A 102,495-nucleotide genomic window follows, 5' to 3' on the forward strand; every position below is an offset into this window, starting at 1 on the left:
AGCCCCCGGTGTCTAGCAACACACAAAACTGGTGCCAGACCTCGCCCCCAGGGTGGCCTTTCCTCCCCTGGCATGCCGTTGGCCATGCAGTTTAGACTCCTGACCTTTCCTCCCTAGAGATAACATCTAGGCCTCAATTGTATTTTAGCTCCAGGCCCAGAAAAGCAGCAAAACTATGCAGGTGATCCCAGGACTAGCAGTGATGACTAAGGACACCTTGCCTTGGCACCACCCAATCAGTGGAGACCAGGACCTGAAAGGATACACCAGGAAAAGCTGATGAATAATTCTATTGATATACTTCCCTAAGACCTCCTCTAAACTCCCATCCTTTAAAACCCTCAAGCCGAAAGATCCAGCACATGCTTTCTCTCTCCCTCCAGCAGCCTGCATCTTTCTCTTCTCTCCTAAACTCTAAGGGGCCTATGAGACTTGCAACCAGGGGAGCAACGGGCAGCAGCAGCTCTTCCCTGCTAACCCCCTGAACCTGTCCCCAAGGTCTCCTTTTCTCTGACCCTCCAGTGAGCTGCCAGCAGCCCCACCTTGGCTCAGTTCTTTTCCATAAGGTTTCTAGAGAACAAAGCAGCCCCCTCTAGTCTCTCCCAGTTGCTTCTTCTATCCTCTGCCCTTCCTTGTTTCACTGTCCCCAGCTTTAATCAGCTTACTCTCAAAATCAGCTGGATTCACGTTGTGAACTCTTTCCTGCAGGAAGTCCAAAACCCACACACTACAGGCGAGCAGGCCCAACCTCTCCTGCCCTGACCCGTAACACACTGACGCCATCGCACACCTCCGGACGGCCCCTAGGGGGCACTTCACCCTCCATGGAGAACCCCAGGCCCACCGTCTACGATTCAAGCAGCCAGGGAAGGGGAGAGAGGCCGGGTAACTGGCAGGTTCAGGATGATGCCAGAGGCCCAAGTTGAGGAGGATCAGGACCGCGTTTCCGGGGAGCAGAGCCTTACACTGGCCGCGGGATGAGCCCTCGGCTCTGACTCCTGAGTCAGAACCGTTGCTCTCCATGCAGCCCAGACAAAACCCAGAAACTTCAGGTTTCCGTTCCTGGCCGAGCCCGGGGTCCTGTGCAGGAAGGAATGGCGGTGCCCTCCTTCCTCAAGCCTTCGGAGTGCGAAGGGTTAAAGCAGGTGGCCGCGCAGAAAGCCCCCTCACCGCACGGCTGGGCGACCTCGTGGTCACGTGGTAGCGAGGGCGGGACTAAGTGGGAGGCGGGCCAATAGGCTGTGCTGTCGGTGGGCGTGATAGCCAATAGGAGCAGGGAGAGGAGTCCCGGGACTAGGAAGAAACGGCGGCCGGGAGGGGGCTGCCGGGACCATGGGCCTACTGACCATCCTGAAGAAGATGAAGCAGAAAGAGCGGGAGCTGCGACTGCTCATGCTGTATCCTCCCGGAAGCTGGAGCCGCCAGGGTAGCGGGGCCCCGCCGGGTGGGCGGTGCTAGGCGCCCCCTACCGGGGGCGGGGTGCGCGGCGCGCGGCCGGGCGGCCCGTCCCAACTGCCCGCTGTGCGTCACGCACGTGGGCCCTACCAATCACTCTGGCCGGGGGCCGGCTCGGGGCGGGGAGACTGCTCCCCAGGCCAAAACCGGGGGCGTGAAGGCGCAGCTGCGGGACCAGGTGTCCCCCTGGAGGGCGGAGGTGGGGCCCCACCGCCCTTCGGTATGGCCCTGACGTGGGGCCGCTGTCCTACTCGGCTCTGACCGCCTACCCCAAGCCGGAGGGGGCCAGGCTCAGGCCCCGCCCGCAAGGTCTGAATCCGGGGGCGCCCCGCCCTCAGCTCCTTGGATGGGCGGGTGTAGACTCCGAGAGGGTCCTTTCGCTAGTGGGTCGGACTGTCCGTCTCTCTGCCGCACGGCCCCTTGATGTCCCTGCAGCTGATGGCGTGTAGGCCCCAAAGGCCCCACCGACCTTCGGAGTCGCATTAACAGGCGTTTGCACCCTTTTGCCCTACCCTGCCCCGTCCCCGTGGGGGCAACGCTGCGATCCAAGAGCTGGGCAGCGCGCACCTCCAGCTCCCCTAGCAGGGGAAGAAGATATTTACGTATGCAGATAACTCAAAAATAATATTCACATCATGTCTGTTTTAAAGAGCCCTGAGAAAGGCACAGAGAATTCATTCAACCAATAAAAATTTATTGAGCACCTATTGTGTGCTAGGCACTGTCCTAAGGGCTGGGGTAAAACAGCCAAACAAAAACAACCCCTACCTTCATGGACATTCTATAATGCTGGCGGGAGAAAGATGTTGACAAAGTAAATGAGAAAATACACAGTATGGATGGAGAAGACTGCCGTTTAAATAAGGTGGTCAGGAAGGCCAAGCTGAGAAAGTGACAGCTGAGTGAAGACAGGGAGGTGAGGGTTGAACCATGTAGCTATCTGGGGAAGTTTTTTAAGCAAAGGGAACAGCAAGTGCAAACTCCTAGAAGGAGGGACTCAAGTGGGAGTCTTCAGGGACTGACCTTGGCAAGAGCAGTTGCAGGGATGCAGTTGTAGCAAAAGCCTCATGGGCTCAAGAAAGAGCACAACAGAAAGTGGAGGTGAGAATGGAAATGGTTTTGAAGAGAGTTGCTGGTAAGGGAGGGAAATAAAGCAGTAAGGGGGAGAGGGATCAGGAGAGGATGTTGTTGGCTTACTCTAAGGTAGGAGAGATGCTGGAGAGTTTGTCTGCTGAGGGGAATGATCCAGTGGAGAAACATGATGGAGTCGGCGGTGAGGGGATAATCAGTGGCCAGTTATCAGGGGCTAAGGCTGAGTCTCCGGAGAGGTTCTCTGTCACCCCCATGTCACTCGTTTGAGTCATTTGCTCAGGTCAGGTGAGCAGAAAGGCTGCCAAGTCCAGGGCCTGAGCCCCCTTCCCAGCTACAAGCCCCCTTAAGTGTGAGAAGGAAAGAAGAGGGTGGTTCTCTCCTGCTAGTGAACTCATGTTTGCACACATGCAGCAGCAAAAGTTTTAAAATATTCCAGTGTAAGCTGCACAAAGTTGGACTCTGACTCTGGGGTCCCCCCAGCCCTAGAAGAGGGTCTGGCACTTATCTGGTATTCAATAAATATTGTGGAGTGAAATAAGGAGCCTTTGGTCAGGAAGAGATAAGATACTTGTTTCTCAACATTTCCTCATTTACCATGGGCCAATTGTGGTTCAGTCTTGTGCTCAACTGTTTTCGATATGTGGTGAGAAAGGGTTTGTCCCCTCAGAGAGGGGCACTGTGATGTGTCACTACCCTGCAGAGTATGGAGGTTTGTCCTTAACCTGGCGTGCCCCAGCGGCTTGGACAACGCTGGCAAAACAACTATCCTCAAGAAGTTCAATGGGGAAGACATTGACACCATCTCCCCGACACTGGGCTTCAACATCAAGACCCTGGAGCACCGGGGGTGAGCAGGGGCCCCGAGGGCGAGCCAGCCCAGAGTAAGATGGGGAGGGTGAGTAAGGGGCCAGGCTGACCCTCCAGCCACCTGCTCCCTGCCTAGATTCAAGCTGAACATCTGGGATGTTGGCGGCCAGAAGTCCCTGCGGTCCTATTGGAGGAACTACTTTGAGAGCACAGATGGCCTCATCTGGGTGGTGGACAGCGCTGACCGCCAGCGCATGCAGGACTGCCAGCGGGAGCTCCAGAGCCTGTTGGTGGAGGAGGTGGGTAGGGGGCCTGGCTGAGGGGGAAGGAGGGGTGGGGGAGCTGGCTTCCACCAGCATCCAGGCTCCAGTGCTTTGTGCACATACGTGGACATGTGGACACCTTCCTCAGCAGATTCTCTGAGCCTGCACCATGTGCCCAGCACCCTGGGGAGGCAGACACAGCCTGTACACCAGGTTCAGGGAGGCCCATGGTGCCGCAAGCAGGTCATGCTATGGGCCAAGACCTGGGTTCACACCCGCACCATCCTGAGCTTCAGTTTCCCCACCTCCAGTCGAGCATTAGAGAAGATGACTGCAGGCTAGTGTGTGAAGCTTTGGGAGGCAGTAGAGCCTGGCTCAGGAGTCAGAGTCTTGCCATGTGACCTCAGGCAAAGCACTAAACCCCTCTGAACCTTCACTTCCTCATCTCTAAGGTGGGCATTATAATTAGAGTGATCTTATGATTTATTGTCTGGGCCAAAACCCTTTTTAAAAAATAAAATTTTAGATGTACAGAAAAGTTGCAAAGATAGTGAAGAGAGACCCTGAAACCCTTCACCCTGCTTCCCCATCATTATCATCTTACATAATCACTGTACGTTTGTCAAAACTGAGAAACTAACAATAGGAAGTTATCCTTTAAAAACTACATATTTTATTTGTAGTTTTTCCACTAAGGTCCTTTTTCTGTTCCAGGATTTGATCTAGGTTAATACACTGCATCTAGATGACAACAAGGACACTTTTGAGAGTGAAAGAGGGAGTTGTTAATAATGATGGGGCGGCAATAGGCATGAACTGGGCTATCCTGGGCACACAGGGACATAGTGTCACCTGGTATAACAGTAACCACCTCCTGGGAGTGTTGAGCAGGTTCAGTGAGATCAAATGCCCAGGCTCGGGCTAGACCCACCCACCCACGTAGAGCAACTCCCAGGACTAAACACATATAAGGAAATAACTGGAATTAGAGGCAGAGGCCTGTCAGGGCAGTGGGACAGTGGGAGGGCTCCATGAATGTGGAAGAGGGAAAGGTCATTTCCAGCAGACCCCATGGCCTCTGGGACAGCCTCATTCTTTGTGCATGTCAGCTTATCAGGAGGAGCAGTCTAGAACCACAGCGGGCTCTAGGATCATATTGTCTATCACCCCCTCCCCATTTATGGAAGAGGAAACTGAGGCATGGAGGAGAAAGGTGCCCACTGGGTGGACTAGAACCAGGGCCCTGGACCAGCCTGGCCTCAAAGGCAGTGTCCACACTGCCTACCCCACTTGGGCCCCTCCCATCCCATGGTGCCTTGCCCTCGTATTCCAGGTTGTTCTCTGACCCCAGATGCTCTGGGCCATTAGATGAGGAGCCAGGCTACTCTCTGAGTCCCCATCTCCCTCTATTTCTCTCCCCCAGCGCCTGGCTGGAGCCACTCTCCTCATCTTTGCTAACAAGCAGGACCTGCCTGGAGCACTGTCTTCTAATGCCATTCGTGAGGTGAGTTCAGGCCTTGGCATAGGCTCAGAAAAATGGCATGTGTTTGTTTGTTAATTTATTTAAAAAGCATTTATGAGCCCCTGCTGTGTGGCAGGACCTTTTGGGGGCACTGGAAATTCAGTGATCAGTAGAGTAGTGGTCTCAGCCTGGAGGAGGCAGGCCTGAAATAGATCATTCCACAGGATGACAGTAGCCAAGTAGCAAGTGCTTTCTGTGTGCTGGGCTCTTTGCGTGGTTCACTCATTCAATCCCCACAACCACTTCATGAAATAGGAACTGTCACTAGTCTATAGATGATGAAGGAGGCTTAGAGAGGTTAGGTAGCTCACCCGAGGTAACACAGCAATGAGTAGACAAGCCAGATTTAAACACAGGCCTATCTGACCCCAGAGTCTTGACCATTATTCTAGAGCTTCAGCACCGGAATGAGAAAGTGTGGGGTTAGAATCTTGGTTTTACCACTTACTAGCTGTGTGACCTTAGGCAGGCTGCTTAACCTCTCAGCTTTGGTTTCCTCCTTAGTAAAATGGCCAGCACAGTCCCTGGCTAGTGTGGCCTTGGGAGGAATGGATGGGAGGACATCTGTAGGGCCCACAGCACAATGCCTGCATCCTGACAGATGCTTGGAAGCCTGTGCTGCTATTTTCTTCCTAAGGGGTAGTGCTGGAGTGACAATGTACAGAGAGCCCCGGTGCCTGGAAGGGCTGACAGATCTTCATCGGGGACCAGGGGAAGCTTCCCAGGGCAGGACCTTGAGGAGGCGTGGATTTCCCCTGGGCCAAGAGAGGAAAAGTGCTGTGAGTGGGCTGGGTCTCCGGGACCCACGAGCACTTGCCTCCCTTTCAGGCCCTGGAGCTGGACTCCATCCGCAGCCACCACTGGTGCATCCAGGGCTGCAGTGCTGTCACCGGGGATAACCTGCTGCCCGGCATCGACTGGCTCCTGGATGACATTTCCAGCCGCATCTTCACAGCGGACTGAGCCGCTCCAGATGCCTTCACCTCACAGTCCAGGCCCTCCCCTCCCCCCAAACCCTCACCAAGTACCACCCATGGGGGGATGGGAATCAGCCTGCCCAACTAACACTCCACATCCCCCTCCGTAACCTGCTGCTGCTGCCCACTGCTGCTCCATGGCCAGCCCGGCTCCCACGGCGGGTGGGCTGTCACCCTGGCTCCTGACCTGGCCCACCTGCAGCTGCCATACCAAGAAGCCAAGAGGCGAGGGCTGGGGCTGGGAGGGGGCTGCCTCTGCTGCTATCAAGGCTGTGGGCCTCATCCTTTGCTCAGCTGTGAGAATAAACTGTTTCTTGTCCTGATTGCTGGCCGAGTCATTTGCTGATTCAACAGCTTTAGAGACCACCTAGAGCCCACAGTCCAGGGGACAGAAAAGGACAGATCATTACAGAGAGAGGGTACTGATGCTGTGTCTAAGGGATGTGCAAAGAGTATATAGAAGCACGGGATGGGCTGCAGTTAATGCCATTTGGAAGAGTTCAGGCAGGCTTCCCAGAGGAGGTGACATTAAAGGTACGAGTAAAGGATGAGTAGACATTTTCTGGATAGAGGAAAGAGGAGCGCAGTTTACCAGAGCCAGGAAGGGGGTCTTTCCTGAAGGCTGTAGGGCACTCTCTGAAGCAGGGGCCAGTCTAGGAAAGGATGGGATCAAGGGCAACACTGGGATGGCAGGACAGGTGGATATTTTCAGAGTCCTTTGCTGTGGTTTCAACAGTTGCTGCTTAGTCTGTTAGAAGCACTTGCTACTTACTATCACATTTAAGAATGACCCTAAGCAGTATAGACTCTAGCCATTTATATGGGAATTGAGCCTCCAGGTGGTTATATGACTTGCTCGAAGCCACCCAGCTAGGAAGTAGGGGAGCTGAGATTTGGACCCAGCACACGTAGCAACTATGCCCTACTAACTGTTTTTAGGTTTTATCTCTGCTCAAAATTCAAACACCAGGGAGGGAGGTCTAATGTATCTAAGGAGGGAAAGTCGAGGAAGAGACACCAGATTTACTCCTAAACTAGTACTAGGACCCCCTTCCTGGGGGGGTAGAGCCTGTGCAAAATCTGGGCTCTGTTAGGGTGAAAGAAGGGAAATGGGTGTTGGGTGGACAACCTTAGAACATCCACTGTCCTTCAGTGTGGAAAATTAGAACCGCCTGCCCAGTCCTCTGTGCTAGACAGACACCATGGACCCTACTCTCCCAAATCTTGCACTGAGTGAACACACCCAGGCTCCAGAGCCAAACCCCAGCTCTGCCACTAACTAGGCGATGCTCAGCAAGTTGCCTAACCTATCTGTGCCTCAGTTTCCCCATCTGCAGAAAGATAATGGCACCTACCTCCTAGGGTTGCAATGAGGACCAAATGGGTAGGTGTCTTATGTGTCTTAAGCACTGTATAATGCCAGCTATAATTATCATTATATGAACCAGTAGGAGCTCAAGCAGATCCAACCAATGTGAACTCAGCCATCCACTGATCCAGATGAGTCACCCCAGTGTTCAAGTCCTCCCGGGGGCCCTTAGTAAGCAGCATCCTTGATTTAAAGTGAATTATGCATGGTTAGAGACAGGAAAATAACAAGGCTATTATACTCATCACAAAGGCCTATGGATGGGGAGTGTGAGCTGTGGCAGAAAGTCTGCATCACATGGCCAAGCAGCGTGAATGTGGGGAGCAGCCTCCCCACAGCTGCACACTGGCAGCTTTTCCCTCTCCCTACCTTCTTTAAAGGTTCTTCTGTTTGCTTCTCCTAGTAATGGAACTGATGGAGTCTGGTGATCTGGAGAAGGCCAGAGACTAAACTGATCTAGATAGGAAAGGGTTTGGAGGGGACAGGAAGGAAGAAAGCAGAAAGGGGAGACTTGGGAGCTACTAGGTCAGGAAGGGGAGTAACGATGGGCAAGAAGGAGACTTGGAGCCACAACCCTGCCCAGAAAGATTTGGAGAGCAGCAGCCAAGTCTAAAGGGGTCTTTAGAGGAACCCTGGTATATGTAGTTTGGGGGGACACCGCCTCATCCCAGCCAACTCCCTAATACTTCCTAGATGAACTACCTCATTTCTGAGCTTCTAAGAGTCTGATTTGGGATTTTGCTTTGTGTTTCTTTCTGTAGACAGTGCCCAGACATCTGAGTTCTAGTAACAAGAGTGGTCATGAGTGCTTAAGTGCTTCGCCTTAGTCAGGGTCCTTGATGGCATGCCCAGAAGCAGATTACAACTGCCTTCAGCCAAAAGGACATTTCTTGGAAGGATACTGCAGACTCACAGCATCCTGATGGAGATGGGATGTCCAGGCTTGGAAAACAGGAGTGCTTGGAGGCTGGGGAGCCAACCCACCGCTAACACTGTACTCCAGCAACAAGTTGGTCCCCTTGCCAGGCACTGTGCCCCCTGTTCCTCACTCAAGATTCAAGGTCTCGGGAGAGTCCCTCACCTCCACCTGGGACCTGGGGCAAGGAAAGCAGGTAGCATCTTTGGATTCTGGGGTAGGAGGCAGGAGGGCTACACATACTAGAGAACTACTTCCAAACAAAGATCTGGTGCTATGCTACTAACAGGAAGAGAAAAAAGAAACATCCACTGCAATAGATTCTGTTATCAAACTGAGGCTTGAGTAGTTATGGGAAAGTCATACAGCTAGTAAGAAGTGTGACTTCAGAACCCGTGACAAAAAATGTGTGCTTCTCCAGAGTTCCCTTTGCTCCCCCCATTCTTCCAGAAAACATGAATTAGGGAATTCTATGGAGGGAGATAGGAAAATAATTTAGCCACGTCTGGCACATATTGGACACAATAAAAATTGGGTGGATGGATGAAAGGGAATTGGGAAGCAGAGGAGAAGTCGCTTGGAGATGTGTGATGAGTGTGTACGCTAGGATGGGGTCGACTTGATCGCTCTGCAGAGAGGAGTGATCCAACCTCCCCAATCCCTGTTCTCAAATTAGCTAGTATACGCTTTACCAACGATCGAGACCTTTTGAGACGCTCCCTTGGCCGCGCTCCCGGCCCAGAACTGCTTTGTCACTTGTGACCAGCTCCCTGGGCCGGAGGATGCAGGGCGCAGGCCCGAGAGAGGCGGCGGCTGGCAGCGGCTGACCCGGAGGGGCGGGGGCGGCGGTCAGCTCTGCCCAAGCCGGGGTGCCATGTCGCGCAAGGCGAAGGACGACTTCTTGCGGCACTACACAGTCTCCGACCCCCGGACCCACCCCAAGGGCTACACCGAGTATAAAGTGACGGCGCAGGTGAGGTGGGACCCAGCGGGGACCTTACCCTTTTAACCAGAGAGGGGCCGGGTTTTACCTTAAGGCAAGTCGCTGCCGAAAGCCACCGTTTTGGGCGAACAGAAATCGGTTTCCCCTTTAAGGGGAGGTTTAGGTGCGAGTCTTCGTTTGCCTCTGTAGCCATCAGGGGGCGGGGCCATGGGAGGGCGCTGTTCTCTTAAAGGGGCGTGCTGCAGTTTCAGGACCAGCAAGTTGGGGTGCCCACGCCCAAAGTGTGCTGTCTGGGCATCAGGCTGTGAGTTTCCTTAAATTAACATGAAATCTAAGGCTCAGCCCAAATATTAGTTCTCCTGTCTCTCGAAGTAAGTTTTGGTTTTTTTGGGCTTGTTTGGTATTTACATAAAAACCCTTTAAAGAGTTTATTTTTAATTTAAAAAAAAAAATTACTTGTCTATGACTAAAAATTCATACAGTTCAAAAGAACCTAAGGAGCAAGTCTCCGTCTTCATAGTCATAGCAAGAAGTCAATAAAGACTAAAGGTGATACATGAAGCAGTAACATTATAAGCACATTATATAGATATCAGGAAAAGAATTAAAAATAGAAACAGTATAAATGTAATATCTGTAGAATGAAATACAAGAACTGGTTGGGGAAAACTTTGCTGTAAACTTTCTTGTACCTTTAGAATTTTGAACTAGGCAACTATTAAACTGGTGCATAGTAGCTATTATTAAAAAGGAGCAAAAATATAAAGACACAACATCCATAAGTGCAGATCCTAGATGTTTAAGCTTTCCCCAAATCTTTTATAATATCTTCTCCATGTCTAAAAAATACAATTAAAATGATAGTTCCTGTGATGAGGGGTGGGTAGGGTGTGTGTCGAAAGGGACTGTAACCTTTTTTCTATAAATCTGTTGGCTTTTTAAACAAGTAATGTGCCTTACTTTGATAAGCTTTTATAACTTTTAAAAATAAATAATTTTCCCTCCTTTATCCCCATTTGTCATTTTCATAGGAACCATTGCTGCTAGTTTCTTATTTATCCTTGCAGATAAACTCTAAGTTTAAAAGCAAATATAAGTATCCATTTTATTATTACTTACACACAGTGAGTGGTGTTCTGTACCTTGCTTTTTTCACTTTCTGATATTCATTTTTCTGTTGTTTCACCTTTTAAATTTGTTAAACTGAAACATAATTTACATGAATAGGCACAAATCAAGTGTACAGCTCAATAATTTTTACATATGTTAACATCTATGCAAACACCACTCAAGTCAAGATACAGAATTTCCATCACCCCATAAAGTTTCTTTGCACCTTTCCAGTCAGTGGTCCTCCTGCAGAGGTAACCACTGTCCTGTCTCCTGTCACCATAGATCAGTTTTGTGTGTTCTTGAACCTCATACACACAGCAAGTACTTTTGGTGTCTGGCCTTTTTCACTCAATATAATGTTTTGGGAATTCATCCATGTTGCACATACGAGTAGTTTGATTTTTTTTTATTGTTGTGTAGTTATAGTCCATTGTATGAAATATACCACTGTTTTTTTTTAATTTTTTATTTATTGATTTTTAGAGAGAGAAAAACATCAATTTGTGTGGGTTTTTAAAAATATATCTTCATTGATTTCAGAGAGAGGAAGGGAGAGGGGGAGAGAGAGACAGAAACATCAACGATGAGAGAGTCCTCACTGATCGGCTGCCTCCTGCACGCCCGACTGCGGACCCAGTCCGCAACCGGGCATGTGCCCCGACCGGGCATCCAACCGCGATCTCCTGGATCCTAGGCCGATGCTCAACCGCTGAGCCACACCCGGCCGGACAAGAAACACCAATTTGTTGTTCCACTTATTTACACATTCACTTGTTGATTCTTGTATGTGCCCTGACCAGGGGTCGAACCCGCAACCTTGGCGTATCATGAGGATGCTCTAACCAACTGAGCTACCTGGCCAGCACCTACCACCATTTCTTTATTCATTCTTCTGTTATTGGACACTTAGGTTGCTTCTAAAAAGTTCTTCGTTTTTATGAGTAAAGTTGTGTGAACATACGTGTACAACTCTTTTTTTTTTTTCAGTTTCCTTTTTTAAAAAAAAAAGTTCTTATTGATTTTTACTTCTATTTTTAGAGAGGAAGGGAAAGGGATAGAGAGATGGGAACATCAGTGAGAGAGAAGCATCGTCGATCGGCTGCCTCCTACAGGCCCTTACACTGGGCATCGAGCCCGCGACTCAGGCATGTGCCCTGACCGGGAATCGAACCAGTGGCCTCTTGGTTCCTGGGTCAACGCCCAACTGCTGGCCAGGCTACAAGTCTTTTTTATGGACACATGCATTCATTTCACCTTAGTGTATACCTAGGTCTTGAATTACTGGGTCATTTGATAGACATATGTGTAGCTTTCTCAGAAATTGCCAGCTTTCCAAAGTGATTGTTCATTTTACCTGGCCAGGTAGCTCAGTTGGCGTTTCAGGTTCAATCCCCGGTTAGGGCACATACAAGAAGCAACCAATGAATGCATAAATAAGTGGAACAACAAATTGATGTTTCTCTCTCTCTCCCTTTTTTTCTCTCTCTAAAATCAATAATTAAAAATAAATAAATAAAGCGATTATTCCACTTCATACTCCCATTCTTGCCAGCACTTGATATCATCAGCATCTTTACATTTTAGCCATTCTTGGTGGGTGTGTACTATCTGATTGGAGTATTAATTTGCATTTCTCTGATGACAAATGATGTTAAGTATATTTTCATAATCTTATTGGCCACTCATATGTCTTCTTTTGAGGGACATGCCTGTTCAAGTATTCTGCCCAATTTTTAAAGTTGGGTTATCTTGTCTTTTTAGTATTGATTTGTAGGAGTTCTTTATATAGTATGGATCTGAGTCCTTTGTTAGGTATATATTCCTCAATGGTTTTTAAAATGAGTTTGTTTTACCTTGAAAACTGTCAAGTACTCCAAGCTGTAGGATGTTATTTTTAAATTATTATGAAGGTAACAGTAAAATGGAGTCTTCTTACTACCTCAGGCCCAGTCTACTCTCCCAGGGGTCACAACCCCAGTGACAGTTTTGTCTTTGCCAGGGAGTGTTCGTCCAGAGGCTTCCTCCTTTAGGGAGGAGTGGCTCCTGGGACAGAATCTCATTTTTTAGAGAACCTGGGGTTCTTTGGTTTCAGAAGGAGATGCAGGGACTTGGCCCTTTGGAGGAACTGACATAAAAGTTGGGCTGAGGATGGAGGGGTCTGGAGGGGCCTTTAGGGATCCTCTCATTTGTCGGATGACGAAACCGAGGTGCATGATACCAAAACTGCTCCCGGTTACACTGAAAGCCTGAAAGCCAGGACACCTGGATGCCAGTGGCCAGTGGCCACTGCCCCATCCAGCGGAGTGGGGAGGTACCTGGGCATCCTAGGATTTTACAGGGTAATGGGATGTCAGATGGCAGTCTCTGGTCTCACCTGGCTCTTGCCTTTCTTCCTCAGTTCATCTCAAAGAGAGACCCAGAGGATGTCAAAGAGGTGAGGCCCCTGGGCGGAAGGGGGACCATTCTCCAATTCCAGATCCGGAGGCAGTAAAGGAACAGCCTCCCAGACCTTGGGGGGGCGTGTTGCAGCCCTCACCCTCTCACCGGGCCAGGCTGGGGCGGGCAGGCGTCTCCCCACCGTCCTGGGCCAGGCAAGTGTCACGTCCCCCGCAGGTGGTGGTCTGGAAGCGGTACAGCGACTTCCGCAAGCTGCACGGGGACCTGGCCTACACCCACCGCAACCTCTTCCGCCGCCTGGAGGAGTTCCCCGCTTTTCCCCGGGCCCAGGTTTTCGGTGAGTGTCCACCTAGGCCTTCAGGCCAAAGATGGCCAAAGAGTTGGGCAAAGGGGACCTCTGCTGGTGGGGGCTGCCTAGACGGGGCCTGACACTCCCTGTGACATTTCAGAGAGCTGCAAGGGCCCCTAGGGATGGCCTCGTTTTACGGATGGAGACACGGAGGCTCAGAGGAGCCCATCCCATATTCTGTGTCAGATTCCTTCCCTCAATTGCCCCATTTTCGAGATGAGGCAACTGAGGCTTAGGGATGGAAGGGGCTGGGCCTGTAAGGGGCAGAACCAGAATTCCCATCCACAAGCCGGTGTTTCCTGTAGACCTGCCCTGTCGGAAAACAGCAGCCAAGAGCCACTGTGGCCCGGGAGCACTAGAAATATGAGGCGCTATTTGGGTCACATACGGGGGGCAGGGACGGGGGGGCAGTAACTATCTCAACAATTTATGTATTGAATATATGTTCAAATGAGAATAATTTGAATATATTGGATTAGATAGAAAAGATTATTACAATTAACCTGTTTCTTTTTACTTTTTTTTAATGTGGCTACTAGAAAATTGTTAGTTACATATTATACTTGGACAGGGCTGATCTGCACTTGGTTCTCTGGACTCACGTGAGATGTTCTTCTGCAGCAAGGTGAAGGTTGCCGCTGGCAGGCTGTGCCAGGCTGCTCCCCCAGGCAGCATGGTAACTAGGCCAGAGTTAGACAACTCTGCATACCTAGAACAGAGCAGTGATACTGTAATAAACGGGGGCTACTTGCTGTGTGACCTCGGGCAAGTCACTTTCCTTCTCTGAGCCTTACTTTGCTCCTCATTACATCAAAGCCATCTGAAATTACTTTGTTTCTTGTTGGTTGCCTGCCTCTCCCTGTCTAGGATGTGACATCTATGAGGGCAGAGACCTTGCTTCTCTCTCATTCACCTTCTGAACCTAGCACACAGTAGGTATTCAGTAGCATCTGGTAAATGGATGAACAAGAAGATTGGTCCCTTCTTTCAAGCACCCCCACCCAGGGAAGATTGCTGAGAGAATGAGAAAGGTTTAGAACCAGAAGTGGCCTGGGGGCCAGAGGCCCTTTGAGTCACTGCTGCTTTTCCTGCCCCTTTTCCTGGGGGACTGTAGGCAGGTTCGAGGCCTCTGTGATTGAGGAGCGGCGAAAGGGGGCTGAGGACTTGCTTCGCTTCACTGTGCATATCCCCGCGCTCAACAACAGCCCCCAGCTCAAGGAGTTCTTCCGGGTACGTGGACCTGCTTATGTCCCCCCCACACACACACCTGGGAAACCTTCCTGCCACCAGGCTGCACCCTTGTGACTCCTCCTGGCTGGTCTTTCTCTCCTGCAGGGTGGGGAGGTGACACGGCCCTCCCAGGTGTCCAGGGACCTGCACATCCTGCCACCCCCTCTGATCCCCACACCACCCCCTGAGGAGCCCCAGCCACCACCTGATGAGTCCTGGTTGCCCCAGCCACTCCCAGCAGAGAAGAGGGGTCAGGAGGAGTTGGAGGTGCCAGGTACATTGGAGTGGGGGAGGGAGCCAAGGCTGGAGGGTCCAGAATGGGGGAGGGGCACACTCCCTCCTCAGTGATCTTAGTGAAAGGCCTGGGGTGTGTTCTGGCTCCTCTACCACTAACCTGCTGGGAGCTCTGCACAAGGCATCTAGGCCATAGTTTTTTAATCTGTAAAATGGGTATAAACCCTAAGAATGGGATTGTCTGTGCCCCTGGTTGCTGCAAGGATTCAGTGAGAGATTAGCTCCATTTTGAAAGTTGTAAAGTGATAAGGGCAGACATGAATGTCCCCAATGATCTATTCTTCAGCGGACCCCATGCCATCCAGCCCTGCCCAGGAGGCCCTGGATCTCCTCTTTAACTGTGAGAGCACCGAGGAGGCGTCTGGTTCGCCTGCCCGAGGCCCCCTCACTGAGGCCGAGCTTGCCCTCTTCGACCCCTTCTCCAAAGAAGGTAACAAACTGGGACAATCACAGAGAGGGCCGGGCAGAAGTTCTTCAGGGGAAGGGAGGCTGGCAGAGCCACCACCTAGCCTGTGGTGCCTGTGTAAATCTGAGAAAGGTGCCCTCTGTGGGCAAATGGCAGCCTCGATGAGAATTAGAAGCAAGTACCATAGCCCTGTGCCAAGCTGGGTGCCCCTGTACAGTGAGCAACCATGATGGAATGAAATAAGTCACTTCCCATAATGGGATCTTCTCCCTGAGAAAGCTCTGGAATGAGCAGGGGTCATACTGCTCTGGGAGGGTTTGAGTTGCAAGCTTGAGGCGGGGGTTTCCTGGCTGGCTCAGAGTCTGGCTGTAGATCCCGAAGTCAGGAGGTGAGGCCTGGGCTCAGAGAGCAGCAGAGGAAGGCCATGGAGAAGCTGCTGGCATGTGGGGGGCACCAGGATGGAAAGGGCCCCCCGTGGAGGTCCAGGTCCTGAGCTCCTGGGCTGCGATCAGGGGACCTGACAGTCCTGGGCTCTGAGACCCGGGCCCTCTTCATTGTGAGATTCCCGGAGTTGATACTGTTCCCGCAGCTGCCATGTTGAAGTGACCAGTCTCACTTTGGGATCATCATGAATCAGTTTCATTTGGATTCCTCAACAGTCTTTTTAAGTCCATGCATTGGCTTCTCTTCTCCCTTTGGTGACCTCCTGGCAGACCCTTAGTTTTTTTTACCAGTTTCAGGCATTTGAGCTCTCTCACCCTCAGATCTGGTCCAAATCAGGACCTCGCTCTCATCTGATTTGCAGCCTCCCCCGCGTCACCCTGCTCAGGTCTGACTGGTGGCCCGGCCCCTGGTGACCAAGGGTATGAGGGTTCTTTTGCTCTTCTAATTATGCTCCCTCCCCTTCCTGCTCCCACCCCTCCAGGGTTGGGGAAGAGGAAGGAATTGGAGGGAAAGGCAGGAGTGGTGTCACTGCGACTGATGTACCCCACTCATCAGGATCTGCCTTGCCCCAGCCTGGGCTGCCTGGTGGCCAGATGCTTAGACAGGAGTCTGTCAAAGGCGGCTCCTGTGTGACATTCCCTCAGCCCATAGGAAAACTCACAAATCCTTGACCTCCCAAAGCCAGGAACCGTGTTTGCTCAGACACTGCCTAGTCTTCTCGCCCTAGTCTTGTGGGCACCTCCAGCAAGCCTCTCAACATCGGACTCTCCAGGCAACAGTGGCACTGTCTCTCTATCACATACGCCAAACTCCTGAACTCAAGTATTAGGGCGTCCCAAGTACTCTTCCGCCTTCTGCTCCATTAGCAACACAGGGAGGGCTGCAGGTCCAGCTGGGCAGTGAGATGTCATCTTCCCTTCCTGCAGGAAGCCCCGGTCTGCTCATGGGGTCACTTGGATGGGTTGGAGAGATGCGCACATTTCCATCTCTGGGCCAGTGGTGTGCCATGGTGCTTCCTGCTCCTGCACCTTCCCTTCAAAGGCCTTTTCATCACAGAGTCACCAGATCTCTATAAGTTGGAGAGGGGACGTTCAGCCACCTCTCTGCCAGTCCTGGGGGATATAATGAGCCCTTCTCTCTGGAATGTGACGATACCTACTATCCAGCCAGCATCTTCCCAAGTGGGGCCTCAGCTGAAATTATAAGACCTCAAAAAAAACCCCTAAGATTCCAAGGCTTGGAATATTTCTACCCTTGGCCTGGCATAGTTGGTCTAGCATCCTTCAATTAAACTTTACTGAGGGAATTCTTGGATTGATAGATCAACTGTAGTCAGGAGGAAAGTAGGACCAGTGACCCAGAGCTTGGAAGCTGTTAGTGTGTACCTAAAGAAAGAATTAGGAAGGTAGCTGTTTTTACAAAAGCGTATGAACACCAAGCAATAGATCATGGCTAGTTTCCTATGCACGGTGGCTTCTGAATTGCTCAGGCACTGCTCCTCCCAACCTGGGACAGGTTGGCACCCTAATGAGCAAGAGAGGTCCGGGGGTGGGCAGCAGGCCCTGGGAAAGGGAGGGACAGTATGGCCTGAGTCCTCCCTATCTGATTGCAGAAGGTGCAGGCCCCAGTCCTACCCACATAGGTGAGCTGACAGCATTGGAGGCAGAGTCTGAGAGGCTGGACCAGGAACCCTGGGAGCCAGGAGGGCAGGACGAGGAGGACAGGGAAGGAGGGCCCACCCCTGCCTATCTGAGCCGAGCCACTGAGCTCATCACCCAGGCCCTGCGGGATGAGAAGGCAGGCGCCTATGCCGCAGCTCTGCAGGGCTACCGGGACGGCGTGCACATCCTGCTGCAGGGAGTTCCCGGTGAGTAGCACTGGAGGGAGGCGGCTCAGGCCCGGGGTCCCAGCTAGTGCAGTGCTGGGAAGGGAATGTGAAATGCAAGTCAAGGATGAGAATTGCTCCTCCCTGCCCAGCTCTGTAGCCTTGGGCAGCGTCTACTGCTTGCGGCCTCAGTTTTCTTGTTTGTAAAATGGGGAGAATAGATCCTCAGGGAAGGGGAAAGACACGTGTTGGTGCTTTGTGGACAATAGGGGCTACCCCAGGGGTTGGAGCCCAGGCACCTCAGTTGAGCCATTCTCTCTCTGCAGAGGACCCATCACCTGCCCGGAGGGAGGGTGTGAAGAAGAAGGCAGCGGAGTACCTGAAGCGGGCAGAGGAAATCCTGCACCTGCACCTGTCCAAAGTCCCTCCCTGAGAGGGAGAGGACCCTTCCCTAGGACTCGAGCTCCAGCACTGCCAGCCATCCCCTTCTTCTCTCCCTGGGGCCTGCCCTGTCTCCTGGTCTTGTAACTCTAGAGACCATTTCTGTACATAACTGGACCAAGAGTGAGAAAAATAATGACTCAGTTCCCTGACCACACCTGCCAGCACGGAATCAGGGACTCACTTATCCTGCTAGTCTGTGTTGATGTGTGAGCAGTAGCTCTGGTCACTAAACTCTCTTTACCCTTCGAGAACCGGGGTCTGCAAACTGTGGCATGGTGTCAAGTCTGGCCCACTACCTTTTTTTGTAAGGCAAGAATGGTTTTTACGTTTTTTTAATAGTTGAAAAAAAATCAAAAGAAGAATGTTCTGACAGGCGAAAATGATATGAAATTTAAGTATCTAAAAATACAATTGTATTAGAATACAACCAGGCTCATGCGTTTAGTATTGTCTATGGCTGCTTTCCCGCTACACCAGAAGGGATGAGTAGTTGCAGCGCTGAGCTCATCACCGGGCATGTGCCCACGGGCAGCTCATAATATGTAGTTGCCACCTCAAGTCCCAAAATATTTACTACCTGGCCCTTTGCTGAAAACTTGTTAACCCCGCATCTAGAAAAAGCGGAGACTAGTCTCCAGGGAAACAGTGGAGAATGGCAGTAACGCCGAGCGGGGCAGCTTACTGGTCAAAAGGGAGGGCGGAGAGGAACCCAGAGCGGGGCATCAGTCTGCGGAGATGGGTGCCCGAGGCCAAGCGCTGACCCTTCGGTGCCTGGACCCTGGGGAGGCGTGGCTCCGCCCCTGCCCGCCCTGCCGCAAGGCGATTGGTTGCGGGAGGAGCTACAAAACGGTGCATTATGGGAGTGGCCCGGCTGTGCGCTGCGCATTATGGGGCCATTTGCGGGTCCTGAGCGTGCGTTACCGGTAGCGGCGCTGATCTACAACGCAGTGCATCTCGGGAGGCCTGCTGGATGTGCGCCGCGCATTATGGGGAGATTTGCGGGTCCTGAGCGTGCGTTACCGGTAGCGGCGCTGAACTACAGCGCATTGCATCTCGGGAGGCCTGCTGGATGCTTTGTGGGAAGCCACAGGACTCGGTGAGAGGTCGGCGGTTGCCTGCGGGCGGCGGGGACGCTTGTACCTGCCCAGTACTGTCCCAGTCTCCGCCGGCCACGGCGTGCCCCCCTCCCCGCAGAATGGGGCGACGGGCCGCCGCTGCCCTCGGGATGCTGAGCGCCCACCCTCTCCCCCCAGCCCACCATGCCCGGCTACGAGCTGCCCGTGGGCACATGCCCGGACATGTGCCCGGCGGCCGAGCGCGCCCGACGGGAAGAGGAGGGCCGCCTGCATCGCTTCGAGGTGGCGCCGGGGTGCTTCGGCAAACGGCCCCGCGCTGACCCGCAGCGCGCGGTGAAGGAGTACAGCCGCCCGGCCGCCGGCAAGGCCCGGCCCCAGCCGAGTCTGCTGCGTCCGCCGTCCGTGCTGCTGGCCACCGTGCGCTATTTGGCCAGTGAGGTGGCGGATCGCACCGATGCATCCCGCGCGGAGGTGGCCGGCTTCGTGGCGGACCGGCTGCGCGCCGTGCGTCTGGACCTGGCCCTGCAGAGTGCGGGCGACGCCGAGTCGGTGGTGGTGCTGGAGGCGGCGCTGGCCGTGCTGCTGGCCGTGGTGGCGCGGTTCCGGCCCAATGCAGCGTACGGGCCAGTGGACCCGGTGCTGCTGCAGGCTCAGGTGCAGGAGGGCTTCGGTTCGCTGCGGCGCTGCTACGCGCGGAGCGCCGGGCCACACCCCCGCCAGCCCTTTTTCCAGGGTCTCTTTCTGCTCTATAACCTGGGTGAGTCGAAGTCCCACCGGCGGGACAGAACGCCGGGGCGGGGAACCCTGCGTGTGGACAGTGGATGCCAGGAAGGAAAGAGAAGCTTTAAAATCTCATCTTAGCCTTCTCCCCATCCCTGCCTCTTAAATGTGTCAAGTCAAAGCACAAGATCCACCAACCCCCGTCATAGGCCCTCAGGCCTGTCCCTTCCCATTTCTGGGTCTCAGTTTTCTCCTGAAAGAAGTGGAGGGGATGGGGTTGGAACAGGAAAGTTGGCCTAGATAGTGATTTTCAAACTTTTTTACCCTGAAATTAGTGTGATAAAGCATCCAAGAACACATATGCATACGAATAGATCTGAGACATAAGTGTCAAGACTTCTGTGGGTGGATGGTGCATTCTAATAAGTTCTAGTATATTTAAATGTAAGATGCGGTTGACTTCACAACCCACTAATGTGTCAGAAGCCTCAGTTTACAAAAGTAACCAAAGGTTCCAAGTGTCCATGATTCTTCTGGAAGGGAAGCAGGGGCAGTATCTCCTCGAGGAAATGGCCTTACCAGAGAGACAGAGGAAGGTGTGGTGGAGCTGGTGCCCTGATCTGTGGGGCAGGTAGGGCAGTGGAGAAAGGGCTGGGTTTCAGGTCAGAAAGCTTGGATTTGATTGGATCTGGTTCTACTACATATGAACTATAGGACCGTCTCAGGCAAGTCGTTAAATTATCTGGGTCTTTTTCTTTCATCCACAAACACTGCCTCACTCTATTATGAGGATCCAGACTGTTTGAAGGGGCAACCTCCAGCAACTCATTCAGATATGGCTCAGGAAGGGCTGATGGGAAAAAGTGAAGTGAAAGTGGACTTGGCTAGAGGAGATGCACGGCCAGAGCGGGTTGGTAGGCAGGACTGGGGAGGGAGGTGGGCTTGGTGGAGGATTGGAGCCCCAGTAAGCTCAGATGGGTGGAGGAGGCATAGGGGATGGAGTGGAAGGTGGGCCTGATCCTGAAAGGACTCATCCAGTTCTCATCCCTGCTTCCCACCCTCACAGGCTCAGTAGAGGCCCTTCATGAGGTTCTGCAGCTGCCAGCTACCCTGCGTTCCTGCCCAGCCCTGCGCACAGCCCTGGCTGTGGATGCAGCCTTCCGCGAAGGCAATGCCGCCCGCCTATTCCGCCTGCTCCGGACCCTGCCATACCTGCAGAGTTGCGCAGTGCAGTGCCATGTGGGCCATGCCCGCCGCAGAGCCCTGGCCCACCTTGCTCGTGCCCTGAGCACCCCCAAGGGCCAAACCTTACCCCTGGGATTCATGGTCCACCTGCTGGCCCTGGATGGGCTTGAGGAGGCACGGGACCTGTGCCAGGCCCATGGACTGCCCTTGGATGGACAGGATAGAGTTGTGTTCCTGAGGGGTCACTACACTGAGGAAGGGCTGCCACCTGCTGGGACCTGCAAAGTGTTGGTGGGGAGTAAGCTTGGAGGACGCACCCTGGAGGAAGTAGTCATGGCAGAGGAGGAAGATGAGGGTGAGGACAGATCCAAGTCCCAGGCATGAGGAGGGGCTGTGCAGTCTCCCAGAGCCCGGGGCTGGGTCTGAGCACTCAGGTTTCTTTTTTTCATGATTCCCACACAATAAAAGGAACTTGTTTTGTAGGGACAATAGTGCGACTTGATTTATTTGGGGAAGGGCAGGGAGAAGTTGAGAAAATACTGGGGGTATGAGGGTAGAAGAACCCAGAGTGGGCAAGGCTCTGTTTACCCTGGACCTCAGTTTCCCTGCTGGTCCCTGAGCGGTGGCCCTGGTGGACTCTGAGCTGGCATCTAATGTTGGCATTATGTATCCTATCCTCACCCACCCACTTCCAAGAGCAATTGAGGGTTTTACCATCCCCACCTCCTGTCCTGTCAACCAAGAGCCAGAATGAGGGAGACTCATCCAGGGCTTGTCACTCCCCTCAGGTGACCACAGCTGGTAGGACCCTGAGCTGTTGCCCCAGAAGCTTGAGAGGATCCCATGGTCGTGACCTCTCTTGGCATCGGGGAAGACTGGGACACACCCAAAGAAAATTGGAATGGGAGAGGGTTAGGATAAAGGGTGGTGGTGGGAGCTGAGGAAGGAGGGCTGGGGTCAGAGGTCAGCCACAGGCCTCAGGGTAGCTGCTGCACCCTCCAGGGCCACCACCACAATGCTGAGCTGCCTCTGCACCTCAGCCCAGGCTGCAGATCCTGGGTCTGTGTTCATGGCCCTGGAACAGGCATTTGCCAGGCCTGGGAATGTGGCTACGGAGCTGGTACGAGGTGCCCAGAGCACATGGCTAACAGGAGAAATAGGGGAGGCTCAGGGTCATTCAAGGGCCAGAAACAAGGGAAGCTTCAGCCTGGTACTGCCTCAGCTCCTGTATATAGCTCAGCACAAAAGCACCTCCCACTCACTAAAAGCTGCGCACTTACAGTGGTGGTAGATTAGATTCTAGTCCCAGGGTCACCTTGACTGATTTGCCTCCCCTCCTTTGGGCCTGAGTCCCCTAAAGGCCAGTGAAATGTTGACATTCTCCTTCCTCAGTGCCCATTACCCAGCCTCCCAAGAGTTTTGGGACAGCTCACCTGTAGTAGCGTTCCTCTGGGAAGGCTCGAGGGTTCAGGAAGGCCCGTTCCAAGAGCATCAGCTGGTCATTGAGCATCCGTACCTGCAGGGGGCTGGAGGTGGCAGGACCTGCTGGTCACTCGAGCCAGCAGCCCAGCTGCCAGCCTGCATGTTGCCCTGGATACCACCCTCCCAGACACCTGGCTTGCTGCCCTTGCTCACTCGAAGGTGTCCTTCTGCAGCGCTGATATGTATCGGACCAAGGCCACAGCTGCCCTCTCAAAGTTCTCCACTGCAGTTACCAGAGGCCCTGTGGGGTACAGCCAGCATCTTAGCCCCTGAAGTGTAGGCTTCCCTGTGCCTCAATGTCAGGGGGTCTCCGTACCCAGGCTGGTGTTGTGCTGCTCCAGCAGGGCCCCAAGGTCCTGCTGGGCAGCCTGCAGGAAGCTTCGGAGGGTCTCACTGTAGTCACTGACGTTGAGAGGCAGGAAAAGGCTGTCACTGAGACGAAGAAGCACATTCCCCGCCGTCCGGGCCACAGCCTGGTGGCTGCTGAAGCCTGCAGAGAGGGTGACAAAGCCAGGGCTCAGTTTTCAGCCCATCCTCCTCCAGCCTCAGGATGCCATTGCCCCTCTCCTTACCAGGGTCCACAAACTTGTCCACATAACCGAAGGTGTCAAAAGCTGTATGGTAGGTGGGGTAGATCCGGGCGGAGGTCTTGCTCTGGGGGAACAAAGTCCAGAGGTGATAGGCTGGAGATGGGAAGTGGGAGGAGGTGTACCTACAGTGAGCTACAATGTAGGGATGTTAACTCGAGTCACTGCTCCATCCATGAGGTAGCTTCTAGAATTCCCACTTTATGGAGGAAGAAACTGACGCTCAGAAAGGGTACGTAACCTGCCTGACATCACACAGCTAATACGTGGCAGAGCTGGGTCAGGTGTGTTTCCCGTTTCACATGAAGAAGAGCCTGGAGCTTTGAAGTTAGGCAGGATTTAAATCCAGCTTCACTAACCAGGAGCAATGTGGCCATGAAGGGGAGAAACTGCTTTTGGAGACACAGGCTGGGTACTCTGCATCCCTTATCGCATTTCACTCACACCAATGCCATGAATCATCCCTGTTTTATACTTTAATCTGAGATATTATTCTGAGATAAATGCTTTTTTCACATTTTAAGATCTCTGGAGCCCGGCCGGGCATGGCTCAGCGGTTGAGCGTCAACCTAGCATCCAGGCGATTGGGATTCGATTCCCAGTCGGGGCACATGCCCAGCTTGTGGGCTTGGGGGCGTGCAGGAGGCAGCCGATCAATGACTCTCTCATCACTGATGTTTCTATCTCTCTCCCTCTCCTTTCCTCTCTCTGAAATCAATAAAGATATATTTAAAAAAAAAAAAATCTCTGGAATCAGGACGCTTCTTACAGTCGGTGTTACCCTACACCTAACTGGCAGTGGAGTTTTCCCCCTCCTGAATAGTGCATATTATAATAGTGCATCTTAAAATCAGTATTATCTTCAATTTGATAAATTAGATGAGCATAAGCAGATTCTCAGAGAAGTTAAGAAACTTGGCTGAGGTGGCAATTACTGAGTGATGGAGCCCGATTCAGACTGCACTAGAGAAGCCTGAAGGAGAGGAGGGGGCTGGCTGCTGGAGTAAAGTATTGGAGCTGGAAGAGGAGGGGTGCCTCTCACCCGGTCATAGGTGTAGGCGATGTCCATGGAGGAGATGCCCAGGAAGTGAATGAAGGGGGCATAGTCGCTGCCAGCACCCAGAGAGCCCAAGCTGCGTAAAGAAAGATGGGCTAGAGGCTGCAGGGCCAGTCCTCCCATCCAGAGCCCCGGTCCTGGGCCCCGAACCCCCGGCTCACCTGGGGACCAGGCCGTACACTGGGCTGCTACGGTTGAAATAGCGGATCCAGTTGTCGTAGATGCTGAGGCTGCCGGGGCCCGGTGCGGAGATCTGACCAGGGGAATCTAGTTTTGGGGCTGGCCCCTCCCCAGACCCAACAATTAACGGGTCCCCTGCCCGGCCCACCCGAATCTCCAGCCAACGCTCAGTCGTGCGGGTCCTACAAGGCCAGCCCCACGTCTCAGTCCCACCCTCCAGCCCCTACAAGAAGTTCCAGCCCCGCCCACCTCTGTAGCCCCGCCCCCGGCCGTCAGCCCCGCCCCGCCCCTTCCACCTGTTTGGCTGCTGAGAAGATGACGCTTTGGACCGGGGGCGTCCCCTGAGCCCTCAGGGTGGCGTTGGCTGTGGGAGGACCAGGGAAAAGCTCTACCAGGGCTCCAGCCCCTTAATTCCCCCCTCCTCAGTCAGCCCTGTCGCCCCCATACCAAACACCGAGATATCCACGTTGATGTAGGCCACCGTGCGCTCCTGCAGCTTGCTGAAGAACTCCTGCGGGTGGGGGGCGACGTCAGCCTGGCACTGCCCTGCCGGGGGATCCCCTTGATCCCCGACCCTGGAGGCTCTCTCACCTCCGTGAATTCTGTGGAGCCAATGAGCCCAAATTCCTCTGCCCCCCAGCTCGCAAACACGATGGATCTGCGGGGACGCCAGGTGCCTGGGGGAGGGAACAAAGGGCTGGAAGGCAGGGGACCCGGGATCCTGGGGTCACTCACAGAAAGACTGGGGACACGGAGAGGTCGGAGGGTAGCCCGTGACAAGAGGTAGGTCCTGGCACCTCTCCAGACAAGCCTTCCGGGAGGCTTCATCCCCCTTTTCCGGCCTCCTTCCTCTACTGTGACACCCCAACATTGCCCCCAACACCAGCCTCCCTCAGGCAGGTGGTCCGTTTGCTAGATGCCCTGCCTCCCTCTTCCCTATAGGCATGCGTTAGAAGGCCTCCTGAACCCCCCTCCAGCTCCCTTCTCCATGCATCCTAGGAAAAACTGGCCCACAACCTTCACCTGGTGACAATACATTCACGTTCTCCTTTTCCTGAACTGCCCTCTGACTTGCACCTGCAAAGCCCCTCAGGTATGTTCCTTTACAGCACTGATCACAGCTGTCATTCCATGTAGGAACTCTGGGGTGTTCACTGTGGGACCTCCCCTGCTTAGAACTGGCCTGACATGCAGTAGACACCGAGACGTATCTGTTGAGTAATGACTGTCATCCCTGCCTCAACTGCGCGGAGGCTCCCGGAGGGCAGAGCCTGGGCACTGCCTTGCTCACAGCAGCATCTGGGCCTCGTTCCATCCAGGAACACAGCGGGCTCTCAGAAGCTACCGTACGAATCAATCAATGGTCCGTACGAATTCATCACTGGGCCACTGGAAACCAGGGCTGGTGTCCGTGCGTGCCTGCCCCCAGGGCCCTCAGGCTTGGCGCAAGCGGGCACTGGAGAATGAGAGGGGGGAGGTGGGACAGGATGTCCTGCCCGAGCCAGGAAGGAGTGGGTTTGGAGGTCACCTCCCAGGGGGGGAGTCCCTGGACCAGGGGAGGGGGCGGCCTCACCCTTCTTCAGCAGGGTCCCCAGGACGCGGGAGAGCTCCAGGAGGACAGCAGTGCCGCTGCTGGGGTCCACGGCCCCGTGCACCCAGCTGTCCCGGTGGTTCCCATACAGCACGTAGCGGTCTGGCGGGAGGAGTAGAGTCAGAAACTAGGGGAGACGGCGGGGTCTGCGGGCCAGGCGGAGGGGGCGTGGTCAGGGCGCTCGAGCCGGGCGGGTTCTGAGGGCGCAGGGAGCAGGGAGCCGCGAGGGGGCGCTCACCGGGCTCCACAGCCCCTCGGATGATCCCTAGGACATTGGAGGAGTTCCGCAGCTGCCGGCGGTTGTGAACGCTCACGTTCACCTGGCTGGGGGCGTGAAGGGAAGACAGTGTTCGCCCTGCTCACTACCCCTGACCCCTAGCGCCCCACTCTCTGCCCCCAGTGCAGGAGAAACTGAGGCCCAGAGCAGAATGGGGCAGGGCAAGATCACCTGCCCATGGTACCAGGAGAGGCAGCAAGGCTGGAGCGCAGCTCTTCTGATCCTGTTCTCCTTGTCACTGGTTCACTGGCTCAGCCGCTCAGTAAGTACTTACCAGGTACTTAGTGTACCTCGGCTCCGCGCTGGGCTCTGGGCAATGATGGACATGGACCCGCCTTCCTCTCCACCCTGCCACCCCCATCCCTGAGCCAGACAGACCAGGGGGAAGTGAACAACTGCGGTTGACCTGTGAGTGTGAGAGGCTACCTGGTGGCAGGTAGGGAGGTTAGTGCAGGCCAGGAATGGCAGGAGCGACAGAGGGAACAGCAAGTGCCCAGACCCTGATTTGGGAATGAGCTTGGTGTGTTCAAGAGAGGGGCAGCTGGCTCTGGCCAGTGTGGCTCAGTGGTTAGAGTGTCGGCCTGAACACGAAAGGGTCATGGGTTAGATTCCCAGTCAAGGGCACATGTCTGGGCTGCAGGTTCAATCCCTGGCCGGTTTGGGGGAAACTAATTGATGTGTCTCTCTCACATCGATGTCTCTCTCTCTCCCTCTCTCCCTCCCACTCTCTAAAAATCAATGGAAAAAATATCCTCGGGTGAGGAGGGTATGGCTGGAGAGTGAAGGTCTGAGATAAGGTCAGGGGGACCCCATAGGAATTTGTAGGCCACACAGCTGTTTCACTGGTTCCCCCAAAGACAAGACAGATAGTTTTGGAGACAGGGGAGGGTTTGGGAGAGAGAAGAAAGGGAAAGGCCAGGCCTTGAAGTGGGCAGAAGGGAAACTCAGGGTCAGGGAAGCATAACACGGGAAGGGGAGAAGAGAGTTGAGGCGAGAGGGGGCCCCATCTCACCTGCCTGCAAAGGCACCATCAGGCTTGAAGCCGGGCCCCAACTTGTAGTCACAGCCCAGTGCTCCCTGCCAGGCATCCAGAGCCAGGGGTCCTTGGAGGTTACTGGGGAGGAGGGCGAGAGCCTTCAGAGCAAATATGGATATGGGGGTTGACGTCTGGAGGCTTTTGGAGGACGGACAGAAGACCCCAGGGCACAAGCTCACCAGAGAAGGACTTCGGCATCCTCAAAGCCAATGGGCTGAATGGGAATTGGGGGGAATCCGGAGACAGTGGCAGGGTCCAGGCGAAAGGAGGAGGGATTGGCTGGAAGGTAGGGAGTCAGGGGATCCCCAAAATACTCATAGTAGGAGCCTCGCTCCACCCCAGAGGGAGGCAGGTGCCAGGAGTGCGGGAAGGTCTCGTTGGGCAAGCTGTGCCCATCATTGATGTCTGCGGGGTCTGTATACACCAGCACTGCAGCCACCTCGTGCTCGGCAGCGTTCACAGCCTGCAGGAGGAAGCGTGAGGGAGGGGTGAGGGGGATGCACCCCCTGTCTTGCTCGCTGTGGACCCGGGACAGATCCGTCTTCACAATGGCAGGGTGATGTTTGCCCAAGTCATTTATCGCAGTGCTGCTTGAGGTAGCAAAAGACTGCTGGGCACAGGCAGGCCGGTGCTTATGGGGGCGGGGGCTGGTTGAATAAATGGAGCATCCTACAAGGGAATACTATGCAGCTGTATCAAAGAACAAGGCAGTGCTGGCCCGCCCAAGTTCGCAAGAGCACCGTTCACAATAGCCAAAAGGTAGAAGCAGCCCAAGTGTCCACCGACAGGTGGATGGACACGCAGAATGTGGTACGTAACATGCAAGGGACTTTTACTCAGCCTCCGAAAGGAAGGAGATTCTGATACACTGATGAACCTTGAAAACATTATGCTAAGGGAGATGAGCAGGCATAAAAGGACAAATATCGAATAATTCCTCTTATATGAGAGACCAAGAACAGGCAAATTCATAGACACAGGAAGTTGAATAGAGGTTAGCAGGGGCATGAGGGAGGAAGAAGAGTTGGTGTTTAACCGGACAGCTTCACTGGGAACAGATGGTGGTGACGACTGCCCGAGTTTGTGAATGTTCTTAATGCCACTGATGGTTAAAATAGTAAATTTTGTCACAGTTATTTTGTCACAATAAAAACAAAACAGTACCTTTAAAAAGGGCAGAAGAAGAACAGAGTTTATGTACCAACTGAGGGTGACTTCCAGGGTCTTAAGGTGAAGAAAGCACTTCCCAGAACAGTGGGTCTACTCTGCCGCTTGCATGTCAAAGGAGGGGAAGAAGAGGGGTGTTCATAGGGGCTTCTCCCTGAGGAGACTGGGTGGACAGCCCAGAAACTGGAAGAGTGGCGACCTCTGGGGGATGGGATCACAGAACTTTTCCACTTTACACAGGTTTTTTTAAACTGGAAATTTCATCACGCCTGCCCTCCCCCCCCCCCCTTTATTCTGTTCTGTTCTTTCTTTCCTTTTTCTTTTTTTCAGCTCTTATCATGGGCGCTACTTTAAAAACTGTGATCAGCACACATAAAATTTCCTATCTTAACCATTTTAAAGTAGACAGTTCAGGGGTATTAAATACATCCATATTACTGTGCAGCCATTACCACCATCCATCTCTGGAGCTCTTTTCATCTTGCAGATCTGAAATTCTGTATCCATTAGACACTAACTCTCGCTCACTCTGTACCTGTTTGTATTTTTATAAATTTAAAACCTGAGACATGTAATATTTAGTCAAAATTTCTCATTGAAAAGAAGCAGGTTGTGGGGAGGGCAACTGGAGGTATTTAAGTTGAATATTTGGAAGCACCACTTTACAGGAGGAATTAGACTCCCACATTATCAAAGCTGAAAATTTTGCCTAATTCCTTTATTTCCTGAGGCTCAGAGAGGTTAGGGGAGGCATCCAAGGTCACACAGAACATCAACGGTGTATCAAAAATACAGCTTGGCCTCCTGCTCAGTGCTGCTGCTTCCCATCCCCTTACTGCCTCATGTCCCCTGTTGGGCCCTCTCCCCACCCAGCGCCCTGCACTGGGGGTGCTGCTCACCTTGGCCCCGCGTCCTACACCCCCGTAGCGGGTCAGGGCGATGGTGCCTTTGAGTGGGATGCCCTGGGCCTGTAGCTCCTTAAAGTCTTCTTTTGTGCCCCGGTTGGCATAGACGAGGCGGCCCTGGTCCCAAGAGGAAGTGATCCTTAGAGCCAGGCCCAGGGCAGATGGAGTGCGAAAAGAGAGGGAAAGCTGAGTGGCAGGGTAAAGGGTTTAGATTCTGTTTCCCCACCTCCCCGAGAACGTGTAAGTTCCCCAAGGACAGTCCCGCCTGGTTTCCTCTGTGTCCAGGTACTCTCTACCTGGCCTCGCCTTGAGCGGAGGCCATTAGCATCTGTTGAGTGACTGAGTGATGGGGGAAAGAAGAAGCCATGGAGTGTGGAGGTGAGTAAATTCGGGGGGGGGAGCTGAGCCCCCGTTGAGGCATATTTCAACTGCCCCTGGGTCAGGACAGGAGAAGCTGGAGTGGGAGCCAGGGGGAGCTGGGCCATGGCGGTGGGGAGGTGTGTTCTAGGCCCACCTGTGGGGTTCCGGGGGGAGCGTAGGCAGCATAGGGTGGCACCACATCAGGCCCCCCCTGCTCCCCAGTCAGGTTCCTTTCACTCTGGCGACAGGAGAAGAGGATGTCTCCAGTGGGACCCACTGTGGAAGGGGAGCAGTATCAGGACTGGGCCCCACAGCTCCCCACTCCACAGCATCCCTAAGCCACAGCAGGCAGGACCTCACCAACGACCACACGGTTAGGCTGCTCCCGACTGGGGAACGACAGCAGCACTTCGTACGTGGACGCCTCAGCCGAGTCCAGACCTGACTCTGGGTCCTGCCAGCGCCGCAGCAGCAGCTGCACCAGAGCCTCATCCTGGGGGCTGGAGGCCAGGTGCGGCTCCCTGGAGAGCTCTCTGCAGGGCGGGCACAGGGAGGGGCAGGCCAGGGTCAGGGAGGGGCTCTGGCAAACAGCAGGGCCAGGTAGATAAGCCTCTCACCTGAGATTCCCCCGGATCCTGTTGGCATCCAGCTCTCTCATAACGGTCTCAAGGATCTCTGGGTCCAGGTCCTGGAAGACTGAGGCACTGGAGGCTGGCGGGTTGGCTCCTTTGGGGATGGCAAAGTGGCCCAGGATGATCCCCAGCCCCAAGAGGGCAGCAGCCCCCAAGACCCCCCCAAGCACCTTCACCCACTGCATCCTCTGGAGTCTTGGCCAGCCAGGGTGGCTTCTTATAGATGGGGTGTCAGGCCTAGTTAACCATTACCCCAGGATGGCCCTGCCCTTTGCCTCCTGTCGGGGAAAGTGAGGGAGCATCCTGCAGGGAGGGCCAGGAGCTGTTCACATCACCTCAGTGTCTGTGTCATTCACCTGGAGAAGACCTCCAGGGGCATCACATCTACACAGGGACACTGAGGCCCAAAGAGGGACCAAGGTGTCTCAGTAAAACAGAGACCAAGCCAGAACTCAGAGCCCCTATGTCCAGAGTAGGGCTGGCCAACTACCCATCATCCTGCCTCTGTCCCCTCGGTGTCTTTTGATCCCAGCACATTGGGCACTGGTTGCTTGAGCAGGTGTGAGTTCAAATCCCATCCTTCCTTGACATAAGCTGTGTGACCTTGAGCTGTTCACGTAGCTTCTCTGAGCCTGTTTTCTTAACTGTAAAATAGGATAATAGAACCTTTTTCACAAAACTGTATTTCTGTTTTCATTGAACAAAACCACATCTGTAGAAATATCTAGCCCAGTGTCTGGCACATAGTAGAAGCTCAGTACATTTTAGCCACTCCTGCTTCACCTGACCCCTTAAAATGCAAAGTCTGGGGCTAAAGGAAGAAGGGGAACCCAGGAGAATTCTTTGTATCCGGCCTGCAGGGGTCCCAGCTTATGGGGGGAAGGGGAACTCTTAGAAAGGGAGACTATTCCAGAGGACAGAAGGAAGCCCACACTTGCTTGGCAATGTGGCTTCCTCTTCCATCCCTGCCCTTATCTGGAATCCATTCATCTGTTCCCCATCTTTCCACCTATTTATCCACTACCCACCCTTGTATCTATCCACCCACCCACTTTCCTATCTGCCCATCCACTCCCCCTCCCATCCATCTATCCATCCACCCACCCTCCATTTATTCACTCCATCACTTACACCTGCAAGCATCATTGATGCATTTAACTCTATGCCAGATCCATGCCAGGCCCTAAGGAAGCAAAGGTGGCCAGGAACTTCAGTCCAGCAGGGGACACAGGCTTTGGACTCAACCATGTGGGAAGTGCCCCTACAGGAGGAGGGCCAGTGTGTTCCCAGTGAGGAGAGTAAGGAATTCTGTCTAGGAAGGACCATTAGAGGGGATCTTCCAAGGATGAGCAGGAATTCAGCATGGAGAGAGGACAAGGGACCGGCCATCTGTACAGATGGCCTAGCATGTGCAAAGGCTGGGGGGGAGAGAGAGAGAGAGAGAGAGAGAGAGAGAGAGAGAGAGAGGAGAGAGAGACGGAGACACCAAGTACTCAGCACAAATACTGAGCCTCTTCCAGACCTCACAGAGAGCCAGGCAGAACTGGGAAGGTCCCTGGGGCTCAGGATGACTCCTCCCACCTCCCACGTTTATCCTGCCTTGGCTCCCAGCCAGGCTGCAGCCCACTAATAGGCCCAAGGATACCTGAAGAGCTGGGGGAGCTGGGCCATGATGGACTTAGTGCTTGTATGTGCGCGCGCGTGAGTGTGTGTATGTGTACGTGCACAAGCACGTGCATGGGTGTGATTTACCGCCCCCTTTAGGAGCAGCACCCTTCCTGCTCACAACTCCACCTGCCCCATGCCCCACCATGCCCATCTTCCCTTGTGCTGCTGGTCAGGAGGGTTTGCATGTTAGCATGGGAGGACTGGAGGTGGGGGGTAGTGTGATCAGCGGCTTCAGGGCCATGCACCAGGAAGCCACCATTCTTGTTCTTGGTGAGGTGATTATCAGCACCCAGGATATTGACCTTGGATCTTATCAGAAGCCTGTTTTGTGGAGAGCACACACATTCTTTATGAGGACACCGAAGGACTATTACCACCAGGAAGGCAGTGGGACATTAAGGTCAGCTGATAAATTGAGAGACATGGTAATGACACCACCAGGCAGCAGCTTTATGGTCCTGCCCCAACCCTTTCTAGAAGGACTTAGTCCCTTGAATATGTGAAGTCACAAACATGACATCTTTTTTAAAAAAATGTTTTTATTGATTTTAGACAGAGGATGGAAGAGGGATAGAGAGAAACATCGATGTGAGAGAGCAACATGGATTGGCTGCCTCCTGCTTGCTCCCTACTGGGGAACCAAACCTACAACCCCAGCATGTGCCCTGACCAGGAATTGAACCAGTGATTTCTTGGTTCACAGGTTGATGCTCAACCACTGAGCCACCCCGGCTGGGCACAGGACATCTGGACAAGAGTATATGACAGCTGAGTGGGTGACTCTACCTAAGTGTAATGTGTATGTGAGAGAGAGAGAGAGGGAGAGAGACACCCCAGAACTCTGGCTCAGGCTGTGGGAGTCAGCTGGTGTCTACAATGCTATAGGCACCAGACATTAATTTGATCAATTTTCCTTCCCCCATCTTAGCTGAGTGGGTGGTGTGGCCCGTTCCTCAACATTTTTTAAAATCATTCATTTGTTTATCCTTACCCGAGGAGTGAGGATATTTCCCCATTGATTTTTAGAGAGAGGAGAGAGAAACATAATGAGAGACACAGCGATTGGTTGCCTCCTGCATGATCCCCACTACCCAACTGGGGCAGGGATCGAACCTGCAGCCCAGGTATGTGCCCTTGACCTGGAATTGAACCCATGACCCTCTGGTACACAGGCCAACACTCTAACCACTGAGCCATGCTGGCCAGGGCTGTGTCAGTTTCCTGTATTTTCATTTTTAAAATTATTATTATTATTATTTTTTAAATATATCTTTATTGATTTCATAGAGAGGAAAGGAGAGGGTGAGAGAGAGAGAGAGGGAGAGAGAGAGAGAAACATCAATGATGAGAGAGTCATTGATCGGCTGCTTCCTGCATGCCCCCAAGTGGGGATCGAGCCTGCAACTCGGGCACGTGCCCTGACCGGGAATCGAACCACGATCTCCTGGATCCTAGGTCAACACTCAACTGCTGAGCCATGCCTGGCCCAGCATTAATTATTATTTTTTAAAAATATGTCTATTGATTTCAGAGATAGGGAGAAACGTCAATGATGAGAGAGCCATTGATCGGCTGCCTCCTGCACGCTCCCTGCCGAGGATCGAGCCCGCAGACCAGGCCTGTGCGCTGACTAGGAATCAAACCTCTATCTCTTGGATCCTAGGTGGATGCTCAACTGCTGAGCCATGCCTGGCCGGGCTCTTATGTTCTCATTTAAACTGGCTTTGTAATCTTGCTATTATCTTTCTCATTAAGGAGTTTAAAAATAAACACAAACAGCCCTAGCTGGTTTGGTTCAGTGGTTAGAGCGTTGGCAGGCAGACTGGAGAGTCCTGGGTTCAATTCTGGCCAAGGGCAAGTACCTTGGTTGCAGGCTCAATCCCTGGCCCCCAGGATGTGTTTGGGAGGCAACCAATCAATGTGTCTCTATCACATCGAGGCTTCTCTCTCCTCTCTCTCTCTCTCCCCCCTTCCACCCCCTGAAAAGCAATGGAAAAAATGTCCTCATTGAGGATTAAAAAATAATAATTAAAAAGAAAAACAAGAACAAACAAAAAACTGAAGTACAGTCCTTGTCTAGTTGTATGGGAATTATTTCTAAGTTTTTGAATATTCTACCTGTTCTCTCTCTCTCTCCCCTCACATCAAGAATCATGGGACAACTAGAAAGGCTCCCTGGGACTAGACGGATGCTGAGGGCAGCAAGGCTGGTGGGCATAAGCCCTGAGGGCACATGGGTGGCCAGGGAACAGTGACCACAGCTGAGAGCTCAGGCAGCCAGTCCTGAGGAAGATAAGGGGGAGGGGCTGTGGCCCAGGACAAAGAGAGCCTTATAGATGGAGTGAGGCCTCAAGGGAGGTCCCAGGGGGCCCTAGCTGGAGGTTGGGGGTGGGTGGGCGTGGAGATTCAAATTTCAGATGCATCTCTAGCCTGAAGGGTTTTGGGCCCTAGTAGAGCTCGCACTAATACGCCGCCCCCCCCCCCCCATCCCCATTTCCTGACTTACAAAGGGGAAGAGACTTACAAAGGGGAAGAGACTTACCCAGCGGGGTCACACAGTGGGAGGCAGTTCTTGCCCCTCCCTAGTACACCTGCACTTTGGAGTCAGACCTGGTGCCTCCATCATCTTCAAAAGGGGGTGCGGCCCCTTCCAGTCCTGCCCCAGCGCTTATCACAGGTACATTGACCTTGGGGCTGACACTAACCAGGCCTGGAACCTCCTCTGGGTTGGGAGCAGCTCAGAACCAGCAAACCCAGGGAGGTGGGGAGACATCAGAGGGCAGTCCAGGGACCAAGCTCAGTTTAGAGCTGGTGGTCTCCTGCTCCACCCGATTTTCAGGGCACACAGACACACTGAGGAGCCTCTGCTGGGCTGTGGGGAAGTTTATTGCTGTTGGAGTGGCTTTCTGAGGAGGTGTCCAGTCTCTGGCCTTGCGCCGTCCAAGGCTGCCATTGGTTTCTGTGGTCATGGGCAGTGGCAGGCTACGGGGTGAGCAATGCTGCCTTCTGGGTGCTGGCTTGTTGCAGGCAAGGGGAAAGAGGTGTGCCCTCCCTCACCACTCGCCATGGGGCTGCCTGTCCACCTGAAACAGCCCTGCTTCCTGGACGGCCTTCCCTTCTTCCTGGACAGTCTTTACTTCCTCCCTCAGGATCTCATACAACAAGCTGGGCTAGAATAAAGGGTTGCAGGGGCCAGAGGTGGATAACTGACCTGGGCAGGACTGTGTGCGGTTCCCCAGCACGGGAGCTGGGCTGGGAGGCAGGAAGGAGGCTTGGAAAAGGAAGGGGGTCCTGGGCTGAGGGTTTTACCAGGTTTTGCAGCTTCTCCCCCAAGGCCAGGTTATCTGCTTGAATACTGCTCAGCGACTCCTGAAGCCTAGGGTTGAAAGACGCCTCCTCAGTCCCCAGGCTCTTGTTCTAGGCAGCCCCACCCCCCATAAGCTGTGTGACCTGGCACAGCCACCTGAGACAGGGGTTTCACCCAAAGCCCCCAGTCTTGTTTAGGGGTACCAGTTTTGCCACCCCAAACTTGCCTTTTGGGGTACTGATTTTAAAGCTGGTTAAGAAACAATGGACTCAGAAACTTTGATCCTCCCCTTACTTGCCTAAAGGAAGTTGCACAGAAAAACCTGCTTAAAGGAAGGGAACTGTGCAAGGCCTGTCCCATTGTTTCTGGGTGGCCCAGCAAGGATTGGTTTACCAAATGCTTGCTCCTGCTCATCTCCCTGAATTGCCTACATTCCCTTTGAAGTCCCAGACCCCTGCCTGCCTCTCCTTAGTCCAGAATGGCACATTAACCTCTAACCAGTGTATCTCCGGGTCTCACCTCTTAGGCTCCCCCGCATGTACATCGGTAATAAATTTTGGACATTTTTGCCTGTTAACCTGTCTCATGTTAATCTGATTATTAGCCCAGCTAGAAGTTATTTTTTGCACCCTCATATTGTCCTGGCAAAGCCATAGGTGAGAAGGGCAGGCTGCTTCATCACACAGGTGGCATAGAAAGCGCCCAAGGTCCTCTTTGCAAGGGGGCAGCAAAGGGCTAGCCACTCCACCCCACTAGGCTGTAGTGGGATTGCGACAAGATTCTGTGGAATTCTTGTGTGGAATTGGCGCTGCCTGAGCACTCTGAGTCAGCTGTGTCTGAACAAAAGCGCTGACCACTCAGAACCATGGCCTTGAGAGCCCACGTGCGGCCCTGGGGAAATGGTATCACACCTTCCCCACACCCAGCATAGACCTCTGTCTCCAAGGAGATATCTGACCCTGGCATTATCACAGATAGACAAACAGTCATGGGATCATGCAGACCCAAGCTCCAGAGCCTGACATGCAGAGAACAGAACCCCTCTACCACAGGCCAAACTACCCCTCAAGTTCTTGAACAATTAAAGTTGGGGTCCCTAATAGGCAGCCTTATAGATTGCCCAATAACCAGGCCTGTGGGCACACAGTCAATTGATGGGGAAGAGCTGTGGCCCCCACACCTGTGGGGCGGGTCCCACCATATGAGAAGGAAATTGATGCTTGGGAGGGATAAACCTGCTGGCCGGCAAGGAGGTCATCCAGAGTAGAAAAGGGAGGAGGGAAGGAAGAGGGCAAGTGAAGGTGCAAACTCGCAGCCCCCAAGCCCCAGGCCCTGGCCTCCCTGGGGAAAAACGCTGTGACCCACCTGCTCAGACCTGGCTCACCTCATGCAAGCATTCTGCAAATGGCTAATTTCCTTCAAGGTTTGCTGGGCGCCCCAGTCTTCCTCATCCAGGAACCGGCTCTCCTGGATCGCCAAGTCCCTAGGATGGGTTTGCAGTGAGGGTAGGACTGGAGGACCAATAGTCTGGGAGAGAATGGAGTGGTCAGACGCCAGGGGGCAGCCCAAGGCCTAGGCTCCTTCAGTCCTATCTGCCCACCCAGGCTGAGTCCTGGCCCAGGTCTGAGTGTTAATATGGGGTGGGATGCGGGGGACAGGGAGAAGCACCTTTGGCCTCCCTCACCTTCACACTCACACAGCCTTACTCTTTAGGGTCTTTCGGCTCAGGGGGCTCCACTTCGCTCAGGAGTGTAAACAGGAACTTGACCGTGGGTTCTGGTTGGAGGCCCAGCTTTGGCTCTGAAGAAGGTGGCTTTGGCAGAGGTATCATGGTGACCAAAGCAGCATGAGGCTGGCAGTCAAGTGGCATGAGGCTGGCACACTCTGGATCGATGGCTGGGAGTTCAGATCTCCACTCAGGCGGGGAAAGAATTTCTCCAGGTTTCCTGCCGCCCCTGCCTGTCACCTCCGTGCCCAACTCCCCAGAGACCTGAGGGTCTTCCAGTTTCTGCTCAACAGGCTGCACCACTGGCTCCTCAATGGGCTTAGAATGGGCTCTTCGTCTGCCCAGGGGAGACTGAGGAAGACAGAAGCCCAGCTGGTGAGCCACCTCCATCATCCCACAGCCTCCCCTTTCCAGCCTCATCTGGTTTTCATGGGCAGCCTCCAGCCTGGAGTCTCCACCACCAGTTCCATCCCTGCAAATGCCAGGGGTGGGGGTGGGGTTTGGAGGGTGGAATGGCACTATTTAATGGAATCCTATACAAGTGGAAAATCCCTCATTTTTGGTATAGAAATCATCTATCAGTTGGACATTGAAAAGCAATTAATGTGGCATTGAAGACCCTCCATTATGGACGCCATTGGTTCTAACCGACATACTAGTCCACCATCCCTGAACAAGCCTCTGCTCAGACCAGCCAGGAGCCTCGCTTCCCGACACCATCCCAAACCTTCCCTGGTGCCATACTCTTGTCTATGATGTTCACCTCTCCCATTCCTGCCCCCTTCTGCAATCTGAATTCAGCCTATGCTTTTTTCTGCTGAGCAAACTTGCCTCCCCCTGGGACCCCCCCCCCCCCCCCGCCAGGTCTGCAGTGGAGCCAGAGCTGGGCTGAGCCTGAGAATGCCCCTGAGGTGATATGAGAGGTCCCACCAAGGAAGCTTGAAATAGCAGCTTCTCCCCAAATCACAGAAAATCTTGTCAATAGATGGAATTGGCACCATTTTTCTCTCAGATTTTTCAGAATCTTGTGCATCTTCTGGCAAAATGATGGGGGACAATCCAATTAAAGGACAAATGGTGACCTCAGATGTGTCCCTCACACTGAGTTCTACTCAGGCTCTGACAGGCTGTGGGTTGTGGGGGATTCCACGAATGTGCTCTCTACGTTACATCAAACCTTTCCAGATGGCCTATATATCACCATTCCTGTCCACAGGACGTGAGTAGAACCTCCATGGTCCGCAGTGCCCGCAGAGGGGACCATAACTCAGACTCACAAAGCTCCAGGGTAGTGCCAATTCTGAGGCAGGGAGCTGCTCTGGGTGAGGGAAGGAGGTAGTAGGCAGGTGTGGGGAGGCTGTGGAAACTTAAGAATTTAAAGGCCTTGATTTGCCGTCTAGAAGGCAAGGACAAGTGTAAAGAGATCTGACGGAAGACTGGTTTGTGCCACCTGCATGGAGTTGCATGCATATCTACATCTTTGACTAGCTCCCAGGGGCTTCTGCACCCACTGCTGTAGAGCATCCTGGCGGGGCCAGTGTAAGGAGCGGGCTCTTTCACAGTAACCTGACAGGGAAACAAAGGCTGGACTCGGGATGAGGGGGAGGGTTCGTTCCCAGACACTTGATGAAGCTCTTAGCTGCCTCACTCCAGACCTGACTTCTTTCCTTCTGGAACAGCAGGGGATGGGGCTCCCCTTGAGACCTCCTATGCAGGTAGCCCTGTCTTAGAGGAATGGGTGTGAGCAGCTGGACAGGAAAACAGACATGGGGGGTAGGGGACAACCCTGTGACACAGCCCAAAGATGGCTAGCTTCCAGGGCCTCACACCATCAGCTCTGCCTTTGACCCAATGAAAGAAACACAATCTCCAAGCAGAAAGAAACTCTTCAACCAGGTTTATTAAAAAAAAAAAAAAGAAATCCCAATTTTCCCTTGAACTCCACATTCTTAGTTTTTCAGGACCAGAAAGGTTTGAAGCAATGACATCAATTCAACATCATCTGGCTACTCCTGATTCTGCAGGACTAAGACAATTCCCAGGAGTCCTGCCCATCCAAGCCAGTGAGGACAAGAATTCTTTGGGTGTGGCCCAGCTCAAGGGCATCTGGCCCACCCTGACAAGGGGGCTTGCTTGCAGGGTCTGACAAAGCACAAAGCGTTGAACAGGTAATCTGGGGCCCCCAGGCATTATAAAGAGCTTAATCAGCGCAGTTTCAGGTAACCTAACCAAACACTCATCTTCTGACACTGCTATCCTTAAGACCCTCCACTGTCCTCTTACCCTCTACTTCCACAAACCTGTAAATGTGCAAAGGTTCAACAACATGGGGGATGGTGCAAATTGTGGTTGGGGAGCCTATGAAAGCACACCTTTTACCAGCATTGAGAAAAGAGAAATGGGGGGGTGAGGAGTGAGGTTCCCTGAAGACAATGTGATCCCTCCCTGCCCCCTAGCTCAACTCCTGGCACCTGCCTCAGGCAGTGCCCTCATGTGAGAGGGCACTAAGGAAGCTACAGGTTAAAACTGCTATCAACCCCTGCCCCTTCTGTAAAGTGAGAAAAGCCTCCTAGAACTTTCCGAGTGTAGCTGCAAAATGCTGCTGGGACTAGGACTGTTCAACCTATACATTTTTTGTTCCAGAACTGGGCAGACTCTGTGCACTTTAGTTTGTAAGAAACAGGTGTGCATGACAAAATGGGTCACCTCCTGCCATAGGCCCCTTCTCAGCCCTCTGCAGGTGTCTAGTTCAGATGTACCCTTTGCCCCATGCAGCCAGCACTCCATCAGCCTGGTGTTTAACCAAATACCTCAACAGCAGAACACAGAACTATAAAATACAACACCTATGGTCTGAGACCAACTGAGGCTTTCCACTCTCCTTCTAAACCTGACTCTACTGGCCGAGTGTCCAGTTTCTTCCTGAGATAGAGCTGTCCCAATCCACGAATTCTCTCTTGAACCATCTACAAAATCTAAGACAAAACTCAAGCCACCAACAGAAGGCAACTCAACAGAGGGAGCCCGAGGCTGCTCTGGCTGGTGGTGCCTGTTTCTGTTGGGGCTGGCACAGAGCAGCCACATTCTCCAGACGGCAGAGATGCTCTCACCCACAATCCCCAGCCCTGTAACCTCCTCTGGCAGGGCCAGTGATTCTCCCTCCCTAGTTTGTGTACCAACTGGAAAGTGGCCAGAACACTACAGGAGGTAGGGAGGAGACGAGGGTGGGTCACTGACTAGAGCCAGGACACCTGGCCATGTGAGCCCTATTTCCTACAGCTGCCATGGGTGCTGCCACTGTGCAAACACTCAGGAGACAGACCTCATGTGTCGCAACAGCACATGCACAGGTAACAAGGCCAAGGAAGGGGACCCCAAGTGTCTTTTCTACAGGAAAAAGAGGCTATGTACAGGGGGAAGAGGAGAGTCTGGCTAGGTGCACCCCAGTTTCATCTCATTCAACCAGGAGATCAAACTGCTCAGCAGCTTCAAACTCAGCATTCATGGCCGCGGCCCACTCATCCAGCTCCGATTTCTGGGGGAAGAGAAATGGGAGGCAGGTGAGTGGGGAAGAGGGCATGTTGGCTGGAGCATGTCTACCCACACCCTGCACACAAGCTCCATCTTTCCCCCAAAACAGCCAGAGCTGAGCCCTGGCTCAGCATGTGTTCAGTGTCTCCCAGTGTGTGTGTGACGGCAGAGGAAGGCCCCTGCCCCTCACTCACCAGGATCTCCGGCACCTTCTTCTTCTTCCTTTTCTCTTTCACTGGTGGGGAGATTCCGGGGAGAGTCGTGTCCGGGACCCAGGGATCCACAGGGACCCTGGGGACCTCGATTAACTTTGAACACACCAGAGGCGAGACTCCGGCCAAGTCTTCTTTCCCTGGCAGCCCCTTGAAGCCAAAGTAGGATGGGCGGCCTGGGGTGGAGGTGGAGGCACAGTGAAGGGTGTCCAGGCGGCTGTAGGATCGCCTGACTTTCTTAGACATTTCCAAGTCTCTGGTGTCCAGGTCTCCTTCCCTGGAGTTTGACTCAACATTTGGGCTGTACAGCACAGGAGTGGGGGCGGGGGTGGCAGGGACACTACATGTCTTGAAGATGTCCTCCCCAGTAGGCTTCTTGGTAGGAGGGTGGTTTTCTTTCTCCAAGAAAAAAGCAATCTGTACCAGGACAGAAGAGAATGCCTCCGTTACTCAGCTCCATTACCTACTTCCAGAGGGACCCACAGGACACTTTTAAAAGGAAAAGAGGACACAGGTCAAGTAAGAAATCAGACGCCGAAACAGATGTGGGGACGGGAAGAAAAGAACAATTGGCCATTGCTTCTGCGGAAGTGTGTTTCTGTGACGCAAGAAGACTTGCCAGCACCTGCTGGTGCTGCAAACTCTCCAAAATGTGACCGGAATCTGGCCCCCTCTAACTGATGCAAGCCCCCCATTACCTGTCATCCAGGCCAGTCCAACAACCTTCTTTTTGTTTGTTTTTTAACCCTCACCAAGGATATAGTTATTTCCCATTGGTTTTTAGAGAGTGGGAGGGAGGGGCATCGATGTGAGAGAGACACATCAATTGGTTGCCCCAAATGGGGCCCAGGATCAAACCTGCAACCCAAGTACACGTCCTTGACCAGGAATCGAACCTGAGATCCTTTGGTGCACAGGCAGACACTAACCACTGGCAACACAGGCCAGGGCAATCACTATCTTGCTAAGACTCTCCAAAGGCTGCCCACAGAGCCAAGGACAAGAAGTCCAAGCTCCAGCCTGGCCGGCATGGCTAAGTAGTGGAGCATCGACCTACGATCCAGGAGATCGTGGTTCAATTCCTGGTCAGGACACATGCCTGTATTGCGGGCTCAATCCCCAGTGGGGGGCGTGTAGGAGGCAGCCGATCAATGACTCTCACTGATGTTTCTCTCTCTCTCTCCCCCTCTCCCTCTCTGAAATAAAAGACATATTTAAAAAAGAAAAAATACAAGCTCCTGAGGCTGGCTTTCATGCCTCATCAAGATTTGTTCTGGTTTAGCACACTCCCTCCCTGACAAGGTCTCCTGCGGACAACCAAACACGCTCATGCTCCCCAAACCTCATGGTGTGTGTGTGTGTGTGTGTGTGTGTGTGTGTGCGTGTGTGCGTGCGTGCGTGCGTGCGTGCGTGCGTGCGTGTGTGTGTGTGTGTACTCCAGGTCTCTATAAATACAGCTTCCTTTCACAGGTATATTCCTACTTGTCTGTAAAGATTTAAGACTCAGTTAAAACATTTCTTCTGTGAAATGCCCCTGAGCCATCTGGTCTAGGTGAGGTGCACTTCATAGCAGCTAGTTCTTTCCATATTGCAGTCCCCAGCATACAATTGTTATCACTTGTTCATTTGACTTTCTCCCCACTAGACTGTCAACCCTATGAGCTCCCAAAAAGTTAGCATTTCTTGGGCAAAGGACTTAAATATATACTTCTCCAGAGGACATACGGATGGCCAAGAGACACATGAGAAAATGCTCGACGTCACTAATCATCAGAGAGATGCAAATTAAAACCACAATGAGGTATCACTTCACACATGTCAGAATGGCTGCCATCAACAAATCAACAAACATGTGCTGGCGAGGGTGTGGAGAAAGAGGAACCCTAGTACACTGCTGGTGGGAATGCAGACTGGTGCAACCACTATGGCAAACAGTATAGAGGTTCCTCAAAAAATTAAAAATGGAGCTGCCGTTCGACCCAGTGATTCCACTCCTAGGAATGTATCCTAAAAATCCTGAAACATTCATCAGAAAGGATATATGTACCCCAATGTTCATAGCAGCACAGTTTACAATAGCTAAGATCTGGAAACAGCCCAAGTGCCCATCAGTAGATGAGTGGATAAAAAAGCTGTGGGACATTTACACCATGGAATACTACGCAGCTGTAAAGAAGAAGAATCTCATGCCCTTTGGGACAGTATAGATGGACCTGGAAAATATTAAGCTAAGTGAAATAAGCCAAGCAGTGAAAGACAAATATCACATGATCTCGCTTATATGTGGAATCTGAAGAACTTAATAAACTGGTGAACAGAACAGATTCAATGACATGGAAGCATAGATGAGACTGATGAATGTCAGAGGGATGAAGGAGGGCGGGTGGGTGGAGGGGGAGAGAGTAACCAAAGAATTTATGTGCATATATACACAACCCAAGGACATGGACAATGGTGGGGAGAGGGACTGGGGAGGGGGAAGGAACGGGGTGGAACGGGTCATTGGGGAGAAAAAGGGACATCTGTAATATTTTAAACAAAAATAAAATTTTTAAAAAATAAAATAAAGTAAAATAAGAAGTTAGCATTTCTCATTCATTATATTTTCAGGCACAACATCTTGGCTGCTGCTAAGACTGTAAACAAATGTACATATAACTTGTCTTACAACAACCATATATAAAAACTGAGAACAAGATGGAGCAAAAAGAAAGAGCAGTTGGGACACAGTTCAACTTTTAAAGGAAAATAGTAGAGGATACCAGGGCATCAAAACCTAATAAGTTTCTAGGAGTAAGCGAGATTGGCAATGCATGCAGGTGTCCAAAGGCAAGCTCAAAAGACTGCAAAACAGCTCCCCGAGCAGATGCGAGCAGACACTATGCCCCATCCCAGCTCTAGAATGTCCTGGATTCCACCCAACAAAGCAGATGAAAATGAACTCACCCTAGGGCTCCTTCGAGGTGAGTAGACAGATGGGATCTGTGGAGACAACAGTAACTGATCACATAGCGGGCCCCCAAATTTGCTCCCCCCACCAACCCCTCTCTCAGACCTCACCTCTACAGTATGGGCCACGATCTTCTTCAAGACGATGGGCTTTCTGGCTGGAGTCGCATGAGGTGCCTGGAGAGGAGGGATGACCATGAGTTCCATATTAGCCCAGGGGCCTCTAGGGAAGGAACTGAGGAACCCCGGGCTCACCTTCGGCCAGATTTCAGGGAGGGTATTGGGAAGATCGGAGCCTGATTTCCGCTGGGACCTCCGCAGAGACTGAGTAGCAAGTGAGGCCCTCGGCCCTGGAGAGAAAAAAAAGTTAGGAGATAGGGGAGGACTCTCTACCTCAGAGTCTGGAGCGCAGGTTCTGGAAGAGAGCGGCAGAAGGTTCCCAAATAGGCCCGCTGGAGGAGCCTTCCCCGAGGGCCTTCCTCACGGGTCTGCGCCCCTCAAACGCCTGGGCCCCTCTCTCCCGCGCGCCCTCCGCTCACCGGAGCCCTGGGCGGCCCCGCCGGACCGCGTTCGCCTCTCGGACATATCTAGCCTTGGTCTCGACCTTCTCCGCGCCGCCACCGCGGGTGGTGAGGCTCGCGCCAACCTCAAGGCTTTTCCGAAACAGTAACGTTCGAACTACCCGCCTGGCCTGAGAGGAAGCGGAAATGACGTAGAGCGTGAGGGTGTCTGTGGTCCGCTCCCTCCCCCCCCCTTATACCCGCCATCACGTCTTGCGTCGTAGGGGCGGGGCAAATGGCGTGTAGCGTCATCAGCACGCGCCGCACCCGGAAGAGACGTGGCAGCGGAGGGATAATCGGAACGGCCCCAGCTGGGAAGAGCTGAGCCGGCGGTCGGCGGAGCGCGGCGTCTACGCCTCCGACCAGCGCTCCCGCTCATCGGGACCGGTGCCGCGGTGCATCAGTAACACCGAGAGTGGGGTCTGTGGAGAAAGTGGGGGCGGGGCTTGGAGGGGTGGGACCCAGGAGGGGCCTCTGGGGGCGGGGCCGGTGGTTTCGGAGAGCTGCCGGTAGAGGAGCCTATCCAGGGGCGGGATTCAGAAGGAATGAGGGGGGGTCTGCGGAGGCGGGATTTATGCAGGGGGCGTGGTCTGGAGTGAAGAGGGGCGCTGGGCAGAAATTTGGGGCTGGCACCAATATGAGTGTGTCTAGGGGAGTAGAAACGAAGTGGACTATTAAGTGCCTAGTGGTAGCCACCAAAACCTGGCTCCCTACCAACTCAGGCCCCTTCTCCAAGGTGGACCATGGGACTTTGCAAGTGCCCCAAGAGGAAGGTGACCAACCTATTCTGCTTCGAACACCGGGTCAACGTCTGCGAGCACTGCCTGGTAGCCAATCACGCCAAGGTGGGTCCTTTATCAGAGCCGCTGAGCAAGGCACTGGGAAGGCAGGTAATATTAGCTTCTTCCAAATCCATGAATGGCCTGGCGCTAGAATGGAATCTCCACAAGGGTAAGGAATTGGTTTATCTGATTCACTTCTATATCCCCAGCCCTTAAAACAGTCTGGCACACAGTATGTATTCAGTAAATCTTTATTGATTAAACAAACCACAGAAGTCTTAGGTAGCTGGGCTGTGGAGCCCCTGCTCCAGTTGTGACCTCTCTCTCCCACTCCAGTGCATCGTACAATCTTACCTGCAGTGGCTCCAAGATAGCGACTACAGCTCCAATTGCCGCCTGTGCAACACACCCCTGGCTGCCCGAGAGACAACCCGCCTTGTCTGTTATGGTGAGTCCTGGTTACTTTGCAGGGATCAGGGCAGGCCCAGCTTGGTGACTGGTTTCCACACCCTAGTTGGGGAGGCTGGAGCCCCAGTTCCTAGTCTTGCTGAGTTACTTACCTGCTGTGTGAGCTCAGGCAATTCATTTGCCTTTGTAGGCCTTAGTATCTTTCCCTAAAAATTAAAGCTTCTAGTTTCCTCTCTCCCATCTCCAGTGTTGAGTGAGAGCCAGTCAAACTTGTGGGTGTGTTTGTGTCTGAGCAGTAGCTGGCCAGACTAGCCATGAGCTGAAAAGATGAGGCTTTCAGGCATTCAAGATTCATTACTGATTCCAAGATTGAACAGAGAGGAAATGAGTTTCCCACAGTAAAGTCTGCTACAAGAAGTCAGCAGATATGTGTCATGACATTGACCTGACTCTGGTCTAAGAGCCTTACCTCCACTTTTTGAAGGAGCTAGTACAAAAGAGTAAGCTCCATGTATGTGTTTTTCAGTGTGATTCGTGGATATTTGTGCATGGATTTAATGTGTATTGTCTCTTTACATAAGTGTTAGTGTGTTCATTAGTGTTTGTGGGTGAGTGGGTAAATGTGTGTGAACATGACTACAGGTATGTTGTGAGGTTGCAGGAGAATGTGTGGGTGAGGGTGCTCAAGTGTTAGCAAACGAGTGAGTGTAGAGATGTGTATGTGTGAGTTGGTGTGCCTAAGTACAGATACAAGGGTGGCACTTGTGTTTGATTATGTATATATAAGCATGTGCATATTTGTGCCCATGGGTGTGTACAAGCACACATGTGCCTGTGTGTATGTCTAGGAAGCTTTTCTGAAACTATTCTTTTTCTTTTTTTTTTAATCCTCACTTGAGAATGTTTTTTCCATCACTTTTCAGAGAGAGTGGAAGGGGGAGAGAGAGAAAGAGAAACATCAGTGTGAGAGAGACACATTAATTGGTTGTCTCACCCACGCCCCCCCAACCAGGGCTGGGGATCGAGCCTGCAACCAAGGTATGTGCCGTTGGCTAGCATCGAACCCAGGACCCTTCAGCCCATGGGCCAACACTCAACCACTGAGCCAAACTGGCTAGGGCTGAAACTGTTCTTGATTAGCTGTTAGCCCAGGAACTTGTGGCATCTTCTTCCCACCCATCCTCACCCCCTAGTGGGCTGGGGAGCTTTGTAGCATCTGTTTTGGCTTAGTGAGATGGTGGTAGCCAGTAAGGCTGAAGGCTTAGGGAACACTGATGAAATGGACCTAAGGTGAAGATGGGGAGAAGGCTCTGGGCTTACGTGTATGTGTGCCTAGATCCCTGCAATGGGCTGGGGGCTGTTGCTGGGCTAGGAGTCTAAAGTGTCTTCTTCCTCATGCCTCTTCTCTGCTATTTCATGGGCCCTAAGATCTCTTCCACTGGGCCTGCCTCAATGAACGTGCTGCCCAGCTACCCCGAAATACAGCGCCCGCTGGCTACCAGTGTCCCAGCTGCAGTGGCCCCATCTTCCCCCCAAGCAACCTGGTTGGCCCTGTGGCCTCTGTGCTGAGAGAGAAGCTAACCACGGTCAACTGGGCCCGGGCAGGACTGGGCCTTCCTTTGGTGAGAGTCTCTCTGTCTATCCATCTGCCTTGGGTCCCACCTGGGCCAAATAAGTGGGTGGAAACAGCACTGGGCAGGCTGGTGACACAGGTTCCTTCCTCCAGATTGATGAGGTGGTGAGCCCGGAGCCCGAGCCCCTCAACACCTCTGACTTCTCTGACTGGTCCAGCTTTAATGGTGAGTGGTGGTCTCCACCTGCTGTTGGGGCCCTTGCTTCCCTGCTTTGCTGACAGCTGTCTTCCTGCCACAGCCAGTGGTACCCCTGAACAAGAAGACATAGCCAGCGCTTCTACTGCCCCAGCCTTCTACAGCCAAGTCCCCCGGCCCCCTGTACCTCCCAGCCGGCCTGAGCAGCACACAGTGATCCACATGGGCGGTTCTGAGCCCTTGACTCACGGTGAGCCAGGGGATTGTCCAGGTCAGAGGAGTGGGTTGGGGTGGTTCATGTGGAGGGAGCTCAGGGCTCCAGAGACCCACCTGGAGGGACCCTTCCTCACTCTAAGCACAGACATTACCTCCCCACAACTCAGTTATAATGTCAGGCTGAGAAGGGCAAGGATCTCCTGCCCTCTCCTCTCCCCCTGCTGTGGGGCAGTTTCCCTGAGCCTGTGGATGCTGGTGGCTCTGCCTTTGCAGCCTCGGCCCCAAGGAAGGTGTATGACACACGGGAGGATGATCGGGCCCCAGGCCTCCACGGAGATTGCGACGATGACAAGTACCGTCGCCGGCCTGCCCTGGGCTGGCTGGCCCAGCTGCTCAGGTACACAGGGTCATGTGGGGCAGGATGCCAGGAAGGGGGGAGAAAGGAAGTGAGAACCAGAGGCCCCAGGCATGACAATTCCATGACAAAGGGGCTTGATCTGGGTACCCAGGCGTTGGGGCTGTGTAAAGAGGCCTCGGCTTGACAATAAAAGTCTTGGGTCTGCCCTCTCGGGCTGCTCCTTGGCTGTTACATATGAGGTTTGGACTTGGCCTCTTTGAGGCCCCTTCCTGCTTCAACACCATGTGATCTGTGTGACTGTCCCCATGCCTGACACGTTCCAGTTTCCAGAACACAGCCGTTTCCTCAGCTGGTTCAAGCTACACAGTCACCCTTGTAGTGAGCAGGTAGAGGGATGATCAGTCCCATGGCACACTTGAGGAAATGAGGTTCAGAGATGGTGGCACTGGGGCCAGAAGACCAGTGTCATAACCAGGGCTTCTCTCCAGGCCACCGGGGCCACCAGGGATTGGGAGCCTGATCTGACTTTCCCCTCATACCCCCAGGAGCCGGGACGGGTCTCGTAAGCGGCCGCTGACCCTGCTGCAGCGGGCAGGGCTGCTGCTGCTGCTGGGGCTGCTGGGCTTCCTGGCCCTACTTGCCCTCATGTCTCGCCTGGGCCGGGCTGCAACTGACAATGATCCCAACCTGGACCCACTCATGAACCCTCACATCCGTGTGGGTCCCTCCTGAGCCCTTGCTTGTGGCTGGACCAGCCTAGGACCTGGGGGCCTGAGGAGGGGAGGTGGGGAGGTCTGAGGGCCCTTCGCTGCTCCTCTCCCTCAAGCCTGAGACACTAAGATCCCAGGCCCAAAGCCGAGTTCACCAGAGTGGCTGCAGGCTAGGCCTGGGGTCCCTGCAGATCAAGGGTTTGTCTTGACCTGCTTCCCCTAGGTCTCTGACCTCCCACCCCCAACCCATGAAGGAGCTGGCAGGTGGAAATAAATGGCAGACTTTATTAAAATACCCAAAGCCTCCTTTTCCTTCCCCCTTCTCAGCCCAATCCCTAGCCTCAGTGGTTCTCCTCCCGGTACTGGATGGCCAAAAACTCCAGGGACAGGCGGTTGAAGAACATGGCTCCGTTGAGCACTGAGCAGAGGAGAGAGCCCCCATCAGCCTTCCCTACCCCTTCCCTGTCATCTCTCAGGGTTCCAAAGTTCCCCATTCCCCCACTCACTCAGGATGGTCAGGGCAAAGCACCGAAAAAACTTGTCCTCTGTCACCTCAGCGTAGAGTGACCCCATGGCTGCCCAGCAGATGCTGATCACCTGGGAGAACTGTAGGCCCCATCCAGTGGGAGAGTGGCCCCTGACACAACAGTGGGGTTTCCATCAGCCCCAGGGCCTCCCCCAGCCAGTCCTTGAGCCCCTGCCCTGGCGTACCATCAGGACAATTGTGTAGTGGAAGCTCATGCGGTCGTAGTAGTGGGTGATGCAGAAGTTGTACACGTCGCTGATGAAGACACTCAGGTGCATAAAAAAGAGCAACAGTGCAGCCACGGTGAGCACCAGGCCTTCTGGAAAGAAGAGCACCGCGATACGGTCCCGCCACCGCATCCTGGCAGCAGCACAGACTCAGGTCAGCAGAGCTTGAGCAGCTGACCCCTCCGCTTCTAGAATGCAGTCTGGAATAGCAGTGGGATTCTAGAACCAGGACATTTGAGGGGAGATGATTCTAGAACACAGACTGGTTCCATCCAGTACAGGAGTGTTTCATGGGTGGCCAGGGGAGTTCTGAATCGTGGAGGGGTGGTGGGCTAAAGGTACAGATCAGTGGGGTCCCATTGTGCTGAAGGGACAGCGTCCCCCCGTCATCCCACCTGTACATTTTGCACTCTTGCACGTGTCTTCCCACTGAGTCCTCTCAACAGTGCCACTGAGGAGTTAGTGTGGGCACACTACACATGAACTGTGGCTCAGGAAGGGGGGGCAAGTCCCAGGCTGTGCTCCCAGGTCCACAGCAAGTCTTAGGCTGATGAGAGATTAGGGCTCTGATGTGTAGCTGGAGGGCATTCCCCAGGTGAAGGGAGGCCTGGGTTCACAACCTCCAGGTATTTGCTTCAACATCTCATGGAGAGGAACTAGGGAACGGAAGGGACAACATTTCCTACAGCCGTCCTGGGACCTTCCCTATGCCCTCCTTAGGTGTGGCCCTGAGAGCAACTGGCTTTTCAGTCTTCTCCCTAGATGTTCTTCAAGGACCTAATGCTGACCAGCTTCCCCCTCTGCCACTTCCGGCGCCCAGAGCATTTTCACACCCATCATCTGTCATCCCGAGTCCCATGAGAAAGCTGGGACTAGTGGCATATATCCTATCTTACATGAATCTGGGGTACAGAGAGGGATTGTCAACTCAAGCTTTCACAGCTGATGAGCGAGGGAGTCAGTACTGAAGTACTGTCAACAAAATACACCAGGAAAATGGCCAGAAATGGCATGGAGGGGCATGTGAGCTCCCAGCAACTTGGAGGGAGGACTTGATGTTGAACTTGGCCACCCCCATTGCCTTCTGCTTAATTGTCTGCCCTGGAAGTTAGGTCCTAGGTCAGGCCAAGGCCCAAAGCCTTCTGCCTCGAAGCTGTAGGGTTCGAGCCTGACCTCACCATCCATGCTTGCTGCCCAGTGTCATTAATCACAACAGCCCCTGAGACCCCCATCCTAACACATTAAAGGGGTGATATCCCCAATGCCCAGCCATGGTCCCACTATTGAGACAATTGTTTGCACCTTAGTTCTCATTTGAATACAAATAAACATCTATACGTCAGGGATCCAAGCTTAATGCCATTTAAAAATATATATATGTTTTTATGGATTTGAGAGAGAGGAAGGGAGAGAAACATCGATTGGCTGCCTCCTGCACGCCCCCTACTGGGGATTGAGCCAGCAACCCCTCAGTGCATGGCCCAACACTACCAATTGAGCCACACCAGCCAGGGCTGTATGAATATGTTCTTATACAATATTTGCAGGCTACACAAGCATACAGAGGAAAATGTAACAGTCTTCCTCTGCCCTCACCCCCATAGAGGTAGCCCCTTCAACAGTTTGGTGAGTGGGCATCTTTTGGGTCCTTGATGTAACCATACACCTACATGCTCATACACATGCATGACTTAAAAAAACATTTTTAAGACCCTGGCCAAGTAGCTTAGTTGATTAGAGTGTTGTCCTGATGCACCAAGGTTGTAGGTTTGATCCCCAGTCAGGCACATACAAGAACCAACCAGTGATGCATAAATATGTGGAACAACACACCGATACTTCTCAAATCAATAAATAAAAGTATTTTTAAAACATTTAAAAATCATGCATTATCAAAGTAAAATTCTCAAAGTTAAAAACATGATATCTAGATATCAAGTGAACATGTAACTAAGGTGTATTAACTTAGTGAGGGGATTGCCCCTCAGTAAGGCGGTAATACATGAAGAGTTGGATATTTTCTTTAACCCTCCCTCACCTGAGGATATTTTTTCCATTGCTTTCCAGAGAGAGCAGAAGGGCGAGAGAGAGAGAAACCTATGTGAGACACATGCTGGGCAGGGGATCGAGCCTGCAACCAAGGTACATGCCCTTGGCCAGAATCTAACCCTGAACCCTTCAGTCTGAGGGCCAATGTGCTAACCACTGAGCCAAAATGGCGAGGGCCTTCCAATGTATTTTTTTTTTAAGTATGTTTTTATTGATTTCAGAGAGAGGGAGAGAGGGAGAGAAACATCAATGATGAGAGTCATTGATCGGCTGCCTCCTGCACGCCCCCTACTGGGGATCAAGCCTGCAACCTGGGCATGTGCCCTGACTGGGAATCGAACCATGACCTCCTGGATCACAGGTTGATGCTCAACTGCTGAGCCACGCCAGCCAGGCCATATGGTTTTTTGTGTTTGTTTTTTAAATCCTCACTCGAGGATATTTTTTCCATTGCTTTTTAGAGAGAGTGGAAGGGAGGGAAACAGAGAGACAGACAGGCATCGATGTGAGAAAGACATATTGGTTGCCTCCTGCACGGGCCCTGACTAGGGCCGGGGATGGAGCCTGCAACCAAGGTACTTGCCCTTGACTGGAATCGAACCTGGAACCCTTCAGTCCATAAGCTGATGCTCTAACCACTGAGTCAAACCAGCTAGGGATATAGGTATTTTTTAAACAGCCTCTGAACATCCCATGGATTCAGGGATCAGCAAACTTTTTCTGTAAAGGATCAGATAATGGTTTAGGTTTTTCCAGTCATATGGTCTCTGTTTCAACTACTCAGCTCCACTGTTGCTGAGAGAAAGCAAATGGGCATGACTGTGTTTTAAAAAAACTATAGACACAATTTCATATGATTGTATGAAAATTTTAAATTTTTAAAATATATATTGATTTCAGGGAGAGGGAGGGAGAGGGAGGAGGGAGAGAGAGAAACATCAATGATGAGAGAGTCATTGATCGGCTGCCTCCTGGACGCCCCCTACTGGGGATCGAGCCCACAACCCAGGCATGTGCCCTGACCAGGAATCGAACCTCAATCTCCTGCGTCATAGGTCGATGCTCAACTGCTGAGCCACGCCGTTGGGGCTGAAAATAATTTTTAAATGAAGATATAATTGACATATAACATTAGTTTCAGGTGTACATGATTCAATATTTGTATATATTTGGAAATTATCACCACAGTAAGTAGTTAACATCTGTCAACATAGTTACAGTATTTTTCTTGCGATGAGAACTTTTAAGATCTACTCTATGATATATGAATTTTGTATAATTTTCATGTGTCATGAAATGCCATTCTTATTTTTCAACCATTTAAAATATATAAAACCACAACATTTTTAGTTCACAGGCGACATGAAAACAGGTGGTGAGATGTGTTTGAACGGCAGTAACCCTGCCAAAGAATAAACAAGGTTGTTTCCATTTTACCACTGCACTCTGCCTCCCAGCCCATCATAAGTAATGTTTCAAGGACCAGGTTAAGTTCTTTCCTCCATGCAAATTCATGTCTCCATCTAAACGCCAAGCCATTCCCTGTCCTCTTGAGCTCTTGATCTTGATGAAGGGCTGCACCTTTGCCCAAATCAGAAACCTGAGAATTATCCTCAGAACTCCACTCAACTCCTCACTCAGCACATCCTATCAGTCACTTAAGATCTGCCAAGTCTGTCTTATAAAGACGGTATATTTAATTGCACCGGAATCTAAGTCTGCGGGAACCCGTCTTAAAACGCGCCACAGGTGCACGTCGGAGAACCAGGCTTCCGGAGGCTGCGCTAGAGGCTCCGGGCGGCGCAACGTGTGTGCACTTAGTTCTCGCAGCTCCCCTCTGATGTACCCCAATTTTAGGAATTGGGGTGGCAACTGAGCCGCTGCCCAGGTAACTGGGCAGTGGCAGGATGCCAGGCACAAGCTCTCTGGCTCTACAGAGCGCGCGGCCTTGCCTGCGGGGCGCAGGGGAGCGGGGCTGGGAGCCGGCACCTGCCTTCCCTCCGGAACGGCAGCAACGCCATTAATTCCACAGCATCCCTCCGCCTGAGAAGTTGGGGGACCCAAGGGCTCTCTCGGAACCTCTTCGCTCGGGGAGGAAAGGTGCGGGGGAACTCTACTTTCGAAGGACCCAGGGCGGCGGGGGATCGTTTCACCTATGGGACCGCCTCGTTGCAACAACAACTTTATGGTTCCCGGAAGTGCCTCTTTCCAGCCAGCTTCCTAGCCTCACGCCGGTGGGCTGCAGTTGGAGCGATGGCGGCGGCAGCCGCTGGGCCCGGCCCGGGGTCTGGACTTGGGGACTCCCCGGAGGGGCTCGAGGCGGAGGCTCCGGAGCGTCGGAGGAAGGCGCACGGAATGCTGAAGCTTTACTACGGCCTCTCGGAGGGGGAGGCGACGGGACGCGCCGCGGGGTCCGACCCCCTAGACCCGACAGATCTCAACGGGGCGCACTTCGACCCGGAAGTGTATCTGGACAAGGTAAGTGTATGTGGGGAAATCAGGCCCCCGATATATTGCACCCCCAGAACGTGCATCCACGTCTGTAATGGGGGTGAAGGAAGCAGGGGTTCAAAAGAGGAAGACGACCCTCGGCCAGGCAGTTGGGACAAAGCTGAAGTCCAAGGGGGCGTGGGCAGGTTTGGACGTGTCTGATGGTGCGGAATTGAGGTCTGATGTTTTGATAGGCCCGGGGTAGGGGGCGTGGCCCGGTCGCTGACAGGCGCGGGACTGGGCCTTGGCTGAGTCTGAGGATTTAAAAGGCTGACAAATATGGCTCCCCAAACCTAGTAACTCCTAAGCTATGCGACTTATAGACTCCATTTGGGGATTCCTGACAGAGGTGGGAAAGGGCTTTTCCTGTACCAAAAGCCTCCGGCAAGACTTGGGGATATGAATATCCTTTGACCCGAACACTGAACACTCGATTTCTTCCAGCTGCGTAGAGAGTGTCCCCTGGCTCAGCTGATGGACAGTGAGACGGACATGGTGCGGCAGATCCGGGCTCTAGACAGCGACATGCAGACCCTGGTTTATGAGAACTACAACAAGTTCATTTCAGCCACAGGTGATTCCCACTGGGACACACCCCTCACAGTCCCACCTCCCCCAGTGCCTCCCCTGTGTTGATAAAACTAGCCAGGGATTTAGAAGGATGAGACCCAAATTCCACTCCTGCCCTGATATTAATCCACTCTCTGTCAGAGCTTTTGAGGTCAGATGATTATAGAGGTAATAGTTTCCTTTCTCTTTAATTAAGCAAATAAACAGAAAATGTATGACATTAAGAGACACTAAGATGCCTTAGCTGGATAGCTCAATTGGTTAGAGCATCTTCCTCATATGCCAAAGTTGTGGGTTTGATCCCCGGTGAGGGCATATACAAGAATCAATGAATGTATAAAATAGGTGGAACAACAAATCGAGGTTTCTTTCTCTTTCTCTCCTCGCCTCCCTCTGATGCTCCCTCCCTCCCTTCTTCTTTTTCTAAAATCAATTTTAAAAAAACATTTTTAAAAAAGAGTGGCAGCTTGGCTAGTGTGGCTCAGTGGATTGAGCGTCGTCCCATGCACCAAGAGGTCACTGGTTCCATTCCCAGTCAGGGCACATGTGGGCTCGATCCCCAGTAGAGTGCATGCAGGAGTCAGCCGATCAATGATTCTCTCATCATTGATGTTTCTCTCTCCCCCTCTCCCTTTCTTTCTCTTTAAAATCAGTAATTTTTTTTTTTTTTTTAAGAGGAGGCACAAAGATCATGTAAAGGGTATTTTTCCTTCTTTCCCCTTTATTTTCTCTTCAAGACCGTGCTAGACAGTGTTCAGCCATCTTTCACACTATCTTCTGTCTTTTGTTGGTGAAATGCGTTACTCAGACTTTTGTCATAATTTTGGACCCAAGTGCACTTTGTCCTGGAGGAAGATCCCGACAGCCCATGGGAATATTCTGTGAGCCTTTGTGGGGTGCATTCTGATGTCTCACTCTGCTAGTATTGTAATGGTTGATGTAGTAAGACATTGTTCTTTTATATGATTTGAAGAAGGTTCAATGAGTAGGTGACTCTCTGTTTGTTAATACCAGAATCAATCAGCAAGAAATCATAGATTCTGCTGAGAAATTTCTCATAGGAATTTTGCAAACATTACTTTTTTAAATTTGTTAGACTATGTATAATATTTTGACACTTAGCTCTTGCTTAATAGGGATGGTTTGTTATTTTATCTTTTTCCTAAGAAAGAGGGAGAAAATTATAAAGTAAGTGTTAGAGTCAGGGGCTCTAAGTCTATAAAGACTATAAATTCTTATATTCATTCAAGAAATATTCATTGAATCAGTCCCTCTCCATCTCCCTCTCTCTCTCTGTCTCTCTCTCTCTGCCAAGGGCCATTCTGCACATTGGGGATATAGCAACAAACCAGCTGGATGGAGCTCCTGCCTGGAGCCTGCATTCTAGCTGGGGAGAAAGGACAATAAATGAATGCACAAATAAAAGTGCTAGTAAGTGCTCTAAGAAAAAATAGAGTAAGAGGAAAAGAGGAATGTGGGAAGGGTATCCACTTTTTAGCCAGGGTAAGTGTGAGAAGGCCCCTCAGAGGTGGTGTCATTTGAGCAGGGACTTGCTGAGAAAAGTCAGCCCCAGGAGTGGGGGAGGGGGAGGGACAAAGGTTTTAAAGATGGAGCGCATCCTGTGTATTTTGAATGCAGCAGATAGTTTAGAGAGGAGAGTGGTAGGTGACTAGGGTACAGGGTTGGTGGGGGCCAGATTATGTAGGGACTTGTAAGTGGTTGTAAGGATCCTGCTCTTTACTCTTGAGTGAAATGAAATGAGAAAAATGGGTCACCTATTGTCTTAAAAGGACCCCTCTGTCCATGTAGTTGAGAATGGCCTTGAGGGAGGCAAGGGTGGCAGAGACACTCATTAGGAGGCAATTGCAGCAGTTCAGGCAACTTGCTGATGGCATGGACCACTATAACAACAGTGGAAAAATGGGCTGCTGTCCCAAGCCTGTTTACAGAATGTTCCTGTAGTCCAGGAGCCACACACAGCCAGGCGTGGGTGTGCGAAGGCTCATGAGTGACTGCAGTTAATATTGCCAGATTCCTCCCCATAAATATCTGTTTGCACAACCACCAGCAAATAAGAGAATACCTCTGTCCATACACCGTGGCCAACACTGTTGTCAAAATTTTCAATCTTTGACAGTCCAATACACAAAAAGTGGTATCTGTGTAGTTTAATTTCTCTTGTAAGTTTGAGCATCTTTTTGTATTTTAAAGAGCTATTTGATATCCTTGTCTGTGAGCTGCCTGTTCATGTCCTTTGCCTGTTTTTCTATAGAGCTCTTCTTTTTCATAATGATTCATAAGAATTCTTCTCATACTAAGGAAAAGTCACCCTGTATGATATGACTTACAGTTCTTTAAGTTTATGTTTTGATTTAGCTCATGGTTTCGGTCAAACAATTTTATTAATATATTTTTAAAATTTTTATTGATTTCAGAAAGAGGAAGGGAGAGGGAGAGAAAGAGAGAACCATCAATGATGAGAGAGTCATTGATCGGCTGCCTGCTGCACGCCTCCTACTGGGGATAGGCAGGAAACCCAGGCATGTGCTGGGAATCGAACCATGACCTACTGGTTCCTAGGTCAACGCTCAACCACTGAGCCACGCCGACCAGGCTCGTTGACTTTTGTCCCCTTGATCTGGCATAGTCGGATGATAGAAGAGCACTAAAGTCTCCTGCAGTAGAATATGCCTGCTTCACCCTCCTGACTGTCTTTATAAACATTGATGCCAAGTTCAGGGATGGATTAGGGAAATTAGTTGGCAGTATTTGGCTAGAGATTATGGTGGCTTGGAAGGACTATGTTGAAGGTGGACCTTACACAACTTGGGGACAGACTGAATGTGGGGTGACGGAAAGATAGGAATCAAAGATGACTCCAGAAATGGCCAGGAGCCAAGATGGAAAAGATTAGCAGCAGAAAAGGTTTGGGGAAAGTCAAGAATTCCATTTTGGATATGAGCTGCCAGTTTGCCATCCATATCACAGTGTTAAGTAGGTTGTTAGGCAGGGCTCTGGAATGTCCAAGTCACCAGCCATGGGACTGGATGAGACCCCTCAGGGAGAGGGAGAGCAGAAGGCACAGATCTGTCCACTTTGTAGATTCGGAGGGAGTTGATGTTTGCTGGTATTTTCTCTGTGAAGGACACCAGTTGAGAGTTGGTGGCATGTATTGGAGTTTTAAGGACTGAAGAGAAAATGTTATTTTGAAAAATGGGAAAGCAAAAGGTTTAGAAGGATGGGTAGGCACTGTGGAGTGCCACTTTGGGACCTGAAGTCATAAATTTAAAGGGAGGCCAGTGGTGTGATTTTGTGGCCCAGTTTTAGCTGCTTGGGTGCATGGGGTTGGGCTTAACCTGTAGTAGGGTTTCAGTAACAAGTAATGGAGGGAGGGGGCATGAGAAGCAAGGGGACTTGCAAATGTGTGGATGATGCTGGCAGAGGGCCACAGACTCTAAGAGGAATGGGGAGGGAAGTGCGGGCATGAGGGGTGTAATGAATACTGACAAAGTGCTAGTCAATGGGTCTGGACTCCTGAGGAGGCCAAAGGATTGTTAGGGTGGCTAGAAAGGGCGGGTGATAGGAATTACAGAAAAGGGAGGCTTGAAGCCGAGATTTTAGTGGAGCAGTTCTTGCTGAGGACAAGGGGAGGGTGGCACAGATGAGGCAGAGGCAAGAATGGATGGAATTGAGAAAGAGAACAGAGAGTTAAGGATGTCTCCAGGCTCATCTTCAGGGGTGTTATGTCCACAAAGAGGTGACAGTGATCAGGAACTGAGAGGCATGGCAGAGAGGACAGCAGGGACAGCAACAGGAGGGGTATAGTTTGATGGCATCGTCTTCAAAGAAGCTGAGGTCTTGAAGAGAGGAGGAGCAGAACCCCTGTGGAAGAGTCAAGGGGCCAGCTCCAGAGGTCCCTGGGTGTGAAAGGAAGAAGAGCCTCCGTGGGCAGTTTTCTGTTGTACAAAGGAGAAAGGCCCCCTCAGAGAAGACTGATGGTGTTCTGGAAGGCGGGGTGAAAGGGTTTGGGAAGTCTGTGAAGGAGACAAGGTGAAAAAGTATTTATTGTCTCCCAGGTGCCACTCAGTGCACTGGGCACAGAGGATGCCCTTGGGAATGAGCAGAAAGGTCTCTGCCAAGTGCCCTGTGCCCTCCTTTGGGTCTGGGCATCTTCTTAGGGCAGGGACTGTGGTTCCATGAGCTGCCTTCCCACTGCACCAGGGCTAGGGGCACACAAGGGGTGCTCAGAAAACACCTGCTGCACTGACATAACTCCCCCACCCCCATTTACTGTGACCAGCACCACTGCAGCCGGCATCACGCCTAAGCATCAATGCAGCCCTGAGGCAGTGGGTCAGGACGTTGGGAAGGGGGCACGTGTGAGCACCTGTACCTGTTCTCAGGCTGAGTGCTGCTCCTGTCACGTGCCCCCTCCATCTCCTCTTCCCTCTCCTGTCCCTTCACTCTCCCAGACACCATTCGCAAGATGAAGAACGATTTCCGGAAGATGGAGGATGAGATGGACCGGCTGGCCACCAACATGGCTGTGATCACGGACTTCAGTGCGCGCATCAGCTCCACCCTGCAGGACCGCCACGAGCGCATCACCAAGCTGGCAGGTGGGCCTGCCCCAGAAAAGGTGCTCAAGTTGGCCACCCTCAGGGCTTTGGGGCTAACACCACCGCCCTCACCCCCCAGGGGTCCATGCTCTGCTGCGGAAGCTGCAGTTCCTCTTCGAGCTGCCCTCGCGTCTCACCAAGTGTGTGGAGCTGGGCGCCTATGGGCAGGCGGTGCGCTACCAGGGCCGCGCACGGGCCGTGCTTCAGCAGTACCAGCACCTCCCCTCATTCCGTGCCATCCAGGATGACTGCCAGGTCATCACAGCTCGCCTGGCCCAGCAGCTACGGCAGCGCTTCAGGTGTGGCCTCTGGGCCCTCATCCTACCCCTGTGCTTTCCAGTCTCCCCCAGCCTCACCCCAAATTCTGTCTTCCTGCTCTTCTCTGCCATCTTCCTCCCGGCAGGGAGGGCAGCTCTGGCGCTCCTGAGCAGGCGGAGTGCGTGGAGCTGCTGCTGGCCTTGGGTGAGCCTGCGGAGGAGCTGTGTGAGGAGTTCCTGGCACATGCCCGAGGGCGGCTGGAGGAAGAGCTGAGAAGCCTGGAGGCAGAGCTGGGGCCCTCTCCTCCAGCCCCTGATGTGTTAGAATTCACCGACCATGGAGGCAGTGGTTTTGTGGGTGGCCTCTGCCAGGTGGCCACAGCCTACCAGGAGCTGTTTGCAGCCCAGGGCCCGGCAGGCGCCGAGAAGCTGGCAGCCTTTGCCGGGGAGCTGGGCGGCCGCTACTTTGCACTGGTGGAGAGGCGGCTGGCACAGGAGCAGGGTGGCAGTGACAACTCACTGCTGGTGCGGGCACTGGACCGCTTCCACCGGCGCCTGCGGGCCCCTGGGCCCCTGCTTGCTGCTGCTGGGCTGGCCGAGGCTGCCACGGAGATCGTGGAGCGAGTGGCCCGGGAGCGCTTGGGCCACCACTTGCAGGGCCTGCGGGCAGCCTTCCTGGGCTGCCTGACCGATGTGCGGCAGGCACTGGCTGCACCTCGCCTGGCTGGGAAGGAAGGCCCTGGCCTGGCCGAGTTGCTGGCCAATGTGGCCAGCTCCATCCTGAGCCACATCAAGGCCTCGCTGGCTGCTGTACACCTCTTCACCGCCAAGGAAGTCTCTTTCTCCAACAAGCCCTACTTCCGGGTATGGCCTGCCTCTGGGCTTTTTTTTCTTTTTCTGGGTATTCTTTTATTTATTCTGCAGATTGGTAGCTACCAGGGCACACAGTCCTTGCCCCAAGGCACTCTGGATGTGGTTTCAGGCTGTCATGAGAAAGACTGGCACAGCCTGGAGGGTGGGGAGGGCATCTACAAGAGGTTCCCCAGTGCTGGTCCCTTCCCTGAGCAGAGTAGCTGCTCTGGGGTACTGGAATGCTGGATAAAGCTGCCCCTTGGTGAAGCACCAGGGCAATTAGGGTCCCGGCAGAGGGTCACTAGCAGCCCCTGCCTGGAAGAGGGGACCTGCTGTATATCAGTGCCCTTCCTCCTCACAGGGCGAGTTCTGCAGCCAGGGCGTTCGTGAGGGCCTCATCGTGGGTTTCATCCGGTCCATGTGCCAGACTGCTCAGAGCTTCTGTGACAGCCCTGGGGAGAAAGGGGGTGCCACACCACCTGCCCTCCTCCTGCTCCTCTCCCGCCTCTGCCTGGACTATGAGACGGCCACCATCTCCTACATTCTCACCCTCACTGATGAACAGTTTCTGGTGCAGGTGAACTGCCAGCTCATAGCAGGATAGGGGATGGATGGTGGTGTTGGGAATGCAGGAGGCTAGGTAGTGCCCTCATAGTCAGACCCAGGCCAGGTGCCTGTGCCCAACCCAGCCTCCCCCTTGACAAGCCTGTGCCCAGCTCTTGGTTGGCAGTGGCCCCTGAGCTTCCCCCAGTACCCACTGCTTTTCTGTCCTCTGCATCCCTGGCTCAGGACCAGTCTCCAGTGACACCCGTGAGCACGCTGTGTGCAGAGGCCAGGGAGACAGCACGACGGCTGCTAACCCACTATGTGAAGGTGCAGGGCCTGGTCATATCGCAGATGCTGCGTAAGAGCGTGGAGACACGGGACTGGCTCAGTACCCTGGAGCCCCGGAACGTGCGTGCTGTCATGAAGCGGGTGGTAGAAGACACAACGGCTATTGATGTGCAGGTGCTGGCTCCGGGAACCCTGGTGCAGACTGGGGGTACTGGGGAAACAACCCTCTGAGGATCAAGACTGCAGGGGCCAGGCAGTGCCTCCATCCATGGCCTCATTCCTCCTCAGCCCCAGATTGTGGCATTATCACCCCCATTTCGTCTGTGAGGAAGGAGAGGTCCCGAGTCACCCAGAAATTAAGGGCCTCAGTATCAACTCTTTATGTCCCACCTTTGCCCTACTGCACTAAATAGTGACTTGGTGCCAATTTCATACCAAGCCTGGACTGCCTGTGATTCTTGTAACAAACATGACTTTTAGCAAATGAGTGTGTAACTTAGGGTATCCTTGGCCCCTGCCCAGCGCACCTGGTGAGCTGGAGGTCCCCTGTGCTCCGGCCTCCTTGTAGTGTCTCCTTCTACCACCAGGTGGGGCTCCTGTACGAAGAGGGTGTTCGCAAGGCCCAGAGCAGTGACTCCAGCAAGAGGACCTTCTCCGTGTACAGCAGCTCTCGGCAGCAGGGCCGCTATGCACCCAGCTATACACCCAGGTCTGCGGGTCAGGGTAGCCCCTGGGGGAATGGAGGAAGGATAACAGGTGCAGGGTGGGTTCTGAATGCTTGTTCCCCCTCCCCCCATCCAGTGCCCCAATGGATACCAACCTTTTGAGCAACATCCAGAAGCTGTTCTCTGAACGTATTGATGTGTTCAGTCCTGTTGAGTTCAACAAGGTTTGAAGTCCCCAGTGACCCCACCTTCCAGGGGCACTGGGGAAGGTTGGCTGAAGCAGCTCCACACTGGCTCTGGGAGCCCTAGAACTCTGTTCCCCCAGTCTATCTCTGAGGGGTGTTTCTGGGAGTGAATGGTCATCCAGAGCCCCACCATCAGCATCCCATGGCCCTCTGCCCTGACTTTGTTGTGCTCCTAGCCTGGGTGTGGATGCTGATCTTGTATGCCTCTTTGGCCCTTGAACTAGTCCCCACATTAGTCCTGGGTCCTCCCCAAAGATTTCTATTCACATCATGGTCTCTGCCCCAGCCCATCCCATGATCAAGGACCTGGTGTTCTTCTCCCTCTAACTCAGTAAGGCCCCACCCCCACCCCTCCCACCCCCGTCAGTGCTGACCCCATCTCTGCCTATGATTGCTGGGGGTTCCCTGTCTGTTGCCCTCCAATCATGGGGCTAATCTTGTATCCCTCCCTCCCTCATTCCCTGGGGCTTTCCAGCCATCACAGCTACTGGCATGTTACTGTCTCCCTGGCCCCTGCCCAGAATGTGGGTGCACTTCCCCAACACCTGCTGTCGTGGAGCTGCATCCTTGTGTCTCTTCCTACAGGTGTCGGTGCTGACCGGCATCATCAAGATCAGCCTGAAGACGCTGCTGGAGTGTGTGCGGCTGCGCACCTTTGGGCGCTTTGGGCTGCAGCAGGTGCAGGTGGATTGCCACTTCCTGCAGCTCTACCTGTGGCGCTTCGTGGCCGACGAAGAGCTTGTGCACCTCCTGCTGGACGAAGTGGTGGCCTCAGCTGCCCTGCGATGCCCGGATCCAGTGCCCATGGAACCCAGTGTCGTTGAGGTCATCTGCGAGCGAGGCTAGGCCCAGCCATTGTCATGTACGGGCATGCCAGCCTCCCCAACCCTCTCATCCCCTGGCCTCCTGCCCGCGAGGCTCTTCCACTTTGGCCTCTAGTCCGGCCTAATAAATATGTGCTGTCTCCTCCCTCTCGCTTGTAGGGGCGGGACTCGAGGGGGTGGGGTTGTGAGGCTGAGGCTTAAGACTCGGCCTCCGAGGTGCTCGCGTCAGGCACGCCCCCAGAGCCGATTGGCTGATCTGCTGGGCCCATGGACCGGGGGCGGATCCATTTAAAGACCTAGGGACCAGCGCTTTCGGTGTCTAGCTCACCCAGACAGGTGCGGGCGCTGCGGGCCTGCATTCCTTTCGTCACCAAGCGCATCTCCTGGGGGATGGGGTGGGGTGTGTTTCCTTGACGGATTTTTGTGAGCCCCACCTCCCGGCGGAGCGGAGACCATGGCCCCTCAGGGCTCCCGGGCCCCGCTGGAATTCGGAGGACCCCTGGGTAATGGGGCAGAAAAGGGGGAACCTGGGGCCAGAAGCTCCTCTAGGAAAAACTGGAGGGGCTGAGCTACGACCAGGGATACGGCAAGATCTGAAGGCTCTGAGGGATGTCCGGAGGCAGAGAGATCTGGGGGTTTGAGAGTGCGGAGAAGGAGCTGAGGAGGATCCAGTTCTGGGGGCTACAGAGCGGGGGATTTGTGGAGTGGAGGACTGGACAGAGTCCGGGGAGCAGGAGGAGGGTCTTTGAGGGAGCCTGGAAGCGGGGACCAAAATGGAAGTTAGGGAAAGGAGCTGAAGGCTGAGGACAGGATATGGAACAGGACGATGGGAATGTTGAGGGGGCCCTGGAGACGACCGGGCGCCTGTGGGGGTCGGGGGAGAGTTGGGGCGCGGACGCCCGACACGATCGCTCCCTTCGCCAGGCGCTGCGGCGCTGATGCTGCTGCTCCCTGCCACCATGTTCCACCTGCTCTTGGTGGCTCGCTCCGGGCCGGCGCGCCTCCTGGGCCTCCCCCCGTACCTGCCGGGACTCGAGGCGCTCTGGAGCCCCGGGGCGCTGCTGCTGTGGCTCACCTGGCTCGGCCTGCAGGCGGCCTTCTACCTACTGCCGGCGCGCAAGGTGTGGACTCGGCTCTCGGACGCGCGGGGGAGGAGAGAGGAGGGTAGGGCTCGGTGAGAAGAAAGGCACCCTCAGCCCTCATCAGAGCCCCCTTTGTGCCTGCAGATGGCTGAGGGCCAGGAATTGAAGGACAAGAGTCGCCTGCGCTACCCCATTAACGGTGCCTGGGACTGGGCCCTTTCGCGGGAGTTGCACGGGTGGGGTGGAGCCTCAGGTCTAGCGGGGTCTGTGACCACCTGGCGCGCGCGTGCGTGTGCGTGTGTGGGGGTGGGGGTGGAGGTGAAAGGGCACAGTCCCCAGGACTCACCCTATGCTGGGGGTTCAGGCTTCCAGGCCCTGGTGCTGACAGCCCTGTTGGTGGGCCTGGGAGTGTCAGTTGGGCTGCCCCTGGGAATGCTCACGGAAATGCTCCTGCCCTTGGCGTTTGTGGCCACCCTCACCGCCTTCATCTTCAGCCTCCTTCTGTACCTGAAGGCTCTACTGGCCCCTGCCTCCGCCCTGGCACCTGGGGGGAACTCAGGTGAGAGGGGTTCCAGTAGGGTAGGGTTGGCGGTGGATGGGGTGCTGGCTTGCACCGCCATCGTCCTTCCTTCTCCAGGCAATCCTGTTTACGACTTTTTCCTGGGACGGGAGCTCAATCCGCGCATCTGTTCCTTTGACTGCAAATATTTCTGCGAACTTCGGCCTGGCCTCATCGGCTGGGTATGCCGGGCTTGGCTAAGTGGGGCTTGGGCCAGCAGGAGGGGTGGGATGGGTGAGCAGTTCTTGGGCAGGGCAGGCCTAGTATTGCACAGACATAAATCATTCATTCCATAAATACTTGTTGAATCTAATGTGTCCTAGGCACTGCTCTAGGTATTGGGATACAAGAGTTAAAAATTACAGAAAAGAAAAAGAAATCTGTCCTCATGGAGCCTACATTCTAGTGCGAAAGACAGACAAAAAATATATATAGTATGTCAGGACGCTGAGTGCTGTGGAGAAAAGCAAGGCAGGGAAGGAGGAGAGGTGCAATTTTTTTTAAATCCTCCCTCGAGGATATGTTTCTATTGATTTTTAGAGAGAGAAGAAGGGAGAGAAACATTGATGTGAGAAACATTGATTGGTTGCCTCCCATTTGCTCCCCAAAGGGGGGATCAAACCCACAACCTTTCCGTACACTAAATGACGTTTCAACCAACTGAGCACCCAGCCATGGCGAGGTGCAATTTTAAATACAGCAGTCAAATGCATATCTATTTCAGGAGAAGAGAGGGATACTATGTTACTTGCTAGTCAAAGCAGTGCAGATCTTAGAACTGACCACTGGGTTTAGCAACCTGTCCATCGCTAGTGTCCTTGACTGATATGCCAACTGTGTTTCTTGGTTATAATCAGTCCTGGACTGTGGTCAGCATTTCCCAAAGGTCCCTTGTGCCACTCCAGAAACCCTCATCTGGAGGCAGGAGGAATGCCGAGTGCCCCAGATCTGGATCCGAGCCTCCAAGGCTATGTCCTAATGTGTGAAATGGGGTAAAGTAAGAGCTTCCTCCTAAGATTATTGTGAGGATTAGAAGTGGTAACCTAATGACAGCGCCTAGCCTACTGCTACCAGATGGGAGTGCTAAGTACAGGCTGGCTGCCAGCCACCGTTATTGAGACACACTGCTTAATTCTTTACACTCATCATGTGTGTCGATGAGTCCTCAGGCAGCTCCATGAGGCAGGTCCGTAATTATCTCCATTTCCCACATGGGGCTGGGGAAGGTGGGCTTTAGAGAGGGTAAGCAACTTGCCCCAGTGGGGAAGCTAATTCAGAACCAAGTCTGTTTTAACTCTCAAGCCTGAAACATCTGTTTACTCCCTATGCTGCCCTCCCAAAGGGAACACTATAGGACAAGGCAAGAGAAAACAGGCTGGGGACGCCTCTGAGGTGGTCCATTGCAGGCGCTCTGCCCCTGGGTACAGAGGCTGAATCCATGTGACAAAGAGCTGGAGAGTTAGTGACTGACAGTTGAGAGAGACAGGGAGAGGCTGGCCACTGCCCTCCCAGGTGGAGATGGGCTAGGGACAGACTGCCCTGTCTCTCCCCAACCCCCAGGTCCTCATCAACCTGGCCTTGCTGGTGCAGGAAGCAGAATTTCGGGAGAGTCCCTCCCTGGCCATGTGGCTGGTCAATGGCTTCCAGTTACTCTATGTGGGTGATGCCCTCTGGCACGAGGTGAGGTTGGACTGGGCAGGGGAGGCAGGGGAAGTTGCCCGAGGACCTTGTAGGGACTAAACCAGCATGTCTGGGTCCTCTCCATGCAGGAAGCTGTCCTCACCACCATGGATATCACACACGACGGGTTTGGCTTCATGCTGGCCTTTGGGGACCTAGCCTGGGTACCCTTCACCTACAGCCTGCAGGCCCAGTTCCTGCTGCACCACCCACAGCCCTTGGCGTTACCCACAGCCTCGGCCATTTGCCTCCTCAATGGTCAGTCAGGAGGGCAGCAGGCTTGGTGCATCCTCCCTCCCCTTTCATTCGTTTACCTGGCACCCACTAGGTAGCTGCTAAGCCTCAGGCCCTCTCTAAAGCTGGGGCCTGGCTCCTGGGGTCCAGGCGGACTGGGTTTGGGCTATGTGGGGATGATCAGGGTCAGGCAGAAGATGTGGCCCTCAGCCCTGACTGCCTGCCCATGCTTTATCCCAGCTGTTGGTTACTACATCTTCCGTGGAGCCAATTCCCAGAAAAACACCTTCCGAAAGAATCCTTCTGATCCCAGAGTGGCCGGTGAGCTGGGTTTCCAGGGTGCCATGAGTGAGGTGGGGTAGCTGGGGGTCACCCATCCCACTACCTGTCTTTCCCCAGGCCTTGAGACCATCTCTACAGCCACAGGGAGGCAGCTGCTAGTGTCTGGGTGGTGGGGTATGGTCCGCCACCCCAACTACCTTGGAGACCTCATTATGGCTCTGGCCTGGTCCTTGCCCTGTGGTGAGTGGCTTGGATTGGTACAGGGTGGGGCTGCATGTGTGTGAGGGGCAGAGATGGGATGGTAACCACAGGATACCCAGTCTGGGTGTAGAATGGAGAACAGCAGTGCACCTCAGTGGAGGGAACAGTAAGGGAGCTGGAGATGGACTCACGGTGTGACTGGGGCAGACCTCTGTGCCAGCCTAGCACTGTTGGCACCTTGCTGCAGACCCTGGATCTTTCGCCACTGAGCCCCCATGAGCAATTAGGTGTGGAAACCTTTGTGAACTGGGGGTCTGGCTGTGTGGTCACAGAGCCCCCTTCCCCACAGGGGTGTCCCACCTGCTGCCCTACTTCTACCTCCTCTACTTCACTGCGCTGCTGGTGCACCGTGAGGCCCGGGACGAGCAGCAGTGCCTGCAGAAGTATGGCTTGGCCTGGCATGAATACTGCCGGCGTGTGCCCTACCGAATTGTGCCCTACATCTACTGAAGTGGCTCCACCGATCCTAGGTCCTGGCCAGTGCCCATCCATCTGCCAGCACACCCACCAGCAGGAGCTGGGGCACACTTAAAACTCAAAAGCCTGCACTCAGTCCTGCCCTGAGCTCCAAAAGGCAGGGATGAACAGCTTCAGAGAGGTGGTCTGGAGCAAGGAGAAAATGAAGCCAGTACCCAAAAAAGGGAGAGGAGGGGTTGCTCCTACTTCTTGGATAAACATCTGGAACCCTTGGTGCCGCTTCTCTTCCTTTCTGGGTCAGGGGAATTTAAAAATTGGCTGGGTCATCCCTCATCAGGGAGAAGCTGAGAGATTTATGGGCCCAAGAGTCTGGGGTGGGTGGGAACAACAGCTCTCTCAGAAATGGGCACTGACAACAGGTCAGACCATGTACAGCTTTATTGATGACACTGAGACCACAGTTCAGCCAGGGAGTTCCTCAATGAGAGTCCTCGGGGCAGGTGGTAGGGGACCTCCCCAAAGCCGCTCCAGCTCCCCAGTGAGGGCTGCCACCTCCTCGGCTGCTAAAGTGTGAGCTCGGTGGGCCCTGGCACAGTCCAGAGCCAGGCCTGGGAGGGCCACCTCATTTTCGTTGGTCCAAGCCAGCAGAAACTGGCACTTCTTCCGGGCCCGGTAGAGACGACCTCGCTCTTCAGTAGCCTCTGCCCGTTTCCGGGCCCGGCCCAGGGTCTGCACTAAGTGCCCCAGTGCTGCCAGCGTGTAGCCCTTCTGGTTGGCAGGGCCCTCGCCCAGCAGGATGCGGGCGGCCTCGCGCATGGCACCCCGTGTGCCCAGGGGCCCGGGTGGATGCTCGCCGGCTTCAAGCACGTGAGCTGCGGCCTGCAAGGCTTCTTCGGCAGAGGCAAAGACTTGCTGGGCACCCAGGGCTCCCGAAACGCCGAGCAGTGTGGCACAGAAGTCGGAGAGCAGCGCGTCGTCGCCGCCGTGATACAGGACAAGGGTGTGTGCATAAGCGAACAGCACGTTGGGCAGCTGGAAGCGTACGAGCGGCGAGGCCCGGCCGCGGCTCAGGCTGGCCAGCGTGGGGATCCGGGTGGGCATGGCGGGCGTGCAGGCCCCGGGGGAGTCTCCGAGAACCGGCTCCTCGGCGGCCGGGGACTCGGCAGCAGCGGCATCCTTCACAGGTTCCGGCGGCGCCTTCGCAGGGGCGGGCTTCAGCTCCGCGGCCTCACCGCGCGGGGTATCATCCAGCTCCTCCAGAAGTCGCGGCCGTGGCCCGGTCCCGTCACCCCACCACCATGGTCGCCACGGGGGCAGCAGCCGCCCGGCCTCGCCGCGGTTCAGCAGCCGCTCGAAGGCCGCCTTCTCGGCGGGGGAGAGCCGCTCCCAGAGTCCTAAGAGGCCGCCGGGCGCCGGGCCAGGTCTGAGGCCTGCGTCCTCCGGCTCGTCCTCGGTCTCGCGTTGCTGCCGCAGCCGGCGGAGGGCGCTGGCTAGGCGGCTGGGAGAGGCGCTGCGGCCGCGGAGCTCTCCCAGCACCTGGTCACGGTAGAAGCCTTCGGCACAGGCGCCATGCGCCCGGTAGCAGCGCAGCGAGCAGTAGGGCACATTACAGCGGGGGCAGGTATAGCGCGCTGGCTGGGCCTCCGCGGCCGGGCAGAAAGCGCAGGGCCCGGCCGGCTCCATGGCAACTGGCGCGGCGCGCCCCGGAACTGCAGCTCGGCAACCTTCGGCGCTTCTCGGCTACTTCCGCTTCTTTACGGGGCCTACGGAGCGTCCAAAGCTCCCCGAAGACTCTCGGCAACTTCCGCCCACACTCGGAATCCAAACCCCGCCCTTCTCAAGTGGCGGTTGGGCGGGCGCGGGAGCCGGTAGGGAGCGTGAGAACCCCGCCCCGCGCGCTGAGGTAGGAAGGCCGCCTTCGCCGGCGCCGGCTCGCTACCTGGTGGGTTGCCTTAACATTGCAAAGCGCAGAGGCGGAAATCGATCTTTGCCAAGCACCTACTCCGGGTCATTAATTGTGCCAGGCCCATGAGAGATGAGATGCGTCCCTGCGCTTTAGGGGCAGCCATTATACTAGGGGACACAAAGGGGAGTGGAAAAGCCAAGGTGGGGTACCTAGCCTAGACTGGGTGTGCTGGGGCATTTTCCCTCTTCAAAGCAAAGCAACATTTAACCATATCTGAGCTCCTGTTTGCTTTCCTCCTCCAAACCTATCGTTCATGCAACTTTAAAGCGCGGATTCCACACTAGGTGCCAGAAACACATTGAGCAGAGGTGGGGTCCTATCATAATGGAGCTTAGTTTGTGGTAGAGTGGGGGCGATGACCCACAGCGTTGTGAGTTTGACCCATGGCACCCTGAAGGTAAGTTCTGGTTCTTTGGTCCCTCACCTCACATACAATCTCACAGTCTGTTCTGCCTTCAAAATACCTTGTACTTCAGTATGAATCATATATTTCCCTACCAAGATCTAGATAGATTTGATGGCCTTCAAGTCTGTTTAAAGTGGGTTGATTAGTGAAGCAGTGACAGTCAAGTCTTTTTACATCCCACCACCACTCCTGGTCTAAGTCCCTTGCCTCTCAATTGGATGACACCACTGTACTTGGTTTCCTAACTTTCTTGCCAGCCCTCCAGAAAAAATCAGCCAGAGAAAATATTAGGTCACAAATCAGATCACATCAGGCCCTTGCTTAACACGCTTCCCTGCCCTAGGTGACTCCTCTGCACTTGGACGCAAACTCCTCTCCATGTCTGACTGCGCAGTTCCTTCTGCTGGAACTCTCACCATCTCACCACCTGACTAGTTCCTTCTGTTTCAGGTTTCACACATGCCATCTTCTGAGACCTTTCCTAGGACAGTATATCCGTCTACCCAGTTCCCCTTTGTTACAGCACTCTACTTGCTTTGAGGCTATTAACACTTTTAGTTTCCTCACTTTCTCTATGTGAATCTAAATTCTTAGAAGGGAGAGTGCCAGGTGTTTCTAACTAGAGACAAAAACAGCCAATGTATTTGTACTATGTGGCAAGTGCTGATCTAAGCACTTTACATCCTTTATTTAATCTTCATAGCAAATGTCAAGAGATAATGGCAGAAATTGTTTTTGTTCCACATATTTATACATTCATTGGTTGATTATTGTATGTGCCCTGACTGGGGATCAAACCTGAAACCTTGGTGTATTGGGACAAGGCTTGAACCAACTGAGCTACCTGGCAAGGGTGAATAGTTATAAATGGAGCTACGATCCAAACTCAAGCTGTCTTAAGTCTAGAGCTCAAGGTCCTTCTTTACCCTATGATAATGCTGTATTCTAGAAGCAGCAGCTTCAAAACCTTAGCTGCATGAATGTGGGTACACGTGTTGCTAGCAGGGAACCTTGAATCAGTCCCAGAGAATTTAACTCTTGTGACCAGTGAAACAATCAGCTGTTCAGCCCAAGCTGTGATTAGGATAGCAAGACCAGTCATGCAATCAGAAGTACAAACAAGGTCACCACAGTACTAATGTAATCAGGCGATACTTTCCAAAGCTGGGTAAACCCAAATTCCTGCCCTGGACTCCACTACGGCCACAGATGGTCCCAAGTTCAAGGAAAGGCCAGACTGGCATTCCTTGACATTTCTTCTACTGGAACTCTTCCCTTCCATTGCTGCCTCTATAAAACTCCCACCACAATGTTTCCTATCTTCTGTTTAAAAGAATGGGAACAAAACAAAACAATGAGAAGGATTTGGGGATATTATCAAGTTACTTGAAATCAGAAATTTTGCCAACTCTACATTTGAAGGAAGGACTGGGACCTGTAAGCTGTTTTCATGGGAAACATTTTGTAGTTTACCACCCACCTGCCCACCCACCCAGGGCCTCTGCTTCCTCCTCACTTGACACTGCCAAGAAACCAAAATGAGACCTAACTGTTCTAGTGGACATACCACCAGCCCTAAAGCTGTATCTCTCTCTGAGGCCCTGCAAATGAAAATGAAACAAGATGACTGGGCTAAGTGGCTTTATTAGGGAAAGCCAGATTACAGAGGATTAAGAGTTGGCATTGGGGCCCTTCTTCTTGCCAAATGTGGGCACAACATTGACAAAACGCCGGTTGTACTGCATCCGCCGCTTGGCCCGGCCAGTCTTCTTCTTCTTTTTCTCCTGTTTGGCCACCTGGGAAAAGGGAAGGCTGATCAGACCCTGGCTGACCTCTTCCACATCTCCTCTCAGGCTCATCTCCAGGGAAGAAGACAGACAGGTCAAGAGCCCAGGGTCTTGGCTTATCTATGACTGGAAAAAACAGTCCAAAGGACACCACTAATACTCTCACTTACCTTGGGAGTCTGACCTCTTACTTTCCCAGCACGGGCCAGGGAACCATGGACTTTACCTGTGGTGGGAAAGGAAGACAGCAAGCAGTTAGGAGAGCAAGAAGGCCCCGCCTAGCAGAGTTCTTTCTCCCTCAACTCAAGCCTTCACAGGCAACTGGGCTCAACAGGGAATGAGAACAAAATGGCAGAGATTTGACATCTGACCAAAAATTTTCCAGCCCCTTGACTTTAAACAAGAACTGAAGAGCACTTTGGGGATCTGGTCTAACCTCCTAATTTTAGTGAGGAAACTAGGAAACAGGCAAGGATCTAGTAAGTGACTAAAACAGAACCACACTCTGATTCAGTCTTCCAGGGACCTCTCAAGAATTAATTCTGAGGTAAACAGGAAGAACCACCCTGAATTGAGGATACTGATCTCCACACCCAATTATGTGCTTACAAGCAGTTCAAAGGGCAGTCGTCCTCGACTCACCTCCAAGCATGCGGCCGGCTACTTCCAGAGTGGTCAGAGCCTCCACCCCACACTGGCCTAGAATAGCCTCATCCTCTAGGGGTGTGCCTGCCAGGAGCACCACTTGATCTTCTGCAGCGATGCCCTCCAGCGAGGCTATATGAGCCTACAGGCAAAAATGAGGCTCATTAGCGTTCCCGCGGGGAGCGAGGTTAAAGAACACAACAGAATGGTGCCCCAGGAGCACCACGCAGCCTTACCTTGATCTGGGCGACAGTCTCTCGGCCGGTCACCTCGAGGGTGTGTAGCTCCTGGGCGCGGACAAAAAGCTGCATCTTGGCGACTGAGGAAAAGAAATGCTTGTAAGAGAAGAAATATCCTGGGAGAGAGGGAGTCGGGGAATCGGTGGCGGGTCGGGGACGATCAGGGGTCTCACGTGGATTAAGGCCGGGCTGCCAGGGAGATCGGGTGGGGACAAGAACCCGACGCACAGAGCAGGCCCTCTTTATTTTTCCCGCGCCCTCTGACCTCGCAGCCAACCTGCTATGAAGCCTTCCTGATTCAGCCGGGGCCCAACTCTACCTGAACTGCGGCCTCTACCGCTACCGCGAAGATGGAGTCGAGAAAGAGGAAGGAACGAGAGCGCACACGTCCTAATCGCCTGCTGCGTCTCACGTCACTGCTGAGCGACGAGTGTCTCTGCTAGTCGTACCGCCCACGGCCTCGTAACCCCGCCCCTTTACGCTTCGCGTAAGCGTCCTTTCGGCCCCAGGGGCGTGCGCAGGCAGTCGCGGGACTAGGCCGGTTGCGCGCGCAGAAGGCTAAGGTTCGGGGGGTCAAGATGGCCGCGGCCGTGTTCCGGGCTGCGCTGCGGGGCTGTAGAGTCGGCGTCCAGCCGGGCTGCGCGCTACGGCGGCTGGTGAGAGCACTGAGCTTGGAGCGGGGGGCAGAGGGCTGGGTATGAGGTTCACTGTTATTCCTTGTAACCCTGTAAATCGCGCTTCTACTTGGGGCCTTAGTTTTTCCATCTGTAGCTGAGATACAAGATTGAGGAGGAAGGTGACAGGACCTGGTGCGCGCTGGGAGGTGTGGGGGTTGGAACCTGATTGGAGGACAACCCCGGTGAGTCAGAACTGGGAGGGACTGCATCTCGACACGCTAATTTATTGAAGGGAAAACCCGTCCACGGCTCGACCCTATCTTTGGCGACACTTACGGGAACCTAGAGCTCTTGACATACAGGTCACTTCATCCTGCTTCCTTGTTCTCATTGTAACCCCGGGCCCTATCAGGACTCCGTGGTATCTGTTGGGAGAAGTGTCTAGAAAGGATCTTAAAGCTGGAGGATGGGAGGGCCAACTGTGGAGTGTGACTTTAGGTAGATTATTTAATGTCTTAATCTTCCTCGGATTCAAAAAAGTGTGTAATATAACCTGTCGAATTATAAGAATTAAGTGAGAACAATACCTGTAAAGCACTTAGGACAGTGCCTGGTGGTATCTGTATGAGGCTGAAACCTGTCAGGTAAGGGAGGGTAACGTCGGATGAACTTGAGTGGAAAACTATCATGGTTGCTGAAAGTGCATAACCGAGAACTAGAATATTTCAGTAGAATATTTAAAAGAAACTTTCAATACGGAAATAAACCATATTGGTCAGATTTCTAGGTAATTGGCTTTTAAAAAAATGTTTTTATCGATTTTCAGAGAAAGAAAGGGAGGAGAGAGAGAAACATCGTTGGTGAGAGCCATTGATGGCTGCATCCTGCTCACCTCTTACTGGGGATTGAGCCCGAATCCGGGCCATGTGCCCAGACTGGGAATTGAACTGTGACCTCCTGGTTCATAGGTCGGTGCTCAACCACTGAGCCATAACGACCAGGCTAATTGGCTTTTCAGAAATATACACACGCTTGTCATTTGAGTCTCAAGAGCGACTGAGAGCCCAGCTGGGCTTGGCTCAGCGGTTGAGCCTCGACCTAGGATCTAGGCGATTGGGGTTCGATTCCTGGTCAGGGCACATGCCCGGGTTGCGGGCTCGATCAATGACTCTCTCATCATTGATGTTTCTGTCTCTCTCTTTCCTTTCCTCTCTCTGAAATCAATAAAGATATATTAAAAAAAAAAAAAAAAAAAAGCCCTACAGAGTGGTAGGAGTGGCAGGCCCTTAAGAATGCTTGAACTTTTCCAGTCCCACCTACACCCTGACAAACTGAAGTCTGGTGCTTTTCTTTCTCCAGTCATTTATTTATGCCATTCTCTCCACCTGTAATGTTTCCTTTCTCTGCTTACTAAAGTTCTGTCTAGTCTTTATGGGGTAGGTGGTGAGTGGGCTGATGGAGAGATGGTTGCTTTTTGTTTTTGTCTCAGAGCCAGACCCAGGGGCCTCCTAATTACCCCAACTTCGTGGAGTCTGTGGATGAATACCAGTTTGTGGAGCGCCTGTTACCCCCCACCAGCATCCCCAAACCCCCAAAGCATGAACATTATCCTACTCCTAGTGGCTGGCAGCCCCCCAGAGGTGAGCTGGATAATGGAGATGGCTTGAAGGCTGCAGGGAAGTACCCCTCCTTAGTGGCTGGCCTGCCCCAGCTGAGACTTTGAACTCAGTGGCCTCAGGACTTGTGTTGAGATCTCACAGGACTAGCATCTATCTCATGTTCAAGGAAGGGCCCAGGAATGGAGCCCTGTTTTACAAGTAACCATTCATCCACACTGTTGGGATAAGGTCTTCCCATGCAGGAAAAATGAACCATAGATAGAAGACCCAAGAGCTTGGACCCCTCCCCCCCCCAGTAGTCCATATATCACAATTGAGAACACAGCTTAGGAGTTGGGCAGTTCTGGGTCCAAATTTGGCTCTATTGTTCATTACCATTGTGATCTTGAGTTAGTCAGCCTCTCCCAACCTCAGTTTCGGCAAAATGGAAATAATCTGCTTGGTGCACAAAGCACTTAGTGCAGAACCCAGCATGTGGTAGGTGTTCAGTGCTTTTAAATCCCCATCCCTATGTGCCAGAGATTCATTTGTCTCCCTGACCCAAAGGAGAAAGGCAAGGATTGGTCCCAGAGGGGGACCCAAAGATTCAGGGATGCATGGCCCTGACTTGATTTCTTTTTGTGCACCTTCTGGTGTCAGCCCTGTGCTGGGCCTTGGGGTACTAGTGTCCTGGCTCTAAACTTAGGGAAAGAGCAGATCTCCTGACCTGAAGTCTGGGGGTAGCATTGCCGCAGTGTGCACTGCCCCTCTGCAGACTGTGAGGGGAAAGGCCTTGGCTGAGGTGGGATGAAGCCTGGGAAGATTTGGCTTATTACCATCCTTCCCTGTCCCAGACCCCCCACCCAACCTGCCTTACTTTGTGCGGCGCTCTCGGATGCACAACATCCCTGTCTATACGGACATCACACATGGCAACCGCCAGATGACTGTGATCCGGAAGGTGGAGGGAGACATTTGGGTAAGTGTGTGGGTTTGTCAGGGTCTGATTATGACCTTTTCAGGGCTGAAGGGATGGGAGTCCTCTATAGGTGATGGTCTCCTGACCAGGCCTGATTTGTCATCTTCCCCCAGGCCCTGCAGAAGGATGTGGAAGATTTTCTGAGCCCACTGCTGGGGAAGACACCTATCACCCAGGTCAATGAGGTGACAGGTACCCTGCGGATCAAGGGCTACTTTGATCAGCAACTAAAAGCCTGGCTTCTAGAGAAGGGCTTCTGAGGCCCAGCTGAGCAGCCTGCATGACAGCATCCCCCACAGACTGGAGCCCAGGGGATCTCAGGAGCAGGGAGACCAGGGCTAAGGGCTTGGGCAGGGTAGAGTGAGGGCTAAAGGGCAAAGCATGCCTTGCGTGCATACAGGGGAAAACAGGAGCATCTGCACAGGTGCCAGCACTGGGGGAGTGCCATCTTATATTGGAGACCTACTAGGAACAGCCCAGCTAGTAGGGGGCATTGGTTGCTGTACCCCTTGCCCCTGATTTTGGTCTGTTCCTGCTTTTTCTTCATTGGATCAGTTATTTAAATTCTGGAGGTTGTTGAGTGCCTCTCTGGTGGAGGCAATAGCCCAACCAAGTTTAGCGGAGGGGAGCACAGGACAGATCCATTGGGCACCCTCCTTCCTTGGCCCTCAGACTCAGTGCTGCAAACATTTCCAAGCCCTTGCTCTAGGCCAGACCTGGCTTGGTGGAGGCAGTGTGCCCATGTCAGCCCATGAGCTCATTCTTTCTACTCACGGTGAGGTGAAGGCCCACTCCCCTCTGCTCTATTCCAGACTGGAGTTGGGCCTGATTGGGTTTCTAGCTCCAGTAATCTAAGTGATTAGCTGTAGCCAGTCTGCCCACAAGGGGGTGCTTGGGAGCTTCTAGCAGCCCAGCACAGGGCCATGCTTCCCAGCTTGCTGACCTGGTATCAAGGCTGAATAGGGAGTTTGCAGGCCGGAAAATGCTGGCCTTTTGCCCCTGCCATCTCATCCCACCCCCAGCCAATGAACCTTCACACTTGTTCTGTCACAAGGGCCAAAGGCCTGAGTTTCCACCTCACCCCAGCATCAGACTGGATAAGGCGGGATTCAGAACCTGGCTCCCCTACTTGGTCTCTGACTAAAGCACGGTACTTAATCTTTTGGGGGGCTCGGTTTTTTCATATGTAATATGGGTATATCTTACAAATAGTTTAATAACAATGTGCCCAAGGACAGTGCTAGCTAGTATAAATAAACCCTCACTCCTGGAGATTCCAGGCTATTCTCATTTCTACAGCCTGAGCAAGAAAATGGATCCCAGTTCACTGATGTTATGATACCAGCTCTACCAATTGTTAATGCAAGTTTTTATTTGGCTGTATATACAATTTAAGCTATTAAAATTTGTACAATATTTACAAATTAAATAATCATCTGAAACTCCAGCAACTCACGTAACACAAAAACAAGGGGGAAAAGTCAGGGACAGGCAGGCCTTGGCTCCTATGTTCCCTACCTGGCCCAGGCTTTTCTAAACTGGAAAGACTAGGAGACTTGCATTCCTGCTTCTCTTTCCTGGGGTCAAGCATTCAAATTCAAAGACAAATTTAAGCCAAAGAAAATAGCAAGGAAGTAATTCCAATTCTTCTAAACTTGAGAAAAATTCTGTAAGTTGAGAAGTGGCCTTCCGTAGATTCTGGGGCTTGCAGTGGTTCCAAAGCAGACACACAAGCCCTCAGCCTGGAGTGAGGCTGGGCAGTGGCTGCTGGGTGTGGCCAGGGACAGTGTCGCTTTAGACATGCTACAGGGAGACAGAGGCCTTTTTGGGCAGTGTCCCTCAGTGCTGCCCTCCTGCTTCTCCGCCCCCAGGCACTCCTTTCCCTGAGTTGTGTGGTTGCCAGTAAGACATTGGAAATGTCACAGGGCATAAGGGACACAGCCACCACCACAAAGGGCTTCTGGGGAGTTTAGGGTAAGAAAAGGGTATTGATACCAGTCTTGGTTGGTGGGCCAGGGAGCAAGTTCCGAGTCTGTCCCCAGCCCCTTGAGTCCACACTTAGGAATGGGAGCTAATACTGTTTGGTACTGCAGCGTGACTCCACACACACAAGTGGGGCTCGGAAGGGTTGCCCCTTCTCCAAGAAAGGGGTGGAGGGATAGAAGCTTCTCAGAGGCTGTGCTGTTCTGCCTTCATGGCCCCAGCAGAACACAGGGCTGAAGAGTTGGAGAAGAAGGCTGGAACTGACTCAAGATCCCCATGACTGCCTAGGACTGTAAGGGCTAGAGTCAACTGGGGCCTTAGGCCTTTTTCCACTTGGCCTAGGGGATGCCACCTCCTCCGTCCCAGATGTGGGGGGTTACTACTCCCTGGTACAGATAGAGAGGGAGCTGGCACTTGGTGGCAGGACATGTTCCAGCAAGGGCTGCTCAAGAGAGTGGGAGCAGGGGCCAGGACTGGGGCAGTGTCAGTGGGCAACAGGGGACTCCAGCTTTTGCAGGCGGCGGCGGCGGAGCTCTGCTGCATCAGGCTCCCCATCCTCAGGCAGCTCCTCGGTGCCCACTGACTCAGGCGCTGGGGACAGAGAGAAATCAGAAGTGGAACACAGAGAAGTCCTCTGCCTCACACTCACACCCGTAGGCTGACCACAACTACCTGGAGGCTTTTCAGGTTCTGGGGCTGGTGGGGAAGCTCCTGGGGATGGGGTGGTGGCGTCAGAGCTGGGGGTGCTGGTGGAGGAGGCAGCGGCGACAACTGTAGGGGTAGTCTCCTCAGTGGGGTTGACTGAGGTGGCAGGCCGGGGGGGCCTAGGAAGAGAAGGGACAAGAGGTGAGCCCAGCTTTGGCATCCTGGCATGACTAGGCAGATTCTCCTGTCCTTGGTGAGCCTTGCAGAATAGAGTCCAACACTGATGTGCCTCTGCAGCCAACTGACCACCAGACACAAGTAAATATGTAGAAATTCTTGTGATTCTACACCACAGATTGATTGTAAGCCACTTGCAGGCAGGGACTGTAGGCCTATTCACTGTTATACTGCAGACTCCACCCTGGGGTGCCAGGCACCTTATAAGGTATCTACTAAGACATCTCACTGGATAAAACAGAGCACTCAGGTCTCAGACTTGAGCTCCCGCCACGCCTGTGCTGTCATTGTTGGGTGCCAGGCACTTTGTACATGTGATCTGTGACTAGGAATGAGTGCCCTTTCTACTCAAGTAATGGTGGTCACAAAGCACTGAATGATGGGACCAGGACTTGAACTCGGGCCAGGCTGGCTCCAAGTGACTTATTTGTTGTCTCAGATAAGGGGCACTGATTCCTAGTCACAGTCAGGAGGGTGTACGTGATGAAGTAAAACACTGAGAATTGAGTACTCTGACTTTAGGAAAATATAAAGTAACGATATTCAAAATCAGCTCTCTAATAGTCCTCACTCCTCCTTAGGTCCAGATGGGATGCCTGTAGGGGGATAAAAAGGCCCCAAGAATCCAAGACCCAGCGTGAACCTACAGATAGGTGGCCTGAATCAATAGGTATCACAGGATGGCACAAGAGGAAAAGGCCAAGAACCACTGCTGGGAGCCTTCTGGCAGCTCTATGCCCATTGCCCACCCTGGTCCCCTGTGCAGACGTACCCCAAGGAGGCGAGCACAGTGAGGTACTGGTTGATCTGCAGCATGGCAGCGTCCAGCAGCGTGTGGATGTTGCGCAGGCTTTGCAGCCGAGCCTCCAGGTGCTGCCGCTCATGGCCTTCCAAAGCCCGAAGCTCCTCTGGGGTCAGCCCAGCAAAGCCAGCAGGGGGCACAGGCATTGGGGGGAAGGCTGGAAAAGTAGAGGCTCAGCCTAGGTTGCCTGGGCCTGACACCCTCCCATCCCCCAGAACAACCAGGAGAGAGGCCCTGCTTACCAAACGGTGGTGGCAGTGGCATGCCCATCCAGGGAGGGGGGAAGGGGAACCCTGGAGTGGGGGCAGCCTCGGAGGTGGGGGCAGAGCCAGGTGCTGTGGCAGAGGCAGCAGAAGCAGCTGTGGTTGTGGCTGCTCCACTGGGCCGAGAAAGGGCTGCTAAAAAGCAAGAACAGGAAGTCAGTGAGTGTTGAGGGGCCTCTGCTTCCATTCCTCCCACCCTCCTGGTTGTCGCAGTACCCAAAAGGCTCACCTGCACTGGTGGATGGAGGGGCTGCAGCCTCTCCTGAGCTGGGGGGAGGTGGGACAGGTGGAAAGGGGCCCATGGGGGGCCACAGCGGGAACATGCCTGGAGGAAAGGGAGGCAGGAGGCCCTGGGGGACTGCAGAGAGAGGACAGGAGGTGGTGAGAAAAGGTCCAGATCATAGGCAAGGGGCCAGTTGTTGGGAGCTATGTCCTCTGCTCCCACAGGTCATCTCTGAGCTCAGCACTGACTACACATGACTGCAACCATCTATGTCTCTTCCCATGACTCCCCACCCCACCCAGACTGAGCTTCTAGTGGGCAGGGACTCTGACTTTCTATACCCAGCCCAGGGCAAGTACTTGACAGTATGTTAGATGGCCAAATGAGGGGCCACTCACAGTTGGGGGGCTGCGGCAGGAGTGGTGGGGGGTGGGGGGCAGGTGGTGGCCCCTGATCCGCAGGTTCAGGGGGTGGTGGTGACTGAGTTGGCAGTGATGCACGAAGAACATCCATACGGCAGGTAGGGCAGGTCTGCTGCCGCTGGAACCAGGAGCGCAGGCAGCTGGGGGTCAAGACCAGGCAATGATCAGCAGGTCAGGGCCAAGGGACCTGCCTCCCAGAGTCTGTCCCCTGATGTACAGGCTCCTCAGGGACCTCCCACCTGGTATGGAAAATGTGGTTGCAGGGCAGTCTCTTAGCACCAGTCACCATCTCTTCTCGACAGATGATACATACATTATCCATTGCCTGGAGTTCCTCTGGGGTGGCATCTGGGTACCTGGTTAGGACAGACCAACGACATGGTCAAGACCAGAGCTGGAGGCTGGAGGACCAGAGCTGGGGCAGAGCTTAGGAGAGCATCTAAGATGGGCCCACTTACAATGTGTTCATGTTGCGGATAGCTCGGCGAGACATGATGGCGTCTGTCACAGCTTTCTTGAACTGCCTGAAAGGATAATTTCAGTGCAAGTTGGGAGAGGGAGGGGAGGGGTCAAATAGGGGTCAGGGGCGTGGCAGGACAAGGCTCAGCTGGGCTCACCTCATGGCCAGGTACATAGGCCGGATGGCAAACAGAGGGAAGGTATGCACCTTGATCATGATGGTCATGAAAGCCATGTATAGCAGAACCTTGATGAACCCTGGGGGGAAAGGGTGTGCAGAGAGCAGCAGGTCACAGGGCCTGGGAGGCAGAGCTGGGGACACTAGTCCAGGTCAGGGGAGGCCCAAGCTCCTTTCACCTGTAAACAGTTCTGTGTAGAGCATGTACACAGCCTTATTGTCCCAAGGGTTTTCGCTCTGGAGGTCCACGGAGTGCAGCACGTACTTGATGAAGATGGTGAGCACCATAGTCATCAGGATGGCGTACTGGAGGGAGGGATGGGGAAGCATAAGCATGCAGCCCTGCCTTGCTCCAGACACACTGCTACCCCAGGTCTCTGCACAGCAGAGTGCAATAGTACAAGCACAGGCTTGGACACAGCAGGGGGTCTTCCTAGCCCCTCTACTCACTAGCTGGTGTGACTTTTGTTAACCCACTAGATCTCTCTGAACTACAGTTTCCTTGTCTGTAAAATGACAGAATAAACTGTTCTTTATAACAATGGTGCTTTGCTGATTAAGAGATGCAGGTCAAGTGCTCAGCACAGGGCCTACCACACAAAAGTGAGCTGCTGTCAATGAACACATTCTTCCTCTGCCAGGGACACACCTCCCTAGTTGTCCATCAAGCTAATTCGTTCTCTCCATCAACAGCAAGCTCCTCTGGCATCAACTTCCAGGGAGCCTTCCCTGAGCACTAGGTCAGGACTCCTCCTCCACAGGCACCTCTTTCTGTGCCTTCCCCACTCTCCTAGGAGTAGGTGCATAGAGGGCTGGGACTGACTGATGGCTGCTCCTTGGTGGCCCACATGGGGCTGTCCAGAGCAGGTGCTCAGTAAGGGTTTGTTGGGTTATTCAAGGCACATGCAGTGCCACCTCAGGCTTGTCCTCCCAACCTCCCAAGCCAGTTTTACCTCAAAGCCAAACACCAGCTGCACAGAGGCCCCACGGGTCAGGATGCTGTGATAGGCATGGCTGACGAAGAGGAAGTCCAGGATACCCAGGAGGAACATAAGGGCTGTGGAGACCCCCCAAATGGGGGGTTGGAGGGGTCAGCCCAGGATCTGCGAGCCACTTCCTATTCTAAGACAGCTCCCACCCTCAAGCCCACCATGGTCCCAGCCTCTAGTGAGATGGGCATATACCACTGACCCAGCCCCCTGGGAGCTCCAATTCTGCCTAGTGGGGCACTGGGGCAGCCCAAGCTCCAGGTGAGGAGGCAAAGAGCTAAGGGGCCAGGCAGTTGAGAAGCTCTGGAGTGGAACGGCAGAGGTGATGCAAATTAACTTCCTAAATTATCTTTCCTGTACAGCTGTGGCTGAGGGGGCAGCCTGTGCTCTAGAGTATAGGTCCATGGTTAGTGATTTTCACGTTCCAATCCTCCATGGTGCCTCTTCTCCCTCAGGCTCCCTCCTTTCCCCGCACATGGGTCTCACTCACAGACAATGCGGCAGTGAAAGAGCCAGGAGATATTGGGGCTGCGTTCCATCTGAGGCAGAGCAGAGAGGGGTCCTGTCAGGAAGGCTGGGGCTCACCCCACATCCCCAACCCAGCCCTCACTCCACAAGTCTGCCCACCAGCCACTCTGTGGCTTCTGTCTGCTTCAGAGAACCCCTGACCCAACTCACAAAATCCACACGGTCCTCAGCCAGCCAGTGAAAACACTTGAGGAAGAGAAGGAGAGTGAAGAGCGCAACAAAGCGGGGGCTGAAGTCATCCCGAAAGACAGTGAAGGCCAGACAAGTCTCAGTGACTGCATACCAGGAACGTTCCAGAAGGTGCTGGAGGTTGGGCAAGGCATGATGTGGAACTCAGACACTCTTCTTGCGCAGCTCCCTGGCCCTCACCTTTGGGGCAACAAACATCTTACCTCCATTTCTGCTGCCCTCAGTTGTCCAAAGAACACTTTGCCCATCACCTTGCCCAAGAGGAAGACAAGAACGAAGGCCTGGATGTACAGGACCTAGGAGTAAAGAGAGGCTATGGTTTGAGGTCAGTTTTAGCTTTGCATGGCACTCATCATTCAGGAACCCCCCCACATCCCCATCACAATTTGCCCAAAGTTAGGCAGCTGAAGGCTACCTCACTTCTCTCTAACCTGACCTCTAGCCCCACCCCTTTCTCAAGCAACCTCCTCCTTCTCTGCCAGGAGTTCCTCCCTCCCTAAGCCCTCAACTCACTGCCATGCTGGGGCTGGACTTGGTCAAGTACACCACAGTGGGGTAGAACTGGTGCTTGAGGTAGTAGGCGTGAGCCACCACTGCTCCTGTCAGCGCCAGGCTGGCCGCCATCATCACTGCGGTGCGGAACATTGCCCTGGCCTGGAAACCTGCATGGGGAAAGGGAAAGGAAAGAATAACTGGTGCGATGCCCATACGGTGCAAACCTAGCTAGGTGCCTGAAACACCGAGCCAGTAAACAGAAGGAAAAAACTCATTTCACCCTTACAATCTTCACATCAAGAACAGCATATACTCCCCCATTTCACAAATAGAAAACTGAGCCTCAAAGTGGTTAAGTGATCCCACTGACGCAAGCCCTGGAGCCTGGGTCAGTCTTGTTTCAAATCTAGGGCTCTTTCCTCTCTGCCGGCCAAGCTGCCGCCCCTAGGGAGGAATGAGGAAAGGCAGCAGTGATGGAGAGGGGAGAACTGCTACCACTGACCCTCAAGTGAAGATGACGCGGTGCATGCAAAAGACATGTATTTCCAGCAGCGGGAACGTGCGGCCCGGGCTGGGAGAAGCCAAGGCGCTGGGGGCGCAGCCGGCCTGTGACAGCTCTGCCGGGGTTGGCAGCTCCCACAACGCGCCCCGCGGGAGCGGGCCGGCTCCGTCAGTCCGGAACCCTGGTGCCCCCCAACCCCGGGGAAGTGTCAACTCGGGGCACCAGAGAAACGGCCGGCCGACAGGATGCCGTGGCGGGACTGAGGGGGACCCGGGTCGCCCCGCGATCGCGCACCTGTAAGCGCCAGAAGCTGCGAGCGTCGCAGGAGGGCCCAGCCTCACAGAGCGGCCGCGCTGGTGCCTGAGGTCTACCGCCCGCTGACAGACCGAAAGCGGGAGGCGGGCTGAGGGGCGCGCCGGCCCCGGAGACCTCAAGGGGAAGGTCCAGGTCCCGACTCCAACCACAACCCGGGCCCGACCCTGGCCCACTCACCAGGAGCCCAACGCCGCGAGCCCGCTCAAACCCCGCGACTGCGGAGGCGTCCCGGTTAACAACACTCCTCCACCCCCTGCGAGCCGGAACTTCGAGGGTGAGACACCTCACTTCCGGAAGCGCGGGGCGCGGGGCGCTGGGCGCGGGGCGCGGCGTGGGCCGTACCAAGTGCACCCTTCTCTTGTCCGCATCGCGTGTCTTTCTTGGTATCCAGAGCAGTCGTCCCACCACCATATCTGGGACTCGTGGCCACGGGTCGAGGAAGAGATGCAGGAGGTGGCTGGAGTGGGATAAGGCAACCGGGGTGGCGGTTAGCGTCCCCCTATTTATTAGTCACAAATGGTATCGTCCGCGCCGCTGTGTGGACGCTACCTAGCGGAGGACTCCAGGTCTCTAAGCGGCTGGAAGGTGGAGCAGTTTGCGGGCGGTAACACTTGGTTGGAGTGGGGAGTAGACAAGGGATAGCCAAGCCTAAGAAAAGCAAAATGTTAGAAACTCATGCCAGGGGAGTTACAATAGTTTGACAAATATGATGCTTTCTGGGAAACTGGATTCAAAAAAGGAAAAATTCGTCTCCAAGATCACCCCAAATTGTGTGGGGGGTGAGTTGGATCCCCGTGGCTGCTACTGATTGGTCGAGATGTAGTTACGCGGACCAATAAGAAAAAGAAAGGAAATGTGCTGGCCTATAGGAAGAGAAAAGCAGGTGAGCGGTTGCTAGGGGCGGAAGGCAACGTTGCCTAGGACTAGGTCCCACCCCAGCGGGCGGAGAGTCGGGAAGGCGCTGCCGGTGGGCGGGTGGTAGGTCGGTGTCTGCCTTCGGGCAACGTTTGCTGGGATCCGTAGGGGAGGGGCAGTCAGCTGTGCCACGGCCTAGGGAGAAGGTAGACCTTTAATACCGGCTAGTCTTGGGACGGGAATGGTCTGTGCAAAAGGATTGGTTTCGGTGCTGCATTCCCGCAAGCCTCCTGGTGCCTGTCCCGTGTTGTTCAGTTCTGGGCGGTAGGCACGGCTCCCTCTCGTCTCGTGCTGCCCGGGATTTCAGTTTGTGCCAACTCAGTCTGTTCATTGGCAGAATGAAGCTAATGCATCCACTTTGTGTCTTGCAATTTTGTCATCCCATTTAACTATCAGTCATTAAACTTTATGAGCTAGGTGGTGCTATCCTCATTTTACACATGCGACAGTTGAGGGCCAGAGACTTAAGACCTGTCCTGGGATTGGCATTGAGTCCCGTCCCGCTGGCCTCAGCCACCATGACCACCCCCTGTTGTCCTGGATTGAATGAAGTACTGATGCATGCTACAACACTGACCTAACCAGTAACCTGTCACTGAGTTGACTCCCCATGAAACCATCTACGACTTTCTAGAGGCTAATAGAGTTAATAAATGAGTTCAGCAAGGTTGCAGGATAAAGATTAATATGCAAAAATCTATTGTATTTTTAATTGAACAATCCAAAAATGATATCAAGAAAACAGTTCCATTTACAATGCTCCCAAAAAATACTTAAGAGTAAATTTAGCAAAAGGAGTGTAAGATTCGAGCACTGAATGTTAACAAAACATCACTGAAAGAAATTAAAGACCTAAGTAAATAGAAAGATACCTCCTGTGCGTAGATTCAAAGACTTAATATTGTGCGATGGCAATACTCCCCAAATTTGATCTAAAAATTCAACATTCCCTATCAAAATTCCAGCTGCTGTTATTGCAAAAATTGACAAGGTGATCCTACAATTCACATTGACTGCTCACTTCAGCAGCACATATAATATAATTAGAACGATACAGAGATTAGGTGGTCCCCTGTGCAAGGATGACACACAAATTCATGAAGCATTCCATATTTTAAAACAAATAGAATTCACATTGAAATGCATGAGATCCAGAACTGAGACAACTGTATGTTTGTTTGTTTGTAATCCTCACTCGAGGATATTTTTTCCATTGTTTTTCAGAGAGACTGGAAGGGAGAAAGAGACATCGATGTAAGAGAGACACATCAATTGGTTACCTCCCGAATGCAGCCCAGCCGGGACGAGCCACTGAGCAAAACCAGCTAGGGCAGAAATCAGTTTTGAAAAGAGTAAAACTGGAGTATTCATACTTCCTGATTTTAAAACTCACTACAAATCCACATTAAGATAGACAACTAAATCAAAGGAGTAGAACTAACAGTGCAGAAATGACCTTATGGTCAATTGATTATCAACAAGGATGCCAAGACAATGCAGTGGAGGAAAGAATAGTCTTGTCAACAAATGCTGCTGAGGCCTCTACCTTACACCATACACAAAAATTAGCTCACAATGGATCAAAGACCTAAATGTAAGACCTAAAGTTATAAAAGTCTTAGAAGAAAACTTAAGCATAAATGAGCTTGGGCTAGATAATGGTTTCTTGGATATGACACCAAAAGCACAGCAACAAAAGAAAAACTAAAAAAATTGGACTTCATCAAAATTTAAAATTTTGTGCTTCAAAGGACATCCATTCAGAAAGTGAAAAGACAACTCACAGAATGGGAGAAAATATCTGCAAATCATATGTTTGATAAGGGACTTGTAACTATGTTATATAAAGAACTCTTATAACTCAATTATAAAAAGACAACCCAATTTTATGGGCAAAGGTTTTGAATAGAAACTTATTCAAAGAAGATATAAAAATGGCCAATAGGCACATGACGGGTATGCAAATCAAAAACCGCAATACGGTACCACTTCACACCCACTAGGATATTATAATTAAACACAATAGCAAGTGCTAGGAAGGGTGCCGAGAAATTAGTACCCTTGCGCATTTCTGGTAAAATAGTACAGATGCTTTGGAAAACAGTTTGGCAGTTTCTCAATAAGTTAAACATAGAGTTACCATATGACCCAGAAATTCCACTCCTAGGTACATACTCAAGAGATTTGCAAACATCTGTTCATACAAACACTTGTACATGAATTTTCACAGCAGCATTATTTATAATAGCCAATAATTGGAAACAACTCAAATGTCCATGAGCTGATAAACAAAATGTAATATATCCATACAACGGAATATTATTCAGCTATAAGTAGGAATGAATTACTGATACATGCTACAACATTGACGAACCTTAAGAACATTATGTTAAGTGAAAGAAGCCAGGCACAAAAGGTGACATATTTTATCATTCCATTTATTTTATTATTATTTTTAATCCTCACCTGAGTATATCTTTTCCATTGCTTTTTTCAGAGAGAGTGGAAGGCGGAGAGAGAGAAACATCGATGTGAGAGAGACACATGGGTTTGTTGCCTCCCACACATCCAGGGATCGAGCCTGCAACCGAGGTATGTGCCTTGGCCAGAATCCCACCGGGACCCTTCAGTCCATGGGCCGACGCTCTAACCACTCAGACAAACTGGCCAGGGCTCATTCCAATTATTTTAAATGTCCAGAATAGTCAAATTTAGATAGACAGAAAGTAGTTAGTGGTTGCTAGGGGCTGGTGAAGTAGGGAATGGGAAGTGACTGGGCATGGGGTGTTTTTGGAGGGTGGTCATAAAAATGTTATGGAATAGATAGTGGTGACAGTTTCACACCTTTGTGAATATACCTAAAATCACTGAATTGTACACTTTAAAATGATGAACATTAGGGAATATGAATTATATCAATAAATGGCAAGGACGTGACAAAGATAAAATAGAAATTAATAAAATAAAGCTAAAATAGAGAAGATAAACAAAGTTCAAAGTTGGCTCTTTGAATAAACTATTAAACAAACCTCTGGCAAAATTGATTAAGAAAATAAAGTTAAGATACAAATAAACAGTATAATGAAGGAAAAGGAAACTATGTAACCATGGACTCAGAGATTTAAAAATAAGGATTTAGTAGGTGCAATTTTATGGCAATAAATTTGAAAACTTAAGTGAAATGAACAATTTCCTAGGAAATGAAAGATGTGTTAAAACTGACCCAACATGCCTGGCCGGCGTGGTTCAGTGGTTGGGTGCCAACCCATGAATCAGGAGGTTTGTTTCTGGTCAGGGCACATGCAGGGCTTGAGGGCTGGATCCCAGCAGGGGGCGTGCAGCAGGCAGCCGATCAGTGACTCTCTCATCATTGATGTTTCTCTCTCTCCCTCTCCCTTCCTCTCTCTGAAATCAATAAAAACATGTTTAAAATAACAACAAAAATGACTCCACATAAAATATAAAACATGAATATACCAATAAATATGTTTAAGATGACTTAGTAGTTAAGTATCTTCATTCCTCCTCCCCATATACAGAAAATAAAAGACTTTATTAGGCCCAGAGCATTAAGAAGCTCAGTACTATAAAAATCTCAATTCTCCCCAAAATTGACCTAAAATTTCAATCTAGATCAAAATGATTTTTCATGGAACTTAAGTTAAATGTATATAAGAGATCAAAGGATTATGACAATTTTTAAGGAAAAAATGCAGGGTAGGGGACCTCTCTTTCACAGCAAGTATATTTGTACCTATTGTACCTACGACGTTGTAGTATTGTCCCAGTGATTGTAACTAAATCAAGGAAACAACATAGAAAACTCAGAAACTGACCCATGCTGGGATGGAAAGCAGATATATGACAGAGACAGTAATGCAGATCACTGGGGAAAAGATGAGCTCTACGATAAGTGGTGCAGGGACAATTGATTATCCGTGTGGAAAGTGACTCCACACCATACACAAAAATCAATTCTAAGAAGAATTGGTTCACTTAACTATTAAAAAGCAAAATTTTAAACTTCCAGAAGAAAATAGAGGAAAATATGAAGTAGGAAGGATTTCTTTTAAAAGACACCAAAAAAGGGACACACACTAATAAAGAAAAATATGGATAAATCTGACTACTTTAAATATAAAATTGTTGTGCACTAAAATATTCCATAAACAGTATTAACAGTTAATGAACATGAGAAATCATATTATGTTGAAGGAAATATTCTAAAACTGATTTATGGTGATGCTTGCACAAGTTGGTAAATTTCCCAAAAATTCATTGGATTGTACACGTGAGGTGGACAAATCATATATGTAAAATATGCCTCAATAAAGTTATATATTTTTATTTTTTAAGTATATTTTTAAAAATCATTAAAAGTTTCTATAAACAAAGCAAAACAACAAGAGACTAACTGGGAGAAGGCTAAGGATTAGTGTCCAGAATACAGAACTTCTCCAGATCAATAAGAAAAGACAAATGACGCAAAATAAAAATGGTCACAGGTTATACACAGGTAAGTAGGAAATTTAATGGCCAAAAAATGTGAAAAGATGCTGCATCCCATCGATAATTAGAGAAATGAGTATTCAAACAAGAATGAGATATAATTTTTCATTCATAGTATTGGCAGAAAGTAAAAAGTCTTAACATCCCCCTGTGTCAAGAATGTGAGGCAGAAGAACTATGTGGAGGCAGGGAGGGAGAGGGGCCTGGCACTGCCTAGTAAACTTGAACATGTGCCTACTTTTCACCCCAGCAGCTTCACTCCTGGAGAAGCTCTCCCACTCGTGCAGAAGGCACACACCCAGAGAGTATCCACTGTTCATAAGTAGAGGAAAACTGTAAACACCTAAGTGCATCCTGAGAAAAGAACACACAAGTACATTGTCATATAATCATGCAGCGGAATCCTGCACAGGATAGTGAAAATGAACCAAGAGATTCAACATGGGAAATCTCTCAAATGATTAGGTTTTAGACATCGGTTGACCAAAATAACAAGTTGCAGAAGAATACGTACATGGTATAATACCGTTTTCTACAGTAATTTTTAGGTTCTATCAATCGAAGCAATCAATTATCCAACCCAGTAGCTGATCAATCTGTGTTTAATGTAATCTAAGCAGCAAAAGATGTGCACTCCTTGGTAGGTTTGTGCATTGAGATGGTCCTAAGTTTTTAAGAGGTGGGGTTTATTTCTCCACACCCTGGATTCTGCCTTTGGCCTGTGACTTGCTTTGAGCCAAAGAGTGCGGGGGAAATGATGCCAGCCAACTCTGGGGAACCGGCTTTCAGGATGACATAAGAGCAGGGCCTCAGTTCCCCATCTCGTGGGCTTCTCCATGCTGCTACTTGAATGGCCTCATGAAGTGGCAGCTGGCTTCTCCCAGAGAAAGTAAAGTCTAAGTTGCAAAGTCTTTTAGGACTAGCTTCAGAAATCAGTGTCTTTTTCACAATATCCCGTTGGTACACAGGTCAGCCCTATCCCATGACTACTATGATCACCCCGAAGCCATCTTGGGGGCCGGCTGCCACATTGTCATATCTCCTTGGTCTCCTCCAAACCAGGACAGTTTCTCAGGTTGTTTTTCTTCTTCCATAAACTTGACATTTTTGAAGAGTACTGTCCAGTTATTTTGTAGAATACCCCTCGATTTAGGTTTACTTGGTGTGCTGTAATGACTACTTTGAGGTTATTTCATTTGGGGTAAGGATAACAGGGAAGTGCTATGCTCTTCTCAGAGCCTGTTAGATGGTACAGGATGCTGGTGAGTCTTTTTACTGGTTCTATGAACTCTGATCACCTGGATAAGGTGATATCTGCCCGGTTTCTCTACTATAAAATTACTCTTTTTTTGTGTGACTAGTGAACATCTTGGAGGAGATACATTGAGTTTATGCAAATAAAAATGTAATGGATTTTTAGGGTACAGTTTTAGATTTACAGAATAATTGAATAGATAAAAGAGTTCCATATCCCTTCCCCCACCCTCTCACCCCTGATCACAGTTTCTTCTATTATTAACATCTTGTATCAATGAGGTACACTTATTTTATTGACCAATATTGACATCTTATTATTAACTATATTCCATAGTTTGTATGAAGGGCACCAAAAGGTGCCATCACCTTCGACAAAGGTGTTGTGCAACTCCTTGGGTTTTGACTGCACATGGTGCAATGCACCCATATTACAGTTTCATACAGAATGGTCTCACCACCCAAAAGCCCCGCGCGCTTCACCCCTTCATCCTTCCGTTGCCTCCCCTAGGGCCCCTGGGAACCACTGACCTTTTTACTCGCTCTCTAGTTTTGCTTTTCCAAATTGTCCTGTAGTTGGTATCACACAGTATGTAGGCTTTTCAGGCTGGCTTCTCTCGCTTAGCGATATGCATTTAAAGTTAATCCATTTATTTTCATGGCTTGATAGCTGTATTAATCAGGCTTCTCTAGAGAAACAGAACAAAAAACATATATATGTAAATAGAAAGAAATTTATTTCAAGGAAGTGGCTCACGTGCTTATGGAGGCTGACAAGTCCAAAGTCAATGGGCCCACAGGCTGGAGACCAGGGAAGAGTTGATGCTATGATTCTAGTCTGACAGCCAGCAGAATTCCCTCTTGCTTGGGGGAGGTCAGTCTTTTGTTCTATGCAGACCTTCACCTGATTGGATGAGGTCCACTCACATTATAGAGGGCAACCTGCTTTATGCAAAGCCCACCAATTTCTGTGTTAATCTCATCCAAAATCACCTTCACAGAAACATCCAGAATAACGTTTGACCACATATCTGGGCCCGCCAAGCTGACACATGAAACTAACCATGACAATAGCTCATTTCTTTTTATCACTGAATTATCTTCTATTTTATGGTTTGTATATCCATTAATCTATTGAAGGACATCTTGGTTACTTTCTGTCTTTGGCAATTATGAATAAAGCTAATATAAACATCTGTGTGCAGGTTTTTGTGTGGACATAAGTTTTCAACTCCTTTGGTAACTACCAAGGAGTATAATTGCTGGGTCATATATTTAAAAGGTATATTTAGTTTTGTGAGAAACCGTCCAACTGTCTTCCAGAGCGGCTGTAGCATTTTGCACTCTTCAGCCTCACGGCCTGCCTTTCCACCCCACGGAATCTCTGCCCCACCCGGTGGGCACTGGGAGTGGGGAAAGCAGTGAACTATGGGCGAGACCTCTGCTCTGCAATCCGGTGGGGTAGGAGATAGTAGCTCCTGGTCTTCCTGACTTTTCCCTCCTGGCGTGGAATCAATCCCTGTCCAAGGAGACACCTCGGTCATAAGCCATGGGTGTTTCAGGCCTATCTTGGAGTTGCATGGGGGAAAAGATGACCAGTCCTCTTTTGCTGCACCTGCCTGAACTAGAGCTTCCATGACAAGGGGCTGACAATCTCATGATGGACTGTCCCTCCTGAGGTGAAGCTGTATCCCTGCCCTGGGAAATGGGAATTGGAGTGGGAAAGGGAGTCCCCTGTTTTCTTGGCCAAACAGTCTAGGGTAGAGTGTCTAGGATAGAGTGCTTAGAGGTGGGAGAGGAAAGGAGTGGGTTGAAGCTTGAATGCCACAGACGATCACTGTTCTATTTGTTCTTTTTTAATATGACTTTGATTTCCGAGAGAGGAAGGGAGAGAGAGAGAAACATCAAAGATGAGAGTCATTGATCGGCTGCCTCCTGCACGCCCCCTACTGGAGATCGAGCCCACGCGCGGGGCATGTGCCCTGGCTGGGCATCCAACCGCGACCTCCTGGATCCTAGGTCCATGCTCAACTGCTGGGCCACACCGGCTGGGCCTAATTTTTTATTTTTCATTTGACTGTCAGGAGGTTGAGCCCGAGCTTCAGTTTCTTGTCTGAAAATGCAGATGAGAACCACAAAGTCTACTTCACAGGGCCAACCACATGTCAGCAGTGGCAGGACTTTTTTTCCATTTTTCTTTTTTTTTAAAAAAAAAGTTTACTTATTGAGAGAGAAAAAGAGAGAGAGAGGAAGGGGGAGAGAGAGACTTCGATTTGTTGTTCCACTTATTTGTGCATTCAGAGGTTGATTTTTTTTTTTTATGTTATTGATTTGAGAGTGAGAGAGAGGGAGGGAGGAAGGGTGGTTTTGGGTAAAGGCCTCCACTACCAACTTGGAGCCCGGGTCAGCTCTCCCTCCTGCAAAGGATCTTGCGAAGGGGATGTGGCCTTAGGGAATCAGCCAGGATATCTCCTCTCTGGCGCCCAGCGCGGCGCAATCAGTGAATTTTAACTTCCACCCATCACAGCCCAGGCCTCCTTTCGGGCTGCACCTTGGCTCTGCCTTTGCAAAGAGGTGCGGAGGGGGCCTCGCGGCCTTTCAGGCCTGGGGTCCAGCTGGTTTGCCCTCGCCCCTCTTTGTAGGTGATGGAGCTTTAGGGAGGTTGTTACCTCGGGCAGCTGGGAGGCGAGCGGCGGAGGCTGGATTTACTCGGGGTAGAGGTGGGTGGGGATGGTCCAAAGCCCCGCCCCCGGGGGGCCTGATTGGTGGAGGGCTGTGGGCGGGGCAGCTCCGGGGCTACATAAGGGCAGTAGCTGGCGGCTGCTGCTTATGCTGTAGGTCATCCCTGAGCTCAGGTGAGGCTTCTGGAGCGCGAGGGAGGCTGGGCTGCTTGTGGGGTCCAAGTTGACCAAGGGGTGGTGGACGACACCTTCTCCTGAGTCCTTTAGGTGGCGTCTCTCTCCATAGCTTGAAGTGTTTGAGGTAGCTGCACCTTAACTTGCTTAAACCCAGGTATTTGTACAGTAACATCCCACTATCTGGGCCTCAGTTTCCCCTCTGTGAAGTAAGGGGTTGGTGTTTCTATAAAGTCTGCCACTTTGGTGCGTGGGGGGGGGTATGAGTTGGGGGGCATGGGGAGCCATCAAACTCTGGCTTTGAGGGTCAGACAGGCTCCACTTTTAGGCCATGAGTCTTCCCACTTGTTTCCGTGTTTGCAAAATGGGGCTTGGGTTATACCTGCCTACCAAGATGAAATAAGATGGGGCCTTTAAAGCAACGAGCACAGCTCCAGGCACTTAGGAGACCCTCAGTGGTGCCTGTTGCTCTGTTCTTACTCAGGCCCAGCCTGGAGTAACCGGGCTGGGGGTGGGGAGCTGCAGCCTCCAGGATCTCTGCTGCTTTTCTGGCCTCCCCAGCCTACAGGCCTCCCAGTTTCCCTCTGTTCTGAGCCTGCAAGTCTCCATCTTCATCCCCCCACCTTCTGGAGGGCCTCTTTCAGACCAGCCTCACCAACCCCCTTGACTTGTTGGGGGCAAAGGGAAAGGTGCTAAGTCCTGGGGCTCCTTTCTCTACAGGTCACCCATCCCCACCCCACCCCACCCGCCCCCACCCCCTATGAGATGAGTGAAGCCCAAGACCCTGCCCATGTGGTTGCCATCCAGGTGGAGCTGTGGGGCTGGAGCCGTCAAGATGGGGGCACTGGGGCTCTCCATCCCCGCCAGCACCCAGAGCTCCAGGCCTTCCTCAGCCTTCTGGGTGAGTTGACTTGGGGGCTGGCATGGGAGGGGCTGTAGGGACCAAGTTTGAAACAGACATGAGAGGTGGGATCCCAAACTGCCCACCCAAGGGTCTGAAGTCTCTGTCCCTTCCCTTCTCACATGACCCTGGTTTGGCGGGAGGGGAGGGATCATGCCAGAGAGTGGGTTCAATGGAGCCTTGGACTCTGGAGCTTTGGATGCCACTCTTGTGGGAGGCGGGTGGTCACCCCACTTTATCGTTTCTCCTCTCTACCCCCAGAGCACAGTTTCCTTCAGGAATTCCTCTCCAGAGATCCCTGTTTCCAGATTTCAGATAAGGTCAGGGGGCACAGTGAGGGTAGAAGTGGGGGTCACTTGGGAAAGGTTGAATTAGTGGGGCTCACATGCTGCTAATTTATTGGGTCCCCTAGTCTGGTGGAGGCAGCACCTGCCTTTTTCGTTGTTGTTAATCCTCACTGGAAGGGCGGGGGGAGAGACATCAATGTGAGACACATCGACTGATTGCCACCCAACGGGGTCTGGGGGTGGAACCTGCAACCCAGGTACGTCCCCTTGACAGGGAATCGAAACCGGGACCCTTCGGTGCACAGGCCAACGCTCCAACCACTGAGCCACACCGGCCAAGCAGCACCTGCCTTTTTAACCCTTCACTCTGCAGACCCCTCCCCACCATTTAGCCCCAGTTTCTCTAACCAGAACTTCCTTGGGTGCAGGTAGGTGTGGCACAGCCCCCCCACCCCCAGTGCCTCGCCCTAACCCCCCCCCCCTGCGTCTGCAGTATCTCCTGGCCATGGTGCTCGTCTACTTCCGGCGCGCCAACCTGAAGCTCAGCGAGTACACCTGCAGCAACCTGTTCTTGGCACTGTGAGCGCCCTGGCGGGGGTGGGACCCTTGCTCTGAGCTGTAGATGGGCAGGGCAGGCGCTTATCACCTCTGCCCCCCCACCTCTGTGGTCAGGTACCTTGCAAATGATATGGAGGAGGACCTGGAGGATGCCAAATGTATGATTTTTCCATGGGCCCTGGGCAAAGATTGGCCTAGTCAGGTGACAGACTTCCTGCATCAGAGGGACAAACTGTGGGCAAGGATGGGCTTCCGGGCCGTCATGAGCCGCCAGTGCTGTGAGGAGGTGAGGCCCTGATGGCATCCTGGGGTGGGAGGAAGAGGCTCGACCTTGCACCCCGTTTACCGGTTACCCTACTCCTGCCAGGTCATGGCCAAGGAGCCGTCCCACTGGGCCTGGACTCGGGAGCGGCGCCCCCACCACGGCGGGGCTCAGAGGAGCTGCCCAAAGGCCCGGATCACCCTCCCCAGGGGCCCCGGCTTCTCACCGCCCCACTGTTCCCTCTGTGGCTTGCCCCCTCTCTATAACCACTCCTGCCACCAACCCCGCCCGTTGCCTGTCTTACCCAAATGTCCTTCCCCAAACCCTGAGTGGTACTGCCCTCGTTCCCTCTCTTGTTTCTCAGTGGCTGAAGACTCCTGGGGTGCGGGCTTCTTCATGGTCCTGCCCTTGCAGCTGCATCTGGAGCCAGGCACCTACACCCTCCACAGTGAGTTGGGGACAGGAGCTGGGGGGTGGGCTCGGGAGCTCAGGAGGCAGGTGTGGGGACTAACAGAATGAGAGGAAGAGACACCGGGCCTGGGGGCCAGCAGGTCTGGGCACACGTCCCAGCTCTGCCACCTCCCAGCTGCGTGAGCTTGGCCAGTTTCCTCTCTGAGCCTCTCTGTGTCCTTCCCTTAGTCCCCCCAAAGCCTTGCAGACGCCCCAGGCGCTGACACTCGCAGGATGAAGAGCAGCTTGCCTGCTTGCCCGCTGAGCGATGCTCTACTGGCTGTGGCCTCTGGCCTCCTGTCTTGTTGACCTCAGGCTGGCAGTGCTGCCCAAGGCCCCTGCACCCTCCTCCCAACCTGCAACTTGTATCCACTGTGACTCTGTCCCCCTATAATAAACTCATGTCCACAGGACACCAACTGTGCTTAGGCCCTGGCCTGGCTCCTTGACCCAAGGTGGGGGTGGGGAAGCATTTGGGGAGAGGGCTCTGTCAGGGTTAGGTACCTTGGTTGACACCCATGAGCACAAGTTCTATGATAATTCTCCTTTCCATTGGTGGCCGGTCATCCAAAGCCTCAGTTTCCCCTCCGTAACAGCTCTATACTTAGCCCAGATGTGCCTGTGGGATGAGGTCTGTTTAGGAATAAAACTTGGTTCTCACTCTGGGCTGCAATCAAATGTAATGTAATTATTATAATAGAACCCCCCCTCCCAAAAAGTCTATTTGTTAATGAAGAGGCAGGGAAGGCTTTCCAGAGGAGGTGGGATTGGAACTGGGCCTTGAACAAAGTCAAGCTTGCCCATGAGGGTTGGCAGGTGGGGGTGGTTATGAGGAAGGATATTCTTAGAAATCAGCCTAGAGTAGTGATTAAGTCTTGGCCTCTGGTGCCAGGCATCTTAAATTCAAATTCCAGGTTCCTGCGTGACTTTGGCATGTTATTTAATCTCCCCCATTGCCTCATCTGTGAAATGGGTATTATACTAAAATGGGTTTTGAATATGTTAATCCTGGGGGATTTAGAACTGTCTCAAGAATAGAGGTCATCCCTGGCCGGGTAGCTCAACTGGTTGGAGCACTGTCCCGATAAGTCAGGGTTTCAGGTTCGTTCAGGTTCAATCCCCGGTCAGGGCACGTACAAGAAGCAACCAATGATGCATAAATAAGTGGAACAACAAATCAGTGTTTCTCTCTCTCCCTTTTTTTCCCTCTCTAAAAACAAATCAGTAATACTAATAAAAAGAACAGAGCTTAAATATGTGTTACAAGTAGAGAAAAATGCTGCCTATAGAAAGGCTAGATGGGAGGGTGTGTTTGGGGCTGGAACAGAAGATGGAGAAGGCTGGAGAACATGGACACCATTCCCCTACATGGTCTGTGAGTGGCTCTCAGGAAGCACGGAGGCATGAAAACCTGGAGACTGGCCCAGCCGGTGCAGCTCAGCGGTTGAGCATTACCCCATGCACCAGGAGCTCACCAGGTTCAGTCCCACTCAGGGCCCACGCCTGGGCTGCAGGCTCGATCCCCAGTAGGGGGCGAGAAGGAGGCAGCCAATCAATGTTTCTCTTTATCGATGTTTCTCTCTCTCCCTCTCCCTTCCTCTCTCTGAAATCAATAAAAAATATATTAAAAAACACAAAACACTATGGCTTGCAGTTTGCTTAAAAAAAGAAAGAAAGCCTGGAGACTGCAGGCATTAGAAGCCAAGATGAGGACTGCAAAGCATTTTTAATTTGCTTTTCAAATGGGTGATATAATCACATGTACATTTTGAATTTTGAACCAAGAGTCACCTCCTATTACTGACTCCTAGCCACCTGGTTCCTGTCCCTGGAAGCAATGAAAGTAATAGTTCATATACTTCCAGAAAAGGAATCTAGACATACATTATCAAATGTGGTATAATAAAAAAAATATATATTTGGTCTTTGTCTCTGGTTCCTGGTACAGAGTGTCCTAAACCCTTAGACTTTCCTGAGTCTTAGGAGTAGAATCAGTCCCTTTGGACCACACCTGAGTTTATGCTAATGAGTGACTTTGGATGGGGGCTGGTCACCAGCAAGATCAATCTAGAGGGTGGGAACTTTCAGCTCCCATCTGCAGGAGGGGAGAGGGCCTGGAGAGTCAGAGTTTCTAGGTTGGTGAACACATGTGCTGGGAGGGTGTCAAAGCTCTGTACTCCTCCCCGCCCCACACCTTGCCCCATGCAACTTAGGTATGTGCAGGAGGCAACTGATCAATGTGTCTCTCTCACATCAATGTTCCTCTCTCCCCCTCCCTCCCTCCCTTCTTCTCTCTAAAAATCAATGAGGGGAAAAATATTCTCCGGTAAGGATTAACAAAAATAAAAATAAAAAAGTGGAATTCCCGTATACCCCCTCTCCCTCTGACAGTTTCTTCTACTGTTAACATCTTGCATTACTGTGGTGCATTTGTTACAATTGATGAACCAATATTGCTACATTATTAACTAAAGTTCATAGCTTACATTAGGGTTCACTCTTAGTGTTGTACATCGTATCTGTTTGACAAATGCATAATGTCATGTATCCACCATCACAGTATCATTCAGGATAGTTTCACAGCCCTAAAAATGCTGTGTCCCCCCATTCATTCATCCCCTCCTCCCCTGAACCCCTGGCAACCCCTGCTCTGATCTTTCTTTTAAAAATTTATCTTTATTGTTGAGAGTATTACAGATGTCCTCCCTTCTCCCCATTGACTCCCTCCACCCCACACCCATGTATTTTTTTTAAATCCTCACCTGAGGACATCCCTTTAATGATTTCGAGAGAGAGAGGCAGAGAGAGAGAAACATCCATGTGAGAGAGAAACACTGATCAGCCGCCTCCTGAAGGAACCCTGACCAGGGATCAAACCGCAGCCCGGACATGTGCCCTGACGGGGTTGGAACCCACAACCCTCTTGGTGACGGGAGGACGCTCCCACCAACGGAGCTACCCAGTCAGGGCCCACTGATCCTTTTAGTGTCTCTAGTTTTGCCTTTACCGGAGGCCATAGAGCTGAAATCATACAGTATGTAGTTTTTCATTCTGCCTCTTTTACTTAGCCTTATGCATTTGAGGTTTGGCCATCTTTTTTTTTTTTTTGAGTGAGAGGAAGAGAGGGGGTGGGGGGAGAGAGAGGCATCCCATTGGTTGCCTCCCACCGCACCCTCCCACCGCACCCCGACGTGGGGGAGGGGGCTGAGGGGTGTGGATGGAACCCAGGTACATGCCCTTGACCGGAACTGACCCTTCCTTGCTCAGGCTGACGCTCTGACCGCTGAGCAACACGGGCCATCTTTCTATAGCTTAATAGCTCATTTCTATTTATTGCTGATTATTTTATTTTTTTAAGAAACCAAGAAACTTTTTTTTGTTTTGTTTTTTTAAAATATATCTTTATTGATTTCAGAGAGTGGCAGAGCGTGGAAGAGAGAGAGATAGAAACATCAATGATGAGAGAGTCATTGATCGAGCCCGCAGCCCAGGCATGTGCCCTGACCGGGAATTGAACCCGCATCAACTGGATCCCAGATCGATGCTCAACCGCTGGGCTGGGCCCAAGAAACTGTTTTCCAGAGTGGTCTTATTCTGAATTCCCACCAGCAGCGTATGAGACATCCAGCTCCTCCACATCCTTGCAAACACGTGGTACGCGGATCATCTTTCTAATTTTATTTATTTAATATTTTGTTCAAGAGTTTTTCTTTCTTTTAAAAAATATATCTTTATTGATTTCAGAGAGAGGGAGAGAGAGAGAGAGAGAGAGAAACACCAATGATGAGAGTCATTGATTGGCTGTCTCTTGCACGCCCCCTGCTGGGGATGGAGCCCAAAACCAGGGCAAGTGCCCTGACCGCGAATCGAGTAGGGGGGGGGGGAGGGGGGGCTCCTGGATCCTAGATCGATGCTCAACCGCTGAGCCACACCCCGCCAGGCCAGTCTTTAGTTTTAGCTGTTCTAGTGCATGTGTAGTGGTGGTCCTTCTGGTTTTAATTTGCATTTTCCCAGTGAATAACGTGTTGAGCAATGTTTCATGTCTTATTTGCCATTCAAGTATCTTCTTGAGTGAGATGTCTATTCAAATCTTTTGCCCATTTTTATTGAATTATTTTTAAGTTGTAAAAGTTATATATTCTAAATACAAGCCCTCATAAAATATAATTTTGGCAATTATTTCTTCCTAGTTTGTATTTTTTTTCATAATAGTGCCTTTTAGAGAACAGAGTGTTTTATTTTGATGTTCAATTTTTTTCTTTTATTGTGTGTGCTTTATGTGTCATATTTAAGAAATCTTTGCCAATCCCAAGATCATTAAGGTTTTTCTTAAGCTTTCTTCTAGACATTTTATAGTTTTAGGGTTTACATTTAGGTGTATGATCCAGTGTAAGTTAAATTTTGATGTGGTGCATCCCAAATAGTTCTCAAGTGCATCTATTTTTCTCTGGTGCCCATCCCCTCCCTCAGTTGAGACACCATTCTCTTTCCCTGGACTTTTATTTGGACTCCCTGCTTCCTCTCTCGCACATCCAACCCACTCCCATGTATCCCCCTCCTTCATTTGTACAAATCTGGGCTCAAGTAGAATAAAATCTACACTCCCATAGCCCACCCAGCCCTGCCACAGCGTCCCCCCCTCACCCCCAAGCAACACTAAGCATATTACTGCTCCTCCACTGTGCCAAGGCAATCTCCTCCACGCCCGCCATAACTCCCTGTCTGATTCATGCCTATCCTAACCCTACAATTATGCACTTCAATTATGCACTTCCTTAGCACCAATTCTTCTTCCAGTTAATTATGGGGTAATAATTGAGTCGATTACTTATTCAGAGGAGGCTGAGGCCGTGGGCCTTCACCCTCTTATGCCCAGGCGGACACAGTGTCTTGTACATATAGGAGGTGCTTAGTGCCCATTTGGTGAACTATGGAATATAATAAGGTGACAGTTTTGTGAAAGTGATTCTGGGGACTGTGGGACACATAGGTTGAGCTAGAGTACTTTGGCAGGAGGGGTGAACTTTGGTGCCTGTCCAGAGCATCTTTCCTCTTCCAGGTCCCTGTTCCCTGTGATCTGATCACAAGGAACACTTGAAGTTTCCCTCATTGGCATGTGTTCCCCAGGCCTCTGGGCCTTTGCACCTGCTGTTTTCTGCTAGGAACCCCCTCTCCAGCATCTCACTACCTAATTAACACCTACTTGTCCATCAGGACTCTCTTAATCCCCAAAATGGGACCAGCAGAGCCCCCTCCCCCAGCGGGGGCTGGTCTTCCTGGGTCACGGGTCTCTGTCGTGCAAAGGCCTGCCAGAGGGTTTAGTCACCACTGAATACATAAATATGCTGAATGGTGAAGAGCAAAGGACCTGGGGCTGGTTTCAGCTCTGACTCACCAGGTGAGGGAGCTCAGCAAGTCACACCCTATCAGGCTTCAGTTTTCCTCTTTTGTAAACTGGGAGTGACAGTGGAGTCCGATTAGATAAGCTGCTCTTAACCTTCTTGGGGTCGTGGGTCCTAAAATTCAAGGGGAGCTATGCACTTTCCCCCCAAAATGCTCGTGTATACATCCTATAACACCCTATAAGAGCTGCAATAGCTGCTGGCCCGGGGCCCCCAAGTGCAGTGAAAGGACCTGAGCAGGGGGATCGCCGCAGCCCCCTCCCGACTTAGAGCTCTTCAGCTTCTAGCGGTTCCGGAGGCAGGACCTCTGGGACCCGGGTGGGCCTGCGGTCCTGCTCGCAGCCTCTGCTGCCCCCTCCTGGGGAAGACAGCACATGGGCGCTCCCGGGAGTGTGGGCCACGGTCTGGGGGAAAGGGCTGGGATGCCCACCGCTCGCAGCTTCCCGATAAATAAACCCCACAGCGCATGAGAAAGAGGGTCCCCCACAATTGCTCATCTCCGTCCCATTCGCTGCGCCAATGGGGAAGCCAAGCCGACAGGGGCAGAGACTCGCCCAAGGTCACGCAGCGAGCTGCAGCCTGGGGGGCCGGTTCCCCGCGCCCCGCCCGGACGCGGGAGCCGCTAAGGCGGGGCGAGGCGCCCGCAGCGCGTTGCCCGGGGCGCGGGGGTGGGAGAGGGCGGAGGGCCAGCCTCGCCCGGCGACCCAGCTGCGGCGCAGACCCCGCGGGGTGGCGCTGCGCGTGCCGAGCGCCCGGCAGGGGTCCCCGCAGCCGCCGCACAGCCGGGGTAATCTCGGCCGGCGGCCGGGGGCTCGGGGCGCGCGGGGAGAGGACGGCTGCGGCCGCGCGGGGGAGGCCCGGGGCCGGGGGCTGCAGGCGGCGCCGCCGCCGGGCCGGGCGCCCGGGAATGCCCTGCGGGGCCGCCGCGCCGGGTGGGGCCGCCCTGCCCTGAAGCTCCTGCAGCTGCCCCTGGTTAAAAATACCCCCGGCCCTGCCCTGCCCTGCCCCCTCCTTCCCCCCGCGGTGCCCTTGCGTCCAGGCCCCGGCCCACCCCACCCGACCGGCGCTGCCCCTCCCCGGGGACAACTCTGCGTCTCGCTAGCTCGTCCCCGCGCGGAGCTGGCCCGCGGGGGAGGGGGCGGGAGGCCGCCGTGAGTGAGAGATAGTCGGGGACGGTGCCCGAGAGATAAGGGGCAGCCGAGAGGAAGCGGGGTCGGAGCCGGAGGAGGAGACCGAAGGAGGGCGGAGGGCGCGGGCGGGCGGGGCGCGCGGGCGGGGAGGAGCGCTCTTCCTGGTTGGGCCCTGCCCCGAGCTCCGCCGGGAAGCCAGGCGCGGGACGGCGGCGACCCCCGACTCCTCCTCCAGGTAGGCAGCCGAGTGGCGGGGCCGGGATTCCCGGTCGCAGCCCCTGCCCCCGGGCCGCGGGGACGGGGTCGCAGCCCGCGCCCCCCGCCCGCGCTCGCCGCCGTCTCCAGAGGCGGGGCTGGGGGCGGCCGGAGGGGGGCTGAGGGCGGGCGCCCGGCCCCGCGCCTGTCTCGGGGGCCTGCGGACGGACCCCGACGGCCTGTCGTTCGCAGCCCTCAGGCCGGGGACAGGGGCAGCGAGGAGGAGCCCGGCCGGTTTGGGGAGGGGTTTGCAGGCCGACTGGGTCCGAAAGGCTTTCCT

General features: G+C 52.6%; 15 protein-coding genes and 1 non-coding gene across 21 annotated transcripts; 9 read left to right on the plus strand and 7 right to left on the minus strand.

The window, feature by feature from the left end:
• Window positions 1-1,326: 1,326 nt before the first annotated feature.
• ARL2 (ARF like GTPase 2) lies at window positions 1,327-6,439 on the plus strand. Its single transcript, XM_016208431.2, has 5 exons — window positions 1,327-1,397; window positions 3,284-3,394; window positions 3,491-3,653; window positions 5,041-5,121; window positions 5,968-6,439. Exons 1-5 carry the CDS (start codon window positions 1,333-1,335, stop codon window positions 6,100-6,102), a joined length of 555 nt encoding a protein of 184 aa, XP_016063917.1. The 5' UTR covers window positions 1,327-1,332; the 3' UTR covers window positions 6,103-6,439.
• Window positions 6,440-9,275: 2,836 nt separating this feature from the next.
• On the plus strand, window positions 9,276-18,273 carry SNX15 (sorting nexin 15). 2 transcript variants are annotated; one of them, XM_016208428.2, is made up of 8 exons: window positions 9,276-9,374; window positions 12,856-12,891; window positions 13,071-13,191; window positions 14,318-14,433; window positions 14,539-14,707; window positions 15,014-15,157; window positions 17,190-17,444; window positions 17,729-18,273. In XM_016208428.2, exons 1-8 carry the CDS (start codon window positions 9,276-9,278, stop codon window positions 17,833-17,835), a joined length of 1,047 nt encoding a protein of 348 aa, XP_016063914.2. In that variant the 3' UTR covers window positions 17,836-18,273. The 2 variants fall into 2 exon arrangements, with proteins under 2 accessions (XP_016063914.2, XP_016063915.2); XM_016208429.2 differs by lacking the exon at window positions 17,190-17,444.
• A 490-nt stretch (window positions 18,274-18,763) lies between these two features.
• On the plus strand, window positions 18,764-21,316 carry SAC3D1 (SAC3 domain containing 1). Its single transcript, XM_016208328.2, has 3 exons — window positions 18,764-18,942; window positions 19,100-19,679; window positions 20,709-21,316. The coding sequence occupies exons 1-3, from the start codon at window positions 18,916-18,918 to the stop codon at window positions 21,209-21,211; spliced, it is 1,110 nt and encodes a 369-aa protein (XP_016063814.2). The 5' UTR covers window positions 18,764-18,915; the 3' UTR covers window positions 21,212-21,316.
• Window positions 21,317-21,508: 192 nt separating this feature from the next.
• Window positions 21,509-30,286, minus strand: NAALADL1 (N-acetylated alpha-linked acidic dipeptidase like 1). Its single transcript, XM_016208327.2, has 18 exons — window positions 30,087-30,286; window positions 29,830-30,002; window positions 29,624-29,745; window positions 29,104-29,226; window positions 27,217-27,500; window positions 27,014-27,115; window positions 25,963-26,048; window positions 25,707-25,826; window positions 24,725-24,810; window positions 24,581-24,644; window positions 24,430-24,497; window positions 24,115-24,206; window positions 23,939-24,029; window positions 22,882-22,963; window positions 22,626-22,799; window positions 22,463-22,550; window positions 22,261-22,353; window positions 21,509-21,971 (listed from the first exon to the last, which is right to left on the minus strand). Exons 1-18 carry the CDS (start codon window positions 30,284-30,286, stop codon window positions 21,785-21,787), a joined length of 2,235 nt encoding a protein of 744 aa, XP_016063813.2. The 3' UTR covers window positions 21,509-21,784.
• A 4,536-nt stretch (window positions 30,287-34,822) lies between these two features.
• Window positions 34,823-37,464, minus strand: LOC107533552 (uncharacterized). Its single transcript, XM_016208287.2, has 4 exons — window positions 36,783-37,464; window positions 36,461-36,559; window positions 35,079-35,145; window positions 34,823-34,939 (listed from the first exon to the last, which is right to left on the minus strand). Exons 1-4 carry the CDS (start codon window positions 37,220-37,222, stop codon window positions 34,823-34,825), a joined length of 723 nt encoding a protein of 240 aa, XP_016063773.2. The 5' UTR covers window positions 37,223-37,464.
• Window positions 37,465-38,682: 1,218 nt separating this feature from the next.
• On the minus strand, window positions 38,683-44,173 carry LOC107533578 (sororin). Of its 4 annotated transcripts, XM_016208326.2 has the most exons (6): window positions 44,034-44,164; window positions 43,750-43,844; window positions 43,606-43,671; window positions 43,492-43,527; window positions 40,528-40,962; window positions 38,683-40,337 (listed from the first exon to the last, which is right to left on the minus strand). In XM_016208326.2, the coding sequence occupies exons 1-6, from the start codon at window positions 44,077-44,079 to the stop codon at window positions 40,257-40,259; spliced, it is 759 nt and encodes a 252-aa protein (XP_016063812.1). In that variant the 5' UTR covers window positions 44,080-44,164; the 3' UTR covers window positions 38,683-40,256. The 4 variants fall into 4 exon arrangements, with proteins under 4 accessions (XP_016063812.1, XP_087678102.1, XP_016063810.1 ...); XM_087821976.1 differs by having other exon boundaries at window positions 43,492-43,671; window positions 44,034-44,171; XM_016208324.2 differs by lacking the exon at window positions 38,683-40,337 and having other exon boundaries at window positions 40,346-40,962; window positions 44,034-44,166.
• A 170-nt stretch (window positions 44,174-44,343) lies between these two features.
• Window positions 44,344-48,592, plus strand: ZFPL1 (zinc finger protein like 1). 2 transcript variants are annotated; one of them, XM_016208319.2, is made up of 8 exons: window positions 44,344-44,474; window positions 44,791-44,899; window positions 45,173-45,284; window positions 46,673-46,866; window positions 46,971-47,043; window positions 47,117-47,263; window positions 47,503-47,626; window positions 48,133-48,592. In XM_016208319.2, the coding sequence occupies exons 2-8, from the start codon at window positions 44,798-44,800 to the stop codon at window positions 48,317-48,319; spliced, it is 939 nt and encodes a 312-aa protein (XP_016063805.1). In that variant the 5' UTR covers window positions 44,344-44,474; window positions 44,791-44,797; the 3' UTR covers window positions 48,320-48,592. The 2 variants fall into 2 exon arrangements, with proteins under 2 accessions (XP_016063805.1, XP_087678539.1); XM_087822413.1 differs by lacking the exon at window positions 44,344-44,474 and having other exon boundaries at window positions 44,674-44,899.
• A 46-nt stretch (window positions 48,593-48,638) lies between these two features.
• On the minus strand, window positions 48,639-49,182 carry CATSPERH (catsper channel auxiliary subunit eta). The gene is made up of 3 exons (XM_016208322.2): window positions 49,009-49,182; window positions 48,804-48,903; window positions 48,639-48,715 (listed from the first exon to the last, which is right to left on the minus strand). The coding sequence occupies exons 1-3, from the start codon at window positions 49,180-49,182 to the stop codon at window positions 48,639-48,641; spliced, it is 351 nt and encodes a 116-aa protein (XP_016063808.2).
• A 4,144-nt stretch (window positions 49,183-53,326) lies between these two features.
• Window positions 53,327-62,600, plus strand: VPS51 (VPS51 subunit of GARP complex). The gene is made up of 10 exons (XM_016208424.2): window positions 53,327-53,577; window positions 54,034-54,163; window positions 58,632-58,778; window positions 58,858-59,077; window positions 59,182-59,899; window positions 60,249-60,464; window positions 60,677-60,895; window positions 61,309-61,430; window positions 61,523-61,610; window positions 62,217-62,600. The coding sequence occupies exons 1-10, from the start codon at window positions 53,353-53,355 to the stop codon at window positions 62,475-62,477; spliced, it is 2,346 nt and encodes a 781-aa protein (XP_016063910.2). The 5' UTR covers window positions 53,327-53,352; the 3' UTR covers window positions 62,478-62,600.
• TM7SF2 (transmembrane 7 superfamily member 2) lies at window positions 62,444-67,172 on the plus strand. Its single transcript, XM_087821977.1, has 10 exons — window positions 62,444-62,493; window positions 63,380-63,576; window positions 63,682-63,736; window positions 63,902-64,096; window positions 64,175-64,278; window positions 65,657-65,776; window positions 65,866-66,034; window positions 66,251-66,331; window positions 66,410-66,532; window positions 66,843-67,172. Exons 2-10 carry the CDS (start codon window positions 63,394-63,396, stop codon window positions 67,001-67,003), a joined length of 1,191 nt encoding a protein of 396 aa, XP_087678103.1. The 5' UTR covers window positions 62,444-62,493; window positions 63,380-63,393; the 3' UTR covers window positions 67,004-67,172.
• A 218-nt stretch (window positions 67,173-67,390) lies between these two features.
• Window positions 67,391-68,653, minus strand: ZNHIT2 (zinc finger HIT-type containing 2). Its single transcript, XM_016208427.2, has one exon. The coding sequence runs from the start codon at window positions 68,651-68,653 to the stop codon at window positions 67,433-67,435; it is 1,221 nt and encodes a 406-aa protein (XP_016063913.2). The 3' UTR covers window positions 67,391-67,432.
• A 2,313-nt stretch (window positions 68,654-70,966) lies between these two features.
• Window positions 70,967-72,423, minus strand: FAU (FAU ubiquitin like and ribosomal protein S30 fusion). Its single transcript, XM_016208318.2, has 5 exons — window positions 72,333-72,423; window positions 72,011-72,093; window positions 71,772-71,916; window positions 71,300-71,355; window positions 70,967-71,138 (listed from the first exon to the last, which is right to left on the minus strand). The coding sequence occupies exons 2-5, from the start codon at window positions 72,083-72,085 to the stop codon at window positions 71,013-71,015; spliced, it is 402 nt and encodes a 133-aa protein (XP_016063804.1). The 5' UTR covers window positions 72,086-72,093; window positions 72,333-72,423; the 3' UTR covers window positions 70,967-71,012.
• A 139-nt stretch (window positions 72,424-72,562) lies between these two features.
• MRPL49 (mitochondrial ribosomal protein L49) lies at window positions 72,563-76,479 on the plus strand. Its single transcript, XM_016208423.2, has 4 exons — window positions 72,563-72,669; window positions 74,120-74,270; window positions 75,083-75,207; window positions 75,321-76,479. Exons 1-4 carry the CDS (start codon window positions 72,592-72,594, stop codon window positions 75,465-75,467), a joined length of 501 nt encoding a protein of 166 aa, XP_016063909.1. The 5' UTR covers window positions 72,563-72,591; the 3' UTR covers window positions 75,468-76,479.
• A 61-nt stretch (window positions 76,480-76,540) lies between these two features.
• SYVN1 (synoviolin 1) lies at window positions 76,541-83,574 on the minus strand. The gene is made up of 15 exons (XM_016208421.2): window positions 83,417-83,574; window positions 82,639-82,787; window positions 82,329-82,421; window positions 82,087-82,239; window positions 81,899-81,947; window positions 81,373-81,476; window positions 80,599-80,725; window positions 80,400-80,499; window positions 80,241-80,306; window positions 80,022-80,138; window positions 79,759-79,922; window positions 79,367-79,495; window positions 79,117-79,272; window positions 78,845-79,031; window positions 76,541-78,014 (listed from the first exon to the last, which is right to left on the minus strand). Exons 2-15 carry the CDS (start codon window positions 82,768-82,770, stop codon window positions 77,675-77,677), a joined length of 1,917 nt encoding a protein of 638 aa, XP_016063907.2. The 5' UTR covers window positions 82,771-82,787; window positions 83,417-83,574; the 3' UTR covers window positions 76,541-77,674.
• A 1,791-nt stretch (window positions 83,575-85,365) lies between these two features.
• LOC148092106 (U6 spliceosomal RNA) lies at window positions 85,366-85,469 on the plus strand. The gene has a single exon (XR_015715363.1). It is a non-coding gene; the product is annotated as a U6 spliceosomal RNA (small nuclear RNA).
• An 8,266-nt stretch (window positions 85,470-93,735) lies between these two features.
• On the plus strand, window positions 93,736-100,341 carry SPDYC (speedy/RINGO cell cycle regulator family member C). Its single transcript, XM_087822302.1, has 6 exons — window positions 93,736-93,871; window positions 94,133-94,191; window positions 94,652-94,737; window positions 94,831-95,002; window positions 95,084-95,426; window positions 100,265-100,341. The coding sequence occupies exons 1-6, from the start codon at window positions 93,736-93,738 to the stop codon at window positions 100,339-100,341; spliced, it is 873 nt and encodes a 290-aa protein (XP_087678428.1).
• Window positions 100,342-102,495: the final 2,154 nt, after the last annotated feature.

This window comes from Miniopterus natalensis, chromosome 11, assembly GCF_054644295.1.
Source record: "Miniopterus natalensis isolate mMinNat1 chromosome 11, mMinNat1.hap1, whole genome shotgun sequence".
NCBI lineage: Eukaryota > Metazoa > Chordata > Mammalia > Chiroptera > Miniopteridae > Miniopterus > Miniopterus natalensis.

Excerpts from the sequence above, each read along its gene's own strand:
- ARL2 (XM_016208431.2), top strand. The coding sequence starts at position 1,333 with ATGGGCCTACTGACCATCCTGAAGAAGATGAAGCAGAAAGAGCGGGAG. Across the intron at positions 3,395-3,490 it reads AAGACCCTGGAGCACCGGGG|ATTCAAGCTGAACATCTGGG; the intron begins GTGAGCAGGGGC and ends CTCCCTGCCTAG. Across the intron at positions 5,122-5,967 it reads CTTCTAATGCCATTCGTGAG|GCCCTGGAGCTGGACTCCAT; the intron begins GTGAGTTCAGGC and ends CCTCCCTTTCAG.
- SNX15 (XM_016208428.2), top strand. The coding sequence starts at position 9,276 with ATGTCGCGCAAGGCGAAGGACGACTTCTTGCGGCACTACACAGTCTCC. Across the intron at positions 9,375-12,855 it reads AGTATAAAGTGACGGCGCAG|TTCATCTCAAAGAGAGACCC; the intron begins GTGAGGTGGGAC and ends TTTCTTCCTCAG. Across the intron at positions 15,158-17,189 it reads CGACCCCTTCTCCAAAGAAG|AAGGTGCAGGCCCCAGTCCT; the intron begins GTAACAAACTGG and ends ATCTGATTGCAG.
- SAC3D1 (XM_016208328.2), top strand. The coding sequence starts at position 18,916 with ATGCTTTGTGGGAAGCCACAGGACTCG. Across the intron at positions 18,943-19,099 it reads GTGGGAAGCCACAGGACTCG|CCCACCATGCCCGGCTACGA; the intron begins GTGAGAGGTCGG and ends CTCTCCCCCCAG. Across the intron at positions 19,680-20,708 it reads CTTTCTGCTCTATAACCTGG|GCTCAGTAGAGGCCCTTCAT; the intron begins GTGAGTCGAAGT and ends CCACCCTCACAG.
- NAALADL1 (XM_016208327.2), bottom strand. The coding sequence starts at position 30,286 with ATGCAGTGGGTGAAGGTGCTTGGGGGGGTCTTGGGGGCTGCTGCCCTC. Across the intron at positions 29,227-29,623 it reads CTCCCCCCGGAACCCCACAG|GGCCGCCTCGTCTATGCCAA; the intron begins GTGGGCCTAGAA and ends TCTTGGGACCAG. Across the intron at positions 24,030-24,114 it reads GTGTACGGCCTGGTCCCCAG|CTTGGGCTCTCTGGGTGCTG; the intron begins GTGAGCCGGGGG and ends TTCTTTACGCAG.
- LOC107533552 (XM_016208287.2), bottom strand. The coding sequence starts at position 37,222 with ATGAGGCTGGAAAGGGGAGGCTGTGGGATGATGGAGGTGGCTCACCAG. Across the intron at positions 36,560-36,782 it reads GAGCCGAAAGACCCTAAAGA|GGACTTGGCGATCCAGGAGA; the intron begins GTAAGGCTGTGT and ends AACCCATCCTAG. Across the intron at positions 35,146-36,460 it reads TTGCAGAATGCTTGCATGAG|GCTTCAGGAGTCGCTGAGCA; the intron begins GTGAGCCAGGTC and ends TTTCAACCCTAG.
- LOC107533578 (XM_087821975.1), bottom strand. The coding sequence starts at position 44,079 with ATGTCCGAGAGGCGAACGCGGTCCGGCGGGGCCGCCCAGGGCTCCG. Across the intron at positions 43,672-43,749 it reads TCCCTGAAATCTGGCCGAAG|GCACCTCATGCGACTCCAGC; the intron begins GTGAGCCCGGGG and ends CCTCCTCTCCAG. Across the intron at positions 40,963-43,491 it reads CACCTCGAAGGAGCCCTAGG|ATTGCTTTTTTCTTGGAGAA; the intron begins GTGAGTTCATTT and ends GTCCTGGTACAG.
- ZFPL1 (XM_016208319.2), top strand. The coding sequence starts at position 44,798 with ATGGGACTTTGCAAGTGCCCCAAGAGGAAGGTGACCAACCTATTCTGC. Across the intron at positions 45,285-46,672 it reads AACCCGCCTTGTCTGTTATG|ATCTCTTCCACTGGGCCTGC; the intron begins GTGAGTCCTGGT and ends ATGGGCCCTAAG. Across the intron at positions 47,627-48,132 it reads TGGCTGGCCCAGCTGCTCAG|GAGCCGGGACGGGTCTCGTA; the intron begins GTACACAGGGTC and ends TCATACCCCCAG.
- CATSPERH (XM_016208322.2), bottom strand. The coding sequence starts at position 49,182 with ATGCGGTGGCGGGACCGTATCGCGGTGCTCTTCTTTCCAGAAGGCCTG. Across the intron at positions 48,904-49,008 it reads ACTACACAATTGTCCTGATG|TTCTCCCAGGTGATCAGCAT; the intron begins GTACGCCAGGGC and ends TGGGGCCTACAG. Across the intron at positions 48,716-48,803 it reads CTTTGCCCTGACCATCCTGA|TGCTCAACGGAGCCATGTTC; the intron begins GTGAGTGGGGGA and ends TCCTCTGCTCAG.
- VPS51 (XM_016208424.2), top strand. The coding sequence starts at position 53,353 with ATGGCGGCGGCAGCCGCTGGGCCCGGCCCGGGGTCTGGACTTGGGGAC. Across the intron at positions 53,578-54,033 it reads CGGAAGTGTATCTGGACAAG|CTGCGTAGAGAGTGTCCCCT; the intron begins GTAAGTGTATGT and ends GATTTCTTCCAG. Across the intron at positions 59,078-59,181 it reads CAGCTACGGCAGCGCTTCAG|GGAGGGCAGCTCTGGCGCTC; the intron begins GTGTGGCCTCTG and ends TCCTCCCGGCAG.
- TM7SF2 (XM_087821977.1), top strand. The coding sequence starts at position 63,394 with ATGCTGCTGCTCCCTGCCACCATGTTCCACCTGCTCTTGGTGGCTCGC. Across the intron at positions 64,279-65,656 it reads GGCCTGGCCTCATCGGCTGG|GTCCTCATCAACCTGGCCTT; the intron begins GTATGCCGGGCT and ends CCCAACCCCCAG. Across the intron at positions 66,533-66,842 it reads GGCCTGGTCCTTGCCCTGTG|GGGTGTCCCACCTGCTGCCC; the intron begins GTGAGTGGCTTG and ends CCTTCCCCACAG.
- ZNHIT2 (XM_016208427.2), bottom strand. The coding sequence starts at position 68,653 with ATGGAGCCGGCCGGGCCCTGCGCTTTCTGCCCGGCCGCGGAGGCCCAG.
- FAU (XM_016208318.2), bottom strand. The coding sequence starts at position 72,085 with ATGCAGCTTTTTGTCCGCGCCCAGGAGCTACACACCCTCGAGGTGACC. Across the intron at positions 71,917-72,010 it reads AGACTGTCGCCCAGATCAAG|GCTCATATAGCCTCGCTGGA; the intron begins GTAAGGCTGCGT and ends TTTTGCCTGTAG. Across the intron at positions 71,356-71,771 it reads AGCCGGCCGCATGCTTGGAG|GTAAAGTCCATGGTTCCCTG; the intron begins GTGAGTCGAGGA and ends TTCCCACCACAG.
- MRPL49 (XM_016208423.2), top strand. The coding sequence starts at position 72,592 with ATGGCCGCGGCCGTGTTCCGGGCTGCGCTGCGGGGCTGTAGAGTCGGC. Across the intron at positions 72,670-74,119 it reads GCTGCGCGCTACGGCGGCTG|AGCCAGACCCAGGGGCCTCC; the intron begins GTGAGAGCACTG and ends TTTTTGTCTCAG. Across the intron at positions 75,208-75,320 it reads AGGTGGAGGGAGACATTTGG|GCCCTGCAGAAGGATGTGGA; the intron begins GTAAGTGTGTGG and ends ATCTTCCCCCAG.
- SYVN1 (XM_016208421.2), bottom strand. The coding sequence starts at position 82,770 with ATGTTCCGCACCGCAGTGATGATGGCGGCCAGCCTGGCGCTGACAGGA. Across the intron at positions 80,500-80,598 it reads CTACACAGAACTGTTTACAG|GGTTCATCAAGGTTCTGCTA; the intron begins GTGAAAGGAGCT and ends CTTTCCCCCCAG. Across the intron at positions 79,496-79,758 it reads CCTGCCGCAGCCCCCCAACT|TCCCCCAGGGCCTCCTGCCT; the intron begins GTGAGTGGCCCC and ends CTCTCTCTGCAG.
- SPDYC (XM_087822302.1), top strand. The coding sequence starts at position 93,736 with ATGAGTGAAGCCCAAGACCCTGCCCATGTGGTTGCCATCCAGGTGGAG. Across the intron at positions 94,192-94,651 it reads GTTTCCAGATTTCAGATAAG|TATCTCCTGGCCATGGTGCT; the intron begins GTCAGGGGGCAC and ends CTGCGTCTGCAG. Across the intron at positions 95,427-100,264 it reads AGGCACCTACACCCTCCACA|AGGAGGCTGAGGCCGTGGGC; the intron begins GTGAGTTGGGGA and ends TTACTTATTCAG.